Source organism: Strix uralensis, chromosome 8 (genome assembly GCF_047716275.1).
Source record: "Strix uralensis isolate ZFMK-TIS-50842 chromosome 8, bStrUra1, whole genome shotgun sequence".
In the NCBI taxonomy this organism is placed as follows: domain Eukaryota; kingdom Metazoa; phylum Chordata; class Aves; order Strigiformes; family Strigidae; genus Strix; species Strix uralensis.
Genome location: NC_133979.1, coordinates 3,083,874 through 3,226,239, shown reverse-complemented (window position 1 = coordinate 3,226,239; position 142,366 = coordinate 3,083,874). Strand labels below are relative to the sequence as shown.

General features: G+C 42.9%; 5 protein-coding genes across 15 annotated transcripts; 4 read left to right on the top strand and 1 right to left on the bottom strand.

Moving 5' to 3' along the window:
• Positions 1-12,023: 12,023 nt before the first annotated feature.
• Positions 12,024-13,884, top strand: FOXD3 (forkhead box D3). Its single transcript, XM_074875868.1, has one exon. It carries the CDS (start codon positions 12,155-12,157, stop codon positions 13,370-13,372), a length of 1,218 nt encoding a protein of 405 aa, XP_074731969.1. The 5' UTR covers positions 12,024-12,154; the 3' UTR covers positions 13,373-13,884.
• A 7,981-nt stretch (positions 13,885-21,865) lies between these two features.
• ALG6 (ALG6 alpha-1,3-glucosyltransferase) lies at positions 21,866-45,275 on the top strand. Its single transcript, XM_074875852.1, has 15 exons — positions 21,866-22,335; positions 24,848-24,959; positions 28,443-28,527; positions 31,931-32,020; positions 32,974-33,062; positions 35,348-35,430; positions 36,132-36,196; positions 38,494-38,679; positions 39,174-39,309; positions 41,400-41,485; positions 42,130-42,214; positions 43,259-43,329; positions 44,155-44,223; positions 44,317-44,515; positions 44,787-45,275. Exons 1-15 carry the CDS (start codon positions 22,192-22,194, stop codon positions 44,982-44,984), a joined length of 1,698 nt encoding a protein of 565 aa, XP_074731953.1. The 5' UTR covers positions 21,866-22,191; the 3' UTR covers positions 44,985-45,275.
• Positions 45,276-47,692: 2,417 nt separating this feature from the next.
• Positions 47,693-83,203, bottom strand: ITGB3BP (integrin subunit beta 3 binding protein). Of its 7 annotated transcripts, none has more exons than XM_074875851.1 (9): positions 83,049-83,203; positions 78,101-78,143; positions 74,187-74,325; positions 67,235-67,307; positions 63,671-63,749; positions 62,459-62,549; positions 60,444-60,503; positions 51,332-51,407; positions 47,693-48,859 (listed from the first exon to the last, which is right to left on the bottom strand). In XM_074875851.1, exons 1-8 carry the CDS (start codon positions 83,051-83,053, stop codon positions 51,364-51,366), a joined length of 534 nt encoding a protein of 177 aa, XP_074731952.1. In that variant the 5' UTR covers positions 83,054-83,203; the 3' UTR covers positions 47,693-48,859; positions 51,332-51,363. The 7 variants fall into 7 exon arrangements, with proteins under 7 accessions (XP_074731952.1, XP_074731947.1, XP_074731946.1 ...); XM_074875846.1 differs by having other exon boundaries at positions 51,332-51,385; XM_074875850.1 differs by lacking the exon at positions 47,693-48,859 and adding an exon at positions 48,960-49,095.
• EFCAB7 (EF-hand calcium binding domain 7) lies at positions 83,188-112,895 on the top strand. 5 transcript variants are annotated; one of them, XM_074875841.1, is made up of 16 exons: positions 83,188-83,325; positions 83,647-83,767; positions 85,764-85,951; positions 89,613-89,824; positions 92,148-92,234; positions 93,096-93,291; positions 94,375-94,499; positions 100,518-100,659; positions 102,630-102,739; positions 103,747-103,904; positions 104,106-104,239; positions 106,316-106,464; positions 108,329-108,538; positions 111,074-111,181; positions 112,244-112,309; positions 112,739-112,895. In XM_074875841.1, the coding sequence occupies exons 3-16, from the start codon at positions 85,765-85,767 to the stop codon at positions 112,766-112,768; spliced, it is 1,914 nt and encodes a 637-aa protein (XP_074731942.1). In that variant the 5' UTR covers positions 83,188-83,325; positions 83,647-83,767; position 85,764; the 3' UTR covers positions 112,769-112,895. The 5 variants fall into 5 exon arrangements, with proteins under 5 accessions (XP_074731942.1, XP_074731940.1, XP_074731944.1 ...); XM_074875839.1 differs by having other exon boundaries at positions 94,375-94,511; XM_074875840.1 differs by lacking the exon at positions 83,188-83,325 and adding an exon at positions 83,389-83,539 and having other exon boundaries at positions 94,375-94,511.
• A 2,158-nt stretch (positions 112,896-115,053) lies between these two features.
• On the top strand, positions 115,054-142,155 carry PGM1 (phosphoglucomutase 1). The gene is made up of 11 exons (XM_074875844.1): positions 115,054-115,341; positions 129,879-130,041; positions 130,320-130,466; positions 131,619-131,744; positions 132,730-132,920; positions 133,348-133,502; positions 134,100-134,215; positions 137,398-137,533; positions 139,193-139,376; positions 140,402-140,536; positions 141,894-142,155. The coding sequence occupies exons 1-11, from the start codon at positions 115,096-115,098 to the stop codon at positions 141,981-141,983; spliced, it is 1,689 nt and encodes a 562-aa protein (XP_074731945.1). The 5' UTR covers positions 115,054-115,095; the 3' UTR covers positions 141,984-142,155.
• The last annotated feature ends 211 nt before the right edge of the window (positions 142,156-142,366 follow it).

Below are 142,366 nucleotides of genomic sequence, written 5' to 3'. Positions count from 1 at the left end.
CTAAACTGGGAAACTGATTTTGCAGACACCCCGAGAGTGCAGGGCAGGACAGCGCTGTCCCTTCCCCAGCCCCCCAATCTCCCTGCTCACTCTGCCAAGTAGTGAAGGGGCTGGAAGTTTTTGGAGCCCTGCTGTCAGAGTACAATGTTGCTTAAGCAAGCATTAAGAGATTATGGTAATAATAGGTATGCTTACTCCAAATAAAAGGTTTCATTAATCAAGCCGTATTGAGATAAACCTGTCAGTGGACAGAGGAAACTAGAAATCAAATGCTGTGAAAGTTCTGACAGATTGTTAAATAGAAACCCTTTAAAACTGAATTTAATTTACTGTGATATTACAGATATTTATGCATCAATAGGCAAGTGCAGATTGAGTTCGGAGGTCAGCTCTGGTGCTTGAAAAATAAACGCGCAGAATGAAACAAAAGGTGACAGTTACCTTTGTCAGAAATTACGGTTTATTAAACTAAATATGAAGTTCTCATCTGATTTGTGTTAAACAGAAAGGCACAGGGCTGAGGCATAATTTACTGCAGTAGATTGGTTAACAAATAATTACAGAAAATACTCCCCCTTTTTTTAAAGTTGCATCTATAAACTTTACCGGAAGAAACCAAGAACAAATATTGCACCGTAGAAGCACAGTAAGGTACCGAGGGGCAGCGAGCACAGAGACCTTTCAGCAAGATTGTTCACTAATTACGCCATTAAAAGCACTGCTCTGCCGTCGGGCAGTGTGTGTTTGACTTCTACACCTGATATTTATTTATTTAATTTCTCCTCTTGAATTTTTTTAAACCTCTCCATTTTCAGATTTGTAGCTTCTTCAGAATCAGGATGTTCCTCTTCCTGCCTCCTCCTCCTTAGCTTCATTAATTCAGGCAAGTAATGCAGGAGAAGGGTAAATTTAAGGAGAGATTTCTGTCCAGGTAATTCTGCCAGCAAGTTGCACAAAGTTGTTTGCAAAGGGAACTGCCATTCACCTGGGCAAGAGCTGCAGCTCGGCCTGTTTCACATCATTCTTTGAAGGAATAAGACCCCAGAGACCGGTCGCTGAAGTGTCATGGGCAGACAGAAAATAAAACATCATTCCTGTTTCAAGGGATTATCTAGTCTCGTACAGACAGGCATTAATCTTTTTGCCATTGACAGGATGGATCCATATCTAACATGAACATTTGACGTAAACATAATGGCTACGTTGCGTAGCGTGTTTTTCTTTCAAACAGATGGCTGCAATTTGAAGGGAAAATTTGTACCTAATTATGATCCAGCTAAGCCAACAACAAGGCTCCTACTGACTCTACCAAGCGCAGAAGTCCTTGAATATAAGCAGTCCTAAGTGAAAATAAGTATGTCAGTGCTATATGATATGAACATATTTATCTGCCAGACTTATATGAGATCATATCTAAATACATGACTCCAAAACATGTATATTACATTTCACACACATAAGAAACACGTAAAACATGCAGCACATGTTAGCTAAAGCTATGCTAGACGTATGTCCTTCCCAGAACGATAGCCCAAAAAATCCTCACCAATCCTTACCCTCTTACTCATGCAAATAATTACTGTAATGGAAGCAACCACATGTGTAAAGTTGTTCAGGCTCTAGCACAGCTTTCTGAGAAAATGTCCTTTTTTGTCTGCATAAGGGATGCCAGACTGGGCCATTAGTTGGTGGTGAATAGAAGCCAAACCGGCAGGATACTGCGACAAAGTCTCAGCCGTGTGCCTCCTCCGCGCTCTCCGTCAGCAGCCTGTGTTAACACAAACCAGCCCTGCCGCTGAAGTTACTCAGGAGTTGTGTTGGCTGTGGCTTCAGTACAGGAACGACCATTGCTCCAGGCTGAGGTTCGCTAGGAAATGAAAATAAAATGGTAAAATCTATCAGGAGAAAGCAAGGAAGGAAGATATTTCATATATAGGAAGATGAAAATTTACCTTACAAATTTTAACAAGACTTATTTGGAAAATGAAACTCTAGTTCAGCTTTAGAATACAGTTAACTTGAAGCACATATTTAAGTCCCATTAATTTACACGATTTAAATGCTATGCCAGGTAATTCTGGAAACACGGGCTATAGAGTTGGAAGAATATTCAGGAAGCTCATCCCTTTGCTTTGAGAAAGACCTTGACAGATCTAACAAAGCCAGACCTGTAACTGCAGGCTGCAGTAGACAGAAGTCAATTCTACTCCAGAAACAAATCAAAAACATAAGAGAGGAGCCACCCCCTCACCTGTCGAGCCTGTGCAAGCTTTACCCCATCCTGAAACAGCACGAGCATCTGACCTGATGTCCTGTGAGTCTTAACCCCATCCCAAGAAAAGTGCAATTCTTTTAAATCCGCACTTCCAGCCTACAGAGACATGTACACAGAGGCAGGTCCCAATGGGTGTAGGGACCTAATGACTATATTCACCTTTCCTATTTCCTATTTCCGAGCAGTTCAGCGAAAGGCTGGAGAGTGCAGAGCCTGCGCTCAGGCATCAGTCAGTAACCTCCAAACCCACGAAGGACTAAATAAGAGCTTATTGGAAGCGAATCCAAAAGTCCTTTTTCATTGCCGCAGCACGGTTACCTGCGCGCCGGGGGCCCAATGCTCTTAGGGTGAAATGTAGCACGTCCTTGTGCCCCGAGTAATGATCTCTTTTGGATTTTGAGGAGGAAAGCCATCTCCCCACTTCTTTGCAACAGGGCAGAGAGTAAAATCCAGGGATGAGGAGGATTGGCAGAGCCTGCGGAAGGGTGAGGGTGCAATCCCATGAGGACAGACTTGAGTGTTGGGCACTAACTGGCATTGCTCCCTGTGAACCCCAGTATCTCCCCTTGCAGCACTGGGGAACAATAACGCTTTTCCATAGTTAAATGAGTTGCACAAGTTAAATTCATTCATTTCCATTCCGTGTTTTGAGATCACTGGCTTGAAAGCTTTATGTCAGCACAAATGTCTTCTTATTATGAATGAACGTTAACTCTGCATTGGTGCTAAGAGGTGTAACAAGCAGTAATGAGGTAAAATTAATAAATGGCCTATGTAGACCAACTACGAGGAGAAGTGTCTCGTAGGCAGTGGAATATTTTCCCAGGAGAAGTAGGGAAAACCCCCACAAATTGGAAAGCTTTAAATAAACCCAAGGAAACCGAAGGAGCACTGTTACACCTGTGCCATGTGAGCCCTCAAAGTAAATGAACTACAAGTATTGCACAGAGCCATTTTCACCAGTAAAACTTACAGGGAGCAGTAAGAAAATGAGTAAAGAGGAGCCACGACGGCTGTGAGAGTTTCCAGCGGGGCCAAAAGCCACCCAAGGGGCTCCTGTCCATGGCCAAGGGCTGGTGCAAGGGATCGCTCCCCACGTCAGCTGCCCAGCCGGTGGGACGGCAGCCCCTGCACGCCTCCGTGACCCCCTCCAAACCCTGTGAAACCTTCCTACCGGCAGCGGGTGGCCACGGCTGCAATAAACCCCACAGCAGCCCCAAGACAGAAGCGAGCCCAGCCCTGAGCAGGATTAGGTCCTTTATCCCCAAGCACTCCTCCCCGCCGCGCAGACCACGCTCGTCCGTAGCAGAGAGCTGCGACAGCCCTCCACGTTTTATTTATTTAGATGAGTTTACAAAGCAATTAAGACATTTTGGCAAATGCTGAGGTGCAGATTTCCTCCCTTATGATGGATCATTCCTGGGGTTTTTTTCCCCTCTCCTTCTGGACAGATAAATGTTTCATGGTCCCATAGACATATTTTCTCTCTGTCCAGTTGCTTAGAATCCATTTAAGCATGCCTGTTGAACTCCTCCATCATGTAATATTTTAACAAGAGCCCTAAATAAGCTTTATTTACAGACTGTAAATACTGCCTGACGAGCTCAATACAGTGTTTCATCATGTCCTTAGCTGGAATTCCTCTTGGAAACCTTTTTTACCTGGGCAAAAGCAGGAAATCCAACCAAAAAAATGTTGATGTGGTTTAAAGAATAAACACTGATTCTTCACATCCTCCCCTTTCAACCAGAAATACCACCCTTTAATGATTTTTGTCAAAATTAAAACCCTCCCTGGTTTTATCCATCCGGTCCTGTCCCAGGCATGAGCTAAGTCACCAACTTGTGCTCCCATCACACTCGTCTGGCCTGTGATCGCTCAAAGCAGCTTCTGAAATTAGTAAGGTTTTACCACAGGTCTTGGAAGGCACTAAAATACTTTAATAAAATGTTTAATAAAGATTCCTCTAATAAGGTGAAGGGTCTAAATTGAATTCACAAAGTACCCTAATGGTCAGACTGACAAAGAAGCTTTGTGGGGAACAGCAGGAAGCAGCTCTGCTGGAAATGGTCCATGTTGCCCCCCAAAAAATTTTAAAAAAAATATTTTGGCCTAAAAAATGGATTTGGGAAAAATAAAAGCAGACTTTTTTCTTTCTGAATCTTCCGGTTCAGTTTCCAAGAAGTTTGTGGAGGTCACCCATTTTTCATAGAAAAATTGTGATAACTCAATTCTGTATGCAGAAGGTGGAGGAGGAACATGTTGGACGAGCACAGACATGTGACAAGTCAGGACGGCCCTTCGGTGACTCCCCTTGCTCTGCCGCTAAGCCAGGACTTGAAGGGGTTTAGCAATGCACATTTTCTTTACAGAAAAAAAAGCAAAGAGTCCCCTAAAATGCGTTACAGCACTCTCCAGCTACAGAGCTACCTGGTTTAGCAGGTGAAGAGGTGCTTGGGGAGTTTTTGATAGAGAGATTATGGACCTGATTACATTAATACCTAGCATGGGTTTTAACCTGCATTTTGGGTAAAATTCACCGTTCTGCAGAAGGCCCATAAAAGGCCTGTGCACCACTTACGCTCCACCAAGGCACCATTTGGATGGTGTACATGGAGCTGCGGTGATGCATAGGCCCTGTGCCGGCCGCCTGTGCCAGGAGGGGTTTCATCCGTGATGTATCAATAATATTCAATGTGTTGGGGAAAAATATTAGCAGAGTAATTTTATTAACAACAGCGATAATTCACCGCTTGTCTTTCTGTGCTTAATAAAGGGAATCGAAGTTGTTATACACGAGCCAGAGAAATAGCTTACAAAACTATCCTGGAAAAAACAAACAAATGAAGCCCTGGGAAGCATGAGAGCACGTGGAGGGGGAGCTGGCTCCCACCAACGTCCTGGCTGCGCTGATTAATAAAAATAAATCCTGAATCTGCTTGTGGTGTTCCTTGGGCCTCTCCCGATGTGCAAAATCTCACGGGAGTGTCTCTGAGTTAAGTCCACGTGAGCTTCACGCTGGGAAGGGGACTGGGCCAGCCCGTGGAGGGCTCCCAGCGATGCTGCTTTTGGCAAAGGGATTTCCTTGCGTCCCTGGAAATCCTCTTAGCTTCTTCTCAGCCATTTGCCTCTCACGGGCAAGGAGAACAACTGCGAAAAAAACCTGCTGTGCCTTCCTCAGACCTTCTGCCTGCCCACAAAGTTGATATAAAACCACACACGGGTAGCAGTTTGCAATGAGCTTCCATCGCTGCCTCTCCGAGGACCCTCACACTGAGTCGTGTCCCTTCTTTTTGGGTTGCATCCCCTCTTTTTGAGGCACGTCCTCACGTTTGCTACCAAATTGGCACCATTTGCACCCTCCCTCTGGGCCATGCATAGAGGAAGGGAAAAATACTATGTCATGTCAATAGGTATCTTCCTAGAAAATGTATCTTCCTTCCCAAGCCCATCGAGCGTCCCCTCTCCCTCCATGCGTGGAGAAATCCCTGGAATTTGAAGGAGCAGCAATGGTCCCTTCACTGACCAGCCATTCCCTGAGCGTGAGCCGGAGGATGAGGACATCACATCCCGGCGTTGCTGCTGCGTGCGAAGCTGGGCCGGGGGCTGCCACGTGCTTCCCCCCCCCCCCGCACACCCCAGAAGCTGGGCCAGCGTCACCCCTCCCCACCCACCCCCTCTGTCAAATAAAGTGAATTTAAAGGATTTTTGGGAGACTTGCCTCTGCTTTTTGTTCCTGTGTATTTGTTATGCCTCGCAGGACCCTCCTCCAGGGACGGGGATTAGACAGGGTGTTTAGAGGATGAGTTTTAGCCATTTTGTTGGAGATGGATGGGGAGGTGAGCAGGGCCCTTCCAGGAATCCAGGTGCTGGACGCCCCGGGGCTGTGTGGGACCGTGGAGCGGGCACCGGCTGCTTGGAGGCTGCAAACTGCAAAATGGACATCGATCCATTTGTTTAGAACGAGTACTTGCAAAAGGAAAATACAAAGAATAAACAAATTTTGATTGAACAACTGCCAACTGGTTTTGGGGGGTTTTTTAAAATCAGATCTCAGCTAACTTTGCAGCCGTCTTGCACAAAAGGCAGCAAAGTTCCTCTGCTCACGCAGCCCAATTTGCCCAGTAATAATTCTGTATTTTAACTTATTTGATTAATTTTGCTCTTTCCCTGCTTTGTAAAACACCTGAATCTGGACCGGGATCCACTCTTCCAACAATTTTGGGTTTATTTCCCTGAGTCCCAAGAAGCCACGCTACGGGGCCACCCGAGCACCACTGCGAGGTCCCAGGGATGTTCCTACCTGTGTCCCATCCAGGGATGTCCCCTGGGAGCGGTGCAGAGCCAGGACCGCTGGGTGGCCTCCACCAGCACCCACCCACCGCACGGGTCATCTCCCAGGGGACGGGAAGGCAGAGAGGAGGCAAACGGCCAGTGCAAATACACACCTAAAGGAAAATGAAGACTGAATTTAAGGTCATTCGTGGGGTCTGCATTAACGCCGCCGTTGGCTGGGGTTTAGATCCCGCCAGCAGCAGCGAGGAGGGAGCAGAGAGCTCGGTGTGACAGTGACACGCGTGTCACACCGCGGGAGGATGGACACGGTGCGGGGCTGCGCCGCTCCCCCGGCCCCGACGGTTAAGGGGGGGCGGGGGGAGAAGTTGGGGTGTGTCCCCAAGGGGAAAAGGCCTCAAAACGTGGAAAATCTGCGCCTGGGTGAAACGCGACCTGCGCGGCTCAGCGCGGCCGCCGGACTCCCGCAGAGGGCTCAGTGGGAAACGCAGCGCCTAAAGCGCGCAAACAGCGCGGGGTGCCGCGGGCCCGCGCCGCCCCGCCCCGCTCCTGCGCGGTGCCCCGCTGGGGAGGGCGCAGGATCCGCGGGGCGCGGCCGGTCCCTCGCCCCTGCAGCAGCCCCGAAGGAGGGGGTGGGGGTGACCCCCCGACGTTGCCTTCGCTTGCGCGGCCGCGCAGCCCGCCCGGGGGAAAGTCCCGCGGCTGCGGAGCGCCGGCCGCCCCCAGCTTGGGTTTCCCTAGAGGCGAACTGGGGCTAAATAATGGATCGATCTAAAATTAACCGGAGGAATGGAAATGCTCTAAAAATAAGCCAGCAGCTGCCGTGGTCGCAGCCCCCCGCTCCCGCGGGAAAGGGGGAGCGGGGCCGGCCGGAGGAAGGGGCTCGCCACGGTGCAAACAGAGCCGGGCGGGCTCCGCGGGGCTCCGCGGGGCTGCGCGGAGCGGCCGAGCCGCGGGAGACGGCGCAGGCCGGGGTGCAGCGCCGTGAGGGCGGCCGTGATTTACGAGGGCTGCGCGGCGGCCGGCGGGGCGTTTGCCGCGGCTCTCCGCGGGCGCGGTGGCGGAGAGAGGAGCTGCCCGCGGAGCGGGGGGGGGGGGAGGGGAGCCTCTCCGCACCTCGGCGCGGACGGGGACCCCCAAAACTTCACCGCCTGTCCCGCTGCCGGCAGCTCCCAACCCGACAATTAAAAAAAAAAATTATTTTATTTTATTTTATTTTATTTTATTTTTATTTTATTTTATTTTTGCACGGAAGCACCGAAAGCGTTTCGGGAAGCGGTGGGTCGCCTCCCCGGCATCACCGGCCCGGCGGAGGGAGCGGGGGGCGGCCCCGGGGGCTGCGGAGCGGGTGCGGGAGCCACCGCTACGCTCCCGCGGAGCTGCGCTGGGCAGAGAGCCGGCCCCGGCCCGCTGCGGGCCCCCACCGCGCACACCCCCATTCCCCCCCGCTCCCCCCCCCACACACCTCCTCCTCTTTCCTCCTTTTTTGATCCATGCAGCGATCCTATATTCTCCCGGCTTGTCTCTTTTATTCTTTTGTACTCAGGCGTGTTGTCCTGGCCAGCAGTGTGAACGGGGGCTTTGTAAAACGGGACAGATAAAAATGAGCAACATCATATTGTTTGACAGAATGATCCAAAATGATAAAGTGCCTTCTCCGGAGGGGGCGAAAATGGTGAATTCCTAAAAAACAAGAGCGTCGCTTCTCTCCTCTGCCTCCCTGTGCTGCTCGCAGTAGCCTAAAGGGATCTGCCGCCTGCACCAGCCCGGATCACGTCCAGCCACTCTTTTCAATGGGAAGTCCTCTTTTTAAAAGCCTTCATTTATTTATTTTTAAATAAATAAAGAAGGGGGGGGGGGCGAGCGGCTTCAGCTCGGGACCCCCCGTTCTCCTCGCGGCGAATGAAAAGCACAATTTTCGAGAGAAAGGCTCGTTTTGATTAAATCTGACATGCTGCTGATAACTCCATGCTAATGTGAAATAATTAACATAATAGCCATAATTAAAAGCACGCTAACAATGCCATAAATTTATCACACAATTTTACTAGCTTTCTGCCCCTAACTGCTCTCTCATCGTTAATTAAACGTGTTGCCTTTTACAGAATGGATGTTTATACATTTCCAATACAAATAAATCCGAAACCATTTTGGAAACATGACCAATTTCGTTTTACACTGAGGTCTGCCGGTTTTACAGGCGATTTATTATAATTTTTTAAAAAAATAGGAAAAAAAAAAAAAAGAAAAAGAAAAAAGAACCTAAACACGTGCAAATAGAGGCCCTAAAAAAAAAAAAAAAAAAAAAAAAAAAAAGAGAGAGAGAGAAAGAAAAAAAGAAAATAAAAAAGGAGATATATTTGAAAATCTGCATCTGTAGCGCCAAGCCCGGCCGGGGGGGTCCAGGTCCCGGCCGCCCCGCAGCTCCAGCCCCGGCCGGGGGATGTTTGTGCCGTGTCCCCCCCTTGGATGTGTTTATTTTACAGGGATTCCTCACCCACAGCCCCTCTCCTGCGAGCCCCTTTACCCCTGCACGTTTATAACGACCCACGATGCTGGTTTAATCCAGGTCAGGTCAACGATTTATATAACTCATTAGTGAAAGTAATAGGCTTAAGGAGATGAAAGGGGACACCTTTGGTTTCTCCTTCCTTTAAAACGATTACAGAAGCAGAAATTGCCCCAGCCCTGCCTTTCCTCCTCAATCCCCCCCCGCCCCGAGGCTCAGCCTCCGGATTTATTTTTAACTCGCTTCACAGCCAGGATCTAGCTTTGCCATATTAGAATCAGATTGAGTTGTAATTAATTTTTCCTCTCTATCATAACTTATTCCATCCTCCCTTTCCCCGGTGCTTGCCGTGTCTCTATTTGACTCCGTATCGATCCGGACGATACAGTTTGTTTTTCTCCTGTTGCTAAATCTATCTGTCTATATGGGCGCCCACTTTCTATTTCTGGCAGGGTCATTATCGTGGGTTTCCACCTCCGCAGAGGCTGCTTTAATTATTTTATTGTTTTGCAGGGCGCAGCCCCTGCTCACGTTCAGCCCTTGAACTTCGGTGGGGTCGGGGGCTCCCAGCATATTTCGGGGAAAGTTTCTCGATTTTTAGAAAAGCTTTTCTCCTTGTCCCCGCTCCCCCCTTCCCCCGGGTGGGCTCCTAAATACTTGCCTAAACTTCACCACCTGAAGCCCTGGGAGCCGCAGCAGCGCCCCCGGCCCGCGGAGGGGCGCGGAGGGGCGCGGAGCGGGGCCGCCCCGCTCAGCCGGCAGCCGTGATGGAACATGGGATTAGCACAATAGAGCCCTAATCGAGGGGAAACGTTTCTTTTCACGCTAAGCACCGTAATTAATGGTATGAATCAATTAATTTGACTTTTATTGTGTCGAAGAAAAGCGCAACAAATGAAACGGGGGGCTGCGGAGTTGGTCTTTTTTTCCTCCCTTTTCCCCGGGAGAGCAACGCGGGGAGCGGGGGGGGAGGGAGAAATCGCGCGTGGGTACGAGTGTGAGTGTGCCTGTGGGTATGTGAGTGTGTGTCTCCGTGTGAGCGGGCGGGCGGTGCGCGGGTGCGGAGGCCAGGGTCACGGTGCGCGGAGATCCCGGTGCCGGGAAACGCGTAAAACCGGAGTGGGGTGGGTAGGAAACCCCGCGGGGTGTGGGGTGCGTAGGAAGGAAAACCCCGTGGGGTGTTGGGGTCCGCGGCCGCGCAGGGAGGGAGCCGGTCCCGCGCCCCCGCGGGAGGATCCCCCTCCCGCCCCCCCATTCTCTGCGCAGCCCTTTCCGCGGATCCGGGGAAGGCTCCGCGCCTGGAGCGGCCCGTCGGGGCCGGGCAAAGGCTCTCGGGGAGGCCGGGGCACCCCCATTTCCGATGGGGGGGAGGGGGGGGGGCTGTTTGCCTTCCCTAAACCATAACGGTTCGTGGGAAACTGTTCGCTCCCAGGGCATTTCTTTTCCTAATTTAATTGTATTTACCGAAATCCGACAACACGTGCGAGAACTACTACAACAACAAGAGTATCTGCGTTACGAATTACAAAGCAAAGCCCCGTGAGCCACCCGCGGCCGAGGTCCCGGGTGGGGGGTTCTTCTCCTGGGCGCAACGGGGCAGGGGTGGGCGACCGGCCCCCTCCCGCCCCGCCGGGCGCCTCTCCCCGGGCCGGGGCTTACCTGGGGCCGCGTCAATACGGTCCTCACATTCACACACACTCCCTCATTTCCTACTTTTTCATATGCTAACGCCCGCAATGATTAAGTCGTTAACACCTCTGGAAAAAAAAAAAAAAAAAAAAAAAAGAAAAGAAAAAAGAGGGGAAAAAACGGAACTGGCTAAAAGCTTCTTTATTTATAGTTTCCCTTTGTTATTTTACGTCTTTTTTATTTCTCCCTGCAACTAACCTAATAGATTAATCAATAGCCATTCTCTGATCTTCCGTTCCCAGCTGGTGCTGCTGTTGGAGAAAAAAAAAAAAAAAAAAAAGAAAAAAAGAAAACCACGGAGAAGTGATTTCAGAGCCCAAACTTGGTGGTTTTAAGCCCTATTACGGCGACGCATCCGCTGAGCCTGAGCTCGGCCGCTGCCGAGCGCACGGCGGCGGCCTCCGGGCCCGTCGTACCGGGAGCGGCGGCGGCGGGAAGCCCCGGCGCGGTGACTTCCCCGCGGGGGGATGGAAAAGGGGGGTGGGTGGGTAGGGAAGGAGAGGGGGGGGGCGCGGCTACCGGTGCCGGCGGTTGCCGGTGGCCGCGGTGGCCGCGGGTCCCGGCGGGCTGCGGGGGCTCGGCGGGGCGGGCGGCCCGACGGGGCGGGCGGGCCGAGAGGAGCCGCCGCTGGTCTTTGTTGACAGTGCATGAAACAACTCGAGTTTTGCATGACTTCACAGCGGGGCGCCTGACGTCACGCGGTCACGTGGCGCCGCCTCCGAGTATATCTTTAACGGGAAAGTAATCTATCAGGCAGTCCGGACCGCCGCGCTTCCAAAGTGGCGAGCGAGGCCCCGCGACGCCCCGGCCTCCTGCCCCCGCCCCGCCCGACCGCCGGGAGCTCCGTCCCCTCCCTCCGCCAAGGGGGGGGGGCAAAAAAAAAAAAAACAACCAACCAACAAACCCACCGGGAAAGAAAGAGGAGGAAACCAAAAAAAAAAACCAACCCAAAAACCAACCAAAAAACCAAAAAGCCGAGGGCGGCGGAGCGGTGCGCGGCGAGGCCGCGGAGCGAAGCGGTGGAGCGGCGGGCGGCCGCGGAGCCGCGGCGGCCCCATGCCCGGCGCCCGCGGGCGCCCATCCCGGCGGGCGGGAGCCAGCGTCGCCGCCTGAGCCCCGATGCCCGGCGGCGGGAGCGGGGCGCGCAACCGGAGGTGACCGGGCGGCCAGGGCAGCCCCGCGCCGCGGGACGCCGCGGACGGGAGAGCAGCGGGCGCGGCGGCCGCCCCATGCCCCGCGGGGACGGGGCGGCGGGGGGCAGCCGGCGGGCCGCTCGGGTCTAGCCCCAGGTCGGAGGAGCGGCGGGAGGGGGGCGCGGGGGGACGCCCCGCCGCGCCGCCGGGTGCGGGCGGGAGGCCCCGCCGCCGCGCCCCGTCCGCCGAGCGGGGATGACCCTGTCGGGCGGCGGCAGCGCCAGCGACATGTCCGGTCCCGGCGTGCCGGCGGCCGAGGATGTGGATATCGACGTGGTGGGCGAGGGAGACGACGGGCTGGGCAAGGACAGCGACGGCGAGGCCGGTAGCCCCGCCGCCCTGCCGCGCCTGCCGCTGGACGAGGCGGCGGAGCTGGCGCTGCCCGCGGAGGCGGGCGCGGGCGCGGAGAGCGGCGGCAGCGGCAGCGGCAGCCCGGCCGAGGCGGCCCCCGGCGGCGCGGCCGAGGGAGGCAAGGGGGGCGGCGAGGAGGGGGCGAGCGGCGGCGGCGGCGGCGGGGCGACGGCGGGGCAGAGCAAGCCCAAGAGCAGCCTGGTGAAGCCGCCCTACTCCTACATCGCCCTCATCACCATGGCCATCCTGCAGAGCCCGCAGAAGAAGCTGACGCTCAGCGGCATCTGCGAATTCATCAGCAACCGCTTCCCCTACTACCGGGAGAAGTTCCCCGCCTGGCAGAACAGCATCCGCCACAACCTCTCCCTCAACGACTGCTTCGTCAAGATCCCCCGGGAGCCCGGCAACCCGGGCAAGGGCAACTACTGGACGCTGGACCCGCAGTCCGAGGACATGTTCGACAACGGCAGCTTCCTCCGGCGGAGGAAGCGCTTCAAGCGGCACCAGCAGGAGCATCTGCGGGACCAGACGGCGCTGATGATGCAGGGCTTCGGCGCCTACGGCCTCGCCGGCCCCTACGGCCGCCCCTACGGGCTGCACCCCGGCGCCTACACGCACCCCGCGGCCGCCGCCGCCGCGCTGCAGTACCCCTACATCCCCCCGGTGGGCCCGATGCTGCCGCCGGCCGTGCCGCTGCTGCCGTCCAGCGAGCTGAGCCGCAAAGCCTTCAACTCCCAGCTCAGCCCCAGCCTCCAGCTGCAGCTCAACAGCCTGGGAGCCGCCGGCTCCATCGTCAAGTCGGAGCCCAGCAGCCGCCCCTCCTTCAGCATCGAGAACATCATCGGCGTCCCCGCCGCCAGCTCGGCCGGCAGCGCCCAGACTTTCCTGCGGCCGCCCGTCACCGTGCAGTCGGCCCTGATGGCCCACCAGCCGCTGGCGCTGGCCAGGACCACCGCCGCCATCGCCCCCATCCTCAGCGTGCCTACCAACATCATCGCCGGGCAGTTCCTGCAGCCCGCAGCCCCCGCCGCCGCCGTGCAGGCCAAGTGGCCGGCGCAGTAGCCCCCCGGGCGGTAGCCCCGGCTAGTAGCCCCGGGGGAGCCTCCTGCAGCCCCGCCGCCGGCCGCCCCCTCGGGGCTCCGCGGCCGCCCGGGCTCTGCCGCCGCCCCCCCACCCCGCCCCGGCCACCGCCGCTTGTACATATTTGTATCAAAAATCACTGACGTTGCTTTCGGGGTTTTTATTTTTCTAAAGAGGCGAAATGACGGTCGCGATTAGGAGCTGCGAACTTTCACTTTTTTTGAAGGTTCCGGCGCTCCGAGCGGTTTTATCCGAAATAAACGAACAAACGAGGAAAAAAAAAATGTATTGAAAAAAAATAAGCGGGGGAAATTTTAAATATTAAACGAACGAACACACACACGAAAAAATGAATTTTGGAGAAAAAAAAAAGGAGGAAAACGCTGTCATTCTATTATAGAAGTCTGTTTATATATGAATGAATATATGTATTCTAAATGTTATCCCTTCGTGTTGTACACAACTTTGTAAATAAATTTTTAAAATGCTCTGCCCGTCTTTGTGTGAGACGCGTATCTTTGAGCGCCCACCCGAAGCTGCGGGGGCCGCGGAGGCTGGAAAACCGAAGCGGGCGAGCGGAACTCCCGCGGTCGCGGAGCGTCGGCCCTCTCCTTTCCGCGGAGGTTTGGGTTTCGGCGGTGGCGGGGCGGGGCGGGCGGGTTTCCCACGGCTCCGCGGTACCTTCCGCCTCTTCGGGATGCTCCGTCCGCGGCCGCGCAACGACAGCGACCGGTTCCGCTCGTTGTCGGACCGGCCGCCGCGGTGGGACCAGCATCACCCGATTCCTTCCAAATTTAACCTTCCCCGGCAAAGCCGAGACTCCCTCAACCGCGCCGTAATTTTTTTTTTTTCCCCTAAATATATTAATATTTCTCAGCCTGATTTCGGCTCTGCATCCCGGCGCTGCGGGATCCTGCCCCTTCCCGGACGGACTAGGTACGCTTCGGGTTTTCGTGGCTAATTATAAGGGAAATGTTTTTAAATAAAACACGCTGGGGCGATCTGAGCAACGTTTACTATTTATTTTGCAGGGGAGGGGAAAAAGAAAATTCAAGCTGTGCCCGTGCGATGTGAGAGCGCGGCTTTTTCGTTTAGATCGGGAAAAGAATCGGTGTTAAGCGGCTCTGCGTTTCCCCGAAAGGGAACGGCCTTTCCCAGCTAATTCCTAATAATAATAAGTTTTAAGGGCAGCTGGGAAAAAATGTACATTTGTGTGCATTTTCGGGGCGAAAATAGAGGGACCGCCAAGATGCAAAAAGAAAAAAAAAAAAAAGATAAAGCGCGTTACAGGATTTAAAACCTCGCTTTGGGGGTTTAGGCTGGCGAGAGCTCGGGCGCTCGGGCTCTCCTGTGCGCTGGCAGCGTTTGGTACTTTATTCTCTCCCTGCAAAAACGTTGACTTTTCGCCGCCTTTGGAAACCTCCGTGGATTTTGCTTTGCCGCCCAAATAATTCGCTGTCTTTGTTAGGAAAAGCGGCGGCGTAAAATGCAGGCGGGATGCGGCGGGTTTCGCTGCGGGAGGAGCTGGATGAGACGCTTATTTCACCTCTAAACACCCGCGGATTTAAAAAAAAAAAAAAAAAAAAAAAAGAATTAAATAAATAAAAGTGTCCTTGCTTTCCTGGTAAGCAGTAAATATTATTTCTTCCTAAGTAAATATTTATACCTCCGCATACATAGACTAAAATAAAACAAGCGGCTCGGTGATGAGATAGTTTGAACTTTATAAATAAGGACTCGCTAATCATCTGACACGGAAAGGGAGAAGAGGCACCTGAAGCGAGCGGGGGTCGGCGGCGGGCAGGGCCCTACATGGGCACCCGCCGGGCTCCTCTCCCTGGCCAAACCCGACTGGGCTAAATTTGTTTGGTGCGTGGCGGCTATAAAAGTAACAAGTTGTTTCACAGTTGTGTCTGGCTAATCGGTTTTACACAAACAGCAAATGGTAGGTGATTTGTGCAACACGCGCGGGGGTTATTTCTATATTTAGCGGATACCCCTGGGAAAAGGGAAAGGAGCCTCTTCTTGAATTCACTTTTAGGCTCAAGAAGCTGCTGATCCAGGGCTTCCAGCGGACACCGGATAACAGGGGCTCATTCCATTCCCCGGCCTTTGTTACTTATAAAATTACTCGCTCATATTTCCCCACATAGCAGCAATACCTCGGGCTCGGCATCTGCGCGCCGGCGGCGGCGGAACCGGCAACTTTCCTCTCCGCCGCCTCCCTCCGGCGCGGCCCCGGGAACCGCTTCTCCCTCCGTTACCTCCGTCCCCTCTTTCCTCTCCCCCGATTTCCCCCCCCCCCGCCCTCCCCCTTCCCGCGATCGCCGAGGAAGAGCGGCCGGCGGGACCCTGCAGTGCCGGAGCAGCCTTTCCCGGGGAAGGGGCTGCGGCTCCCGGGGCTGGGCAGCACCGGGAGGGCTCGGGGCTCGGGAAGGACCGCGGCGGCGGTGACACACACCCACCCCCACCACCCCCCCAGCCCCCTCCGGGAGCCGTTGCCTCCCCGCAGCCGCGGGGCCGGGCCGGGAGCGGCGGCGGGGGGGGGGGGGTCCCTGCGGGCAGGTGAGGGGCTCCCGGTGGCGGCGGTGGCTGCAGTGGCGCACCGGGGCCTGCAGGGGGCGCGGCGGTTGCCGCCGCACCCGCGGGGAACGAGAGCACCCCCGCAGCCCCCCCCTCCCCCTTCCCGAGCACCCCCCGGGGGGCGCCGGGAGCATCCCCGGTACCCAGAGTCACGGCGGCGGGAGCGGGACGGGCGCGCTCTTGCAGCCGGTGGCACCGGCGGGTCGCGCAAAGCTACCGGGGGTACTAGAAGGGGGGGGGGGGCGAGAAATCGGTCCCCAAACCGCGGCGGGGGGAGGGTTTACAGCCGGGCCGGCGAGCAGCTTTCGGCGGCTGGTGCTGCTCCGCGCAGCGGGGCGCAGCCCTCCGCGGCGGCGAGTGACCACGGGACCGGGCTAGCATCTCCCGGCGAAGTTTCCGCAGCCGCTCGCTTCAGCCAGACAACAGAAAGTCCTTTTTTTTTTTTTTTTTTTTCCTTGTTCTTTCTCTTCTTTTTTCCTTCCACAAACTTGTCGGACGCATATGGCAAAACTTGACACGGTCGGTGACAGATGCTTATTAGTGTAAAACGTGTCATGTCGGTCCCTGGGGGGTATTGAAAGCAACTAGATCCTAAGAGAGTTTACCCAGAGCCACCCCTCCACCCCTCGAACCCCCCCATTATTTATTACAACTGCGGACCCGCCGTTCCCTCCGCCCGGGGAAGGTGCCGGGCGATGTACAATAGGCTGGAGGTAGGATCCGGCCTTAATCCTCTAAACCACCCAGTTGCTTGAAAAAAGGGACGAGATGGGCTCGTCAGGGCCATTTCCTCGGCTGATGCCGGTCTCCCGGGGAAACCTCGCGCTTTCGCAGCCGGCGGGGACGGGCGCTGAGCGGCCGCGGGAGTTACGCACCCCCACTCCCCCCCGCCCCGCCGGCTCCGCGTTAACTGCTCTCAAGGCCGCCTATTTATAGCATAATTGATCGTGTCACCCCCCCCGGGCACCGAGAGGAGCTGAAAGTTACAGGCTAATCGGTGTTGAAAGACTGCGGCGAGCATTTGAAAAGGCAGGAAAAGATCTTTTGCGGTGATTTAAAAATGTATATTTACCGTGCGTGGACGCTTTTTCCCAGGAAGAAGCCCCAACGTTCGGGCTATCCCCCCCCCCGTCTCCCCCAGCCCCCCGGCTAGCAGCACCGAGGGCACAGCCGGGGAGGGGCGGGGGGGCAGCGTGAAGCACCGGGACAACGGGGCGAGCAGCGGGGCCCGGCCGGTCGCCCCCTCCCACCCCGCCCCGAACTCTCGCTCGCAGCTGGGGCCGGGTTTGCCGGTGCCCACGGAAGGGCCACCGCCGGGAGCGCCCCGGGGGGGTCGGGGGAGAAATGCCCGTCAGAGACCTATCTTTCTCGGTCTGTCCCACAGAGAGGTGGCCGGAGGAAAATCATCCCCTGGAGACACCAGAAATCCTTCGGGACACGGGCAAGCTTTTGAGGACAGCTCCCTGATTTTTACCCACCACCTCGCAAATCCCCAGCGCTGCCCCAACCGGGGTCCGGCGCTGGGGGTGCGGGTCTCCCCGGGTCCCCCTACCTCCTCCCAGCCCGGCCTCGGTGTCCTGGACCAGCGACAAAGGAAGGGGGGCGAGTATTTCGGTGTGGGAAACGCCAACAATCACCCTTCGTGGCGCCCTCGGGGGTCTCCCACTCCGGGAAAAATACAACAGAGATTTGCTTTAGAGGAGTGGGGGGGGTTCTTCCCCCACGTCCCCCGCGGGTCGGGGGCAGGGGGACAGTTCCCGGGGCACCGGGGAATTCAGTAGGGTTTTGCCTCCTGGGGGTGCTCGGGCAGTTTTTCAGCAGCTCCGTCGAGCCTGAGGCTGTCCTCGCCGGCTCCTGGGGGGTCAGCCTGGCCCGGGAGGGCGGCAAACCAGCCTCGCCATTTTGGGGGGGGTATTTCCAAGCGATTTTAAAAAGGCAGAGGCCGAGGAAACACAGCGCGGAAGTTACGCCGCCTCACCCCGCGGGTCGGCGGCTGCGGACAAGGCTCGGCTCGGGGCACGGCTCATCCGTCGGGGGGTTGCGTTTGATACGCGCCCGCTTAAACTTCCGCGGAGCTTAAATCTCCGCGGGAGACTCGGTCCGGAGCCGTGAGCATCCGTGTCATCCCTGAGCGTCCTCTCCCTTGGTCTCACCTCTTCACCGAGCCGGGAATTCGTGCAATTGGGCCCAAACACCCGCGACCCGGTTTTCTCGCGAGCCAACACTTCTATTTCAGGGGCTTTTATTGAATTACGTTTTACTAGTCCTAAAACATTAAGCGTTATGTACTTAAAAGATACAGAGCATAGGTATTACATCCACAGAAAGTATTTTAGTCAGTGAATGTTCAATGTAGCAGGTAGAGATGAACTTAGCACGTCTTCCAGACTGAACTGGGAACAGACTCTTCAGCCATAAAATGCACTTAACAGTCTATTTAATAGTGGCGAGGTCCTTGAAAATGCAATATCCATGCTAATCTCGCCTTTTTCTAAATCAGAAATGAAAAATAGGTCAGTAAGGTAGAGCCTTCCCCTTCCATTTAAAATGTGACATTTAATCTATTTAAATAACTAAGTAAACTTTATTAATTCAGGATTTGGTAAGCAAGCTGCGAAAGTAGGCACTTCCCAACTTTATTAAGACGGTGAAGTGTAAGAGGGAGCGTCCTTGGACTCCAGGTTCAATAAAATCCCCGTTTCCTCGAGCTTCATCAAAATGGGAAAAGCCGGGACGGGCGAAATCAGCTGAAGAGTCTCGCCCTGGTTCACGGAGGGCTCGGAGCATCCTCTGGGTGCCGAGGCAGGAGCCTCCCCGGCAGGGCTTCCCCCCCTGCTCCCAGAACCGCAGGAATTTGAGAAAACTAAACCCAAACCCTCTAAGTGCTGGTGTTTCAGGGAAAAAAAAAAAAAAGAAAAAAAAAAGAAATAAAAGAGGGGGCTCAAACTCCCTGCAGGTTGTGGTAGTGGTTTCAAACACGTTTATTTCTCTTGCTAGGGCAATGAAGATGGGGAGAGTGGTGGCTACAAGCAGCTTTGCTTTCGGAGCCCGCTGCCGGTCTGCACTCGCTCCCACCGCCTCCCCCCGCCTGACAAACGCGATTTTCTGGTATCGGGAACCCGGGAAAAGGTCAGATGCTGAATTGAAAACGTCTCCAGAGTTTGTTTCCCCGCTGGCTCCTGCATCACGGCTCAAGCTCGGAAACGAAACCTAAATGAGTTGGAAAGCAACTTTTTATAGGCGTAGGCTCTCCCAGGACTGCCTTGCCCCCGCCCGCCCCAGGAGACGCTCCTCGTTATTCTGACCGCGTCTCACTCCAGATTTCTGGACTACCCGGGGGATATTTGCCTTGCCACGGCTCGGCTTTACGAGCCAGGGTGGAGAGGAAGAGCCAGCGGACCTGCTGAAGCCTCCCGAGAGCGCCAAGGGTTAAGAAAAGCCGTTTATCTGCTCATTATCGGTTTCTCTTTACTACCCAGACCCAAACCCAAGCCCCAGCTTGTCTCCTACCCCGCGGTATCAATGTGTCCTTAATGCCTTTTCCAGTCATTGATCTGGTCAAAGTCACCGCGGAAATACTAGTGACAGAGACTCAATTCCAGGCGACGTGACCGATGCAAGTATTTAGAAAGCATTCAATAAAAAAGCTTTCCCGGGGAGTGAAGGATTTCACCTTGCAACAAAGAGCGCTCGGCTAATTGAAATAATGCACTTGAATGTGCAGCCGGGCACTCCTGCTCGCCCATACCGGCTCCAGCACCAAATTGTCAATAACCCGCAAGGTAAAACCTAAAAAATCTCCTTTTATATATCTAATTATTTTTTTCAGTACGAACCCATAGGCAACGCTCTCAGACTTGGGGGTGGCTTAGCACTACTGTGCTGTGCTCCCCAGCCTCATGGTTCGGGAGCGGACTTTAGGGAATTTCAGGCATGGAAAATCCTGGAGGGAAGAGTAGAAGGAAAGAAAAGAGGGGCTGGGAGTAGAGAAAATAAAACAGGGACCTGCCCTGGTGATTCTCCCCCAGGCTGAGGCTGGGAAGTCACTTTGCATCACGCTTTTTCAGTGTCATACACCAGCCAAAGCCGCGGTGGGTTTCAGGAGGCGTAACTTCCCATCTTCCAATTTACTTTGCAGTGGATGGATTTTTAGGACTCTGTTTATTTTACAGATTTGACATCTCCAGGTATCCCTTAGGATCTTCTTAATACCCTCAAATGGAACCATTTTCCTTAGCAGCAATACGAGTGAGTGAATATAATGGATTTAGGTACAATATGTAAAATTTGATGATCACAATCCTATTTTCAATAGGATTATGGCTCCAAACACCTTGACAGGCCAGCAGACTAGTGTGATTTTTACATTTACCTGTATAATACCACAAATTTCTGGTCTCTTTGTACTGTCCTGCTTGAGGGAACACTCACAAGTGATGGTTACCGAGAATGCTGAAGTTATGGCAGGTGTAAGAGGGACCAGGACATCCAAATAATTAGCACTCAGCTGAAAAATGGTTGGGATAGTGGGAATTAGTATTCTTTATGTCATTGTACTGGAAGAACTTCAGGAAGAAAAGCCATCTCTGGTGGTATGCAATACTGTATGTTGCTCAACGTTTATATATTTAAAAAAACCCCTGCGCATCTAAGAAAAATTTGTTTCCCTATCATCTGTGGTTACTTTAACGTTTCTATTATAAGTGATCAGATACGTCTTGATTGTACTTCCATTTTGTATCACTTGGGTTTAAATCCTTTACAACTTTCAGTCCTGGGATTCCAGTTCGAGAGCACCGCTGGCGGTTCATCTGGAAGGTCTGGCCATGAAAACCTCTGTGTGTGGTGTCAGTTGTAAAAATAATCAGTTTTCTACTAAATTTCATAATCCAACCTCAGTTAGACACACAACCAGAAGAAACACACAGCAATCTAAAGTAAAAGAGACTGTACTTTTAAATATCAGTAAGGGTGGTATAAAGATGATCTAGGATCATTTATGTTATGCTATGTACTTTGTCAAGACCTTAAAGGGAAGCACAGAGGGTAAAAATGAAAGATTCTAAATGGATCCTATGGTGCCCACGATCTTCATGCTGGTTCCTAGATACTGTCTTCCAGACATAAAGGCTGAGGAGCTGCTTCCCAGCTACCTGGTGACGTTAAAGTCTTCCAGCTGCTCCTTTCTTCCTGCAAAAGCAAACACACACACACTTGGGTTCATCGCTTATATAAAAAAACAGTCTTCCCGCGTGTCAAGACCACGCTTTTCACCAGTAATACCCACTATTACGTTTTCCCACGTCCCTTAACTGCCGCAGTAGAGACGCAAGCGCTACCGGCGGCATACAGCGTGTGAGCAGTTAAAAACTGAACGATCGTGCCCATCTGACAGCACCCGCGAGGTAAAACCGCGCCCGGGGCAGGCTGGCCCGCGCGTCTTAGGCCCGTGCGCGGGGCTAGCGCCACTGCCGCGGCTCCTGAGGGAAAGCTGCACGGCGAGTCGTCATTCCCGGACTCCCCGACACCCCCCGAGGTGCCCCAGGGGCCGGCGGCGCGCTCCTACCCCCCGTACCCCGCCCGCCATCTCCCTCCGGAGCATCCCGCCGTGCCGCCAGCCCGCCGCGCGCGGAACTGCGCAAGCGCGGCCACGCCCCCTCAGCCCCGCCGCGGCCCCCTCCCCACGCATGCGCACTGCGCCGCCTGGCGGGCGCGCGCCGGCCGGAAGCTGCTCCGCAGGCGGAAGCGCGTGCGCGGCGGCCGTGTCCAGTGAGGAGGCGCGGGCTCGCGCCGGGGCGGCGGGAAGGGCCGAGGCGGGGCGGGAAGGGAGGGGGCGGCGGCGCTGCCGGTTCCCTCAGGGCTCGGTGGGCTGCCCTGCTCCCGATGGCGCGCTGCGGGGTCGTGGGGGGAGCCTCGCCAGTGTTAGTGCGCGGGACGGGGGGACCGCGTCTCCCCTCCGCCAGTTCCCCGCGGGGCGGGCAGGCGGGTGGCGGGGCCTGAGGGGAAGGGGTCGCCCGGAGCGAGCTGAGGGCAGGCGCGGTGCCCGGGGTGAGGGGAGCTCGGCCGGGGTAGCCGGGAGGCCCCTCAGCATCCTGGTGTCCCTCTCTGAGGAGGCTGGGGCTGGCGGGTGGGTTAACGAGGAAATGAGATAAATAAATGTCTTGTGGCAGAGTAGGGCAGTAGTAGGCTTATAGAGCAGGCATTACTTCACAGATGAAATGCCTAATTTAGTACTTGCATTTTTGAGGAAGGAAAGGACGCTGTTGAGCTGTGTGCTGACGTCTCTTTTAAAACAACGAATTATATTGAGTCGTGCATCAGCGACTGAGTTCTGTACACTTCCCTCTGGCAAGGAGTGGGTGGTTTGTATTGGTGCTATTTATCTGAATCTTCATAGTAGGCAGCATGCAAGGATAGTGGTTTTTCAGAGCTGTGATTTGCACCTTATGTTTATAGGTGGCATCTGGCTTCAGAGACCCTTTAGTGTTGCTCATCCAGAGGTAGAAGGTAAAAAGTTTGAGACTGACCAAATCAGCTTTATTATTTCCTGGAAAGTCTTATTTGTTTAACATTGTTACCCATGGGATAACAAAAATTAGACATCTGTGCTTTAGAATCTAATAAAAGCATGGCTTTTGTTTCAGGAGGTATGGAATAATTATTAAAGATGAAAAAGAACTAGGAAGGAATATTTAAAGAACTGCCTTTGAGAGGAGTGAAAGAAGAAACTTAGTACCCCAGAAAAATGACAGTTACTCCAAACATAGGGAATGGCAGATGTTAATGAGGAACAGATGGAGTCTGTAGGTGTGACTGGCATTATGTAGGAATTAAGAAGGTATAATTAATAATTGTTCTAAATGGAGATAGAAAGGAGGGACGGGTGTGAGTATTTCATAGAAGGGAAAGGCCAGGCTTGTGACGCTTGATTTTGGAAGGCATATAGGATGCTGGCCTTATTGGAGGCGAGCTTAGGAAGCACGGGAGTTCGCTTAGGGTAAGACGATCTACGGAGTTGACCTCAGTGTCTTTTATTTAGCTAAATGTGCCTATCCTGTGATTTAGGCACAGGTGTGGCATTGAAAGCATGCAAATATCAGTGTTCACGTTTCTACCTATAGATGGTGATCTACTGCTGTCATAGATTTATATTGTTAAAGTAACTTTTTCTTTTTCCTTGCTTGTGGTGGTGTTGGGTCATACCTTCCTGTAAATAGTAAATAAATATGGATTTAGTCTGAGCTGAATAACCTAAACGTGTCTTAGATTGTCTGTTACTAAACCAGCAGCTCAGTGCTGCTGCTGTGTGGGATTTTTTGTGTTGCTTTTTTTTGGCAGTGGCAAGTATATTAAACTCACTTAAATTGGTTGGTGCCTCTTCTGCAAGGAAAGTCTTTGGCAGTTGTACCCAGGCTCATCCACTCTTGTGTAATGTATCGGTTGCTGACTGTGGAGGGAATGGTGCTCCTGCTGCTGATTTGGCAGAAGAACAGTCTTTGGATTTACTGCTGTCTCTCACTGTCAAGATTGGAGTAGTTTCTTCTTCAGTTTTTTTCTAACTCAGGCTAAAATATTTTTGATCCTCTGTGTGTGTCAAAGTTGGCATATTCCATAGTGTTTTTTTGCATAGGGCAACATCATTATTTTCCTGCTTCTTGATTTCTGAGTTTGTGGCCTTTAATTTGACAGATCTAGCAATGTTTTTCTTACCGTTACTGGATCCTTAGTGTGGGCAAGCAGGCTTGGTGGGAGATCAGTGCTCCTGCCTTTTTGGGTAGAGGAATGGCGCAGATCTCCTGAGCCTGGCAGGTTTCATTGGGTGTATCCTCTAGGGAGAGGTAGCTGATGGATAACGTGCCTAGGCTTGGGAGGGGAGAGGTAGAATTTCAAGCCCCTTTTTGAATGTTGGGGAGACTGAAGTAAAGTTCAGATCACAGATCAGGGATTTTTCATCATTAATGCCAGATGTTTGCATTCCTAGGTTGGCGGCATGCATTTAATTTTTTTGATTATGTACTGGCTTGTGACTGTATTCCTGTGGAATTAGTTAGAACACATGATAGAGAGTTTATGATGGGCTTTGTGCTTTTATAATGTCTGCAGGAGAACAGACGATACCGAGCCAGCGTAAGACCTGTCAGTACATAGTTAACTTTTAAGTCATTTTTGAGTATGTTTAAATCAACAGAGAAAGCTATACCAGATCCGCATTTTACATAATTTGGCTGTGGTGTTGTTAATTGAGAAAATAAGTGGCATTAACTTAATATTGGGACATTTACTCACTTTTCAAAACCATATGCTTGTTATCTTTTTTTTGCTAGTAAGTGATTAATCTAGGAATTTTTATAGACTTCCTTGAAGAGGTTTTTCTTGTTCAGTGGCAAATATTAGTGTTTGAGCTACTTAACATACATGCTTGGCATGAGTATTTTGACTAGTGCTACAATCTTTACTGGTCTCTTGTAGAATTTTCTCCTGTTGCTTACAGGTAAAACATGCTACATGTTTGCATAACAAATTGTGTGGAGCTTATTAAGGTGATGCTTAAGTATGTATGTGTAGTGTTGATCTGGTGAATCCTCTTAAGTGGTTTGAAACCTTTTACCCTTCCTGCTGTTGTTTTTATCCATTTTGTCAGATGCCTTTTCAGCTCAGAAGGGGGAGAAATGGCTTCTGGGCAGCTTTTGACTTCATGATTAGAAATTCTCCAGTACTGAAACCCAGTCCTGATTGCAGCGTGCTTCCAGATGCAAACTAGTAACAGAATGCTGCTGGGTGGGGGAAAAAACCCGGGACTATTAGTAGTGCCATTAAATGCCTAAGGAACAATACCAGGACAGCGTTTTAGCAATGTTTATGGTGTTTTTTCAGGTACTTTTTGGCTTGTTACAAAGACCAGCTATGGAGAAGTGGAGCTTAATGACAATTACTGTTTTACTGGCACTTACCGTACGCTGGACTGTATCGCTTGGTTCTTACTCAGGTAATGCACGTTCACGGTCTGTAAAACAACCCCATGAAGGTGAATTACGGAGCTTGTGGTAAATTAAAATAAACTTGCATGTAAAATCAGAAATAGGAAACAATGTGTTATTTCAAGTATTGTCGTATTTTAGTGCCTCTCTATTTCCCTAAGGTTTGTATAATATCGTGTTCTTATTGTTCTGGAGTGTGCAGTGATTAATGTCACAGCCGCTTGGAACAAAATGCTGAAAAAAAGCACCACAATTTTTTTTTTTTGGGGGGGTAGGAGGGTGATGGTCAGTAATGTTTTAGGAGGAGCCAAAGAACAGCTGGCTGTTCACCCCATGCCTTTGTTGTTTCAGTAGCTGCAGAATATTATTGCAGTCCAATTGTATATTTGTTTAATCTTGTCCTTTAAGTTCGATAACAGAGGTAGCCCTAATTTATATTTAGGTAAAACTGTACTGGTATAAAGAAGATGGTGTAGAGTGACGTGGAGTGAGAGATTACACTCTGCATTGTAGCTATACTTCCTTAAGATTGTTTACACCATGAACTAGAGCTATATTTTTTTTAATAGGTGAGTTTTCCTTCTCCCCATCTCATAATGCTTGCAAAGAACTATCAAGTTCTTTTCCAAGCCTCTCGGTGCCATTCCTACACTTAGCATAAGCTTGCACAAAGCTGGCGCTCTGCAATTTTTTTTTTTTATAAACTGAGCCATTACTTCCAATCCCCATCAGCTAAAAGAATCACAAGCTCGGTCAGATTCAACTCTGGATTTCTGTTAAGGCAATTGGGAGCCTCATCCCCTGAGTAGCTGAAGCTGTTCAGTAGTATTCTAGTGATGTTAAGTAACTCCTGGGTTTCATTTACTTGAAGGAATTTGCTTGAAGATAAGTTGCATGCACACCTTCTTGCGCAGTTGTTTTATTTTGAGTTTGCTTTCTGAAAATGCCATTATGAGAGATCTGTTCTGTGGGTAACTGAGGCTCTCATTTACCCATCTATAGGCAGAAAAACGCTCTTCTGCCACACAATATTAAATTTCTCTTGCACTGCAAGTATTTACAATTACACCAATAACTAGATTTTTCTAAAGTTGATTTAATTTCAAACCAATCAAGATTCTGCAAGAGAGTCTTAAAGTAATGCCTGAACTAAAATAAGAATTTTAAAATCTTGTTTTCTACACAATGATTGTATAACTCCTTTTGGAGTAGGAAAAGCTGAGTCCAGTCCAATCCAGCAAATTATTAAAGCATGTGCTTAACTTTGAGCATTGGCTGGCTGAAAAAAGGCAAACCTGAATGTTAGAAAGAGCTGTCAAATGCATAAGTACACTGGATTTGTTTTTACTTTTTTACTTCCTTCAGATGTAATAAACCTTTAATGACAGGAGCAAGAAAAAGAGTTGGGCAGTTGTTGTTTTCTTTCACTGCTGTTCAGTGCAATGAAGTTGAGCAAAAAATAAGTAGGTGTCTTTCTCTGAAGCAGACTCTGGTAGACATGCTGATTCGGCATACTTTGAAGCCACGCGGGGCGTGGATGGGGGTTAATTCTGGCCTCATTTACTGTATAGTCTGGGATGCTGTATCATTTCCATCCTGTTGTTGCTTGCCATCTAGCATGCTTTTGGATCTGCCTCTGGAATTAGGGCCATGATGGTAAGAAAGCAGATAATAGCTAGTTACCATTTACCAGGACTTTAGATTAGTTGGTCTTGGAGAATTATTGAGGAAGAATTTGGCTTCATAGATGAATGCATAATTTTTTGTTAATGCATTGCCAAACTCCTGCTAAATGAGTAGAAGCTAACTACCCGTGTTGAAAGGCAGCTTCAGTCCCTTAAAAATGTCTGTTTCGATGTAACAATAAAACTGAATAAGACCACGCTAAATTTAAAGTATTTGTGACCCTTTAAAGTAATTTTTATTAATTCTGAATTCTGTTTGGCTGTATACTTGATACATGCTGTAGATGGAAGCTAAATATGCATTCTCAAACTGATGTGTGATCAGACTGTATTTGGCTTTTAGTAATTGAACCTTTGGATTAAGATCTTGATCATTCTGAAGCCAATTATTTTCTTTTTTGAGAGGGGGAGAAGCTGAAATATATGTGTGTGTATATACACACAAATACACACACTCTAAAATTTGGATAACACCTATTTTTGTTTTTTGGTACTCCTATGACAGGTTCTTTCTTCCACTACATTTATAGCTACAGAGTGGACACTGATAAGACTCCTGTTCTCCAGTGACCTCACTTATTTGGGAAACTTTTAGTTGAATGTGTCATATAGTGGAGATAATCTACTCTCTTTACTACCCAGGAATAAATTAGTGGAGATAATCTGTTCTCTCCACTACCCAGGAATAAATAGTATATATCTGAGCTTGTGTGATTCCCACAAACATAGATCGTGTGAAAAAATATAGATGGCTTTCCTATATTTTAAAGAAACTCTTAAATCTCTGTCTGGCTAGTGTCAATATTTTACTGGAAGTACTATCAGTCCAGTTTCTGTTCTCAATAAGCACAGGCTAATAGAAGTAAATAAACTCTGTGATAAAGGTGCTTAATATACTGCCATTACCAGAGTTAGGCTTACGTTGGGGGAATTGTTTATGAGTAGACATCTGAAGCATTTGCATTGATAAAGCCTTTTTCCATGGAAAAAAAAAAATCTTAAGTTTCCTGAGAGACTTATGCATGTGTGAAAAGTGTCCTTTACCATAATTCACTTAGCAGAACTGCTACATAACAATCACTCCGTTGAAAATGTGTGAGAGAGAATTCCTGTTAACCAAAACGGAGCAGGTATTATTTAGAAAACTTTGTAGATAGTAAGAAAAATGTCTTCTAAACCTATTCTGTGTACTGAATGACCTGATCCTGCCTCTGAAGAATCATGGGGAAAGAGACAGATGCAGTATTCCTACTAGTGTTGCAACACAGGCAGCAGAGGAAAGGGAGAGGAACTGGGGGACTTGCAGCAGGTCTTAGTTCTAAGTAAATTTAAAAATAAGGCTGGTTGTAACTTCTAATAGCAAAGTACCATGACATGGCTGAAAGACATGTAAAAACATTGTCAATTATTATATACTAAGGAAGCTATACTATATACTAATACCGTACTAGTACTTCACACAAAATCGGTACAAGATGTTCATTATGTACATTTTCTTATTTCAAAGGAGGTGCCACATTTTTCATCTACACTTGGAAGTGATTTTTTTTTGTCAGATGAGGAAGCAGTTCTTCAGTGGAATATCTTGATAAATGCTTATCACAGAAATACCCAGAAAGCCAAAAGAACGTAACTTTTCTTTTCCCCCCTCCCTGTTAGACTGCATAGCAGATGAGGTCTCTATCTTGTTCTCAAATATCATAGAGGAGTAGAGAATAAAATTAGTAACATAATAATACATATATGGAGGAAAAGCAATCTGCATAAACCGAATAAATTCCTAAATACTCTGTCATCTCTTTTTAGGTGCAGGAAAACCACCTATGTATGGAGACTATGAAGCTCAGAGACACTGGCAAGAAGTTACTTACAATTTGCCCATCAGGCAGTGGTACGTAGTGCTATTGTAGTTCAGGTTACAAAGGGGTAAATGTAACAAAACTTTGGTTCGTATCTTACTTTAATATACCTTTAAGTTTGAGATCTCTGCAACATCTTCTACTGTTCTCTGAACTACTCTAAAAACCCTTTTGTAGTAATATAACGTCATCCTGTTCTTAGACTGAGGTACCACTTTCTTCACAAGAAAGCAAGCTAAATTTGACTTGCTAGCTATGAGCTTGTATAACAAAATACTCTGACTGTAGGTCTCTCTGTTGTGGAGCTCCAGCTTTGTTTTGAATTGACTGGAAAGATCAAGAAGCAATTTTTTAGCAGACTTATATAAGAGATCAGAGAAGCTTGTTTAGAAGAAAATCTGTTCAGCTTCCTGAGTTGCAGTTCTCTAATGCACAAAAACTTTCATGATTATCAGCACTGAAAAACCCAAATAAACTCTGCTTGTTTCCCCTAAGCTAAAAGGCAGGACATGCCAGTAAATGCAGAGACTCGAGTTCTTGTGCTGGAGGCACTGGTTGTTTTTTATACCTGCAAGTTCATTGTTCACACTGTGTTCTTAATACAGATTTTAAAATGTGGGTGCCTGCAATCTAGATGTAAGCATAGTGAACTTTATTTGTACAGACCACTTAAAACAGCAGGAAAATTATCCCAAAGATTTTATTTATTTTTACATTATTCCTCGTGTTCCTTAGAGCTTGCATGGAACGATAAAAATTATTCAGTCCACGTATATGCTACAACACAAATTGGAAAACATTGGAACTCCAGGTCATTTTTCTAGCAGGGGTGTGGCATTCTGTTTGGTATAATTTTTTCCTCAGCTATCTGTTGGGGAACAGACCGATATGACAGAATAGAATATTAATTCAGTTGTATTTTTGTAAATATGTGTGGGGCCAGTTCTCAAAGTATGGCACTCTGCGGAACTCTGCAGATTATATTGTGACTTCAGATCATCATGTTGTATCTAAATTATCATTTCTACGTTTTTCTGGGATATCCAAACCCCTCGATGTGCCAGAGTTGGGATAATGGAGAGCTGACTTCATAACAGAGTTGGCAGCTTTGATCCACTCTGCTATGCGGAACTATATGTACTTAAAATTAAGAGTTATAGCAGTCATTATTTCTAGGCATTCCCAGGGGCCAGATGAAACTGTATTGCAGGCTGGGTTTAGCTTATGGGCTGCCAGTTGGGCATCTCGTCTTGTTGTATTTGCTCTTCATTTTATTTATAACAGAAGTTTTTTGGATTGGGTCTGCTTTGGGAATTGAATCACTAATACAGCAAAGTCATATTCAGTCTTGGGCATTCGGAAAAGAACATTTCGGCTGACGTGTAAAGGATTGCACTCTAGAATACTAAGCTGTTTTCCCCTCCTGTATGATAGAAATACGCAGTGTGAAAAGACATTATGCTCCGGTATGTAAAAATAGTCTTCAAATTTGAACTTGAGATTCCAATCCCTTCTAGTACTGTTATTTGTTTAGTACTTAGAAAAGCTGTCTATGCAGCGAGCACGTGTTCTTCTCTGAATTTGTCTAGGTAAATATAGAGAGCAGCTCTCTCATGAGGACATAGTCCTATAAGGCCTCTTGATCTTTTCACGGACTTAATTGTCACGTTTACTGTTAAACAGGCATGTATAGGCAATATAGCTGTATGTTCCATGCTTGTTTTCTTTGATCCAAAACAAAGATGTATTTAAAAAAAAATGCTGTGCTAAATCACAGTATGGTTTGTACTTAGTTTCCTTGTGTGAGTTTTCTCTGAGCCAGAGGCCAGAATTTAAGTATTTATTTTTTTATATTATTCTTTAGAGTCTTGACATTATTTATTAAAGGCTACTTTAAGAACATTCTTATTATACTGCTAATTAAAACCGTGAAGGGTTTTTTTTCCTAAATATTGCTGGGTATAGGGGTTGGGTTTTGTGTTGAAACGATGCGTTTATGAAAGGTAAAATTAAAAAAAAAACAAAACACCAAAACCGGAAAGTTTACTACTGAGTTGTGGACTGTTACAGCCTGCGTGAAGAATCTGAACTGCCTTGGCATGAGCAATCTTGAGTCGTAGCATAAGAAGAAGAGATGCAGCTCAAAGAAATGTGATTTATTATCAGTTCGTAAGATACTTCAGGCAGCTCATAAAGAATTCAGGAAATATCATTTACTATAATAAATGTCAAAAATTGGCTGCATTTGAAGGGAGAAACTGGAAAAGCCAAGAGCTTGCCCCTTGGCAGTTAGGGTAGACTAGTCAGTCTATTTCACTGAGAGATATGAAAGGTCTGATGCCTTATTTTTCTAACTTCTGTTTTCCTTGGTTCAAACCTTCTGTTTCTCATTTGGAAGAGGTCACTTAATTAGCCTTCCATAGAAGTACCGACACAGCGCAATTACAAATGGGAAAAGCCTTTTCCTTTCTCTCATGTGGTCCACTTGAGTTCTGAGGTAGAACCTGATTGAGGTTCATGACCTTGTGTTGGTTATTCAGGATGTGTTACTCTGATAACTCAGTGTTGCCTTCGAAGGAACTTTTTAGCCCCCGGACTCCTACATTCGTGCTGACAGAATGGCCTAGGTGGACCTGTGGTGACATAGTTTTTTTCCAGACCTATGCTGCTTTTTGCTTGTCTGTGTAATATCTTTATGCCACCCTCCTTCTGTTCAGTTGCTTTTCAGCAGTATAACTCCAACAGATGGTTGTTCAGAATTTTCACATTAAGGTCTGTTGAGCAGAAGCTGTTCACAACTTGCTACATTACAGGCTAAAAGAGTAGCAGATAAAGTTTAACTATTCAGAAGTCACTGTCACATACTAAATGTGCTGTCCGAGTCCAGAAAAAAAGGAATCTAGGATTAATATAAGGAAAAATCACTAGTGAATTCCATTTCTTTTGAAATTTCCTTTTACCTGCATTGGGTTTATTTCCTTTTTGGGAAATTGCTTGCTGTCTTCTGGAATAATTGACATGCATGGAAAGTGGAGGTTTGGTTTGTAGATGGAGGTGAGGACCTGCAAAGCCTACCACCTAAACAAATCTAGAGCTCCAGTACGTGTGTACAACTGGTTTTGTGCAGGCTTTGTCTTAGTCTCTGCATTTTTGTCAAACTCTGTTCACATCCTGCTCCAGGTAAGTAAGCTTTAGCAGCTTTTTTTAATCGGTTTTGCAAACACAAGTGACTGTACTCTGAATCACTTTTGCCTTTGTTTTGTTGCCTGAGATTTTGGTGTGAAGTAAAATAAAGCAGATATAGAAGCTGCTAACTTCTATATTGGATTTTGAATGCTTTGATAAAAATATTCAGTTTAATATTCAGCCTTTTCCTTGGGCTGAAACAAAGCTGGAAATGTAGACCCTTCTTTAAATTTTAATTTTTTTTTTTAGGTACTTCAATACAAGTGATAACAACCTACTGTACTGGGGCCTTGATTATCCACCTCTTACTGCCTATCACAGTTTTGTGTGTGCTTACATGTAAGTTCATTATTTCAAGTACTTCTGTGGTTCTGTGGAGAATACAAAACACCCGATTCACCTCTCTACCTCTTTCTTTTTTTCTTTTTTTTTTTTTTTTAAATTTCTCTCCTGAGGAGAAAAACTAGTAGTTAAAAACTGCCCATCTGGGCAGCTGATGAAATGGAAAATTTTGTTTGTTACTTTAGAGCTAGGGAAGTAGATTTTACGTGTATCCCTATTGCTTAAAATTAATACTGTCTTTCTTATGTCTTTTAATTATTGGAAGGGGGACTGAAGGATTACATTCTTCTTTTTACCATGTCCGTAAATTTTAGCAGATTTAGGTGTGACTTAGGTATTTAGCTTTCCATGGAAGCCACTGGTGGATCAGTGATGCACGGAGAAGAGGGCTGTAGGAATTGGGTGCATTGCATGGGAAAGCTCTCATGTAGTGAGAGCCCAAGTGACATTTGATGACTGGATATCATGTAAATAGAATTCTGTTATTGGAATACTTTTTCCACAAGGCCTTTACTGCTGTTGGAATGAGACTTATGGAATAAGAATGTAGGTTAAAGTGCACAGGCACAGTTATGTGGGGCATCTATGTGAACTGTAAATGGTTTATATTTAATACTTAAGTATGAAAGGTATTTACAATTGTTTTTTTAAAAGTCAGTGGAACTAGACTGAAGGTGGTTATCTTGTCCTAGTAAATACTGTATTCCATTTGTACTGTTTTCAAAGTTTTGTTTTTTTAAATTGTGAAACAGGAGCTAAAGCCTGTGGTGTAAACTGATCTAGTGGTGAGGAAAATCTTTCATTGATCACTATTTCTCTTTGAAATATTTCTTCTCATTCATCTTAATTCTTGGAATATGCTCCTGTGCATGTCATCTTTATTGCTGAAAGGAGTGTAAAGGGAAATGAGAACTGTCTACATTTTGATGTGTCTGTACTTTGTTTTACAGTGCAAAGTTAATAAATCCTGATTGGATTGCTCTGCACACATCTCGGGGGTATGAGAGTCAGCCACATAAGTTATTTATGCGTACAACAGGTAGGAAAATTATATTTCCTTAGGATGATCATACAGATTTGTCTCGCTTACTAATTTAGCATGTTTAATAATATCATGCAGCTTCTCTGTCTTCACCGGTTTATCCTCAGTTCTTTGACTTGGGTGACTTTGCAGGTCCGTTTATGAACCAAACTCCTGTGTTTTTTTCTCTTTTGCTGTCATTTGTGAAGCTGATAAATATAAAATATACAAACAAGTTTTCAACCCAAGTGATTCTATAAAAACTCTAAACCAAAGCTATTTTTTTTTTGTAACAGAGACCCATTTTTTAATTTTGAAAATAATATTGTTGTTTTCCCTTCCATTCTGATAAGTACGCTTTTCATTTTCAGCTTAGCTTGGTTTTTATTGCAAAATAATTTTACATGTAGTCTGGCATTCACTGACTTAACAGCCTCGTGAGGTCTTGGAGATCTGTATTATGAACCATATACCTTATCTGAAAGGGAGAAATATTTGATATTTTCAAAGGTGTCACTTTTCTTTCAAATGCTCACCACTTTCTAGGGATAAACTTCTGTTAACAAAAAAGTAGAAATGTATTTTACCACTTTTATCCTAAATTTCCCTTTCCTGCAGTCATTTTTCTGTCCATTTGATTATTTTGAACTGCTTCTACAAAGAAAAGATAAAACAAGTGCAGAAAGATTTTTCTAGATAACTTAATTCAGTAGCTGTATCAGTAGGACAGCAAACAACGTGGCCAGTGAGCTCTCGTTCTCTAAGCAATGGCAGATGCTATATTATCCTGTTGTTGTTTTCATTTTAAATCTGTTTTTTGCTTTGCGTAATGCTAGAGTTCCACAGAATGCTTTCTGATTGCAACAGCAGAATTTGTTGCTCATCAATAGCTTTTCTGTACTTCACAAACCTCTTAGTCTGGTGTCTAGTAATTGATTGAATTGGAAAAAAATAAAAATCACTAGAACTTAATTACCCTTGAAATGGTCTTTATTAATTTTGAAATCAACTCACTTGACAAACCACTGATGGATCTAGGAGAACTGATAAACCCTTTTTAACAATAGCCCTTAGAAGAATGCATTAAAATAATTCAGAGTGGTCAATGTAAGCTGTTGGTATTACACCCTTATTTTAAGTGTCTGTGTATTTGTTTTGCTAACGACTTGGGTATATTTGTTTAATTGTGGCTTAAGCCTGCAAAACAATTCATCACTGAATAACTGGTATCTTTAAACATTTTCTTCCAAAGAAGTATAAGCAAAGAATACTTTCCCTCTTGGAATAATTGCACTTTTTCTGAAACCGATTTATAGAAATAAGCTGAGATTTTTCTCAGACTCTCAAAAAAAACACTACAGAAGAATTCACCTGGTGGTTTAAGCATAGCAGGAGTTGACATAATTCTAGGCAGGTGAACCTGCTGGTTCTGTTTTCTTGTCGACCCTCTTACATATGTTTGCTGTAGGCAGATGATCAAAGCCAAAAACCTACTTTTAGTCTATTTATCCACATCACTAGTAATTCACACAGATACATTGGAGATTGTTATAATCCAGAGCTTCTTAATTATTTGTGTCTCCAGACTATCTGTTCCATCAAACAACTTGACTGGATCTAGTTGTAGTTGATTTCTTTTGAGAATTAAGAATGCCTTCTCTCATTCCGGCATGTGAGGAACTAGAGTGTGCTCCCTTATTGACTGAGGCTGTGCCAGAAGCCAAAACAGCTGAACACATGGAAGCAGCAGCTTTTGGGCATCAGAAATGATAGCGTTGGAAACATTAACAAGATCAAATTCTGTAGACCTATTTCTTTTTGTCCTTTGAAGTACAACTACCCAGTTTATTCTAATGAAGAACTTTCTGGCATTTTAATGTTTATTTGCCTATATTTTTCCCTTGTCTTTCCCAAAACGACTGGAAAAAAAGTAGCTTTGGTGTAACTGCCAAACCTGAGCTATCTTTAAAACAATGAAACATACTGTAACGCCATGTGAGACAGTAGAAAAGCATATTCAGCTGAAACTATAGGCACCTGACTTTTGAACTTCAGTTGATCAAATGACTAAAGTGAAGTTTTCAGGGAGGGCATGAAAGGTAGGCAGCTAGTCTCACTCCAGCATGGTGTAGTTATCATCTGAGGTTTTTTACACCAAATACAACCAAGATGTGGAGCATTAAGAAGTTAAAACTGTAAGCAGAGTCAAAGATTCACAATCCAGATGAAAATACACAACTTGAATAGCGTTAAGGTGAGGTATGTGGGAGGATTCTAATGTAAAATTAATTTTTATTTTTCAGTGTTTGTTGCTGATTTGCTGGTTTATATTCCTGCAGTTATTGTATATTGTTTTTCCTTGAAAGAAACATCTACTAAAAAAAAGGCAAGTATCTGGTGTGTGTGTAAATTAAAAAAAAAAGAAAACGTACTGTTAAAACAGGGTAGAAATGTAACAGTATGAGAGTTAATTAACGTATAGAACACTGTGATGGCTTCAGTTGATGTAAAACTGATGACAATCAGTATATCTCATATTAAAGGCTTTTCAGTGAAAAACATAAAAGCCATTAATTTATCTTACAGCAATTATTTTAATGCTTTCAATAACAATAACAGGATGCTCTGAAGTTTAGTAGCCATGAACTCCTGAATTACATTCTTTCTGAATTTATTACTTGGGTAGTAAAAACAAGATTTATGCTGTGCCATGGAGGAATCTAGGAACTGCTTTGTCTTGCACAATCCTTGTGGTAGAACCAATACATTTTGGAATAGTAAGTCTTCAGATTTTTGGGGTGGTTCCAAGGTTTAGGATGGGTGTGGGTGATCTTTGAGTGAGCGGATTGGCAAAGGGCAGGCAGGTCTCCATTCAATATTTTCTTATTTATGGAAAATCTTTATCCTTTTTTATTGTTCAAAATATAACTGATAGAAGATTACTTGAGGAGAGTAAGATTCCTACATATAGGATGCACCATGGAGGGGCAAATTTTTGTACTGGAGAAGTAGTTTAAATTCCTCTGTCTAATGTCTGACTTAGAAATAATTATTTTCCCCTCTCTTTTTTTTGATCCTTCTTTCCAGGTTTCCAGTGCTCTTTGCATACTGCTTTATCCAGGCCTCATTCTTATTGACCACGGACACTTCCAGTATCCTTGTTCTGCAGTGAAATGAGTTTCCATTTGTGAAGTAACACTGTTCTTTAGTACTTGTCTTTAGCTGGGCAGGAGATTGCTTTTGTATACAAGGTCATCTGAGGGGCTTCTGCCTCCCCCAAAGCAGAGAGATTAAAGAAAACTGCAAGTCTGAAATATATTGGAGATAAATAGTTGATATTGGGACAAATCAATCCAAATGTGAATAGCATTCTTTCTGTGCCTTAAGCTCATATTTCTGTCAGTTACTTTATTGCAGAGAACATCAGTGGTACAATGACAGTGAAAAAAAGATGGCTTGTGCTTCTGTGACTTGTGTTTGAAGAGAGAGTCACCTTAAATCTTCTTGAGATAGCAGAGGAGTGTGTCAGGTGTGGTTGTGTAAAATGTTCAGTTCTATAAAATGTGCCATTTTGTCTTGCCTTCACAATTACTCGAGACTGGATTCACTCAATGCCCACCCACTGAAAAACTACGCAGCTAATATGAGTTAGGCCCTCAGAGCTAGCTAGTCAATATTGGTGGCAGATGCCTTCACAGGCGGGTCTTTTTAAATAAGATTTCTGGCTTTATATTTGTTTTGCACATCAACAAACAAATGCTGTTAGTTGACTGTGCTGCTCAGTGCTGTTGAGCCAGAGGGACACAATCCTGGAGTTGTGATGAATGTAGATATTTAAATATTCTAAGGAGATGTTGAATCTTGGCATCTACTACTAAATCAAGTTTTGACAATCGAATAGTTTACTAATTTGTGGTTTTCTTCCAAGAGAGTGCATGGTGAACTTGGAAGATAATATATCTTAGAAAGCAGATATTGAAGGAAAAAAAATCATAATGCTGTTGAATATTTGAGTTGTTATGGTTCAGGAATTCTGAAATTCGATTTTTGGCCTGACTCTTTAAAGATGTAGATCATCTGGAGACGTCACTTACAAGAATGGGGATGGGAATGAACACAGTACATCTTAGGTGAGAGAAGCTGGTGGTCAGGAGGAGGGGCAGGGTTACAATTGTCTAATATGTAAAAGGTGTACAAAGAGAAAGGCAAGAATGTGTGTCTGGTGTTGGATAGTGCAAAAAGTAACGACCCTAAGTTACCATAGGGAATATTTGGGTTTTTTTTAAAATACATGGAAAGAAATCTTTTGAACCTTACAGTGAAATGCTGAAATAGATTGTCTATGGATGTTGTGGAATCTGCAGCATCGAGATCTTTAAGAAAAGGTTCAGCAGACCTCACATCAGGGGTGAGGTACGTGTAGCAGATGCTGTGTCCAAGCAGGCAGATGTGCTGCATGGCCTCCGGGGTCTGTTCCAGCCCTGGGACTCTGGCATGAATAACTTTGCTGCCTGCGACCAGCTTCCGGGATGTCAGTAGATTTACTTAACCTTAACAGTTGCTACACGTCTCTGCAAGATCAGAGCTTTTTGGTATAACAGTTTGTTGATGTGCAGTTGATGAGATCTCAAGTGTACCTGGGGATTTTGAGTGGGAAATTTGGGCTGAAAATAAGGTAGACAATCTGAATGTGTTGTCACAGCTATTTATAATGACAAAGAGAAAACAAAATACTGTGAAAGTATAAGTATGTCTTACTGGTTTCTCTCATTGTAAAAGACAAAGGTAATATTTTGTTGCGATTTAATAGTAAGTGTAGTTATTCTCTTCAAACTCTACTGAGCTTGGGAACCTATTCTCAAAGTCATAAGGAAGTAACGTTGCTTTTAGTAACTATTATTCATTGTTTGTACAGTATTAGCAGCTAAGGGAGCTGGTCATGGATGAGTGTGCGTTGTGAGTATAATAGAATCACAAAAACCTCAGGAGTCCTTGAACTAAATAATAAATAATTTAAATAGCAACGTATTTGAGTATTCTGCACATATCTTTTGGGAGCTGTGAGGGGAGACTCTTGAAAGTTTTATCCTTAATCATGTAAATAACAAGAAAAAAATGTTTACCCTGATGTATCTTAGAGTACTGTCACCGTCACTGAAAGCTTGGTTGACTGAATATACATTATGTATATAATTAACACGCACACACTATTTGTCCTCATATTTGCCTGTGCAAGCTTTGAATCAAGCCTTGGAAATAGAAAAATTACACTTTAAATAGAAGTAAAATGATTTCTGTCTGTGAACAACATAGTCACAACTGGCAGTGTGTTTCTAAAATGAAATTGGAAAAACTTATTTTGCACGCTGTTTTATGCTTGTCCCTTGGGGCATTCATGACTGACTTCCAGCACTAAGATGTGGACCTTGTCCTTGACATAAAAAACCATATACAACTCAGTGAGCCTTGGCTTGGCCTTGTGGGGCGTGCTTTATTTGTCTTATGACTGGGACCTTTTGGGGTCAGCGGCGTTCTGCTTGGCCTTAAATTATAAGCAAATGGAACTCTACCATTCTCTGCCCTTTTTTTGCTATTTACTTGGGAAGTGCTTCAAGAAGGGACTGAAAGGAAAGGGGTAAGTGACTCTAAACCATTTTATCTTCCTCAGACATACACCCAGGCAGCCTGGCACTGAGAATGTGGTTCTCCTTATTTGCACATGGGCATTTATGAATTAATTTCTAGCAGAAGATACTTACCTTGCTGTAATGTGTTCCTCTCCTGCCCAATGAACACTTCTGGTTGAGATCTACATTACGTATTTCCACGGAGCGGATAGCAGAATCTGTTAAGATGTCCTTTCTTAGCACTCTTCTCCATAAGCTAAATTAAATATGGGCTGCGGTGGGCAACCAGGTTAGGTTGACAGCAGTGGCTCTGTGGTTCTCATGGAGTTGTTCTCACTAATCTGGGGATGATTTCAATAGTACTGGTCGCTCTTTTTGTTTAGATTTGTTAACTTCACTTCTGTATCTTTTTTAAAAGAATGTTTATGCTATAAACGAATAACTTTTTGTTACCAGTAGCTGGATTTCTCTTTTCTGATGTAGGCTTTTCTCTTGATTGCAGATTAGTATTGTTAACTAAAATAGCCGGGACAGTGGTGGTTTCCTTTGCTGTCTGCTGGCTCCCGTTCTGTACCGACATGGAACAAATCATGCAAGTACTCAGAAGACTCTTTCCCATTGACCGAGGCTTGTTTGAGGCATGCATGTTTTCTTCTCCCCCACCCCGCTGTAAATGTTCTGTATTCTTAGATCCCTTGAGAAACCTTCATCGTGACCTTTAGGGATTTCATGTGGGAGACACACCACAGAACTAGTAATTTGAGATGGCTTCTTCAGCACTCGTTTCTTGCCAGTTATTTAATCCAGTATTTAACCCCAGCTCAGCTGGCATCTTCCAGGATATTATACGAGTAGACAACACTTATCCCATCATCAAACCCATACTTCAATCCATACATTTTTCCATTGAAATAGATTCCATCGTAATTGACAGTGTCAGAAGATGTAACCTTAAAAGTTAACAGCTTCAGTCTCTGTCTTTGGTTCTGCTCAGCTTTTTTTTTCAACGGGATTCATTATTTAAAAAAAAAAAAAAATGAAAATAGTGTTTTGGGTGCAGCCTAGAACTTCTTTTTTAACCCACCTTGTATTTTCAGTGCAAGTTTCCACAATATTTTCTAAAAGTTTTAGGCTGGTTCTGCTTTTATTTTCCTCAGGCTATCGACATTTGCATGCTACAAGGTGCTGAATACGCAGCCTTAATCCAGTAGAGCAATTACTCATTTATCTAACGCTAACGCCACAGGAGTCTTGCTGATAAAAGAAAGGGTACTCATTTCCCAAGTAACAGTGAGTTATTGCTGTTTTGCTTAGTTAGGGCAGGAGTCTAATATTACACTTCTAAAAGCAGATTCCCCACTTCAAGTTTAACCAATAAAATGAAGCTTTGAATTTCCAGGTTTTGATGTCAAATGGATTTAAGCAAATGCTTACATAGTTTAATTCATCTTAAATTTTCTTTTAATCTTCTCTAGATGTAGATAATACCACAATTGGCATTTTTTTCTTCAAAAGTTAATGCTGATGTACCGAAGGTAGCATTTTATTTAGGGAGTGGTACAGAAGTGTTCTCTGTGTATTCTCTGCTAGTTTATTTAAAAAAACCACAAACAATCCCTCCAGAAAAGACACACCACCCCCCTACACTCCCCCAAAAATCCCCCACAATGACCTATTCCTTAAGAATTATCTGGAATTTATAAATAAATAGTTTTGGTTACCACACCTTTTATTCAGTACCAAGTGTAAAAATAAAATCTGTAAATAACAATAACTAGTGAGTCCGAAAGAGCTTAAGGATGTTAGTCTAATATTAGCCCAAATATTTTCTGAGTCGATCAGGGGAGTGACTTGCTGGATGCTAATCTAGATAAAATGAGAAATTGTCCACGTAAGCAATGCGCAGTAAATTTATACTGGGGAGCGTGTAACAGGTTCTTTGACTTGATTCCCATTTACAGCAGCAGTAACAAATGCTGATGGTTGTAAAATCGTATTGGCTATTAAGTAGGTGTCCCGTGTGTTGGCTGGTGCTGCCAAGCCCTCTGTTCGCTTGGAATCCCCAGCAGATTTGAAGTGCATATTCCATCTTGCTGGTGAGCATATGAGGAAGATGGCTCAGTTGTTGGTGCTAGTAGCTTTCTTGCTGTTATGTCTACACAGCTGTGATTCAAGCAGCTGTTTAGGGATGAGTTTCATGAGCATGATAGCTGTAGTTACAAATTTAATTTTGAAAGTGATCCTAGCACAACTGCTAATGTCTTTAGACTCCTTGATTTATTAGAGGTTAACTCTGTCATTGCTAGCAAGCAGTAGGCACAGCTAAATACATTCAGGTATGTAATGAAATGTGACAGTACACACAGTATCTTCACATTTGGAAAAAAAGATTCATATATGCCAGCGTTTAGTCAGGGACGGGTAGTTTCCAAGCCTTATTCTCACAAAATGTGTGATCTCATGAGTTAAGGAGTTGTCTCTTGTGCTGATGAACTAGTTCTCAGTTATTTTAGAACATGTTTTAATTGAGTCTCTTGAAACTTGTCGTCTTTGAAGATCAGAATACCTTAAAGTACATCTAAGAATATGATGGATATCTACAAGTGTCTTTTTGCAGTATCATGGTAAAAACCCAACTATCCCCCCACCTCCCAAGCCCCATTCTTGTCACAAACATAAGTTTAAATGAGTGTCATTATCACTAATTACCCTTTTTTTTCCCTTCCAGGATAAAGTGGCCAATATTTGGTGCAGTCTAAGTGTCCTTATAAAGATAAAGAATATCATATCACCTCAAACTCAACTAAAACTCAGGTAAGACATAACTGAAGTGCTTTAGGTAGTTCTTTTATCTGCATTATTTTTTGCAAAATGCATATTTTTTGTCAAAGAATTACAAGAATTGGTGTTTAAAATCTTGAAAAAATGTTTTCTTCCCTATACTGTACTTTTCTCCCAAGTGATGAGGGTTTCTCTGAGTCCTGTTAGGAATAGTTGAAGATGTCCCTGCTTATTGCAGGGGATTTGGACTAGATGACCTAGTTCCAACCCAAATCATTCTGTGATTCTAATATTTACGACTGGAAAACTTCCTGCTTGTTTGTATAGCGATTTGGACTACTCTGTTGGTTAAAACTCAGTTAAAATTTGCACGCTTTCCTCTTCAGAGAATTACCTCTTAAGTCTGAGTTCACAGTTCTGTTTTTTGACTAAGTGAAGAATTCTAGTCTAGGTCTACAGAGTCTGAAAAATTAATGGAAATGGTTCATTCCTTTTTCAAAAGCATTTACGCCAGTGAAGACCATTCAGTGCTCTTCTCTTGTGATTGAGTCTTGAATGATTTCTGTACTTCTGAAAATTACACTTGAATTCCTAACTTATATAATCACTTTTGAAAACTGTGATATCATGGATGTAGTTACTCATGCATTAAAACTTTTTCTTATAAAATTCTTTAGTTTTGCTGTAACGTTCCTGAGCCTGCTTCCTACTTGTATAAAACTAACTGTCCAGCCTTCTCTCCGAGGATTTAAATTTGCTTTGGTAAGTGTGTGTCTTCAACTGCTCCCACCACTGAGCACTGATTCTACTTACAGTGGCTGCCACGCGCAGCACCGCATGGTCTGTTAAATGCTGCTGAAGAGGCTGGCTAAAACTCATGTCTGGCGGGCTCTGACCTGTCTTTTAAATCCAGACTTTTTTTCTTAGCCTCAATCCTTTTTATTTAATGCTGTATTTTTCTTATCCCCCTCTGAAGAGTCTTAAGAAGATTCTGTACACATTAAAGCCTCATATAGAGTTGGAGCTTCTCCTCTTTTTGTTTAGCTTGTGAAGTGCTAGTTTTTCTTACTGCATTGGCTGCAAAATTCAATAAAAAAGTCCCAAGACTGACATTGTAAGCTTGTTAGCAGTTTGAAAAGAAAATGATACAATTTTTCCAAATGTTTGCCTTTTCTTAGTCATATCGTATCATTGAATTCAAGCACATTAACATGACTTATATGCAAAAATCAGTTTTCCTTGAAATCAAAATTAGATGGAGCTGGTCCTAAGGTGTCAGGAGTTACAAGATAAAATTAAAAATAGAAATTATGTGAGTACTGTTTGAGAGTTTATCGCAACATTGCCTAAAGCTAACATTTATCCTTTCTAAGAATTAGTTTATGTTTTACAGTGTGGGTTTTTGTTTGGTGGGGAAAAAAAATTTGTTTACTTTTGGAGTATTGGCTGTTCATGATGATGAGCAAAATCTTATGACAGAAAGGTGGGTAGTTCTCACCATGACTGAGCTTTGCCGGTGGGGATGCTCTTGTCAATAATTAACCAAGAGCGAGGGCTCTTTACATGAAGTGTTTTCTGAATAATTTGGGGTAAACTCTCAAAGAATGTATGTGTTAGTGTGTGTAGGTGGTCACAGAAGGAGCTGTGTGTGCTTGTAAATGGCACTGGAGTAAATTAGCAGTTAATCAGAAAAATCAGACCATTTAGCTCATACATTCCTGTAAAGCCTGTGCCAGCAGAGAAAATCAAACAGCGCTTTGCATTGCGGTCACACAGACTAATGCACCTCTGATTTCCTTTCCTAAGGTTAGCTGTGCATTGTCATTTTTCCTGTTCTCCTTTCAAGTACATGAAAAATCTATTCTTCTAGTGTCAATGTAAGTACATTATTTTTCTGCGGATATATTTTGACCTTTTCCTCATCTCGTTATTGCATGCTGCTTTCTCTCACATATATCTGATTTCAAAAACTACGCATTTGCTTTTCTAACGAACTGGTAAATGAAAGCACATGCATACAGTGGGCTGGTCTTTCCCTTCACTCCTCTCTCTGGGCCGGTGTTCTGACTGCGTTTCCTGCTGCGCAGGGCATAGCTGTTTGCTCGGGCTGGTTAAGGTGATGCTGCCATAGACAGCAGAGACACTGGTTGAACTGGCTGAACTGGGCAGTTGATACCTTGCTAACGGCGACGGTCAAGGGGCCCCTTCTCCCTTTGTCATTGTTCCTCTCTGCCCCAAAGGAGGTGGGGGTAGCAGCTTTGCTCTTCTACTTTGATATCCTCATGTACCTGAGAGTAATGTTTGACAAAGGAAGATTTGGAGAGGTTAATACTTAACAATTATTAAGCTTAACCTCTTAAGAGGCCTGGTGGGGAGGCCAGGGTGGTGGTTGGAGTCTCCGGTTCGCTCTGCAGATTGCCATACAGGTGCTCCTTGGAGCCACCACGGAGCCTGGCACAGCATGGGCATGAACCTGCCCGCTGGTGTGTGCCTGTGTTCGGGTTCTGGCTGCAGCCCCTGCCGCGGGGCAGAGTGTTTGGGCAGCACGTTGGGGTTCGGTGGGGCGCAGCGGGGGGCTGGGCTTGGGCGCTGCCTCTTCTGGGTTTTCTGGAGAGCTCTGCCCTGTGTCCACATCAAAGGCTGAGGACGACGTGCTCTCCCTTCGGTGCTTCCATAGCTGGTTTTCCTCTTTTTCATTCTAGACCGGTCTGCTTAATCATAAATGAAATCCCTTTTATGGCTACGTGGTTTTTACTTGTATCAACCTTCAGGTGAGTTGGACACCATTAACGTTATTTAAAACCCGTGTTCTTCCCCAATTCTAGTAAATACATTCTTTTTCCTCTTCAATTCTGTTTGAACAGCATGTTGCCCCTTCTGCTGAAGGACGGCCTGCTGCTGGCCTACGCCGTGACCACGCTGGCGTTCCTCTCGGTCTGTGCCACTTCCTTTTCCATCTTTGAGAAGACCTCAGCGGAGGACCTGCAGCTGAAACCATTCTCTCTTTCCCTGAAGGGATATGTTTCTTGGTTTAAGTCATTTCCAAAGATTGTCAGGTGTCTGGTAAGCACTTTTAATTCCTTTAACTCTTAGTTGCAGCTCTTCATGGTACTGAAGCACTCGTGTAAACCAGTTTTGTGTCCATAACTGCGCGTAAAGCCCTGAACAGGGAAAGCCGCGCTGTCTCAGTGTGGAGGTGTGCTAGGATTTTTCTTCTGCGATGTCATCTATGTGTAGATTGAAGAATACAGAGCACCCAAGAAATGAAAGGAACAGCTTACTCGTTTGAGCTGTTAAACCCCCATCAGCTAATACATCGTTCCTTCCCTTACAGTTTCTTCTTTCCGTAACCCTGATGGGCGTCCTCTCTCTGATGAGTGCTGCCGTGCATCCTCCGCAGCGGTTACCGGATTTATTGCCTCTATCCGTGTCTGTTATTTCTTGCTTGCACTTTTTATTATTTTTGGTGTATTTTAATGTTGTTATACTCTGGGACTCAAAGAATAGTAGAAGTCAGAGGAAAATCAGTTAATCAACCGGTGAAGCTCAAGGACTAAACTGTGGAAGGACAAGAGTATTTCAGTGAGCAGTGTCTGGCATTGCAGGTAAAGCTGTTTGTGATGTAACACAATTCCTGTAACCTAATGAAAATCAGGAAACACGTTACGGATATTTCAACATAAAATAATCACAAACTTTTAAAGGGGAAGTATGTTGAAGAGCACTTGGAAATGTGATTTGGTGTGTTTTCTTCAGAAGTGTAATACTTTTGTTACCATTTGTAAACTTAAAATACCTAATAAAGGACCAAATTTTGAATTAATGCTAAACTACCCCAGCTGTATTAGCCAAACAGCAAACTTTTGTTAGCATTAAGTGTGCCTTTTTCCCAGCAGAAAAAGCCTAAGTGAGGTCGTGCGGGTTCAGTAGAAACTCTGGACTGGGAGCTGGTAAGTCGTCGTGCTGAATTGTTTTAGGACGCAAAGTGTCTCGTGCGCTCAGTGTGTCCCTCCAGGCCCTCTCCGGCTGCCATCCCTGAGGCAGAGCACGTGGTTCTATGGCTGATGTAGGGGAGAAAACTCAGCATTCCAGCAGCCAGGAGCTCCACACACTCAGCCCCGGCACTGACCTGGGCTCTGTGCCTCCTTCAGCTCACCCACGGGCTTTCGGTTTTCCTGTACTCCGTGTTATTTTCCACAGCAGCGCTGCTTTCAGCTGGCTGAAGAACAGCATCAGCCTAGCACCGGGCGCAGGAGGAGTGGCTGTGACGTTGGGAAAGGGGAAGGTCCTTGCAGAGCAGCGGGCTGGAGGACCGGAGGATGTTCCTTCCCTCAGTGCAGGTCAGCATTACGCTTTGGTTTTAACGCTGCCCGTAGTCTGATGACTTGCAGCAACTGTTTTGAACAGGACTGAAAAACCAAAAGATCTTGGTTCTACTGAAATAAAAGCTGAGGTACTGCGGTGCAGTTTGAAAGCAGGTATTAGGCTCTTTGGGGACACACACACACACACACCACACCAACAAAAAACCCAAACAAACACCCCCCCCCCCCCCCGATAAAACCCACCCATTGCATAGTGGTTTGCAGATGTCAACTGAACTAAACCCTGCAGCTCCTCCCTCTGCACAGCCCAGCCTCCAGTACCAAGAGTGCAGAGAATACAAATTGATCAAATAATTACATACATAACAAAGCACGTAGTAAGAAAATAAATCATAAAGCATTTCATGATAGTATAATTAGGAGTGAGTCTATCCTTTTCCTTCATTCTGCTCTGACACTATATATGTGTGTGTGTGTATATATATATATATATAAAAAAAAAAAAGGCAGTCAACCCCCCTTGTTTAAAGGCTTCTCGCTGACCTGACTGCTCTCTGTCACATTCCAGGCTGTCACTGACATTAGCGTGCTCCAGGGCTGGCCCTGCAGCGTCGGCTGGGAGTGTGTGAATCAGCTGTTCTGGGAACTCCCAACTGTGGCAGGAATACTGTACGTGAAGGGTCTACACGCTTGCTGTATTTATTCTGTTTTTTTCCAGCTTTATTTGTTGTGGAAAAAGTAACCACAGCCAACATTCTACCCCTGGCAGCTAAGACAAAATAAAAAAGATGCTCTTGAGTAGTAACTGTCAGGTTAGCAGGGGGTGTGTACAGTTCAGCAATTGACCTACACTGTAACAGTTCATTATAAAGCAACAAAACTGAGATATTTTCACAAGTATTTAGAATTTTTCTGAGGGGGTGAGTCTCATCTGGCGAGCAGGAGCTCTGCCCACAGCGTGGCCTTTCTCCGCAGAAGCGTAGGCCCGGGGGTGCCGATGTCTATCGGGACCCGTAAATAGGGATCTCTTGTCTCCAGAGGCTGCCACAGCTCAAAGCCCCAATGTTCCCTCCAAGCAGGGCTGGGCCAAGGGCTGCCCCACCTTCAGGCAGCGCCAAGAATGTTGACTTCCACTGAAATAACGTGCAAAATGGTAAATTAAGATGGAAGGAAGCAGAAGGGCTTCAGGTTCTGATTAGTCGGGTCTCTTGTGTTCATCACAAGATGAGGGTGTGATCCTTCCCCCCCGTAGAAAAACATTAGTTTTGAGTGTATCTCTTTTCTTTGTCCTTGAGATGGCCTCCAGGGGTGATAAAGTGAGAGTCATACGATCCACCTTGGGTGGAACTGGAAATGGTTCTTAACAGACCCAGCTGTTTCTGAAAGGCAAACGCCTGGTACAGCGAGAGGTCAAAGAAACAGTAACTGCCGAAATAGCCAAGGCATGGAGGAGGAGTATTTCCAGCAGAATCTTGGTATATAACTTTGCATTTCCCCCCCAAATGATTAAATACCAGATGTTGTGATATTTAGTGAGTACTGTGGTGTCAGTTACTGCTGTAACTCGGTGTTGTCTACCACCTTTACTGTTATTTTTCTGTAAAAGTTTTTTTTATTTTGTTCTCAGACTACAGAGAACAGCTTGGTTGAGACTGGCACGCAGTTCCTTTACAGCCTCTTTCCAGATCAATAATTATTTCATTTCCAGCTCCAGGGGTTATGATCAGGTTATATAAACTCTTGCTGGTTCAGGCTCACTGTCCGTTACCCTCCCAAGCAGGCAGCTGGGGAATCCTACGTGTCCCATGAAAACCCCACAGCATGGAAAGCCTAAATGCGAATGGTGTACAAGGTGAACACAGTAACTGCCCCACTTCCCCTCAAACAAATTACCAACATCTTTTTCCAGTCAGACTGCACAGTACAAAACCATTTTTATTAATTAAAAGCTCCCAAAGCTTGAATGTGTACATGTTGAACCACAAACTGGAGCACATTTATCATTTTGGTTCTTAGAATTTTAGTTGTAAAAATCAGTTTAGCTGTTTGAGTAACAGTCCTTTGCTGTGGTAGAAAGGACAGTCAATTGGGTCACTTTGCTGGGGAAAAAAATAATCATTCAGCTGTACTCTTTCAACCTGAGAGAGGCTGCACCTCACTCAAGGATTTGAGATGTGGAGTATTGATGAGGTGAAGTTGAGGATAATGAAAAAGAGAAGAAACTGATTTCTAACAACTCTCCCCACACATCATTCAATACCAAAACTAAACTGTTGACCTAAAAAGCAAATGTCACTAGAGCCAGGTGGTTTAGCAGTGTGGGCTTGGAGCTGATGCCTTTATGCTGCGTGTCTTGGGTTGACTTTAGAGGAAACATCATTGTAGGTGACAAACATGTCCCTCAGCCACAGCCAGGGAAAGTGTTTGTGACCAACTGAAACATGTTCAGTGAGTGCTCAGAATAACTCCTTGTGCCATAGAGCTTCCTCCAGCTTTGGGCCCAGTCACCCATAGAAATAAGTTGTGAATTTTTAGGCAGGCTGGTGCAAAACTAGATGCCTTCATTTAAATCAGACTGGGGGGTGGGGGGTGATAAATTGATTGAACAAGCGTGTGCATGCACACCCACCCTGGCAGGAAGCAACCGTTTCCCCCTGGGCTCCAAAGTTCACCTCAACACTGTTTCTTCTCACCTAGTTCTTGGAGGGAGGGTTAGAGTGGGGTTTTTTTTTGGTTTTAACAAAAAACAAGGCAGCATTAATTATCTATTTGCAGTAAGAACATACAGAAAATACAGTTCTTCTCCCTGCAGCAGCAACCCTAAATCAGCATTTTGTACACACGCTTGCATAAACCCAGCACGATGTATTATTTACATTGAGATTATCTGGTTGTGCACATTGTTAAGTTTAAATAGATGCCAGAAATTTTATCTAGACGTGCACCTGCCTAGCGCAACGAGCAATCCCAAAGTGGTATTTGCTGGGGAGATAGGTTTACACTCATTTCTTCTCTCCTTTTAAGTACAGTCAAGCAGATGTAGAACTTGGGGTTGATGTGGAATGCATTTTTCACATAATGCCTGTGTGGAGAGAAGGAATGACTAAAATAAATAGCAATTAGACAACAGCATCATCATTCATGTGATCTGGTCAGAATGAGATGTCTGTCCTCGGCCAGTACAAGCCTCACTGCATGAAAAAATACACTGACACACACACGTACATCCTAAGGCAACGCAGAGCAGCAGACGGTCTCCCCTGAACTGCAGTAATGTTGGAAGATGTTTTAAGGAAATGTCGAATAAAATGCTTTTATCTGTAAAAAAAATTTGAGAAATAATTGCTAAAAGATCATTTAGTGATCACAACTATATTTTTTTTTAAACAATAAGAAAGCTTTAAACAGTAAGAAAGCTTTAGAGTGTTGTTATTAAACAGTAAGAAAGGCTTTACAGTGTTGGTCGCACTTGGGAAGGGATAGAGAGAACCAGACAAAGCAAATGTAGCTTTTTTTTTTTTGGACATAAGGTGCAGAACCAATGATTGCTGACCAGATGATACTGTCCATGGACAGAGACTAACAATGAGTTAGATGTGAGCGCTCGCTGAGCTGATGTCAAACCGAAGGCCTGTAGTTGGCAGCATGAGTTTACTTCAAGCTAATAAGCCAGTGTAAGACTTAAACTGGTTATTGACCCGTAGAAAGGTTGCTCTCTGCGTTCTGTAGCACTCGGAAATGATGCTGAGGGGAGAAAATGGAGGAAATGGAGCTAGTTCTGCTCTCCTGCACTGGTTCCCATCCCTCGATCACGCTGCCTTTGGTGTAGTAGCTGGTTTGGAAGCAGTGAGCAGTGGAAGAGGCTCTGGCAGAAGCAGCTAATAAATATTAGGGCAACAACAGCTTGTGGACAAGCAGGGGTTTAAAGGGTTTTTTTTTTTTTGCTACTAGGTTACTTGTGGTTACAAAATAAAGTTTAACCCTCATTGAGAAGCAAAATGCACATGGCTGAGCTCACCCCAACTCGTTACACACCTTCTAACACCTGTACATCTACCTTGCCATACTCCTCAAGTACAAGAAACAGAATACTTTAACTTTGCAAGGAGAGATGTTCTCCCTCGCTGCAGGGAACTGATACAATCTGCAGATATTCACATCTTTAGAGACTTCTTTGTCTCAAGAGACTTTTTGAAACAGATGAGCCATCAGTTTTCTCATGCACAGGTAATATCTGATAGACAAGGTCCATCACTAACTGGGCTTTTCCTTACCACACTGGAACAAAGAGGAGTAGCTAGAGGAGGAAGCATTAACCCCTACAACACGTCTCAAGGTGTCTGTTACTACATTGTCTCCTGGTTTCTGCTCCGGGAACGCTCCGGGGGCCGATGTGGTGGCAGCGAGTCGGGGGTGCATGTGCAGAGGTGGCAGGGGAGTGGGTGGTGGGGAGCGGGCGCCCTGTCCTCTCTCGGCAGGGAGCAGGGCCTGCAGGGCCCTGCCTGGCCGCGCCATTCCAGCTGCCAGGAGCAAGGTGGCGGAGCGGGGGGCGCATGCAGCAGCTCTGCAGGACAGCAAAGCTGGAGCCCGGGCAGGGACACGCTCCTCCCCAGCCCCCAGCAGCAGCAGCACAGCAGGGCTGCGGTACGCGGCCTCCATGGGGGGATCCCAGGGCACCAGTCGTCGCGTCGGCATGATCCGAAGCAGATAGGTTTCTTTGCTTGCCTTATGTGGGTTCTTGAAAAAACATAAAGTTGGAAGGCAACAGCGTTGATGAGGAGAAACGCTATCGGATGTTTTAGAGTGGGATGGAGTTTTTGCAGATTCAATGTCCTTTTGCTTAACAAACCAGTAACAAATACCCCAGAGTAACAACTGCAGAGTAACAACTGTTTTCCCATCAAGCTATTACAGGCTCGACTGCAGGCTCACATGCTAGATCACTCTGCAAACAGAATCATCACAGAATCATTCAGGTTGGAAAAGGCCCTTGGGATCATCGAGTCCAACCATCAGCCCTACTCTACAAAGTTCTCCCCTACACCTCATCCCCCAACATCTCATCTAAACGACCCTTAAACACACCCAGGGATGGTGACTCCACCCCCTCCCTGGGCAGCCTATTCCACTGTCTGACCACTCTTTCTGTGAAAAATTTTTTCCTAATGTCCAGTCTGAAGCTCCCCTGTTGCAGTTTAAAGCCGTTCCCTCTTGTTCTATCACTAATGACCTGTGAGAAGAGACCAGCACCAACCTCTCTACAATGTCCCTTCAGGTAGTTGTCGAGAGTGATGACGTCTCTCTTCTCTTCCTCAAACTGAACAGTCCCAGCTCCCTCAATCTCTCCTCATAGGCCCTTCACCAGCTTCGTTGCCCTCCTCTGCACTCACTCCAGCACCTCGATATCTCTCTTGTATTGAGGTGCCCAAAACTGGACACAATACTCCAGGTGTGGCCTCACCAGTGCAGAGTATTAAGTGCCTCCGTCTTTACGGTGATCCTACCTGCACGTGGAGGTGTGGAGAAGGCACAGGGCAGATGAGGGGCTACTCACCTCAGTCAAGGAGCAACGCCAGGAATGCAGAGCTACTGGTAGTCTGAACGTACTCTGTGTAGGAGGAAAATCAGTTCTGATCAACAGAATAATGGTGTTATTGCAGAATTTGTGAAAATCCCTGCACAAATATGAGTTAAGGAAGACACTGCAGTGGTTAACAAAACCCCTTCTACTACATGCAGTTCCTGCATCTGTCTCAGCAGTCGTTTAGGAGATTGTCTTAATTACTTGTGAGTGTATGTGCATATGCTACATCATTACCAATGATGACAAAGCAAAACAGAATGTGTTACGAGTATTAGAAGCTGGTCCTTCTTTTTAGTAATAAAAGAAGAAATAAAAATCCAAAGGGATCATATCAGCAGATTCAGCAGGATCCAGGACTGTGTGAGAGGAACAACCGTCCCCTGAGTTCCCCGAAGGGATGGCAAAAGGAGAGGCACCCCCACCTGAGCTGGGGAGAAGGGCTGGGCATGTACTGGAACAGGTAGAGGAGAAGTGTGGAGGAGCAGAAAGGCACTCGGGGAGCAAGAACGTACGGGGAAAGGGTCTGGAAGCAGACACAGCTGAGCACCGAGACTGCCCAACAGCTTTCTGCAGCCAATGAGCAGCTCTGGTTGTAGAATCCCAGAACCATCTCGGTTGGAAAAGCCCTTGAAGATCCTCCAGTCCAACCATGAACCTCACCCTGACCGTTCCCAACTCCACCAGATCCCTCAGCGCTGGGTCAACCCGACTCTTCAACCCCTCCAGGGATGGGGACTCCCCCCCTGCCCTGGGCAGCCCATTCCAACGCCCAACAACCCCTTCTGCAAAGAAATACTTCCTAAGAGCCAGTCTGACCCTGCCCTGGCGCAGCTTGAGGCCATTCCCTCTTGTCCTGGCGCTGGTTCCTTGGCTCAAGAGACTCATCCCCCCTCTCTGCACCCTCCTTTCAGGGAGTTGTAGAGGGTGATGAGGTCTCCCCTCAGCCTCCTCTTCTCCAGACTAAACCCCCCCAGTTCCCTCAGCCGCTCCCCATCAGACCTGTGCTCCAGACCCTGCACCAGCTCCGTTGCCCTTCTCTGGACACGCTCGAGTCATTCAATGTCCTTTTTGTAGTGAGGGGCCCAAAACTGAACCCAGTCATCGAGGTGCGGCCTCACCAGTGCCAAGCACAGGGGTGAGATCCCTTCCCTGTCCCTGCTGGCCACGCTATTTCTGATACAAGCCAGGATGCCATTGACCTTCTTGGCCACCTGGGCACACTGCTGGCTCATGTTCAGCCAGCTGTCAATCAACACCCCCAGGTCCCTCTCTGACTGGCAGCTCTCTAGCCACTCCTCCCCAGGCCTGTAGTGCTGCTGGGGGTTGTTGTGGCCCAAGTGCAGAAGTCGCAGTACTCTTAGCATCTGCTGCTCATACTGCCTTTTGCTTCCACCACCACCAAAGGGTGAAGAGAACTCAGAATTATTTGCTTTATGTTAAACAACACACAGATTGAGAACAACACACAGATATTTACAGCGGCTTAGAGCTAAAAAGCCTCCTACTGTGCGGAGAGGGGCTGGGTACCAACCTAGACGGAGTGAGGCCCCAGAGCCACGGTGGCGGTGGAAGGACTCTCTGCTGCTGCAATTCCCTGGGTGTCACACGCTTCCCGTATCTGGCAGGAGGCAGAGGACCTGCCTGGGGGCCTGACAGGAGGTGCCAGTGACGTTACCCGGATCTCACCCAGACCAAGCTGGTGATTCTGTCCTAAGCTAAGTCTCATAAGCTTACTCCATAAAAAAAGGCATCCAATTCAACTTTGCCTCAGGTACCACTTTTCAGCCTTATACCCAGTAAACACTTTGTTTACACAAATTATCATCAAAAAATACCACTAACTACTGCTTAAAATAGCAAACTGTTCAATCTTGTGTGACAAGTAACAGAAAAAGACTGAGATTTAATTACCAGTTGGTTTCTTTGTAGTAAGTGCAACTTTCCAATTCAGTCTTTATGAAGCCTTTAATCCCCGATTGTGGCATTCTGATGATGCAGTACTTAAAGAACCCAGACATACCAAAGCAACCATGCCAAGAGCTGCGTTTCACTCTGAGAAGCTGTCTTAAAAAATGTAAGCTGCCCAGATTCATATAAAACATCACTAACTCGACTTTCTTTCCAAATATATACCATGACAGCACATTTTGACAAAACAGGCCTATTTATAGCAATATTTATCCAGATGGCATTAAGATTTAGATATTGAAATAGTATGATTTAGTACTCATACACGCCAAAAACTTACGATGCTCGTTTATAGCAATTTAAGATTTTTTGGTTTGTTTTCTTAGTTTTTTGTGGGGTTTTTTGGTGTGTGAGCTAATGAAGATCATGAGTTGCTCTTAAAAAAAAAAACCCCAACAAAGCCCTAACAACCCCTCTCACTCTTGATATTTTTATATGCAGAACTTCTAAGGAAGTTAAACTACATTAAAGCAAAGAGAACATTAGCAAAACTTCCGGATGAAAATCCGTTGTGACTGGAGCAGCCTCGCTGCCCTTTGCCACAGTGTCTCCTGTCCCCAGCCCGCAAAAAGCATTAAAAGGGCAGAATCTTCCCAAGTTTCTTTTCCCCTCCTACTTCCACCGCCATTCTTTCCCAAGTTTGACTGCTCTAAAACATTTACAGATCTAAAAAGCAGGGAGAAAAAAAATGTTCACCTGTCAGGTGATATAAAACCAATCTTCTACTAAATGTGCCAGAATAATTTTTCTCCACCTCAACCACAGTTAAAACCTTCAGTCTATTCATTACTGTCTTTTTATAGTATTTTTATTTAATAAAACCTATTAAGACTACCATACAAATCTCTTTACTTATGCTTTTATCTTTTAACTGATCAATTTTTATATTGCTGACATCCCTTCTTCACCATTTGCTCATTTAAAAATTCATAGTATATGAGCTATGTCTCTGGAGAAAACGTCTATAAAATTTGTTACAGCTGGCAAATGTGTATGAGTCAGTGATAGCACATGACTAAATGCTTCACAGAAAATAAAATTTGTTTCTGTAGTAAGCAGAACTGTTTAAATGTTATTTATTTTTATGTTTCAAAGAAAATATATTGTGAAGTGCTGCATTGATTTAATACGCAACAATGTCTGTGTACACGCTGTACAAGGAAAATTTATGAAACCTTTGCACAACTCCTTTAATTGAATTTTCCAAATCTCTCACCACACACAAATAATCAATATCTTCTGCAGAGAAAACCAGTCAGAATTATTACAGTCTTTCTTTTCAATTTTGTTGTCATCAGCACATACAGAGCACCTGGATATTTGTAATGTCTGGATAGCAAGTTATTTACACCTCTTAAACATATAATTGCTACTAAGTGAGTCCAAACTAATGTTTCTTTTCTTTTTTATTTAAAATAATTATATTCATGGGAGAAAGCAGTATTTATTCTCATGTAGGAGTTGCTACATGTAGCTGTTAAAAGAACTACAATTCTTTTTAATTTTTCATTAAGCTTAATACTCCAAAGCCTAGATCCACTAGAATTAAAAATTAATAGCTATTGCGTCTGTAAAAAGGTACGTGGGAAAATAGAGTATAAACACAAGTGTGAAATTCATGAACAAATGTGGCTGACACCTAAATATAAAATGCAGGTTGACAGTTCTATATGTATATGCGTCTGAGGTCTATAGTCATACGTCTCATGTGCATTTCTGTATCTGCCACAAAAGTTAATAGCTTAATATTTCATCTACATAGCAGAGGATGTTAAATCATTGGAGAGGTTTGTAATTTGCCCCCTTCCTTCCATCCAAAAAGCTTATCATGCCTGTGACCTCAGACCCAGATACTTCTCAAATCTCAGGCTGTATTTTAAAATACGCACTCTGAAGGTGCGGGTACAATCCGACAGACCCATAACCTGCTGGGAAAGAGAGTGGCATCGGGGGGTCAAACAGAAACCTGCCCGCCGGCTCCTTTCCCCTGCAGTAGACAAGATTACTCACTCGTCCTAGGAAAATCGAAAGCATTGCAGACTTTGGGTACAAGGCAAAGAGGGCTTTGATACCTCTTCTAGACTATAAAGGACTTTGCATGGTTACAAACTAAAAAAAGACCCACTTGCACAGGATGAGAGAAGAGGTACAGTCAGATTTAGCCAGCTTTTAATCCACACAATACAAATTAGAACACAACACACTCCTCTAGATGCACTTTGGGGCAGCCTCACAATGAGTTTTGACTGTAAATGCAGGAGGGCAGAGCCATTTCTCTGGGTGTCTGCATGGGGACATTCGAAATAACAGGAGTAAACAAAATGGGTGAGTGTGCATGTGAACACATGGACTTAGTGCAACTCACATGCTCAGCGCTGAACTAGTCTTAATTCAGTTTGCTTAATGCAGTTCCATCGCAAGTGTTCACACTGAGGTGGAACTTCAAAACATAACTGAGATTAACTCTTCCACATGTCTAAGGGGAAGAAAAAGACTTCTGAGCAGAAATACAGACAGATCAGCTCTGGGGGCACCAACATCAGGACACGGACCTGCTCGAGCGGGGCCAGAGGAGGCCACGAAGATGCTTGGGGGGCTGGAGCACCCCCCTGTGAGGACAGGCTGAGAGAGTTGGGGGGTTCAGCTGGAGAAGAGAAGGCTCCGGGGAGACCTTAGAGCGGCCTCCCAGGACTTAAAGAGGCTACAGGAAAGGTGGGAGGGACTCTTGATCAGGGGGGTAGGGATAGGATGAGGGGTAACATTTTAAACTGACAGAGGGGAGATTTAGGTTAGAACTAAGGAAGAAATTGTTCCCTGTGAGGGTGGTGGGGCCCTGGCACAGGTTGCCCAGAGAAGCTGTGGCTGCCCCCTCCCTGAAAGGGTTCAAGGTCAGGTTGGACGGGGCTTTGGGCAACCTGGGCTAGTGGAAGGTGTCCCTGCCCAGGGCAGGGGGGTGGGAACTAGATGATTTTTAAGGTCCCTTCCAACCAGTCTGTGATTCTATGACTCTCTGATCTTCCGCACCGAAGAGCAGATGAACAAGGCCAGATTCCCTCCAGCATCACATAAACAAAGTTACGATTCCTTGAAGTCGTCTCACCAACGACCTAGAACATAACACTCCCAGGGCACACTCATTTCCATCGGCTGGTTTCAGCTCCAAGGAATCATCTACTAGCTGGGCATGTGTGCACAATCTCCCTCTTCAACCTCTGCCCCTTCACCGGGCACCTTCAGGGCCAAAGTTGTGCCAGTCACAGCAACTGCTCTCGAGGAAATCCTGCAAAGTGCTGCCAGACTGCAGTCCCTCCGGGCCACCTCTGGCCACGAGAAGTCTTGGCCCAAGGGTTCTCTGTCCTGGGGTAAAGGCAGGTACGCACTCCACGCTGCAGCTGCGTTACAGATCTGGGCTGTGTAAGCGCCAGCTCTGGCCCACGCAGCCTTGGGCACACAGGCTTTCTGGTATGAGGCTGACTGAACCTGAATGCAGTTGATTAGCAGGCTTTAGAATGTATTTTCAGACCTTCAGAAAATATTAATTCTTAATTCAATTTCTCTTAGTTTCGCAGCCTGTCTGCTAGGCCAAGACAGTACTGATGACCATCAACTCTCTTCCAAACACTGTGCAGGGGCATTAACTTAGAGCAGACATTTCTGATGTGTGGCAAAACACCAAACCTGGCCTTTAGTGTTAAGAATTGAAGTAAGCATATCGCTTGCAAACACAAGCTCTAAATCTCCATCTAATAATAATCTATTTGAAAAAAAGTCCTTCAGCATCATCTTTTTTTTTTTTGCTTTTACAGATGATGTACAACACAAAAAGGCTGCTGGAGAGATCTTGTCAAACTTTTGCTGGAAAGAAGCCTAGGATTTAACTGCAAGGACCTTGGTAGAACTAAGGAACTGCTGTTTGTGTCAGCATTAGCAGCTTTTCCCAAACAGATTGAAAACATAGAAGAACTGAACCTCAGAAAAACCTCTAACACAAATGCCTAGAAATGGGGCTTGCACAGACAAGAGCATATGGTTCATCCTTACAGTCAGCTCTTACGAAAGAGCCCTACAGATCTGTTACATAAAAAGGCCTTTCCCAGTACCGAGGTTCAACCCCTCTATCCATCGCATCATTCCCCTGAAAAATGAGTACTTGCTGACAATTTGCTCTCAAGGAATGGAAACTCTGGAAAGAAACACAGTTTCTAAATAAATTTGCTTATGAATTCATTCAGTTCACTTAATAAACATCTGCTTAGCCAGTTCAAGAGACTGAACTTTTCCCAGAAAAGGCTTAATGACATTTCTTCCCTACAAGTGAATAGAAAGTTGGGCTGAGAAAAAAACCCAAATGTTTTTTAGGTTAAGGTTTTTACAGTCAGAAAAATCCACAGATATGTTCCTGAAAATATACATCTGAAGTCTGATGTATTCCCCTTTTCCCCAGAAGATCCCAAAGCAGAAGGAAGGATATAGGTGGGAGACAGACACCCAAGTATGTCCAAAGGGCAACAAATTTATTCTACTTCATTTGAGAATGATGTAGAAATAGATTGTAAACTGGAATTACCCTCACTCACAGCAACCCACCAGCAGTCCAGACCCAAGCTATTCAGTTGTGTGTACACAAACACCAATACAAAGTCCAAACTCAAACTGACATGAATTGGGATAAATGGTGAAATATTGTATTCTTACCATTTTATCTGTTTTGAGAAGGAACTCTGCTTATCAAGGAGGCATCTATATTTTGCAGTGTTTCTGAAATGGGATTTTATGTTTCACTATATATACACAGCCTTCAAAAAATTGGATTGGCAAGTGGGAACTCAGTATTACTTGGTCCCTAATCTCTCCAGCTTTGCTGTCATTAGTAATTTCAAGTGAAAGAAATCCATCTAGCTAACCCTGATCTAGTCTCTTAGAAAGCCACCACTACTGTTGCAAAGAGTGTAAACTTCAGTCACTTGTATTAAAAACAATCTGAAAGTTGGGAATCTTTAGAACTGAACTTAATAGGGGTGATCATATTTGCCCATGGGCTTGGCAGGATGAACAGCAACACAGAAAAGAAAGTATTTTTTTATTTCATTACAAAATACAGTCTGAAAATAGTTTTCCTTATCACTGCAAGTATTTGATCTTCTGTAACACTCTCTTTTTGTTTCTTACTTGGACAGCAGACGGAGTCAAGGACATGATTTATGTCAGTGTTTTTCTTTTGGGGAAGCAAAGTATTAGTATAATTTGTAACAACCAGCTTAAGTAGCTTTCCTGTTTAGAATATTATCTTCACTCCTTGAAACGCTCAACCTATTAAATTTTCCTTTAAAATATACATGTTGCAACCTACACATTTATTCTCAACACACTTAAAGGATGTTTTGGACTGCAACATACTGACTAGACTTAATCTCTTGGCAGTTGCTTTACAGTTTGCTTACATTCTATTCAAAAACATTTTGTTTACTGTAAATGCTAGTCATGGACAAACAATGATGCCATTTTTTATGCTGGTCACACAAAATGATATACTGAGTTCTACATAATGCTGCCCATTGAGCAGGGAATGTTTTGTATTAAGTTGTTTTAAGTAGAGGTTGTTTATGTAAAGTAAATAAATTTCATGCCTCACCATGTGATGATAATGTGACATTCTGTTTGTATCAAGCCACAGAACAGTCATAAGTTTTAAGTCGTGAGCATAATTAATTAAAAATAATTATGAAAAAACCACATCCAAAACTAAAAGGCAAAGTAAAACATCTCCAAATGCTTTTCTTCTATCACATACTTCTCTTCTCCTACTACTGTACTTCCAGGACTGCAAAACTGAATTTATCCTTTATTAAAGCAAAACTGACATTGAAACTTCATCAAAATTGGTCAACTTAAACTCACAATTCTATTTTCTATCCTGCTTTCACAAAATATCTCATTTTTCATCTAACAAGACTGGATATACGTTCAGCGTTAGGAGCTAGTTTCCAGAGCAAAGATGGAACTATAAATGTATATCCTGGTGACCATTAAAAAGCAGTGCACAAAGGAAGCAATGACTGTTTAAATCTGCAATGGCCCATGGCACTCACCATTATCAGTGCCAGAGAGGGGCTCTGATCATCGGAACAGAAGGACATAGGGAGCTGTAAATCAGAAACAGCAGATTGCACAAATGAGCCAAATTCCTTAAGAAGTGATGTCACTCCTTTTCATTTTGTGGTAATCTGCTGGAGCTGAGCAAACTTAAGTTTGATCAATTTTCTTTCCTTTAAGAGAATTCCCCACAGCAAAAAGAATTTAAGCCTGTGGAAGAGCGGATACAACCAAAATCAGAGAGGCTGCTTGTGATAGGAAGCAGTCCTGCTGGCTGGGAGAGCTGGCAGACAGAGCAGTAGAGGTGCCACCACCGATTTTGATTCTGGTTTTGCTCTATTTTAAGATAGAATGCATGAAGATAACAGAAATATCACCATATCAGTGGTGAATGTTTGTTGATTTTACCGGGTGTGAGAGAACAAAATAAATCTTGCGTGTATCCCCCCCCGACCTTCCCAGCTAGACAAGGCACTAAAGTGGCTATGTGGGCCACACTATGTTAAATGCCACCAACTTCAAATATTTTCACAGCACTAGTTATGAAGAAACCTAATAGTTAGGATTTCACAGTCCCCTGGAGTGTGCTAAATACCTCACAATACATAGAAGGTGAAAAAGGGTTTGCTGCAAGGACTGTATGCTGCTTGGCTTATACACTGAAAATGCAGGGGAAGGAGGAGAGCGAGGAAGAACAAGGATAACAGGTATCCATAAAGGAATGTAAACTCTCTAGGTCCTGACTGCACTTATTTCTAGACCATACCTCAAGCACAAGACCATTAATGATTTCTTCTCCTTGCACAGTTTCATGGAGAAATACCCAATACAATGAAAACAGCAGAAAAGATGAAAATTACATTTGAGTAGTGCAGAAGTTTTCAGAAGAAACATTTGATTATCATCCTTTTCACATATTAAAAGTTACCCAACTTATTTCAAGTGGAAAGAACTAAGGAGGAATCAACTAAAAGGAATCATCAAAACATCTGTTACACAGGAGTTATAAAAAGTTTCTTACCTCGGGCAGGAAGTTTTCCAGGGTTTCTTTTCAACAGCTGCAGTTCTTCTGCTTGACTCACTAGTGAAGAAATAAATCTGAAATCAGTAAACGTTGCCCCAGAGACTTCAAAGAAAATAATACCTGAGCTGCCTTTTTCACTTTCAAAGCATTTGGATTTTTCTTCAAGTGATGACAACAAACCACTTACAATGTAATTGTGCTCCAAAAAATTAACAAAAAATTTTCAAAATTAACATAATTTTGAGAAGTTGTGCTTACAAGCCTTATACCGCATTTTGTTCCCATTTTTGTCTTCTAGTGCTGACGTGGTGCTTTGTTCCTAATTCAGAGATGGGGGAAAAGATGATTCTTCCCCATTCTGAAAGCAACAAAAAGCTAACAGAAAGAGTGGACTAACAGAAAATGTCAACAACAGGTCTGACATCTCATTTGGGCAGTGTTACTGCCCTATCCACTGTGTAGGGTAGTAATGTAAACACAGACTATTGTTACAAAACTTCATTTTGTATAAGAAAGCAACTGAATATATGCATTATAGTGGGAACTAGTACAGTGTATACACATGCAAAATGAAAACCGAATGAGCACTGGAATAGAGTCAGGAGCAATGTTAATTTAATCAACAGTCGCTGCTGGAATTGTGTGGTGCATAAATTCCACTGCTGAGGCACATGCACCTAATGCATGAGAAGAGTCACAGTGCTCCTTGGTAAGAAAAATTCTTGAGCACCTGTGGCTTTACTGTCCACCTGTTTCCAATGGCAAACAAAGTAGCAGTCCCAGCCACCCTAGGCTTTGCTCTCCTATAGCTAGTTCCAGTGTTTTTACACTCTGCAGAAAGCAGAGCAACCAGACAGGTTGTAGAATAACGCGTATGGGCAAAATATCACATTTGCTGCAGCTTAAGAAACTTGTTTTATCATCTTTGCATGCTTGTCCAGAGACTGGACACAGGGACTACGTATACATTCATATTCCTTGGTCAGAGGTTGGGATGAAAAGTCTACAAGAACAATGTTATATATGCAAAAGAAGAAGTAGTGGTAGGTAAGGGCAGTCTTAGCCACACACCTGTACCACAAACATGTCAACGTGGGTACAGATAAAAGGTGTTGCTATTGTGAAAACAAATTAACAAACTGTTCTGAGGCATAAAGATTGGGGCCTCTTGGTGCCTACGGCTACCTTTCATCACTTTTAAAGGAATGACCTGGTAAGGCAGATCTTTATTTCTCCTCTCTGAAAGTCAATAGCTTTTTTGTTTTTTTTCTTCTGCAATTATCCATAATGCAAGTTTTTTGCATTAGAATATTTCCCCATCACATAGTGCCCTTCTAGTTGCAGAGGCAGTTGGGAAGAGAAGTGTGAATGCACTTTTTGCTGCTGAGGATTCACACATCCCAAGAACCTCTGGCTTGGAGTAAGGATAAAGTTTATTAAAAATTGGACACATATAAGTGAAAAGCTTTGGCCTTCTGGGTTCCCTTGGAAAAGTATTACAGATGTGCCATCTGTAAAGTGCCCTTATCCCAACACAACAAGCATCTGGTATGTCCATCATTTAAAGACACATGAATAGCAATTTTTAAAGCCTGGAAACCTATATTCAGCCTAATCCTCCTAAGAGGCAAACAAACAAAACAACTTCCTTGCAAAAAGAGAAGAAAGGCAATGCAATCAAAGTGCAAACGTTTAGCCTAATCACTAGCTAAGTACCCACTAAGTATCTAACTATTTACACAAGAAAAGGTGTTGCTCTTGCAAGTTTTTCCTCCCCATCTGTGAGTGCGAGTTAGAAGAGTGGGCCGTTGGGGTTGCCTCTCTTTTATGTCCCTGCTTGGGCGCACAGGGACGTTTAAGGTGCACTTGCCCTTACCGAGAGAACTCACATGTCCGAGTCCTGGGGTATAACACTCCATTTTAACATAGAGCGGGGCAGGACTCGAGGAAACGTTTGGAGTGATCATTGTTAAATTGTTATAAAGAGGATAAATATTGAAAATCCTCCTTACTTAGCACTTGGGTTCTCTGCACTTCAGCACTCAAGACGCAAGGCAAGTCGGAGACACCAATATTTTCAAGCTCTCTACTGCCCTCTAAAGCCTGGAAAAAAAACCCATGATTAAAGACATTGTTAAATCTCATTCCCAAACTACCTACTTAGATGTCTACAACTTATTAAAAACCTCTCAGAGAAAGAACTTCTGGAATTTTTTCATAAGCTTTAAACGATGCGTGAGGCTCCACCTCAGAGAAAGTCAATGGGAGTAAAAAGTTTAAGGGTGTAAGAATATACGTTAATTTTGAAAATGGCATTCAGGTGCCTTTGGAAGTGTTACTTAAAAATCTCCTGTTATTTACGCTTCACTCGTAAGTCTTCAGCTGTTTAAACAGATTAACACTTGATCCCCAGAAAAGCAATCTTGGCACATGTACAAGCTTGCTCTAATATGTTAGTAAAATGGAAATCTACGTGCAGCTCAGATTGTATTGAACACACTCCTCAGCATTTCATGGGAGACCTAAAACCATACACTATCAATCTCTGGAGAAATAGAAAGGATTTTTCAATAGGGTTTTCTAAATAAACATTTGAATTAAAATATTATAAATTAGTCTTTTTTTGTAAATAAAACCTTGTCAGATCATACGCAAGTAAAATAAATCAATACAATACTTTGAGTACACTGAATTATTTCTCAGATATTGATACACAGCAATGAGCCTTGTGCTAAATTTATTCAGGAAACAAAATGTGAATAAAACAGAAGAGCAATTTGCATTTTAGCACGTATTAAACAGACTATTAAATGATGATACATTAGTGGTAAATTAAATAGTACAATCACTTCAACACAAAGGGATATTTAATCTTCAAGGACAGAAAAATATGCAGTAATAATTCATACTTCAAGATATAAATAATAGTTGATAACTACTTCATATGTTTTTAATCGTGTACAAAATGAGGAGTGATAAAAATTAAAAATGGTGTCCTTGGAAAAGCAACTCTTCTAGTTTAAAAAAAAAATCTACTAAGTTCTGTGTTTTGTTTTTTTTTTTTTTCATTTTTGTGATTTCCAGGTCAAACCTGCCTGGTTTCAAGTATTTTATTTGCTTCCCTATTCCTTAAAACTCAGACACTGCATATACAATTTTCTTTTCTTTTTTTCAAATCCTATATTAAAAGTAGATTTAAAAAAATAAATCAGCGTAAACCAGACCTGTAGGCTTGTCAGTTTTGCTCTTATATTCAGAATTCTAGCCAATGAACTTTTCACTTTGGACTGCAATTCCAGGAACCTGCATGAAAAATTAAAATAAAACAATTTCAATTAGCTGCATCACCACTTGCTGAAAATCAGTGTTTACAATGTTTCCCAGAGTTTCTTCACATTGTAATCAGGATAGATCTAGATAAGCTGTGAACAGATGGGCTGTACAACCTGATTGTGTCATACAACACCAAATACAATTTGCTTTTGGTTAGGATTTATAAGCAAACTGCCAAAAATACATATATCCTAATTTTAAGGCTAGGAACTCAGGTTCAGCAATATTAGAGGATCTTCTTATGATTGTGGAGGAAGACAATGGAAAAAACAGGATTTTAACTCATTTGTTCCTAAGAACAGGAATTTAATCAAGAGGATGAGCTCCCCAAACCCACAGACTGTTAAGATGGTATGACACTGCTTGTAGCTGTAGGAAACATGAGAAATTAAAGCTGAGCCCAACAGGGACAACATCGCGTGATGGTAGCTGTTCAGCTTTGTTGTACTAGCTCCCCTTTTAAGCCACAAATATGTTTTACTAACAGTGTAAAGATGGTCAGCTTTCAGAGTTTAATGGATATTGCAATAAAAATTAAAATAATATACAATCAAATTAGATCTAAAGGGCAGATTTTAATGCATGACTAAGGATTTTCCCTGAATATCTATTGAAAAAAAATTCCTGCAATGACTGTTTAGACTATTTTCTCTTTGAACCATTTAAACATGCAAATCAGATCGAGACAACAGAAAAAGAATCTATTCACTGTTTCCTTCCACAAAGGGAGAATCACCCTTATAAGAAACCTCAAATTTAGAAACAGAACTACAGTATGAGAAAAACTTATCACTGTTGTATTTCAACATGGGAACAGAAGGCTATGCAGAAAAGAAAATGCTAAGGTCAGTGTATTGTACAACATATTTTCCACCTGTAAAAGTAAAGTGTATGGAAGTTCACCTCAATACTACTATGTAGGTGTTAGTTTACAAATGTGTTTTACTGGCATGTCACTAACTGCTAGTCTTCTGCAAATCTTGCATTTTTTTTAAAAAAGATACTGAATTATTGAAAGCAAACATTTACATGTCAATGAAGACTACAGATTACTCAAATTGTTCTGCAAATCAAGGTTACTATCACTAAGAAGCAACCAAGGGATTTACTGAACCACAAAAAAACCCTCCAATTGATCAGTTTACAGCTCTTCACTGGTATAACTGTAAGATTTTATTTTTTTACTATCTAACTTGCCATCCAAACAATTCTACTATCTGTCAAGCTCCATCACTTAGAAGATACTTACTGTCCTACAACGAGGAAATTTCAAGCTAATGGTGGTGGAAAGCATCCATTACAAGAAAAAAACCCAACAGACACATTGAGAGTTCAAGTGCAGTAATGAAAAGGAAGAGTTACATCTTTAAGCATAAGAAACATAATATTTAGTTGAATAAATGTCACAAATATTACTTGTTAGTAAAAAAGAATTGCATGTGTAAAATATCTAGCCCCAAGGGAATTTTCCTCTGGACACCAGATACAACTGTGACACAAATATTAAAGACATACGACACAATACAGAAGTAGAATAACAGAATCAATGTATACATAAGCATATGAGGAAAGAAACCCACTCACGTACAAAACTCCAACTCTTTAATGTCGGTTAACTAGCCTGCATGAATACTGCACCAGCATGGTGATACTTCTTCCAGTAACACAAGCTGCAGCACAGCAGCTGTGCTCTGCCTTCAGTATCAGGAGGACTTGCAGTGTGACCTGTTGTCAGAAGCAAGGAACACAAGGAAAGTACAAAGAAACTGGCCAACAAAGGAATATGTGGGCAACGGAGGTTTGCATTACACTGAGAGGTAAGCTCTTAGTGACAAACCGGGGTGATAGGAAATGCACCTCAGATTTTGGAGAGAAAATGTGCTGGGTCTACAGTCAGGAGAATTTAGGTAACAATTTGAATTGGATGCACAAGCACCCAGCCTGAATGAAATACAGGACAGTCACATTACACAGAACAATAAAAAAATATATAATGTTGTAGAGAAGAGATGTGGTATAGCCAGGCTGGTGCTGGGCTGTGAATTAGACTTTCTTGGACAGAGAAAGATATATATATACACATATCTTTCACTTACATATATATTTGGTGTATATATATATATATATATATCAAAGACATATGTAAAGATTCCACTGAAGGACAAGCTGAAGCATCAAATAAAAAGGCAGGACAACACAACGGGATAAAAAGATTTCAAGAACAAAAATGTAGACAGTGTTGAAAAAGAATGAGAATAAAGAATTTTTTTTAAAATTTTGCTATTAAGAGATCACAAGAGTCTCTGGTGAATGCAATTTCAGTTGAGTAAAAAGGACGGAAATGGATGGGGGACTATCTAGGATAATACTGTATTAGCAGCATGAAGTATGAACATGCTCACTGAGGAAAGAAACTTTAGCTGGACTTAAGCTTTGAGTTAAAGTAGTTTTACTGAGCATATACAACTTCCATATTAAAAAACCTTGTAACTTCCAGGATTTCCGAATTCGGTAGCTTCCCATAAAGATGAAAGGCATCCCCGATACAATCCAACTTACAGAGATTCACAGCTTTCTACTTTTTCACCTAGTTCTATCATAGATGAAACTAGTATTTCCTTTGTCTAACTCTTAGGGATGGATGTGTTTGTTTTGGCTGAAATACGTAACACATTTAGCCTGAGTGCACTGTTGGCACAGAAAGTTTCAGTTCACTTTTCAGCTGAGATTTGGCAATGTTATGAACAATTAAATGTTTTTCATAACAGAAAAGATCAAGCCATAGTAACAACATGAGACACTTCTAACACATTTTATCTCTTCTCCTTCCTCACATATATCAAGTTTAGGAAAGCAGTTTATCAGACACCTCACCTGAAACATTTAAGGGTTTTACTAACTGTGGACTGCTCGAAGTTCATTAGTGTCAGGAAGCTTATAGCTTAAAATAAGATTGTGGCAGAAAAGACAAGAATTTTAAAAGAATTTAGAAAGCAAACACAATGTTTCACCATGACCATCTGTGGCTAGTTTTTAATCAAAAAGTGTCCTGCATTACTGGCCCTGTATCTTTGGCAGTTAATGTTTCCAAAAATAAGGTAAAGAATGTACACTTTCAGAAGAGTCTGGAAAGCCAAAACAGATCTTCCGTTCAGCAGTTTAATTACGATACCTCATTGTGTAGTACCATGAGTGTGACTCCTGTAATTAATTGGCAGTGTTAGACGCCCCACACTACCAGTGAGACAGACCTGCCTGGGCAGTTGTATTGCAAACCCTGCATTAATCTGTACCTATAACTGTAAGTCTGCCATTCACTGCCTTTGAATATCCAATCCTGTGGAATTATAAGTATTACAAAAATAATCGCTATTAATTTAATTCTGCATGAAACACTAATCTTTCCTAAGTGAAAAATCACAGCGCTGCACCCACCGCGCACTTCATACACTTACGCATCCTCCTCTGTTTGAGGCTGCCCTCTTCTGGATAATCTGCTTTCTGAATCACTCTCCTCAATTTCGTCTCCTAGGGGGTTTGCAAGAAAAGAAAGAATAAAGATGAAAATAAGATATTGAGCATTTGAAGCACACGAAAAAGGTGTTGGTATGAACCTTGACTGTTGAATCATCTTTTAGGAAGACAAAAAACCCCAACAAACCTCACTTACAAAGCAGGAGAGATTCCCTCATAATGAAACACACTAAATTCACTCTTTTGTAATTTGACCTCTCATCAATTCACGTTACATTTATGTTTGTGGAAACCTTGGGATTATAGTATTAATAACTGAAAGTTAGTATAATTCTGACACATAGTTACAGTGCTCTACTCAGCAGCTTTTTATCCTATTAACTGCCTAAAGACAGCATATTAGCACAGGGCCTTATCGCAAAAATATTGTAACCACTGAGCAATGAAATCTCTATTTTCTTCAATAAAAAGTGCCCGGCCCCCAACTCCATCTTGTAAACAACTACAAAGAGATACTGCAAATTACTTTCAAAGGCTCTGACATGCTATATTGACAATATAATATTCTAGCTTGTCATATGATGGGGCATGCTAAATCATATGCCAGTTGCCATTATTCTGCATGGTGAGTCATATTTCTACATTTCAGAGCACTGATATTTTGAGCAGTTGCATGTTTCTGTGAGGAAACAGCAATAGGATATTACCACAAAAGTCCATTCCCATGGATTTGTTAATAAAACCTAGGCTCACATGTGTTGGTGAACTGCCTTTCTGTCACTGTAGGCTGGGCATTCTTAAATGACCAGATTCCAAGATAAACGCCTAACACAGACTGCTCCCAAACCAGGTGGGCAGGGGGATGTTTTCAGTGATGCTGATTAGATTAAGTTAGTGCTGCCCTAAAATACCATCTTTGGCTCACTGGCTGCTATCTACTTGAGACTGTTCAACAGCCACTTAAAGGCCTCCTTACGTATATTATTATGTAGAACAAAACACCTCTGACCACAAAAGACTTTCTGAATTTACATCTACATAACTTACCACAACCTATACAATTCAGACAGAACTCATGTTAGAACAAAAACAGATCAAAATTTTATCTTGTGTATCAATTACTATTGTTTTTAAAGTCAGTACACTTACTTTCTTGATTCTGCTTGCCCTCCAATTAGCGTATCAGGAGAGTGATGTACTAGCAGAAAAAAAGTACTGCATCCCTCCTAACTAATACTTAAAAAATAGTATATACTGTCACACTTGATAGGATCCCACAGTACAATAGTCTTTGGTGAATCTACTGAAACTAGGGAAGCCATAACTATCCATGGCATTGTGCTCCACACAATCTACATGGTTACCTTTCAATACTTTCAAGTGCTATATCTGTCAAGGTTCCAGCAATAAAGAGGTTACATCTGAACAGCAAAAAAGATTTCTGTTTAATTGTGGCTGACACTGAAGACGTCATATAATATGGAGTTTTTGTAACTTCCATCTTAAGCATTTCCTCCCTCAACAGTGTCAGTCACATACTCAGTCTCTCATTTCCTACTGCGATGTCAAAGCTCCCTTTTTTGGTCACGGTTCTATTCTCCTGTGCAATGGATCTCTTGGATCTGATACTCGTTAAAGACAAAATGGTGGAGGTGTATGCATACATATGAAGGGGGAGAGGCATCATGCATTCATTCTTTTTTTCTGAGAAGTTTTCTCCTTAAATAATGAGATCCTTAATGTATTTGACAGTTAGTGACTTAGAATTGCACACCAGTAACTCAGCTTTAGAGTTCACTGAATTTGTAGCCATTCAGACTATACTCATCTATCCAATACCCAAGAAAGATCTTTTTTTCTGGTGTCAAAAAATTTCACAAGGTGTTCTAAATTAGTTCTTATCTATTGTCCCTCTTAACAGATACATGTGCATTCTTACAAATGCTTTGTATTGAACAGCTGTTATTGTAAGGTGAAATTCACCTTTAAGTGAAAGATCTGGTGGAAACTACAACAGGTCTTTGCCATGATCTTAACAAATGCATTGATCCTAGAACAGACCCTCTGGAATGAGGTGCTTTCCACGTTTCACTGTAATACATCTCCCTTCTGACATCAGACTAAAAAAGAGAGGCCACAGTAAGCATTAAACACTTTGATTTCTTCTTGCTAGATCTAAATTATTACACACAAGTATCAGCGCTCAAGGATAAGTTAACTTTTAATTTTAATATTTTGTAAAACATTTAGAAATACCTCAGAATGACAAGGTGCTATAAAAGTTTAAGCTGTTCCACTACAGTAGCTAAAGGTTAAGACCCCAAAAGATTTCACTTTAAATCTAAGTAGTTGTAGAACTTGCACTTAAATCAGTCACCAGCTATCAAACAGATACTACTTTTAGACCAGTACTATAGAATGGCAGAACCCTGGATTGATTTGAATAAAAATTATTTAAAATAAATCTTAAAAATATGTTCGCCAACAATGATGAGAAACCAGTGAAGATTTAGTATTCTGTTATTTTAGAAATTTATGTCATAAATGAGTTGTGAGATTTTTGGGTAGTTAGGCAATATATGAATTATCAGGCAGCCCAACAGTACATACATAGGACAACATCATAAAGACACACTACCTTATAATTGGGTCAGTTCGTGTCTTTTCCTAAAATAAATGTTACTTTTGAACAATCTTAGCATTCTGTAGGTATTTAAGTCTTTTTTGAGGCACTCCTCCACACTGTTATTCAAAAGAAAGTCATGTTCATCTACAACACTTAAAATAAAAGTGTCTTTTCAGAAGGAGAAAAATTGTGGGTCTAAAAGGACAAGCTGAAACCTGTGATATAAGAGGAAGTCTTATATACCACCATCTTGTAGCTATATGAACACAGGAAAAAAAAGAAGATGACTAGTACTACATTACTGAGTAATTATCCATCTAAATGTCAGCTATGATCATGTGATCAGTCTTTTTATTGGCAAAAAGAACGTTCCCCTATATCCATACTTAATATCAGTATGAAAATACAGTACATGTTCACCTTTCCCACTGACATCCTAATATACAGGCATTTTAATTCAAGACATTTTGCCCCCTTTTTTTCTTTCACCTAAGAGATAAGGCATGTAATGCAAATGCAGAGATGCTGAAAAAGTTTTAAAACTTGTAGTAGATCTAAACATTTGTGTAGTATCACATGTTGTGTCACCAAAAAGGCTTTGACTAAAACTAAAGGAAAGAGGTCTTAAAGCAAGTAATTACAAACATGTAAGGATATTCAAGAGAACACATCTAAAGAGCTATAGGATTTTTTGACTGATATAATTATATACAATTTTAAGAGCTTTTTGCACAGGTAAGTGTTAAAGTGCAGGTGGATATCCTGCCAGGCTGAGGTATAGTTTCATATTCTGCAGACAGCCACAAAATTAAAATCTGCATTTATACATAATAGTTGGGTTTTTTTCAGAACTGCTTTTGTGATGCAGTGACACTAACAGAAAGCTTACTGCTCCCAGTGCCTCCGATTGTAGTCAGTATGGACATATGTTGTTCTAATCTGATTCTTCCTTCAGGATACAGGCAATCTTAATTCAGCGATCGTCAGCGCCTCGGTATAACATGCAGTCACTTTGCTTGAATCTGAATAGCTACTGCTCCATTCTGGATGAGAATGTAGGATGTCACATCATGACAAAACAACTAATTGAGGTATGGTATGAGCTGACCTTTCCATGACATGACAGATGCCAGTAGAGGCATACCAACTGATTGCACGAACAACAGCCATATCTCTGATCTGGCAGAGAACACCTATTGGCACCTCTTCTCATTGAAAAGTTTCTTTGTATAGGATGAAGAGCTTCATATTTACCAGGAGGGAAAAAAAACCCCAGACATAGGCTCTTCATTTAATCCAGAAAGTACCATCAAATCCTGAGACTGGTATAGGAGTTAATACATGCAAACAAAATTTCTTTCTTACTGATGAAAGCAGAGACTGCCATAGAAATCTGACCTGGGAATACTTTGAAAATACTTTTCTCTCTGTAGAAAAATAGAGTAGATAAATTTACATGTCAAAGACTTCAAGTTCCCTAACAAACTAAGTCAGAATGCTGCTCACTGGAAGAGTTACTTTTCACAGTAAGAAAGAAGTTGGAAAACAGTGGGGTTAGATTTCTATCTAACTTGGTTTAAACTCCAAGGAGAAAATTCAACACGTAACCATGGACATCTGTGGGAATACGTAAGACAATGCTTTAAGCAACTTTGCTGAAGAGGAAAATAATCCCAAAGGGGAACTGTTTATAGTCTTTCAAGAATGCAGGGGTCTATACTTTAAAGGGCTGATTAAATGTCAGTAAAGATTTCTGGATGTGAAGTAACCAGGAGTGTGGAGATACCCACCGTGCCAAATAATTATCTTTTTAGGAATCAAGAAGCAGGCATTAATTTTGAGAGGAGGAATTGTTCACAAAACAGGGCAGGCACTGTGGCAAAGGTCCTTACTTTCTGGTAGACAGAGACTTGCTCCCTCCATCCCAAACCAGGCCCTTCATTGCAAATCTCAATACAGTTCTCAAAAGGCCACAAAATTAAACACACATCAACTGCATATATCTTCAATTTTGTGAAGGCAACGGTGTTCTAAAATACAGGATCTTTCAATATAGCAGATTTGCACAACTAGTTGAGACATGCCATCACTCACTGAAAGAATGAGGAGAAATTAGTATAATTCTTCCTCCAAAGGCTTCTTGGAATGTCAATGGTTGAAACAGTTGGTTTTGTACTAGTTCCAGGGGCAAATGCCCAATTCAGAAGCATAGCACAGGTGGAGAACAGCTATTCTGGGGAGAACTGGCATCAGCAGAGAACTTGGTAGAAAAGTTGTGAATATTCTGACTGGCAGTGAGTGCTGATGAAAAACTCAACTGTGTTAAAACTGTTTGACAAACAGGTAGCAAGGACACAAAGCCAGGTCATAATGAAGACTGGCAGCATGATAAAGAATTAGGATATTGCTGCTTCTGTTTAGTTTCCTAGCATGACTACTAATTAGGAAAAAACCCCAAACCTCTGCACACAGGTCTGTAACTACGCATAGCTATAGTGCTACCAGAACACCTGGTACTTCCATGCTTCCTCAAGTACTCTGCTATTTCTAATAAGGAAAAGGGATGTAATGCTCACAGATTGTAGTATTTTCAGCTTGAAGGCTTCCAGTAATTTTAATTTTTTGGTCAGCCAGCTTTGACAGAATCCCAAAATTTCTTAATCACATTCCTTTAAAAAAGATAAAATCCCTTTTTTCCTGGAGGAAAAATCCACTTTTGCAGATCCATCATGAGAGCATATGGTGCAATAACTAGTGCAAAAATCTGCAGACATCTAGATAAATTTCAAACAGTGGTTATTCTATCCTGCTCAGAATATTTCTACTCATCATAATTCATGAATGTTAGTGAGGCCTCAATTACTGCATATAAATTCCAAAATATATGGGGCATAAAAAGCTCTTTAACCCAACAAAAAGGCATAACAAGAACTGATGGCTGAAAATTAAAGCCAGACAAATTCAAAATCAGACGGGAGAATTTTTTTTTTTAATAGTGAAGGTAATTGAACAAGAAACTTGCTAACAAGGAAAGCGATGGATTATTATTATTATTTAAATAATTTGAAGTTTTCAAATCAAGACTTAACCATCTTTCTAGAACTTGTACTGTGAGGAAATGAAAGCTCTTGGGCTCTATATAGGAAAAGTAACAAGAAAGTCTCTCTGTATTTTTTTTTTTTAAATATAAAAAAGTCACACCAGGTGACCTAATGGCTCCTTAACACTTAAGATGACCACAACCTATATAGCCATAAAAGCAGGTTAGTCTACTGAAAATATACTTCTTGAACAGTCATAGTTTGCATTAAAATTGTGACTGTGTAACTAAGCGGGCATATATCCTAAAGGGAACTGGAAATAATATAATTATAAAAAGGCATAGGCGTATTTTCTGAGAGCTAATGACATTCAGTGTTAGGTTAGATTAATTAAAAATTGCCTTGAAGTGCCTTACTACAAAAAACAATAGTAAAAAATTACATAAAAGAATGCAAAGCAGAAGAGTTAAACTAACTGAACCTCCCTTTTAGCTTTGATTTGATAAAATCTACATAACTTTCAATATTCATAGAGAAAGACTCAGAGCTGAGAAGTGCTGTATGTATGGAGGTATGCATGCGTACATGCAAGCATTTACCACCAGAAACCTGGAAGTACATAAACCAGGGCTTACATTGCAAATCTCGACATAGTTCTCAAAAGGCCACAAAATTAAACATGCATCAACTGCACACATCTTTTTTTTCCAGCTCTCCTGACCATGAGGGAGTCCAGAGCTCAGCTGTGTATTATAAACAATGGATTGCACTGCCTTGCAGGAGTAAACCAGGACCTCACTGGAACAATCTGAAGTAGCACACAGCAACCTCAGAACATCTCCACATATAGTCTGACAAAGAACAAAGTCACCGTCAGTAGCACGTACCAGTTCTGCCACTGAAAGCTGGGACTTAGAAAGAAAGCAAATGAAGGACATTGGTAGCGTTACATGCCTAACCAGTGGAATTAATGGAATTATTGACAAAAATGCCAGTGCAGGGTTTTTTGCTAAGCCAAAGTCAAACTTTTAAAACACTCATCAACAGAAAGCAAAACTTGTTTTATAAACAAGTTGTTTCATAAACACCCCCAAGTTTTATACTGAAAAGATTCGAGCTTTAAAAAGCAACATCAGCTTTTCCAAAAGAGATTAAAATTCTTTAAGAGGGAAAAGAAATCAGACATACCACATGAGACATAAGTTACTAAATCAAGCCCATAATCAGAAAAATGTTGCAGTAAGAAAGACAGAATGTTCAACTAACCATTTGACGGGTGATTTCTGAGATTTTGTGCATTATGAGTCGTGGGAGATGAAAACGGACTCATTTGGCGTGTTCCTGTTGTCGGCGAGTAAGAGTTTAGATTCTTCTGTTTGGTCTTCAAGTGCATTTCATCAGGCGGCTAAAATGTAGCAAGAGACAAAGAATCTAGATGAATATTGGCTAAAGATAAAGAAGTACCTATGTCCCTCTAAACCTACAACAGCTGTAAACCTCCCTTCTGCAAACTAAATATATTCTGGCCTCAACCTTTCTAATCAGTAGAGTTACATATTGCACCCAAAAGCAGACAAAGCCCTCTGAACATTTACTATATGGCAATAGATTTTTCTAAGTAATTCCTAACTTTATGTACTCCCATTTATGGAAAGCCCATGTTGTGGTGGATTGACCTTCGCTTAGCTGCCAGGTGCCTACCAAGCTGCTCTATTACTCCCTCTTCTCATTAACATTAGTTTTAGTCAAACAAACCTGCAAATAAACCGGCCCTTCAAACACTAGCCTCCCCGCTTGCATAAAGAAAAAGTATGTGGTTTCCAGAGAGGTATTCCAGCATGAACACCTGGGTTTTTTTTGTTTGTTTTCAAAGCAGTCAAAACCTGGTATTATTTTTCCTACAGTATTAAGAATTTAAGACACATGAACTATAAGCAACTATTTTCAGATTTTAATTCTAGTAAAAGAGTTATTTCTAATGATTTTCTAAACATAATAAAAAAACAAAACAAGTGAGTCCCTTAAATCCAAAATTTTGTCTCTGGTTTATGATTTCGGTATGTCTAATGATATAAACAGAGTTATTTAATAATGTAAAAGAAATTGGACCGAGAAGTTTTCAGAAGAACTAGCCTGCAAATCTGAAATATTAACTGGGATTATCTGGGACAGAGTTCACTCTCTAGATTGGATTCTGAATTGCAACTCCGAGCCACTGGGATTTCACTGCACTACTAATATACAAAAGAAAAAACCAAACCCAAACCACACTGTTTGCACAGAAAGGGCTTCAGCTCTAGTAACAACTTGATTCCAAGTAAGAAGTCCAGCAGCTTTGAATAACACCATCAATGACTGTCAAAAGGAGACACATGCAGAAACAGAACACATAGAGCACTTAAAGGAGACTCTATTGGCATCAGCAGCATCTTCATGTCATCTTACACTCTTAGAAACCACTGATCAAGTGGCTACAGGATTTTCTCTTGGAAACATTATATCATCAAAGCAAATCTCACAGAAAAACAGAGTAAGAGATTTCTTCATTTTTTCGTTGTTACAATCCTGGGGCTTTGAGTTTGAGAAGCAAATTCATTTATGTCTAGTTTTGGAACTCTAACAAGCAAAGGAATGACTCATCCACTTGACAAACCTTTTCCACCAACTTGAGCCTCATTCCATCTGTAAAACTGAATATCTATCATTTGTCTTCATGTCACTCATAACAGTCACTCAATTTCATACAGTATTTCTTCATTGGAAACTTTATTGTACATGATTATCCTGTAATCTCTTTAAGTTCCATTTATTATTCCATTTATTAATGTTAGAAAAAGTATAATACGTAAGCTTATTACACTGTTTCAGTACCATGAATGAAATACAAGGTGAGGATCTGGAGTTTATACTCATTAAAGAACACACACCAAATTGGGGAAAAAAAGTTTTTAAAATAATTAATCTGTCAAGCTGGTATTTGCACTTTGGTAACTGGCATTTCCACTGCAATTTCAAATTAATAACTCATTTATTCCCTTTCCATCCCTAATCGTATGTTATCCTGTTTTTCTGGAATGAGACCCTCATGCCACTCCTTTTTAAACCAGATCAAACAAAGGGCATACAAATGTTGAGGTCCAGTAAGGGTTCCTCAGCACCGGAATCTCTTGCATGCTCTGGGAAAAGGTCTGCTCTGGGGAGCTGGTTGAGAGCAAAGGCAGTCTTAAATTGTTGAGGTGTTATAAGGAAACTGCTTCTAAAAAGTATACATTTACAGAGGCAATAAATATAAAACTAGGAATAAAAGTTGCACCTATAAGTATAATGGACAATTATGTAATCCTTGGAAGTTTTCTTCTCAATTCCAGTTAACAGTTGATTTAAATGTCCTGAAGCACAATACTCCTGTTTTTCATGCTTACATGGATATGCATACTCTTGTTAAGTCTATGAATGTTTTTATTACAGCTTCTACTGCGTTCTTGACTTCACCAAATGAGTTCTAGAAGCTAACGTGTCATACAAATGCTAAGTCTCTGTTATAATATTATTAAATTCCTCTTGATGAAATAAAATTCCTCTTGATTATACAAAAGTATAAAGAACGTTCAATAACTCCTCTAAAGAGAATACAGCATATTTTTGTACCCTTTTGCTGCTCTTCACTACTAAACTCTTATTAAAATATCCTGATTTTAATCTCCTTCATTTGAAGGCATTTCTTGTGCCACTTGTACCACAGCCTATGTTCACACTCAGATACTTCACACAAACCATGTGTGTTTATTAACTTACATTCCTTCCTAGCATCTATAGCGTTATTTAATTATGGTACACTTTAAATCTTTGACATGTATCTGTCAGAGGCATCGTATGAACTAAAAAATCATAGTGTAAACCTACATTACTGAGATTCCAGTAGAAGTTTTTATCATTCAGATGGGCTTTTGTTAAGTTTTTTGCTGCACAAGAATCTGAATGCAGGTAACCACCAAGTAACTCTTTCTTTTTATCTTATGGGGAGGGGGCAGGGAAAGAATAGCTTTAAGGCACAAAAAGAACTGTGTGTAATTTCAGCTGGACCACTCATCTACAAAAACGTTACTACAGCCCAAGAAACAGATGCAAAATTACAGTCACAGCTGCATTCTGAGCAGAACAAGTTGGGTAATGGTACACTAAGCTGCTAATTAAATTGCTAATGATTTTTTTTAGTGCCACTGCGGTATTTTGCCACCTTTGTTTAAATTTAAAAAGAAAAAAAAAAGTATCGAGAAAATTTTTTAAATCGCAAACTTCTATTTTGCTAAATGCCAGGGAGACCTCCAAATACGTGCTGCATAGAAACAAATCTCTTCAAAATGACACAGACGTGGAGATTTATTGGGAGTTCATTTGCTGACCAGCTATTTCTGTCTAAATACTTTCCCAAAATTTTCCTTTCTTTAAACACTGCCATCCTCACAAGCTCTGCTGTATTGATGTCTGCAGCAACACCCACTGTTGGTAGGAGCAGATAATAAACTGACATATGTCATGACATGCTGGCACTGGGAGTATACTATAGCTGCATTTACAAAAAATAATAGCAACAGTACAATTTTATTTTTATTGTGATAACTGTGGTGAAATTTATTGCAGTGTTAGTACTTTATTGTTTCATTATGCCAGATTAGCTGAGGGAGGTAATTATATCCTTGACATGAAAATGCCTTTAATGTTTTCATTTCAATTTTGCAGTTTATAATATGCAGATTACAGCATTATCATAATTCCATATTGTTACATGTACAATTACATGGCAGAACATTTGCTTGCAGGATAATGGAGCTAATTTCTAATAAATGATTTCACTAAGGATCTTAACTCATTCAGCTCTTGGGTAAATAGTGATGGCAATAAAAATATGCATATTTCTTCATTATTTTCAAGTGATTCATGCAGGTGTACATTACTTAAAGCCAGGCAGTTCTACAACAAATGGAATACAATAAATTTTATACTAATATTTTCAGCAGTAATTTTCTGCCTTGTAAGGTTTTTCTAGACAACATCCAATCTGTAACAATATAAATGCAACTCTAATGAAGTATAATGTTTATATATGCAAATATGTGTGCATATAGATATATATACATATATATATAGCCCGATGATTTCATACACCAAAAAATACTTACATTATCTTTTTTAACAGTGTCCAACTTTAATGATCTTTTAACTCTGCAAGAGAAAAATATGGACAAGTTTTATGGTCATCTAGACACAAAGATTTCTGGTAGTAATGTCTATAATCTGTAATTTTAAAGACATTTTCCTTTCTTGTGTTTCACATTTTGTTATACTACACAAGAAAACTAATCTCATCCAAAGCAAATACATTAACTGATTAAAATACTGTGTAACAAAAACGTTGCTTGTTTAAAAGGATAAAGTGTTTGCATAAGAAAATCCAATTCTCCATTTTATACTAGAGATAAAAATCAAGACACTGAAGTGAAATCGCACTGTATATTTGTCTCTTTCTCAAAAACTGTAAACAATGAAAAAAATGCAAAAGCATTATCATTTACATACCTTCCGAGCAAGGGTTGAAATTATTTTGCCATTAGTAGAAATAATGTATTAGGCATTTAAAACACAGGTACAGCCAAGGTGAAAAAAGTAGTTCTTCCCATCATTTTAGCTCTTAACATGATTCAGTGCTACCAGACTATGACTTAACTGGGGAACAGATGCTCTATGTCTTTACAGGTCCCCAAACCATAAGAAACTATTTGCTAGTCTTCTTCACTATACTGATTCAGGAACATGCCAAGCTCTCTCTGCAAAATCTGCTCTGCTGAACTGGATGCCCAGCTGTTAATGGCAACGCTAGAAGAGGAAAGCTGAATATTTATAATACTTTATATCGTACAGCTGTCTTCTAAAGAGCAGTCATCAAAATTTTATTGAATGCAGACTAAATGCTCAAAGGAAAGAAAGGTCAACATAAATTAAGACTATTTTTCCCAGAGACAACTGAAACTTTTTAAGCACATTCCTAAATCTTAACAATAGTTTAAAGCATTATATAAAACAACGAGGAAAAAAATTTAAAATCTTTGTAAGAACAGTCCCCAAGAAACATTATATCAAATTAAACAAGATTTGGAAAATACATCATATTTCAAGAACTTATTTCACAGTTTTCATCTTGGAAAATAATGTTTTGACTTGTGGGGAATTAAGATGACCTCATTCCAAACATATCCTTTTAAAATTTATGTTTCTATTCCAAAACTATAAATTAAAATATTGGAAAAAATAGAATGAAAACACATCTTTGAAATATAACTCAGGTAACAGTCTTATATGAATACTGTTTTACAACTATCTCTATTACAAAAAGGGGACGAGAAGTATTCTGTCTTAAAAAAGCCAAGTAAACAGGTAACATTTAAATTAAAAAAGCGTGTGAACTTCTTGCCAATGGGCAGTCCAAGCTGTAACAGTTTGATGGAAATCTTTACAATGTATTCCTTTTTTAAATAGAAACCCATATTGCTTAAGGAATACAGACTCCATTACATCTTCCACCCCAGTGGCAGCAGAGAAACATTCTATTTATTAATACATCTACTCTGAAAGGATGCTCTAGGGGCCGATGCATTTGCATGTTATACTAAGGCATGTTTTGATGGAAGTTTTTATGATGGACTTCAAAAGAAGCTGGAAGCCAAACTATAGCAGAATCTGGACTCAGCATAGCTGTAGGATGAAGATAAATGAGAAACTACATGAAAATCCCACTAAATTATAAACATTTAGAAAACTCCTTAAGAGAGAAAGTTGTGGACTGGTCAAGACTATGTTCTTTAAAGTCTGTCGAGTCTGTGTACAGCAATAGAGGTGCAGACAGCCCAAATTTTTCTCTGCTGGCCTGCAAAACCCCTGCAAACACCCTGAGCTTTGGCAGCGAAGAGGCAGCCTCATTCCAGGCAAGCACTTCAATGTTGGAAGGAGCTGCATGGATACAATTTTGGCTTCGGGAGGTCAACTTTGCCTCGCTTTTCCCAATCCACCCTACCCAGCAGCCTGGTTTGCTTGTGGGCTTGTTTTCAATGCTTGTCTTTTTGATGCCATAATGTGAGAAGGTAAATCTCAAAATAAGTTAAAATTTGTGCTCTTAGCCTACACACAGTCCCTGTCTAGGACCACTGAAACAAAATTCATCCAGACATCTAACAAAATGGCCAAAGTGTCTTCTCTCAGATCTTTCAAAAGATGAACATGGAGAAAAAACGATATGTGTGCCTGGGTGTAAACAAAATTCCTAAAGTATTGTAGGAAACACCACGGCGGAAGAGCATCAGTTTTAGTTTGGTTTATCTTTTCTATATGGCTGGAAAATCCTTGCTTTGGCTATGGTGTAGAATCAAATGTCAGAGCATGAACAAGAAAAGGAGAAAGACAAGGCATATGTGGTGACAGTACACAACAACTTATTCACCTGAGTTTCCTACCCTTGAATTGGTAGCCTGATGAGGCTTAATTTATTTTCTTAACTATGCAGAGTATGAGGGCACGTTTATAGCTGGCTGTACAACCTGCAGTGATCATTTTGCCCATAATATGTATCCGGTTAAAGAACTACATATTACTTCTATAGCATATTGTTCATCCATCATTCCAGGTCATAGTGTCAGTTCCTTGCTAATACTGGGAGACCTTTACTCACTTGAAAAGTGCTTTGATGAAACCACTTATATGAGGAACTGCTTAACCATGAGAGTCTAGGCATGCAATTTAATTTTCTATAAAGAAACGTGGGTTTTTATATTGTTTTTAATTCCACATACACTTAACCTTCTCTTCTTCACAATTCATTTATGAATGAATGCAATGGTAACAGCCACACAGAGATTTAATGCACAAAAACCATAGAGAATCAGGGACTTGATTATATTATTTCATTAAAAATACCCTGGAGAGCATTGTAGTGCATTTTGAGGCCATTTCAGTTAGCTTCCTCTTAAGTTTCTGCTTTCTCTGGGGAAAAAAGAAAACACCTCTATGCTATTTACCTATTGCTTCATCTTCAAAACCTGCCAGCAAAAATACCTTATTAATTGAAAAAGCAGACAAAATACATGATCATTTTCCATGTTCAGCTTAAATGGCAGTTAAACTCAGTGTGCAGCCAGTGAGAAACAGACTTCATCACCAACAAATCAAAGCTTGTGTATTGGTAAGTGTCCTTTGTATTACTACTGTCTGGCATGATTACTTCAACTTATCATAGACTCACAGTAAGGTTTGGGTTGGAAGTGACCTTAAAGCCCATCTAGTTCAACCCCCTGGCCCGGGCAGGGACACCTTCCACTAGCCCAGGTTGTCCAAGGCCCTGCCAACCTGGCCTTGAACCCTTCCAGGGAGGGGGCAGCCACAGCTTCTCTGGGCAACCTCTGCCAGGGCCTCACCACCCTCACAGGGAACAATTTCTTCCTTCGATCTAATCTAAATCTGCCCTCTTGCAGTGTAAAACCGTTACCCCTCATTCTATCCCTACCCCTCTGATCAAGAGTCCCTCCCCACCTTTCCTGTAGCTCCCTTCAAGTACTGGGAGGCCGCTCTAAGGTCTCCCTGGAGCCTTCTCTTCTCCAGCTGAACCCCCCAACTCTCTCAGCCTCTCAGGGGAGGTGCTCCAGCCCCCCGAGCATCTTCATGGCCCTGCTCGAGCAGGTCCGTGTCCTTCTGATGTTGGTGCCCCCAGAGCTGGACCCAGCACTGCAGGGGGGTCTCACGAGAGCAGAGCAGAGGGGGAGAATCCCCCCCCTCGCCCTGCTGCCCACTCTGCTCTGGGTACAGCCCAGCACACAGGTGGCTTTCTGGGCTGCCAGCGCACATTGCTGGGTCATATTCAGTTTTCTACCCACTAACACCCCTAAGTCCTTCTCCTCGGGGCTGCTCTCCATCCCCTCCTCGCCCAGCCTTGTATTTGTGCTTGGGATTGCCCCGACCCATGGCAGGACCTTGCCCTTGGCCCTGTTGAACTCCATGAGGTTTGCCCGTCCCACCTCTCCAGCCCACCCCAGTCCCTCTGGATGGATCCTTCCCTCCCTCCCCTCCATCACACCACACAGCTTGGTATTGGCAGCAAACTCACCGCTGTCTGTGACGCTAACAAAGGTGTTAAACTTCCACTGGTCAAGAGAAAGACTGGCAGAAGTTGGAATCTATGTTAGCTCTAACACAAGTTATCTTTGAAATTGCATAAAGAGCTGTAAACTTGGACAATGTCCCAAGACTATATATCGGCAGCGTAAGTCTTACAGCCTCACCTTACTGGTGTTGAAATTAGCAACATCCTACACATTTTCTGTATTGTTCCCCAGAAGCTCACAGTTAGCAAAGATACACAAGAATCGCATCAGATTTACATGACTATCGCTTGATAAATTGCAAAGAATAGGAGAAATATGAACAGGATTTATTCCCACTGGAGACAATATGTTGAGATACAGCCTGACAGAAAAAGGAGATGGAACATGTCATGTCCTTACCACTGCAGGCCTGCAATACCTCCCCACAGCAGCCTTCGGCACAAAACCCAGGTGTCAAACTCTGCCCAACCAATCCGTAAGGTGGCTCCTGTCCCTCTTCCACCCCCTACCGCAGGCTTTATCCATAAGGTGTGCAGAGATAAACAAACTCCCCCTCGCCTGGGGAAGCCGGGAACAGCCATGTAACAGAAAGTATTACCCATGCCAACGGGCATCGCCCACCCAAACTCCGTCCGGATAATGGCTCTGCCCCAAGAAGCCACCATCTTAAATGTTTCCCGGTCCCATCCAACTACTGTAAGACAGAGCTAGAAACAAACCCCGTCCTTCCCCAGGCAGCAGCGTGCTCCTTCCCTCTCTGGGATAACCCGAGGGGCACATTTCTCCTCAGGGAACAAGCTCGCCGCCGCCCAGGGAGCCCGCAGGCCGCGGGGAGAAGCGCTCCCCCTCCCAGCCTCCCACACGGGCCCTGGCTCCATCGCCCGCCCGCCCCGCTCCAACGGCTGCCGGCCGCCCCTCAGCGGCCGCCCCGCGGGGAAGAGGAGCTTATCCGCTCCGCTGCCACCCCCCGCCCGATACCTACGACATTGCGGCGCCAGGAGCTGCTCCCGCCGCCTTTGCGGATCTCCCGCCGCCGTGCACCGGCCAAACGCCGCCGGCTGGAAACGGCGCTGAGAGGGCGGGACGCGGCCCCGGCAGGGCGGGCGGAGGCGCCGGGCCGGGCCGGGCTGGGCCAGGGGAGCCCGGCGCCCGTCAGGCCTGAGGGGCGGGAACCGACTCGCCGGGTCCCGCTACCCCCACGGTCGGTGCTGGGCAACGGGGGGAGCCGGGCCGGTGGCGGCCTCCCCGCCCCGGGGAAGGTTTGTGCGAGGCCAGCTGGGGCGGGAGGGGAGGTGTGGCCATCCCGGCCCCTCAGGGCTGCGGGGACCCCGGGCAGGGCGGAGGGTCCCCGACGGGCGGGCGGGAGAGTTGATTCCCATCTGGCGGGCTGGGGGAAGGGACTCTCATGTCTTTTGCGTGAGGTTGGATGGTAAATTTTGCCCAAGAAGACCCCTACGCCCACCGGAGAGGGAGGTAATGAGATTCATGTGGTAAAAGTTTCCTCATTTCAGTTTACAGTTGGACTCGATGATCTTAAAGGCCTTTTCCGACCTAAATAATTCCGTGATTCTGTGATTCAGGTGAGCGAGGCCTGAGCGCTTGGGCTCGGCAGTGTAAGAAGCAACGGCACGAAGCTTCCCTGCCGGTGTGTGTTTGCTGTGGGCGGAGGTGAACCTCGGCCACGGACCCGCAGCGGGAAAGGTCGGTATTGCCAAGAAGGGTATGACTTAATTCCTGGTTGGAAGAGGGTTTTTATTTGTTAGAATCATAGCAACTAAAATTCAATGTAATAGTTAGGCTGTGTCGTCCTCCTACTTCAGCTGAGGCCGGATTGCTCCCCTCTGTCTATTTTGTCTAAAGTGTCATTTGTCCAGTAAAAATTTAACAACCTAAGCCATGGGGCTGCTGGCAGTGCTGTCACTAAGCTATTGCTCACTGGATTTCTGAGCAATGTATTGGCAGCACTTCTTGGCAGAACTGTGGCCCACGTAAGAAATATCTCGGTAATGGGAAGTCTAAGGAGTATAAACAGAGTTCACATTTTATAAACTAGTTACTGGAAAATTAACATTTATTCTTCTTTTCCTCCTTGACTTTAACCCACTTCCATTTTGTGTGTGTAACACTGGTGCTTAATTATAGTGACACCCGTTTGCAGTAACCAGACTGTATCACAGTGTCCCTATGGGGTCCTTCTAATGCCAGTGTAATATTAAAGTGTCAGGCAGGCGGTCTGTGTATTATAAATAGGGTACTTCATCCATGATAAGCGATTATTATCTTTCTTTCCCAAGTGTAAAAGACCTATATAACTCAACAAGGTGCGAGTGATTTAGGCCTCCAGAGTAAAAATCCAATGAGTCCTGAAGGGGACCCTATGATGTCGTTGTCTTGTTGCTGAACTTGAGATATTCAATTTATTATACTGGAATATATTTTCTGAAGTCAACATTGGGTAAAATAATATGAGAGGCTGTTAGACCAACAGTACAACACGATTTAGTGTCCCTCTGTGATGGCCTTCTAAAAACCTTAATCACCCTTGGTAAAAGCAGGAGGCTGCTGTTAAAGTTTACTGGCCATTGGTGAGCAAACAGTATTAGCTACTGCTTTGAATTGTTTTAATAATTTAGAAAAAATGCATTTCATATTTTTTCCATTCATTTACAGTTACATGGGTAGTGTTCTTGTACTTAAAAGGCCTCAGTTGTGCAAAGTTTTATGCACGTTCTTAGCTTCAGACTTACTTATTTCTATTAGTTATATTTAGATAACCCATAAAAGTAGAATTGTGTGTTTAACTTCACATACTTGAAGGATTAACAGTTAAAATATTGACTGATTTTACTATTAGCTATATGTTTTATTGAGTTACAACTGTAAAAACAGAAAACAAAAGCCTGTTCTGGTATGGGTTGGCACCAGAAAAAAAACATGTAATCAATTCAATAATGATATCACTTTTTTAACACTGAATGTTATATGGTGTTTATGCCATTACGCAGTGTCTCTGCTGAAGCTGTGTAAAGCTACCCAGTTTTCCAGTGAAATCAGAATTGGCATTTTTTTTTCCACCTTTGCTATTGCTGGTGAACTGTAGCAAGAATGAGAGTGGCACTGGGAGCAAACCAGTGGTAGGTGTGACATGTTCATTAATTTATCATTGTGACAAATTATACTAAGCATAGAAATAAAGTCATGAGAGGCAACAAGTGAGCTTCTTCACAAATTCTCCCATTGTTTCTGTCACTTTAGCTAACGTGGCAAGAGTAGAGATTCTAGTGAAAATGTGTGGTAAGGACAAGTCCTAGCGGTTTATTTCTAAACAGGGATAGCAATGGCTTGTGTGACACTTACCTTGAAAATTTGTTTTTATGCTTTCAAATAACGTGACTATATAATCATTGTGACATCAAATATCTGAAATTAAAATAAAATACAATAAAATGAAACTTTTTGCTGCCAGTAAAGAATAAATTGTGAATAATAAATAGAGCTCAAGCTATTTTTGTCTGTGGATCTTATGGTGCTTACCTGTAAGTGTAGATAAGTATTCCCATCCCAGATTTAGAGAATGGAAAATATATGATCTAGATGTTAGGATAATTTGTGCTGGTCTGTGTTTCAGAGGACAAAGCACAGGCATTATTAAACAGGCAAGACTAACAAATTCTAACTGTAATTGTATTCTTCACAGAATGGCCAGCAGTCCTGACAATAATGCATCCCTCTCCGTTCAGAAAGTCACACGCTCAGAAAGTTCCCAAGCAAGGAAGTCCCAGCATGCTGAAGAAGCAATCTTTTACATGAACTGCCGAGCAGCTTACCTAACTGTTTTAAAAAGCAGTTTAGAAAATATTAAATCCAAAGAACAACTCAGTTTAGGTAATGACTAGATATTTTTTTCCCCGTGACTATTGTGTGTGATGATTACAGTGGGTAGTTTACAGTCAGCAGTTCAGTGGTGAGAGTATCCCAATGCATAAACTCAGTAACTGCTTTAAGGAATTTACAGTAGTTTTAGATAGGGTTCAGATTTCAGGTGTTGGTGGCTGTGTATTTGAAGACATTTTCATCATTTACCTGTTATAAAATATGTTGCACAGTGTTTTTATCAAAGTTTATAGAAGTTACCATTCCTCAAAGTTTTTAATTTTACTCAGATCCTTAATTTTTGATGCTAGGTGTTGGATGACTTATGGAAGTGGGAATAGTATACAGCGCTTTTCATCTGTAAATCCTTAAACTTGTACTGAATTACAGTGTTCATGTAGATGAAAATTAAAAGTTTTCGTTTTGTCATCCATTATATGTTTGTGTATAAGTGGTATTGCCATCTGCAGTACAACAGGAAAAAATATCTTTGAATGCTTCAGAAGGTGTTAGTAGATACTGAAAGCTGTGGAGCTTAACAACATTTGTTTTGAAAACCTATGGAATTTCAAAGTTCCTTGCATGAAATTATTAGGAAAGTTACAAAAGTTTGTCTGAAAAATGGTAGATAGGGCTGTGTATTGGAAGTTAATTTCTTTATGATATATCTTAGTGACCAAGTAAGATAAGGAAGGAGTAAGATAAGACTGAGTAATAACCTGTTCCAGTTGTGAAATAGGTTTCACTATCCCAGGTAAAATTTCTCAAGCAAATACAATACCAACTTTGCTATCTCTTGGAGCTGTAGGATTGTGTACTATGTCTTACCATGCTTGGGATTTGGGGTTTTTTTATTTTTTCTTTCTTACAGCATTTTTGTCCTTTCATGAAAAAGTTTACTCATGGTTGTATGTAATAGCATGGGATAGTATTAGGAAACTCATGAAAGTGTCTTTCAGTCCTATCTTCTACCTGGAGTTTTGTGATGTGAACATCTTAGCTTGCTTTATTAGAAAAAATGTTTCCAGCTCACATGGTTGATAGAGAAAGCATGAGAACATAAACCTTCAGTTAGATAAAGAGAACCAAAACATATCATTAAAAAAAATAATGATTTTTATTTTGTGGGTTTTGGGGTAGAGCTCAAAATGCATTTGGGATTGGTGGTAGTACACGTTGCTTTCTCAAGTCCTCCTCATAGATTATGATGCTGATAAAGGGTATGTGTGTTACAGCACTGCAGTCGTTTGTAATAAAAACCCCAAGCAATGGGTTAAAGGCAAAAACATGCTAAGCTATCAAATAATTTAATTATATCATAATTCTAGTGACTGTAATTTTTTTTTTTTTTGCTTATGTGAGGAAATATTTCTCACTAATGTCTGCATTGCCAGTGCCATTGGAAACCCCCACTATAAAAGCTGAGGGTACTTCTCTGCTGCACTTGATTGAGCTTCTTTCCCTACACCAGTACGTGAAATTCTACCCATTAGCACGCATGTTCTTTCAGCATGTGACTTAGTGTTATCCAGGCTTTCAGCTGTAACAAAAGTGCCTTTATAACATCCTAATGATAGTTTTGGATAATCTGGATTTTAAGATGGGAGTGGTGTGAACAAATGTTATCTCTTTTATATATGCTTTGGCTTTCATCTCTATCCATATGCCACTTCACTACATAGCAAGTGTTTGAGCATTTTGGTTTCAAGGTCAACTCAGAAAGGAGAATTAGTTGCTCAGGCTCCCAGTCTTTTCAGAGATATTTAAGAACTTCTTTCAAAATTTGTAAGCATTGAGAGTTATTATAGACTTATATTGCATCTTAAGTAAATTCTGGCATTTATCAAATGAGTGGTGCCAGTGTTTAAGCATTTCTTGTTACGTGATGTTTGGGTAATATTCTAAACTGTAAAATATTAGAGATGGAAATTTTATTTGTAGGAGCTTTACTTATACACAAATAGTAGCTTCATTTCCTGTGTTGTAGTATTCCTTGAGGTATTTAGCAGAATCAGTTTGTAAAGACATATAAAAGCTGCAATCTGATTGAACTTTCAGAAATACAAGCTTGGGAGGCATGTAGGGTATGGCAAGTGCTGATCTCCCTGGATGTATAAAAATACAGAATTGTCATCTATTCAAAGGATACTCTGTTAAATGTAAGTGAATACTGTGCTATACTGACATTTCTGGGAACTCGGCTATCCATGTAAACAAACACACAGAGTAACTGCCCTTCCTTGGCTGACCTTGACATTGAAATCCTTAAACAATTGCTATGTGCCCAAGTGTTGCGTGGATAAAGCTCTAAGATTTGGTGTGTTCTCCTGACTCCGCTTGTAGAGGTGACAGAGCAGAAATCTTTATTTAGTCCTTGGCATTCAATCGGAGATTAGCAACAAAGGTGTCTGGTTTTGTTTGTTTGTTTTTATGGTGACACAGTTGCCTATGGAGAATTGTAAGGATGGCACCACCTCATTTCACAGATGCTACTGAACTGACTTGGTCACTGGTCAGCTGGCTAAAAATCAAGCTGCCAGCCTAGGCAGAGATGAAGATCTCTTGTGTTTCCTTAAAAAACTTGATTATATGGGAAGATGTAAAAGCATCCCTCCATTTTCAGATAGACTGTGCATTTGGATTTAATTTCAATTTAACATAATACCTTCTTCACACTGAAAACTGATAAAAGGCTGTTTTCACTATAGACTTTTAACTAGATCCAGCAAATTAATTTTGAAGAATGCCAGGTGTAGGAGCAATGTGACTCATTGCATGTGTGGTATTGGCTGTTGGTCTTAACAGTGTATGTCTGTTGGTATCATTTTTCCTTTACATTTGAAATTCATGTCATGTAATTTGAATTGGTCAGTTCAAATGTATAGTTGTGACATAAAATATTGTTTAAGATAGATTCTACACTAGATCTCAGGTCTTGGCAGAGTAAGTGGAAAGACTTATGTGGATCTCAGTAGAAATGGGATCTAATAATGTGCAAGCTTACAAATAATAGGTTCTTGATATTAAGGCAGGGGATATAGACAATGGGCTGAATTTTACACTTGTCACTTGAGGAGACTGTCTTTGAGTTAATGGATATTTTGCTTAAATAATAGTTTGAACCCATTAACTTTCTTTAAGGGAGACATCCCTTGAGTTTAGTAGAACAGTGCACACTAGTAAGTGGAAGCTGCAGATCCAGAGCCTTTAAGCAAAATAATTCATGTGGTATTGTGTTATAAAAAGTCACAGACTGCTCTCTGGCTTCTTCCTTTTTCTGTAGAAGAAAATGGGTGTGATTCTCAGCAGTGAGGCATACATCATCTCGGTGCTGGATCATAGTTTGCGAGGGATGATCTAGGATGCCCGGCACTGCCTGTTTGATGACTCCTTTCAAAAGAATATGTGAGTGAGCTCATCTGCCCCTCAGGCTGCTTGAACCTCTCTGGTACAAACTGCAGAATTCAAGGCCAGGGAAGGTCACAGTCAGTCTGTATCAGTAGAGTACAAGATTAAGACTATAAGCAAAATTATCCTTCAGACCCGCTCTTCCCTTGGATGGATTGGGTTTAAAAAAAAAAGTCTGAACATAGAAAGTGATTAAAGGATGTTTTGAGAAAACTTCTTTACTGACAGCTGGTATATATAGTTAATACTGTGTTTTATTGTTCAGTACTTCAACAGGCTGGAAGAAATCCATCTCAGAAGACAGTTAATAAATACTGGACTTCACAAACGACCACACTGAATTTTGATGATTTTTGTACTATTTTAAAAAAAGAAAAACCGGCTACAAAAACTGAATTGCTTGAAGCATTTGGAAAAATAGACACAGATAACACTGGATATATTTTACATGATGAACTTTATAAAATTCTTACAACGGTAAGTATCAGCAGAAATTAATTATCCATCTTTAACCATTAGTAAAGAGTTTGGAAATTAGATGGTAAAACTATTCTGAATGTGTAAACACACATTCCTGATCAAAAGAATCAGTAAGTAATTCATGGTTTTTTTGATTCTTCTGCAATTTGATGTCTAATTTTCTGTGGTTATCTGATGTTTTCTCCATTTTTCCCCTTAGAGTCTTGCAGTTGATAACCTGTCTCTCCCTTTCAGCAATTGTGCCTTGAAGGTGGAAGCTGGCAGAAAATTTTTTTTTCATATTTTCACAGATGCTTTGTTGAAACTCTATCTATACTGCAGTGGAGCCACAGAAAGGGAAGCACGTGTCTCTCCCTTGGTTCAGTTCATGCAAATTCCTCTATTCTCTACAGAGCCCCTCGGCAGCCCATTGGGGTTATGAACTTTAACTGAGAGAATTAATGACATACCTTTGCTCCACTCATAAGTTGTTGTCTTTTAAAAAATAGTATTTTTATGTTATACATAAAATATTAAGGCAGTGCTTTAGTTTTATCACAGCTGTGATGTTCTGTCATGCCAGTGACCTCCCTGGATCTTATAGTTAGTTCATTGGGGTCTTAAAGTAAACTGTGCAAGGGTAAGTCAATACTTTGGTTAGAGATTATGCATTATCAACCCAAATAATGGCTTAAAATAATGACATTAAAAGATATCTGGAACTTCTTACTTAGCTGCTGAATAGCCACTGTATTTTTAGGTTTCATTGTATAATCTGAAAGGATAGAAAAGATTTTTATTTTTTTTTTAAATAGCAGCTGAGATTTTTATGATGATAGGAGATTGTAGGAGATGGAACTTTAAAGAAAACACTAGTGAGAGTATGTTAGAATGATGAGTGTTGGCATGATTAAAATCCAGGTCCTCTGAGGATCTGCAAAGCAAGGAAACCAAATCCCTGAAATGGAACAGTCTTCCAAGTTGGTCTAGGGCTGATGCTCTGACTTTAAACTACATAGATGGACGTCATAGATGATTACAATGATTTTCTTTCTCTGTTCTGTCAGGTTTTTTGCTCTGTATAGCCGAAAAACCCACTCCTTCATTGTACAAGCTGATCATCTTGCACAGCACAAACACTAGAGAGCAGTAACAATTAAAAATGGACCAGTAGCGGAATTCTAGTAGAGTGCTCAAAAGTGAGAAAACAAATGTAAGGAAATGTGGAGGAGAGCAAACTGGGACAGAAGGAACAAACAATTTACATACTATATTTGTTTTGGTTGACCCAGTAAAACAAAATTACTTATTTACTTCAAACATGTGGCAGAACTTTCAATCCTTGTTCTGCATGAACAAAAAGATATAGTTGCAATGGTAAGGAAGTATTTTTTGTATAACGAAAGATGATAGTAACAGATGTTTAGTGCTACTGTAGTTATGCCATGAAGAGCTATAAACTGTATTGTTAGATAAAGTCAGGGTAGGGCTTTATATAGACCCAGGCTGAAGAACTTGCTAGATGTGCCTGCAGTAGCAACTGGTGCTGTTCAAAGGGGGAAGGATCAGGACTGGATTTGTTGCAATCCACTATGGCTCTGGGACCATAATGTCCACATCACCTGTTTACCAACAGTAAAGTTTGCATTAGTTTTCATCCCAATTTTATATATATTCTTTATATATTGCTGTGTCATTGCTAACAGCCCTGTGCATCTGTGTAGAGGAAATTGCTGGAGGACCTTGTGGAAGACATGCTTTCTTCCTGAGAGAGGTACCTGGTGTCCACCTGGCAAGTGGGGCTCTCAGATTGGTGTTCTGACGTGCAATTCAGACTTGGTTCCAAAAGGCATGAAATTGTTTTAGCTTCAGACTAATAATTCCAAGTAGAGATAGGTGTAAGGCAAATCCATGCCTGGAATAACCTTTCTAGTGAACTAAACTGCAGTTGGAGACAGGTATAATGGGGTAGCTCAAGTAAATAAGTGAAACTAACCATTATGAAGTTAGCTCTTGGTTGCTAGCATGCTACAATGTAAGTAAGAATGACTGAGCACTGGGATTCCTCAGTTTATGGAAGATTTTCTGAAATTCATGTAAGTCATTCATGGTAGGTTTCCAGAAGACACCGCAAAATTGCATAAGCTGGTGCAATTCATCTGTTCAGTATTTAGTAGCGTTGTAGGGACATGATTCAAATAAAAATCCATTTAAATCTAATCCAAGGTAAGATTCCCTGAAAGGATATTAAAAGAATCTTTCTTTGTGTTTTTATTAACGTGTGCTGTAGGTGAACAGCATTCTTGATTAGGAACCCAAACTGAGGGTTTTTTTATTTCAGAGAGGTGAAAAAATGACTCTGGATGAAGTGAGTACCATTACTAAACAAGCTGATTTTAACTGTCGTGGCAAACTTGACTACAACAAGGTACGTTAAACAGAGTGATATTATTTGTTCTTGTGTTATTGATTTCATGTTATTGGCAGTATTAGCATTATCAAATACAATACAGACCACCTCCATGTGTTGGTCTACTCATGACCTGACCTCAGGCCCCCGTCCAGCTGCCCACGTACTGGAGCGTGGGCTGGTATATATTTCTGCTTCCCACACTTTATCTCACAACATACAGCTCTAGCTATTATCCTTGAAAAGGTTATTTGCTGCAAGTGAACTTAATGTGTTAGGCAGAGCCTAACAGTAAGCATGAAGCCTAACAGCATGTGTGAAGGTAAGAGTTAAAGGAATAGCAGGGTAAAGATGATAGTTGGCAGCAAACATAGCTAATCAGTGCGAGTTGCTATGTCTCTGACATTTCATGATTTTTTGTGTGTGGGACATTATCATGTATGCTGAACATCTGATTTTCAGGATGTAACACCTTATCAGTTTTTCTGACATAATTTCTTAAGTTTTGAACTGAATAAACAGTCCAAAAGATTTGTACATCCATATAGTTTCATAGGAGAAAAAGAACCCCCTATTAAAAATCATATGTTAAAAAAAAAATATCAGTCTTCAGATATCTAGAAATAAATATAAATCACCTCTTGGGTTGAAAGTCACGCTTAATTTTCATTCAATATTGGACCTTCTCGTTGAATCGTGGCTCCATTTTACTGTGTCACTTGAGTGGTTGCTCCGATTAACGAAAATGAAAATTAATATTGTGCTTTAGGAGAAAATGCATTACATCTATTGATATGTCCTTTCCTTACTAATGTTACATTTTAATCCTTAAAACTGTGAGAAAGAATGTTCCACTTAACAGATTAGTTTTCTTTAAAGTTTTGTGACTTATACATGACAACCAGTGAGCAGTGCTGCAAGACTGCACGAGAGAAACTGGAAGTTGATAATCGATTGAAGCAACAGCAGTTTGGAAGTCAAGCTGAAACTTCCTCTGAAGGGATCACAGTGCCAGTATCAAAACCATCACCAAGAATCTCGAGGAAAACTGATCACAAACTAGCACCAACAAAAGGTATTTATAGTTCATATTGGGAGTTTGCATTCTGTTGGAGTTCATGCTCTGGGTCAGTGAAAAGCTGAGTCTTTAATTTTTTTCTCAGATTAGTGAGGATGTTATTGACTAATATAAATTTATACTGTGACGATTGCATAATTGTCTCAGTAGAATATCTGACCTCTGTGTTCAAACAGACTTTGGCTGCGTCTGTGATAGGAAGCTCTCAGATTCTTAAGAGTGGGTGTTGTTGACTCTCACGTGACAGTCCAGAGGGAAGAGAGAAAATAAATGCTCAGATGTTGCAACACAGCAAGTTATTTCCTTCCCAGATCAGAGATGAAACCTTAAACATTTATCAATAAGCAGTCTGTTTGTTTCAATTATCGAGGCTACTTTTCAAGTACAATCAATATGAGAGTTTAATTTTCTTCCTGAAGTTACAAAGATACTTAAAAACCTTCCCAAACTGGGAAAAGACCACAGGCTAACAGACTGCCAAGGTACCATGTGTAAAATACTCACATGTAGTGTGTTCTGTTTAAGTTGCTTCAATTCTAGGCAATACTGAAGAGGTGCAGAGATGACAAAACAGTGATGAAGACTGAGTTTGTGTAGCTAAATCAACAATTGTACTGGCAGAGTTGCCCCAACATAAGGAACCAGAAAGTAAAGGCTTGGAAGTAATTGTATTGGGCAGCTGTGCGTAAGTGATGTGCTATCTGGCAGGGAAACTACATTGTCCTGAAAAGAAATAACTTTAAATTAGAAGCAGGTTAAACGTATCCACTCAGGACAGATTTACCTTGATTCCAAGGTAAATGGAATCATGTGGTCACAATTTCTTGCCCTTCAGGCAGATTTGATGCCAGGGTTCTCCCATCATATGCCCATTCACCTGGGATGTACAGTCGGGGAAGTAAAGATGTTTTGCTAATGAATTATGAAATGTTACATAATTATAAGGGAAGTCAGCTCATCTGATTGAAGTTCTTGTCATCCAGTTTTCCTCTGTGTGCCTATAAATGTAAGGCTTTATGATAAATTGCACTAGGGGTGGGTTGAAATAATGTCACTGTAACTAAATATCTGTGTTTATAGGAGACAGCAGAACTCCTTCAAGACCCTCATCAGCTCAGAGTTGCAAGGCATCCATTTCTACCACTCTCAGCCTGGGCGCCAGTAGCAACAGAAGCACAAAGCTAATTGAGCCAGACACGATGAAGGTAGCGTGTAAGGTAGTCCTACTGAAATTATGCTGTTTTCCTCTAGGCACATATGTTATTGCATTTTAAATAAGAAACCGTTTTTCTCTGATTTTTCGCTTATGTTTTATTAATAGTTTGTCAAGGGCAGCTATAAACTACCAAGAGGTTTCTTGCTACGTATTATTATTAACATTTTTATATACTGTTGGTTTTGCTGACATCTAGTTATTGAAAATAATTTTTCAGGTGTGAAGGTTTAATAGAACAAAGTGTGTTTTTTTTTTTTTATAAATGAAACCACTGTTGGATAAAACGTTTAATGACTTTTTGAGAAATTTAGAATTTAATAATTTATTAGGTTGGTGAGAACTTTAAATGTGTAAGTAGTCTGAAAGATTGTGTATCATAAACCTTTATATGAAAGGTAATTGGAAATAAATAACAGATCTGTGAGCATATTCAGTTTGTTGGGCATTACTTTGTAAATATATGCTGTAGCCTGAAAATATTGATTTTTAGTTAGACTAATATGTTCTATCAGTATTTTCTTTTAAATAAATCACTCATTCAATATAAATTCCTGTGGGAGAAAGACAACAAAGTCACTTTGCTAAGTCAATATTTGTAGAGTGTTAATATTGATCTTCTTCCTTTGTTTTCCCTTTCTTGACTGAACCTTTACTAGTTTTCTTTCAACAGAAAATAATAGCTGTAGAAATATAAAACATTAACTGGAAACTGCTAGGATACATTAAAAATGTGCACCTTGAGACTCCTGTATAAAAGGGAAAAAATGGTTATGACCACATAGTATAACTGCTGCTAGAAAACGGAACTGATTGTTCTCATGAGTTACATTTTTGTTTCAAATAACAACTCTGTATTTGTTATTGAACTCCAAAGTCCTTTATATCTTGGACATTGCTATACAGTGACATTTGTTCTATATTAAAATTTAAAAACATAATCTCGAAGGAATTTTTTGCAGTCTGTTTAGGTATCTGGACCTCCATGCAATTTAACCTGCAATTTCACCTTGTTCAAACATGATATGTAGTATATAAAAACCATCGCACAGTTTCCCAATATTGGATTCCTCTTTCTTTGTACAAGCTAGTAAGAACTGACTGAAAAAAAAAAAAAGCAGCTGCAGATATTGATTCCTATTGATTAACATCATACAAAAACTGAAATCAATCAATAAATGTGAAAAGGTGTAAGTAGAACTACTAATTTTTTTTAACCCTAACTATTAAGGGCACAATGTCAAAATCAATGAATAAATACACAGTGATTGATTTGTGGTGTGGCTCAGAATCCAGCACTCAAAAATTCTTGTTTATCTTATATTCAGAAATATTTTTTTTTCTGCAGTTCACCTGTCTTTTTGGGACAGTAAGAAAATATGGCCATCATGAAGTTCGACCAATGCCAACTTTTCATTTCTGATAGAACAAAACAGTGAAAGTCAAAACATGGTGAAGGTCTAAATATAAAATCGTATAGAAAACATGGAATGTATTCATAGGACATTCTTCCATGTGTTTTCTTTTTGCCAGTGGAGTTTTGTGACATGTTCAGAGCCATATAAATAAATTTGGGGACAAAAATAGAGAAGTGCGACAGATGTGCATAAACAACATGCTGACCTGTTGGGCTTCAACTGTAGCTGAATCACAATTCATTAAAAGATGGCTAATGGAGATCTTAAATTTCTGAAAGTATTCTTTGTGTTGGTTTTAGTCAAGACTGGAAGACATTAACAAAAAAAAGCAGTGTATCATGTTCTAAAACCTTTCTGCATTGGGCAGCTAAATTATCCGTGCTAAAGAGTCTTACATTTGTATTCTGCTCTACTGAAGTCAGCGAAAGACCTGTACACACAGTGGGTAACAAAAGAAATATCTGAGAAAAGTCTTTTTGCCAAAAGAAACAGTTGTAGGCTCTCACTCATGTCTGTGAAGTAGCCTCATGCAACTGAACTAGTGAGACTTTTTCTGTCCGTAGTAGGGAACGGCTTTGTACAAGACAGAGTGTTGAACTGAAGTTGTCTGCTTAATCGTAGGAACAATTCCTCTCGCAAACATTCCTTTTTATTTGGAATTATGCGTGATTGTGTGGACAATTTCAGTAATAACTTAACTTGTAATAGCAGTGGAATGCATTATTTGGGCAGGGACAGCACTGGCAGCAGCAGGTAGTATCTAACATTTCTTTATGATTATCATTTTTAATACAAACATTTCCCACTGTGTTAGCTACTATTTGGCAACTTTTGTTATGCTTTGAAGTGACATACTAAAATCGAACCAGAAAATTGCCTTTTAGCTTCCCAAATTTACATACCTGTTTGTAATTTGACATAGGTAATTTAGAGAGTATAGCACCACCTTACGCTCTCTGCAAGCATAACAGTTTAGTATTTGATTCCTAAAGCAGTCAGACTTTTTGCTTGCTGTTGCTCACATCTTAACCTGCATATTGTTCCTTGAGGTATTTTCCCTGCTTACTTGCATCGTTTGATGTATCTGTTGTAACAATGCCCATCTGAATGCAAAACTGCAAAAATGTAGTCTTTCATCTGAAGTAACAGCTAGAAAATAGAAGGTAAACAGGACAAAGCACCATGGACTATCTGTGAGATGATGGTTTGAAGACCACTGCCATCGTGAGAAAGGGGGAGTTGAATGTGGCTGTTGGAGTAAGTTTTGCACGTGAAAATTGTCACGGTATCTTTTTGAATAGTTATAGCACATTTGGACTGCTGTTTAAACTTACATTATGCATTCTTCTTTCTCAGAGAACAGCCATATTGCTTCATTAGCAGACCTTTTGACTTTGATCTTTGTGAAATGTCGTTAATTTTTCAAACAGTTTGTAAGGTCTTAAGCTTAGAGACTAAATGAGCTAACCAGTTATGTCAGCTGTGTCAAGTTTTAAGGAAAAAAACTCGATTTACTGCACATGGACTTTAGAAGACGTTAGGAGTCATGCAAGTATTGGAATTAACAGTTTACTGAGAATGGAGTAGTACTAGAAGTGATTTAACAGACTAAACTACATATTCGAATTCTAGCACTGATTTACGTTGACTCTAATGTTAATATCAACTCCCATTATCCACTTGTTTGTCTGAGAGAACCCCATCTGTTGCTCGACGTTTAACCCTCACTGTTTAGTCCCAGTAATGTTTTGTCTCTGTTCACTTCTTTCATAATTATTTTTTGTGATTTGACCCTTTTTGCTTATCCTGTCACTAGAAATCTAGTTTCATGGATAAAGATCAGTATAAAATTTTTAGGTGGCCTTGTTAATTAGGTCCATACCACTGCATAAAAGGTGGCCAGGGACTGATTTCTGACTCGGTGGACCAAGTAGCTTAGGTAGCTCTGCTTCCCCAAGGCTTAGGCCTAGCACCCTCTCAAGCAGATTGTGTCCACTTTAAATGGCACTTGGCTTGCTTTTTTTTGCTAGAACCCACGTGGTAGTGTTGTGGGTTTACGAAATTCTGTTTTCCAGTGGTGTTTACAATCTTACGTCTCTGCATCCCAACCAAGAATACGTGTTACAAGCTGTAGGGTGGGTCATGGCATGGAGTGTGCAAGGCTATAAAACCTGATGGATTGTAGGTCACAGGAAAACACATCCAGTGCAGTTATATGCATATTTCTTTTTGAAAGCAGTGCCTGAAGTGAAAAACCCTTTGAAGTGTGTACACATTTTTAAAGAGTGCTAGTTGTAGTCATCTGAAACTGCGCCATGGAGCGAGCTAACAGCTAAACAGCATGGGGGACAGGTAGGGGGTTGAACGCTTCGCCGTGCTTCTCGCTGGCTTTTATTTCACAGCGTAGATGTAGCTGGTGAGATGAGATCGTTGCTCCTCTAAGAGCACACTGTTCCCTCTGCATCTCTGATGGCAGAGAAGATAGATTTCCACAAAGGTCCCAGATCCAACATGTTATCTTAACTGGGAAAGATTATGGGAGATTAGGGGAGGAGGGGGACTTGGATATTAGTTTCCATCAGGGATTGGATGTCCCACTTTCTTTTAGATAGCTTAGTTGATCTTTGCCTTTTTGATAGCCTGTGCTCTGAGGAAGTGTGTTTAAAGTCTTTTAGTCTTTTAAAGTCTCTTAGGAGTTCGTTAGCAAAGTCTTAATTTTCTCTAAAAATCCCAAACCTCTGACGAACAGCGCAAAGTTGCAAAGTATATAGTATTTGTACTAAAAGTATTCCATATTGTATATGCCGGTATGCAAATATAACTAGCAGAATTTGACATCTCAAATTGGTATGATGCATAATGCTACTGAAATTATTGGGGTACTGAGGCTGAAATAAATGTTGCTTTTAGATCAACATCTTTGCTAGGACAGGGTAGTTTTACCATAATAATAAGTAATTTGAGATTAAGATAGTTTCCAGGTATGCAAAATTTGGACGTCTCAGTATTTATCCACATTCATGTTTTCAGAGGGATATATTTTTATTCCTTTACTGTGAAGATTCTCTTCATAGCTGAGTTTGTGCTGTTTGGGTGAAACTTATAAGAGTAATTCTGAGGCAGAAAATGGAGTGAAAGATAGTATTAGATTCTGCAGTCTTTCTATGCCACACAGGTGGTGAGTTTTCTCAAAGTACATCTCTCTCTTCACTTTGATTAATTTATAAAAAGTTCTTAAAGCAGAAAGGAGTATAATGAAGATTAATTTGGTAATGTTTGAATGAGAAATGTTTAGTATGGAGGAGTCGATCCTGTTCTCACAGAAATCAGTGGCAAAGCAGTGGCACAGGACTGAAGGCTCTTTAAATCTAACTCCCTGAGAAATTTATATTCTTAAGAAATGTAAAATTCTCAATGGGAAGATCTAAACTCAGGATCCGAGCTGCATGTAATACCAAGTGTACGTACAGTAGCAAAGTCCAGTTCTTGCCTGACACCTTTAGGTCATTGACTGTAAAGTACCATCAACTGAGAGTGAATGTGTTGTAATGAGAACTGGCTCTTAAGAGGAGAAATGAAATGTAGCACTGGTGTCAAGACTGGCCTTAGACCGAGTTAGCAGTCAGCCTCCTCCTCACTGGGAGTTGCATGCAGACCTGCTCCATTTTTTACAAGTTCTCTTCTCAAATCTGTGTTAGGTTACCGGTGACTCTGAACACCAAGCATAGGTACAGCCACCTGGGCAGAGCTCTCTGCTAAGATTACACTGAAAGATTCCTTCTGCTAGGCTCTGCTCCGAAACATCTTCCATTGCTAGGAAAGTAACTAGAAATCATGGACTTAATCCAGACCAGGGAAGGCAAATCAAGAATGTCTTCCGTTCCTCAAGACATACAATATGTCTGTAAGGACTTTATTTTTATTTTGCTAAAGAAATATCATTCAAATGATATTTGAAAATGAAAATTGGGACTTGCTGTTTTTAAAAAATAAAACATTTGAAGCATGTAGCTGTTTTAGCATCTCGGCGAAATCATGGCTTCTCTAGGAACCATATTATTCACAAATACGGTGGTTTTCAGTTTATATCTTTCCAATAGCTCTGAGAAAAGTCAAGAACAACCACTTAATTTGACCAGTACTTGTGTTTGTGATTTGTCTGAGTAAATAACTCCTCATTGTTCAGCTAATCAGTTATGTTCTTTGCTTGATTGGCTTAATGGAACTAATCTAGCAAAATTTCAGCCTTTCAGTGGTAAATCACACAGTTCAGAGAATTTCATGAGTTCAGTTTGCTTCTTTATGGCAATTCAAATTTCATTTCAGCTATTTGAGCACTGGGGTATTCTGTATGTTTTTCAAGCATTTTTCACAAGTGAAACAGTGTTACTAACTGCTCCACAAAAAATGACTACAAAAAGGACTATTGGAGAAAATTAATTTATAAAAAAAAAAAGAGTAGATGATCAGTGCTGTATCTTGTAGTGTATTTTATGCAGGATTTATTACATCATCAAATTAATATATTTCAGAGAAGGCACTTTTATCTTCATCAAAGATCAAGGCAACATCTAATAGTTGCTTGGTTTCAGGAATGGCACTGTGCACAGTCCAAAGGATGCTTCTACTTAGAAGAAGATGGCGAAATCGTTAGTCACAAGTACAAGCTGAACTTACCTCAAAGGTCTACAGTATGTATTACCATCAAGCCTTTAAACATTCGTCAGGTAGAAGGTAAATGTACTTGTATTTCTTTGGAGAATTTTCCTCTATAAAAAATATTTTCTCTTCTGTTGATACATCTCTCCCTTTCTCACTTGCAATATTTCGCAAATGCGATATAGCAATACTTTTCTCTGTTGACAGAGTCCTATTAAAAATATAACTTAACTTGTCACACCATATTTTCTGCTGTGTCATTTTGTGCTCACTGCCTGGGCAGTCCATTCTCTTTCTCCCTTTAGTCAGCCAACTCCTTAGGTTATTTTTGGCCATAGATTTGTGAAGTTTCTTATGACAAAATTCAAGTATTAGCACTGTTATCAGTGTCTTTAAGGTGTTAATGTACTTTGTGGAAAACAACAATACAAAACTTAGTGAATATTCTCCACCTCAGATACTTTTGTAAATACTTAAAATAGGTTATGGCCTTTTGTGGCAGTATGGTATCTTGATGTTTTGATTGTGAATCTTGTCTGAGGGATTTATTGCTTAGTTTGCTTATTTTTTCATCTTAAAAGAGTGAAGCCCAGCATTAGAGCCACCTGAAATTAGACAGCATTTGTGCTCCTTTTTTCCAAATGCTATTGGCTTTATTCTCTCCAGTGATTTACCAAGGAGCTCTGTCTAGTTGCTATGTTGGAATTATTTTTTCCCCAAGTAGATTATTTCCTCTCTAATCCTGTGAAACGGAAGCCATTAGATCCCAGAGATGTTTTAGAGTGGACTGGCTGTTGTGCTACAGGCTGGTAATTGACTCTGGTTGAGGTTGGTAATAAAATCTTCACTGCAAATAATTGACAGACAGTAGTAATTTTCCACTTACTACCTGGCTGAAATGGGAAGCTGATAAACAGACTTCTAATGATGAGGAAACATGGTCCAATACAAATAGATTTGAGTAACAGAATGTCTTAGTGTTCAGCTCATAACTTCTTTTTTCATGTGGCACCCTCTTAAGCTGTGCCTAGAATAGTTCTGCTGCAGGATTGTCCAGACACTCTGTGTAACCAAAAGAGTACTTGTCTTTTGTAAAAAAAATTCTACTTTTGCATGTTACTGTCCTGTATATAGAAATATCTTTGCGGGGTTTTTTGTGACGAGGAAGGCATAATATCGGTATGTAAGGATTCATGTTAGCAGAGGAATTACTTTTTTATGAGAAATGAAAAATATTCTCAAATTTTTAAAAAAGTTGTGTGGTACGTAGCCACTCTTTAGTATTCTTGACTCCTAACTGTAGAAGAACTAAGCCCCTGCATTCATTTTGCTGTGTTCTGATTAACTTGAAGGCTACTTAATAGCTCATTGATTAATTGCCCTCAGGAACTGAGCAGCTACATGAAACCAAAGGGATTCAAATGGCATCTAGTCAACATACCTAAGACCAGGCCTCCATTCCAATCCAACCCTAGAGAGATAAATCATACATGATCAGACAAACAAATCCTATGTGATGCCATGTAGGGGGATCTTGCTATTTAGATCTTAAAAATGATTGAAACTTATACTTCTGAGATTTACATCTTCTGGTATCCCTAGCTTTTGCACATAGTCTGGATTTTCAGTCAAGATGTGTTTAACAATATTTTACAGAACATCAGAAGAGAATATGATATAGTTTTGTTAACATCCTTAACTACAAATATCTAGTAGCCTTAGTATAAAGAAAAGTAGTAAATGATAAAGTGGTACTAATGGTAGGAACAGTGAAATAGCTTCCTTAAGTACCAAAGGTTTTTGTATTAGAACTGTTAATAGTAATCATTATCTGTGAGACAGTCACAAGACTTGGAACAATTTCTCTGATTGGCCTAAATAGGAAGGAAATCCCGATAGCATAGAATGATTTTTTTTTTTTTTCCATCTTACATTAACAGGGATCAATATTATAAATACCATGGAAATATCTACTTTGGGGTTCAAGGAAAAACAATTTTGTGCCATTTATTAAGCATTTATGTTGGGAATGTTTTTCTTTTTAGGCAAATCTTGTCATTGGTTGTCAGTGGATACAGCTTTGTATATTCTGAAGGAAAACGAAACCCAAGAAAATCTACAGCTTGTAAGCTTTACTGAACAACAAAACAAAGAGGTTAAATATTTTTGTTGTTTTCCTATCTTAATTGTTACATCTTTAATGTATGTGTTAATGCCACATGGGTGAGTTCCCATGTGTTTGGAAGGAATTAAAACTATACCTAATCAGACTAGAAGAGAGAAGAAACACTTGTTCTGTGCATGTTCCCTTTCAAAATTAGCAGAACTTATGTAAGGTAAGATGCAGTACTGTCTTAGTTGGGCCCTTTGGATGGGCTGAATTGCAATTCAGCCACATGGATGGAAGTTTAATGAAATTCTTGTGAGGACCATATTACCATGTGGTGTGTTGGCAAGTCTTGCTGAGTTGTTGGTTATCTGTATAGATACTTTGTGGAAACTCACTTGTATTCCTGCACCTACAAAAACAAAATTTCAAAGGTAAAATTTGTCAAAATTTCCTTCAATTTTCTTTCTCCTTGCCATATATATGATTTTGAACTTCATAGTGCACAGAATAGTTTTATCCTAAGGCAGAAATAAGTGAGGAGAAATGGCAGCATGAACTCACGTCTCCCTTCTAAGCCACAGGGAATTCAGCTTGCTTCTTAAACCCTAAGTCACTTGTAACTTTTTACATAGGAAATTTTTGTTGCTAGTTTGAACAAAGCTGATAAATCAGGGAGGAAATTAAAAAGTTGGTGGGTTCTGTCAGCCTTCTTCTGGCTGCTTTTGTTTTAAAGTTTAACAATTAAAGAGTGTTACAAATCTGAAAAGTGATAGGACTGTTATTAGACATTTCTAGTAATGACTGTTCTCCCCTCATCTCTGGTCCTGTATGTTTTTCTAACTTTTATTATAACCAAGAGATTCACTAGTTTTTGTGTCTTTAAAATGGCATCACACAGCATCTCACTGTAGACATGTTTTCATTAAGAAAAGAACCTAGCATTACCAGTGTTTTCAAGTAATTAATCACTTTTGTTTGAATATTGCTAATAATAGAGAAAGGTATCATTTGAGAAGTAACTTACAAACTTGTCTCTCTTCCTTTAAGAGTAGATGTTTGGATGGAAAGGGGAGCTTGGATCAGGAATTTACTGGCTGCTCCCATTCACAACAGGCTGTAGGTTGAAGAAGGTAAAAGCACAAATGACTGGAGAAGCAAAACTAGTGTATAGGGGTGAAGATGGAGAACTGGCCCTGACCAAAGAGTTCCGGTGAGTCATATTCCCAAATAGGCATGGTAACTATTGTAACAGTGTGTGCTTCAAATAACATCTAGCTTCTAAAAAGCTGTATGTTACTAAAGTGCTGTTTGTACAGAATGTTCTCAAATAGACTGAATGGTTATTGACAGTATTATGAGACAGCAAAGGAAACAGAAGTATTTGGAAATGGTTCTGCCTTTTTCATCTTAGAGCTGCTTTGTCGGATATATTTGAAACAATTGATTTGGATGGAAATGGCCTTCTGAGTTTGGAGGAATACAATTTCTTCGAACTGAGAACTAGCGGTGAGAAATGTGATGAGGAAGCATGGGCTGTGTGTAAGGGTAAGTTCACTGCTGTGCTTGATACAACTAATTAGGGCTATCAATCTCTTTGCAAGCTGTTTATAGCATCCTACTATCTATATAGTATAGAAGAACTGAGTATTTTGTAGCCTGTATGAAGAACACATATAGATATTGTTCTCTTCTCCTCTGTTTCTCTTTTTTTCCTTTTCCAGTCTCCTCTCCTTTGTTTTGCTTCACTCTGGTTTGTGTGCCACTCACCTGCTGAGAAAATTCTTCCCATTGCTAATTGCAAAGTTTTGTAGGTGAAAGATTTTGTAGCTGCCAAAAACTACAGGTTTTCGAATCATGGATCGTATGGTGAATTAAACTGTAACAGGTATTCATTTAATCAATCTCTTTTCTGCAGATCAAGCTGATAATTCTTATCACAAAGTGTTGAGAGGGACATTTAATTAATGTGTATATGATGCTTTAAAAATGGCATCTAGAACTTACGATGATTGTTCAGAAAACTAGACATTAGAAAATACCTATTGCAACTATATATCTTCTTCAGATATAAGCAGTTTTTCATTAAAAATCTGTCTTTTGAAGGTTCATATATGGTGTGTCAGTTTGTCCATATTGTGCTATATGACAGCCGTGAGATTCTGACACTTCCGTGAGTGAGATAAGGAAGCTGGCAGAAGTTAAGACTCTTGCAGCTGTGCTTTTGTTTTCTGCCTGCTGATACATCTCATCGGTGTTACTGGACATCTTGCCAGCTTGTAGGTGCAGTGTTGGGCCATAAATGTCAATTTTGAAGAAAAAAGGAATTCTGTGGCATTGCTTTAAGCTTGTATGCACATATTTACCTCATAACAGGGCTAGGAGAATTCAACCACCAGTGTCTGTAGGCTGCTTTAATAATACAGTGCATGAAAGCAGTGGTTTCAAAGCATGGGCAATTTAGCTGCAGTGACAAACTGGAAATTCAGAAGCCATTGTATGAAAATTAGAAGTTTCTATAAGAAATACAGTTTTTCTGTAATTCATGTCTGACGTGCCAGTATGGCGTATCATTGTATATAGGCCCATATCATGTTTGATATCATTCCTGTGTAGGCTGTGACACCTTGCTTAATTTGGGCCAAAATACTTTAGAGCTGACAAATCCTGCTAATTATTTCTCCCCAAAACACTCTAAGATACTGGACTTTTTCCTAAATGATGAGAAGATCATGCAAAAATACTTTTTTATATATGAGTTTCTTGTCCCTTTCACGCCTGCACAGGCTATTCCCCACTTTATGACTTTGTCAGTGTTACACCTCTGTGCACTGGTCTCAACATGAGTAGGAGGGGTGTATGTGTGTGTGAAGTGTGTAAGAGAGGAGAGAAGAGAATATGGTGAATGTTTTACCAGGTCATTAATCAGTTGAAGAGTTCAGACGAATATCATAAATCTTGACACCAAAGTTCAAGCCATTTATTATAGCATCTGTACCCTTAGATAGATTTATTAAATTGGTAATCCCTTTTTAATAATATATAGTAAAGATTTAGCATTGTTATGAAGATGAGAAAACCATTTTTAAAAATCTCTGACACAAAGACATTTCAATTATGTGTTTGCTGACATTAGAGGGGTCGATCTATGATATTCTATCTAGAGAGGGGTGTTAGGATTAGTGGCATTTTATTGCTTTTTAGGAACTAAGTAAATCATTTCTGTAACAAGGACCTCAAGCACTAAGGGTGCTGGCTCCAGTAGACTTTTCATTTCCCATTCCTAAAATACCCCATTCTGTAAATCTCAACCACAACAAATACTGCTAGCAAAAAGAAAAAAAAAAATCAATCGAACTCTTTCTGTTTTGAAATCTCGCCCTCTTTGGGGTTATATAAGGGGCCAGCTGTTTCTAGTCACATCTAAAATCCACAGGGAAGCTCTGCAAAGAGCATGTGTCTGATCAAGGACATTCCCAAATAATATTGGAGAGCCTGAGGCTGCAAGGTGGCTCCATCTTTGAAACCTCGTTAATGTAAGTGGGAGTTTGGCTTTGGAAGGATATAGGGTGTTTGCAGAGAGAACAGATGTTGAAGTACTACCTTATATTTCTTTTTAAACAGAGAATTTTGATATGAAGAAGAATGAACTAACAAGACAAGGATTTATGGATTTGAATCTCATGGAAGCCAATGACCGTGAAGGGGATCCTAGTGACCTTTGGGTCACTTTATTGTCTCTGGGCTACAATAAAGCGTTAGAAATGACAGAGGTATGATAGCCATATAGCAAAAATAACTGCTTCACATACAGCTTGCCTCACGTGTTTAACTGCAGTACTGTTCTGTCTGTCATAAATGGATTTCAGTAGGTCAGTGATCCAGTCCAAACACTGTTAATACAGGGTTTACACTATGACTTTCAGTCATTATGGTATCCTGTTTCTTAGGATAACACTGACATTGTTGAAGGAGGAAATCTGCCTTTTGCTTTAGAGAAAGCCAGTGTTCTGTGGGGTTGTGGAGGAAGGAATCTTGGGTTATACCCATTGAAATAATTCACACACCTTGCTGGTGGGAAGCGGTAAGAAGACAGTGATGGTAAACTGTGGCCTGTCAGCAAACCTACAAAATGCAGGACTTGCTCTGCTTAAAAAAGTCACTTTCCTGACCCAAGCCACAACAGAAGTGGATAAGGGTAACTTTTTTTCCCCAGATTCAGAATTCATAATTTTCAGACATGGCTATTTTTGCTACTCTTGCCTTTCACAACAGTGTCTGAAGGTATTCAACATAAAATTTTAATGCAGGGGCTTTGGGTGGCACACTTTACATGACCAGGGATTATTTCTCTGATGTTTCTGTGTGCTTATAGATTTTTAAAATTGATTTTATTTTTACAGAAAGAATATCAGTATTGCTGTTAATAGTTCTCACTAAAGAAAGAGGATTTCTTTAATGAAGAGAAAAAAATTATAAAAAATTAAAGAAAACATTAAATGTGCAGATAATTTAATCATTTAAGTTTCATTCACAAGAAAATCAGATTTTTTAAAAATCATAGTCTGATTATATTATTTCTTTAACTTTTGTTAAACTAAATCAGGTCAGGGTAGTCACCATATAAAAATACACGTGTGTGAAACAAATATATACAGAACCAAAAATACTGAATATGGTTGAGAAACATCAGTTGTCTCTCAGTGAAACTCTTGAGATCATGGTGAATGATTTCTTAAGGATGAGCACTTTCTCCTTTTCCTGCGAATATGGTTAGGAGAGCAACCACGAAACTGTCTTTCTGCATTTCAGACGGAAGAGGGAGCTCTTCTCTAACAAAGAAGATTTTTGGGGCGGTTTTTATCAAGTTAGAAATTTCAGAAAGGTATTTTGTGCCTTATACTAGCTGTGGTTCGTGGCTATAGTCTTTGCTTTCCAAAGGACAACATATCTCTCCGAATGCTTTAGTCATTCATCTACAAATGTACATCTGCTTAACTTGTGTCTATAATTTAACCCTTTAATTCTTCAATTCTAGATGATTTAAGAGATTGATATTTCAGGAACATTGAGCCTCTAACAAATTAAAGACAGAGCTTGAGAAATCCTAGTGGTTTCCAATAGCCATTTGAAAGAAACTGAGGTGCTATTCCTGAGTCTAAGAAAATGCAAACTCCTGGTTGTTGCACATATTAATCTTAACCAAGATACTGTAAGAGCAGAGTGCTTAATGCAACATTGCAGATATTTTGAATCTGTATGAAGTGGCACAGATAGCAAGAGTGTGATAGGTAAAGAAGACAGGTTTATTTCAGACCCTGAAATACATTCATACTTCATCTTAATTCCTGTACATTTTGCTATCTGAGGAAGTGTTTGCTATGTTGGAGCTGAATGCACCAACGTGCATATCGAGTGTACTGTGATTGGCATGAAAAACGTTCATTTGTCCTGAGCTTTCATTTGGTTTAAGAGATTGTCGCAGGTCTCAGGTTTTGAATATTTAACATTCAGTGACATACTTGTATTTGGGTAATTCTACTTCAGAACATATATGAAAATACTTAGGAGCTGTGGATTAAAATCTGAGGGGAAAAATCTACAGATAAAGTGATGATAAAACTTTCTACATTGCAGGCATGCCCCTTTGTCATTGACATCTACGCAGAAAAATGCAAACCCAGAATTAAAGCCATATATCTAGAGGCAGGGAGCTCACAACTCAACAGGGCTGTTTGCAAGTCTGTTGTTAATAAAGGAGAGGCCAAAGTAATGGATGGCTGTGAAAACGTAATCATCTATACCTACAAAATGGGCAGGAGAATCACTTCTGTCATTGAAAACAAGGTATGGCATGAGACTTCTGTAAGGTACTTTATGGTAACGTCTGTTATTATTCTTCCCTCCTTGCATCATTTTTGAGAATTACATTTTCTGCTATTTCTGATATTGAGTTTCTGTATCTAGTTAATTTAAAAAAAAAAAGTGCCTGATGCAAAGCTCTTTTTGACAAATGACAGTCTTCAAAACAGTCTGGAGCAGTGCTCTTGGAAGGGACAGCTTCTTATAACGAGGCAAGCAGTTTTAAGAATCATATAGAATCTGAATATTTGTTTGTGTTCACATTCCAATCTTTCAAAATTTTGATAATTATTGGAGACATAATATGTTCATAGTACCAGGAAAAAAAAAACCTAAGAACAGGAAATACAATTACAGGAAGAGCAAAGACTACAGGATTTACAGTATTTAATGTTTTCAGTGTGTACATGAAAGTAAAAGAGCAGTGATTTGCATTGATTGTGTTTTAGAAGCATATTATGGATGAATTGTAAACTGACTGGCAGGGCTGCTTTATTACTAATTCAAGTTAACAACTGTAAATCCAAGCAAAAGTGGTTGGTGAGAAGCAGAGGTTTTAAACCTTCTTGCATAGATCCTAATGAATGTGCTGTTCATCCTCCGTTTCATTTATATCAGGAGCTGTGTGTAAGTAAATACAGTGCAGTAAGATGCTAAACTTAATATGTTTTAAATCTTGAAAGATCACAGCAAGAAGTATATTTTTAAACGGACAAGCATGCAAAAGGGTGTGGGTTGGTGGACTAATATTAGGACTGAATGACGAGGCTCCTTGGAACTACGGGTTTAGATCTGCACTTCGCCCTTTAGGGTAGATACACTGGAGTTATTTATATGTTTGGGGTATGTCAGAGAAGAAGATGAGGTCTGTACTGAGGCAACTGAATGCTGTCTGATTAAAATCACTGACCACTGCCATTTATACCATTTAGGTTTCATAAATACCTCTGTTCTGCATTGAAGCAAATAGTTGCACTTCCCTGAAAATCTCATTAGACTGGAGCCTTTTTTGGATTCTAAATGTGTAGAAAGAAATAATAAAAAGGCAGTTTTATGCATCCGTCATCTTCTAAGCTTCCCACAGTGCAGGCAGTCTGATTTTTATCTTCAGTTATTGTACTGATGATTTCAATGGAAATAATTGTTTCTTTGTTATTTCTGTAATTAAATTAAGGAAATATGCTAGTTCCTGAGGGATTCCATTTTAGCCTTGCATATGCATTTAATCAGTGGGTTAGAAGAAGGTGTCTGTCTTCTAACCCTCCCTACTCAGGGTGTGAGCTGGGGAGACTGAAAGACCTTGCATTCGGAGCCTCAAATTTCTCAGGGACTGAGCAGTATCAAGTCTGTTGTCTGCCTGTTTATATACCAAAATAAATAGTTAATGAGGCATTTCCTATCATCCAAAGTACAAACTTACTATTATATACCCTCTGTGCTAGGTGAATGTTTGTGATGACCTTATTCCCCTTACCATAAGTATCTTCCTGTACTGATTAATTCTTTTGTTTGCCTTTATCTCACTGCCATGTAGAAACGAGAACTTCACTGAAGTGATGCCAGAGCATCTAGACAAAGTAATAAGCAGCTTAACACTAGATTGTGTTTACATTTCTGCAACATTACCGTATTTCAAGAATTACCATATCTGCACCCTGCTGTTCACAAACCCTTTGTACTGTAAGCACCAGAGATAGATCTTTTTTTCCCTTCAGGTCAGTCCTTACCAGTCTTAATAGTAGCTTCTCTGCTGCGTAAGGCTGATTGTGTAAAGTAACTGTGTTTCTACTCCATTTATCAATACAGAGAGATTGCTGGATAGCATTGTCCAAGAATCAAACATCTCCCAACATCTCTCTCTAATTGAGATTTATCTAGAGACAGCTGAATAGTGGGGTATAGTAGCATGTCCCTAGGTCTTGTGTCTGAGTATTGCTGGGATAAACTGGTGGTTAAAGAGTTTTCTGCTACCCAAGCTTTCAGTTTTATATATTGGATCCTTCTTACATAGTTTAAGCAAGAGCATCTGTTCTTTAAGTGATTATACTTATATTAACTTGTCAAATGTTTTTTAAAAAATCTCTATTAATGAAGTCTTCAGAAATGGCCTGCAGGGGATGTTGCAAACAAAAATTTGGCAAGCACCCAGTGACACTTCTCCAGATTGCTGTCCTAGCCTCTAGTGATTTGCAGCTGAAGGACTACTTGAGACAGAAATACTTTATTTGCACTTAAAATCTAGTATGGCTTTGTCCAGTCACCTTTTGAAACTCTGCAAGTGCTTTAGGTATATTTAACGAGCCTTAAATGACTTTTGGCAATGGATCAGGGCTCTGATGATGCTAAGGTACATTTGAAACTGTTACTCTTCAAGGAGAGTAGACATCAGCATCCTTAAAGCATTTCGATCCTATAAAATAGCAAAGTCAGAGGAAGTAAGAGCAACATGGAGTTGTTGCATAAAGAGCAGCCACTTAACCATTAAGGCTAATGGGTGCCTTCGTGTTTTTTCACTTGCAGTCTGAAAACAAAGTGATTATTCATGTCAACAATGAGCAGAGTAAGAACTGCCTAAGTAATAGGGGACTTACTGTTTTTGCTGTGGAAGTGGCACCGAAATCCACAATGGTAAGATTTTCATTGTTTAGCCAACTTAAAATCTAAGCAAAAAGAAAAAATCACGTGATATCTTTACAGTTTCCTTTTGCAGGTGTTTTATCATGGAAATGAGCTGGTGGATAGTGGTGCCTTCATCACCAGTACAGATCAGATACAGTTCTGGATATTTCAAAGCTGAACATGTACTTGATGTATCCATGTTTCCCTGTGCAGATAAAAGTCCATAGTTGTTCCGTTTTTCATGGGAGTGCCTGTTTCAGTTGTCCATTCAATATATGTACCATTTACTAATACTTTTTAAGGTTGTATTTTCTTTTGTTTTTTTACTTTGCAAATTTTCATCAGATGTATTGATGTCTGTGAGAAACAGACCAAGCATGTGCTAGTCAGAAACAAAAATATATGTACTGCATTCCTTATGCACAGTGTGATTTGCAGATGGCTATTTTTTGTTAAACTTGGCTTATGGATCACATTTAGCCACAAGGCAATTTGATCTGCAGATCCCTATTCCAGAGCTGGGCAGGCTTTAGTGAAAATTCTAAATGAAGGTTCTAAGGGATAGAATGAGATTGAAAATACATTACAAATGCTATTTTTCTTCATTCATTTCTGAAGAAAATCCAGTTTATATTAGTCTAAAAGTATGGTCTCTTTCTTTAAAATAAGAGGCATGTGAACTATTTTGTATTTCACAGCTTTCCACTGTATATGCATTCAAACCCGTTGTAAACAGGTACAGTCCCATGACACAGGCAGGGTTGGGGCCTATTCTAATATTGCTGCTGACACTTTAAATATCTATAGCTGATCCTGTAAAGGGTTTTACTAATTTTAATTTCGGCTTCGTTCAGTAAAAACTGTAGGCTCAGTGCCCCTTATGGATATTTTGCTGTCATGCAATTAAATTATTGAATACCAACTGTCATTATAGATGATGAATGTTCAGCATTTAACGTTAGCGATATAAGTACTGAAACAGTTCATTCTGCTTACCTAGCACTTTAGGTAACATACGTGCAGTTCTCCAATAAACAACTATTTCACCTCTGTTTTCTCTCTTGTATACAGGTTTCTCAGCATGTGATGCCGCTGAACGAGCAGGAAGAATGGTTTTATAATTGTGTGCATTCCCTCGTACGTTAAACTAGTTAGAGAGATGTTTCTTGGTAGCATTCAGACCAGGAAATTTTTTTGGCAGCTTCTAGACAATTTGTAGTCTTGTCCTTCTCAAAAAGCTGGCATACACTTACACTTTGCAGAGTTTGATTTGTTAAAGCCAATGAATCGCATAAGTACTTACTTATTTCTGGTGTCACACTTCTGCTAATGGCTTTTAAGAAACGTATACTGATAGCTTAGGGATGGAATAACTGTACGTATGTAAAATCCTTTGAGAGTAGAGTATTCATCACATACAGTCTAACAAAATACATTAGCATGAAAATATTGAGACAGTAAAAATTAGTGCTGTTCAGTAATATGGCTGACAGTTGTAATATAATTGTGTTTTATAAAGGCTAGTTTCCCTAAATATGCTCTTGTTTTCTATAACATGTAATGTAGGTCCATCACATGCTGGAACTGCTTCGCTGAGGAAAAACTTTGTTGAATGGGTCTGATGGATTCCCAATTAAACATTCTTGTGGTTTTGACATGAGAAGTATGAAGGAGTAGGGTTCATGATTTAATTTTGCCACCTGGTAAAGGATTTGGTTCTTTCCTTTTAATTTTTTTTTTTTTTTTTGTCATTTGAAGATAATACTCATCTTACACTTGTTCTGAGTAATTACTGCCTGGTTTTTTATACTCTTTTATATAAAATAAAGTCTGTCTTTTCATATACAATAAGGAAATAACATTATTTGAGGAAAATGAAGGTTTGTCTTGGGCTTGTGTCTGTTAACAGGAATTACTTATTTTCAGGTTAATAATTATAGTAATTATTATTAAATAATGATAGTAATTATTATTAAAATAGTCTCCTATTATTATAATAATAGGAGGCTAAAGTCCACCAAGTTTAAGCTGCAATAGCAATGAAAAACAGCTTTGAGGTACTAAAAATATTCAGCCTGTTATGTTTTTTCTGGTTCCTCTAAATGTCTGTTAATGTGGAAAAAAACGGTGACCCTGGCCACTGGATACTTAAAAAAGTGTCTGAGTTTAAAATAGACATTAAATGTATGTGACCTCATCTGCAAGGGCAGCAAGTAGTCTTGAAAAGCTATATTTATCTGCCAACAACTCCTGCACTCTGCTGTTGCTCTGCTGTAATCGTACCCTGGGCAAGTAAATGTCAGGTACAAAATGAGAGCCCTGCTAGAGGCCAGCAGTGATTTACACACTTCAATTGGTGCTCGGACAGGTTTATTGGTGATCTTCTAGTTTTTCATTTTTTTTTAATTCAAAAGTACAGCAGATACTGTTTTAATTTTCAGATTTTCTAAAAGCAGTAGAAGTCTTATTAAGAGACCTCACAAATACTTGGTAATTTCTAGCAGATAGTTCTGTAAACGCTGCCTCAGGCAAGGTGTGGATACATCAGAAGATCCTAGTTCCCTCTCTAAGAAGGAGCTGGGAAATAATGAGACACTCTCAGTACAATGCAAGCACTCCATTATTTGCATTTCTTTTGTTTATAAAATCAGCCTTGTTAGATGTGGCAGGAATTCATATGCTACTCTATGCATTTTAGGAAAGGAATGGTTAAAACTGAAGTACTTAGCTGAGAAATCATTGCATGTGAAAAGACTTGGTTTTGCTGCAGGTAGGGTCTAGTTAAACATGACAGAGCAATTCACAATGGAATCTTCTTTTCTAATCCTCTTGCTGCTAGGAAGAGTTTCATTATCTAACTTTTTAAGTGGAGACACAGGCTAACTCTCCGTGGTAGGTTCTACCTTTCCTGCCCTGGAGGAGATGAGAATGGAGATCTGTTGTATCTGCAGAATCTTCTCTGGTTTGCTCCAAGATGAGGTAACACCAAGGCAGTAAGACATTCTAGTGTTTCTTTTTAAGGCTGAACACAGGTACCAGCCTATTTTCTCTGGGAGAAAAAGCATCTCCTAACACTGTAATCTGAATTTCTGGAATGTTACCTTTCTTCTGAGAACTAGACCTAGAATAACAAAATGCACCTTCTTTCTGACTTTTCTAACACTGGCTTTTCCTGACCACCTTGTGGGGGGGCATTGGGTGGGTCTCCTGCTTGTGTTGGGGGGTCAGTGGAGGCCCCAGGGTGACATTTTGTAAGGGCCTATGGTTGACATCCCATTGGGGTCTGTGGTGACATTTTGTAGGGGCCTGGGTTGATGTCCCGTTGGGGCCTGTGGTGACATTTTGTCAGGGTCTATATAGACATTTTGTCAGGGCCTGGGGTGATGTCCCGTTGGGGCCTGTGGTGACATTTTGTCAGGGCCTGTGGTGATGTCCCGTTGGGGCCTGGAGTGACATTTTGTCAGGGCCTGTGGTGATGTCCCATTGGGGCCTGGGGTGACATTTTGTCAGGGTCTATGGAGACATTTTGTTAGGGCCTGTGGTGACATCCTGCTTGGTGGCCGTAGGGACCTGGCCCCGGCCGATGCAAGGTGCCAGGCCAGCGAGGTGCTGGGCGCTGCGCAGGCCGGGCCGGAGCCCCTCACTCTCCCTCTCCCCACACAGAGCTTGGCAGCGCAGCCTCCGCACCCCCGAGGACTGCCGGCGCGGGGCCCGCGGCTCGGCGGGCAGGCTCCCGTCGTCTCGCCTCCACCTCACCGCCGGTACGAGACTGGGAGCGGGAGGGAGCGGGAGGGATCCCCCCCGGTCTCCCGGCGCCTTTAAGGGGCGGGCGGCGGGGCGGGAGCGGCGGCGGGGCCGGCTGTGGCTGCGGCTCCCCCCGCCCCGGTGCCGCGGCCGGCCGGAACTCGGTGCGGCGGCCGGCCATGGTGCGGATCGTGACGGTGAAGACCAAGCCGTACGGCGACCAAAAACCCGGCACCAGCGGGCTCCGCAAACGGGTGACGGTCTTCCAGAGCAATGCTCACTACACCGAGAACTTCATCCAGAGCATCCTGGCCACCGTGCCGCCGGGCGAGCGGCAGGAGGCCGCGCTGGTGGTGGGGGGGGACGGCCGCTTCTACATGAGGGACGCCATCCACCTCATCGTCCGCATCGCCGCCGCCAACGGGGTAGGGCTCCAGCGCCGCGCTCCCCGACATTCGCCTTGGCCTCTCGGCGGGGAAGCGGTACCGGCCCGGGCCGGAGGCTGGTCCCGCTCCGCGGGGCTCCGCGGGCAGCGCAGGCCTGCGCGAGGGGAGCGGGGCGGGGTGCGAGCTGCCAGCGGGAAATCGCGGGCGCTTTGCGTGTGTCCGCGGAGTGGAAGTAAATCGGTGAACGACACGTCAGCGCGGGAACTACATTTCACACAGGAAAAGTCACTTGGTAGACTTAGAATCATAGAACAGTTCGGGTTGGAAGGGACCTTAAAGCCCATCTCGTCCTAACCCCCCTGCCAGGGACCTTCCACTAGCCCAGGTTGCTCAAAGCCCCGTCCAAGCTGGCCCAATACATCCAGGAGCAATCGGACATCTGCAGGTGCAGAGGTGGGGATTTAAGTGCAGCTTTCCTGTTACTGCTTTTTCTCTCTTTGGGTCATAGTTGTTTTTTTGCAGCTAACAGCACAAATCAGTGGCACGTCGTGCAGGGGGTGAGGTGCATTGGGTGGGGAGCAACATTCCATTCCGTGACGCTGGACTGCGTCTCGCTGCTGGAGGCTTCATCCCTGTTGATTCGTCCTGGCCCTGTCACTTGGTCAGCCCAAGAGGAGCCCAGCAGGGAATGTGATGGTGGTAGGGACAGCTGCACTGAAGCTGAATTTGGAAGGGGAGACTTTTCCCTACATTTGGTCTTTTCCAAAAGAAAATCATCCCCTTCTCCTGGGACACCTGACTCCACCTTGTCAGCAGCAAGCTTTCTTCCTCATAGACCCAACAAGGAGGGTGGCCTGAGGATGCTTGGTGGTTAGGGTTGGACATTAGGGTAAAACCTTTGAGTTACCTATTTCAGCTTCCCAGTGGCAATCAGATGCCTCAAGGCCTTTAAATGTCTGGCTTCTTTAGAAAAAATCAATTAGAGACTGCTGCTACCTTATAGCATAAAGAAGCAAATAACGGTCTAAGCCATATAGAAATTTGTCTTTCGTGGGGTTTTTTTTGAGATGGGTGTTCCAACTTTCAGTCCATGTCCCAGCATCCCTTAGCAGCAGCCGCTTTGCTGTGTGCACCTGTGGAAGGAAGGGATAGTGCAGCCTTCACTGACAAGAAAAGCAGCAGACACTGGTTTATTTATTTGTTCTAAGAAGGGGTTGGAGTTGAAATGTACAGTGTTCGTGCCTGACTGCGTGCACAGACAGCACCTTGGATCCCTATGAATAAGCATGCTAGGAGATTTGTTCCCTGGGATAAAGCCTGGGTTTGTGCAGGTTTTGGATGTGCACCCAGGGCCTGGTGGGATGTGGCAGCCTTCCAGGCACCGAGGAATTCGCCGTCATCTGCACCTCAGCTTGATTCCAGAAGTAAGCAAGGGCCTGGAGGTAGAACCATGCTGGAATTTGATTAGGTGTTTCCTTGGGAGAGGGTTGAGGGCCAGTCGCTGCTCGAATCCTCCTCCTAATCGTGCAGACACTCATGTATGGCAGCATTACAGTGCTGAGCTTTCTGCCAGAGTTGCAGAAGCAGGTCCCAAGGGGTGCACTTGCTAATGGCCATTTGCCTTGTAGTATTTTGTCCGCATGAATTCAAAGTGCTAGGACAGAATTGGCTCTAAAGTCGGAAAAATGTTCTGGAAAGGCAAGAAAGAAAATGGGAGGTAGGGGAAGAAAACAGGTGAAAAAGTATGTGGGATAGGAGCCAAGACACTTATATGAAGTGAGACGTTTTACTTTTAAAAGCTTTTCATTCTGAATTGTTAATTTATAGAACAAGATACTGGCCATGGCCTGAGACAAAATGCTAGACTGTTTCAAGCAAAAATTTGGCAATATTGCAGCATTACCAGCCATCTACTGATGCAGGTTTTCTATACCTTTGTTGTAGCAGAACAGAGGTAGTGGTATAGGCTTGCCAGAGTGCTGTAATGCCATGAAATTACCCCATTTTTTCCCTGCAGAGATTCAAAGAGGACTGGCAGGTCAAAAGCACCGCAAAATCATAGATCTAAGTATCCCATTTAAAAAAAAAGAGGAGGAAAAAGACCGCCTAAAGGAGCATTGAAGAGAAGAGCAAAATATCCCCCAAATTCTTTAATAAATGAACAGCAGGTAAAGCCTGGGTAAGTAACCAGAAGGAGGTACAGTGAAGTGATCTACAGAATACAGAGCCATTGAAAACTTGATACACAACTGCTGGCTAAGTTTGAGGGGCACTGGCCTGGATAAGGCAGTGCAAGTATTGCATTGCCAAACTCAAGAATGGCAAAACCGTCAGGTCCCAAGAAATGGGGTGACTAAAAATAGAAAGTTTCTTTAGCAAATGCAAAATGCGGGTTTTTAATAAATTTCTGTGTACTTCCTCTCCTATTTTGGAATGGTTAGGGGATGCTTGCTCTCTGTAATTACAAGTTCCCTGATAGCTACCACAGTGTAGTTGAGTAAGAGCCCATGAAAATCCTGTTTCTTCACAATAAATGTGAAGTGACTGGAAGTTGCCTACCCTTCAACCCTTCTGTTGACCGGTAAGCATGTGTACTGCAGAACAGGGAACACATGGTAAGTTGTTCTGGAGACTGTGTTTTTTTTCTGAGTGCTGGGGCTCTCAGAGGGTCTCCTGATTCCAGCAGCCAATTCTCAGAGAATGACTGTAATTTCATGCTGAGAAATCCTGAGTAATACAGAGAAAACTCCAGAGGTGGCTGCACTGCCCCATCCGGACACTTGAACTGACTGCTGTTTTGTCTGTAGAGAAGTGATTATTACAGTGCATGTGAGGGAGTGGTATATAGTTACAGCATGAATGTGATAAACTGAAAACAAGAAGTAAGAGTAAAGATATAATGAAGATAAGTTTGGGCTACAGCCTTTTCTGACATAACTCTCCCGATTGCCTGACTGACAAGGTATGTTACACCAGGCTGTATTCACTCATCTGAAGTCAGCCAGCCAGCCACCTGCGCCAAAGCAGGCGCTGAAAAACTGTATTTATGGCCCTAGGGATTAAGAGGTGATTGGATTAATACTTTAAAATCATGTGGTTTTAAGATCTGGTTGAATGGTCCTCTTGATCCCCAGGAGAAACCTGAGGTCCACAGTTTATGATTGTTAGTTTTACAACGTAAAAAGAAAGGATGCTAAAGTGAGTTTTAGTGCTGTCTCCATCTGGAATGGTTAATATATAACTAAGTACTTATATTTGACTAGCAACAACTTAATTTGTTGTTGTGCGATTAAGGAATGTTTATCCTGTTTATGAGTTTGCATATATATGTCAACTAAAATAGAGGTGGTTGTTTTTGCCCTTCTCAGTTGGCATTCAGTGTAGCCTGCCTGCTTTGTTTTGGTCTGTTGTGCCAGGTTTCCTTCGTGTTTTTCCCACATAGTTAGCGAGTCTGACTCTTTAATTACGTGAACAAAAGCTTAAAAGCTCCTTGTTGGAGCATCACCTGTCAGTGTAGAACTGTGGCTGTACAATAGCTTTGTGTCAAAAGCATGCAAAAATTACAGATTTGAAGGGATAAATCTAGATGTGATTGTATAGCTAGCACCAGATTGATTTTCTAAGTTGTCACCTGCTATTCAACAAATCTACTGTGCCCCTGGTTCCTTCTTAAAGAAACAGATTTCAAAGTACTGCAAAGTAGCTGCGTTAAAGCAAATTGCTTGAAGGCGTTTTGAATGCCAGGCAGTGCTTTGCATGTTAAATACTAGCCCGGTTTTGTTTTACTGCTGCAGGACAAACGGTGCTTTTATTAGAAATACTGCTCTCTACCCTAGAATGTTTGGTTTCCTGGCTTGGCTGCTATTAACCTGTTTTTCCTACTCAATTATCCCAGGGAAACCAAGTGTTTAAACTCTGTTGCATTGCTCAGCAGCTCTTTATTTGCCACTGCTCTACTTTCGTAGCTCTGCTCCCTTTTTGTGTGCTGTTCTGCCATCCAGACCAGTTCCCTTTCAGACGGTGCTGAGCCTGTAACAAGCAGTACGGTGCGGTGCAGACTTGGGGAGCCATGTTCTGGTCCTGGCTAGAGTGTGCCCACGTTCCCAGCCACAGCATCCCAACTGTGGAAGGGGCATTGTGGGACCAGCACATCTGTGATCTGCTTTGGGCTTACTGATGGGAGGTGTTCGTTAACTGCTCACCCCTGTTTCAGCCTCACTTGTTTTTCTTACCTAGTTTTTAAGAAACCTGTCACTAGCGTCTCTTCTTGTTCGTGTTTCTGCACAATGATGTGCAGTCAGCCTTAGCCTTGTTGGTTTGCAGACCTTCATCCATTCAGCAATCAGCATCCTTATCCTGAAGAATAGAATCCCTCAGTCCTCAGGGTCAGATCTTCTCTTAAAGTAAAAAAGCTCCTGGTGTTAAAAACATCAAACTAAGGTGATGATAAAGTTCTTCCAAAAAGCAATGCCCACATACCAGAATTAGACGCAGCGATGCTAGATCCTACAGCCCATTAAGAAAAACCTCAAGTTCTAGTCCTTCTGTTTTTCTCAGAAGCAGAAGGGCAAATTGAGATGCGGTGTCTGAAGTAAGGAAATAAATACAAACTATGCCATCAGCATCCCCATCCCTGGCTTCAGATTGTGATGGGTTTTAGAAGATAACCATGCATGCAGCAGCTCTTACAGCTCGGAGACTGCTTTTACACTAGCTTAGCCTCCTTTTGCCTGTAAAGTTAATTGGCTTATATTGGTTTATAATTGAAGGTTATTAAGGCAGTCGTCAGGTTGTCCAGTTTCAGTGCCTCTTTGGAATTTTAAACTCGGCAACAATGAAACTCCAGTTCAAAGGAAGACCTAAGGTGCTTTGCAGTTAATCTCTGCAAATCCAGCAGACAGAGTTGAAATTCATACTAACAAATGTTTAACTGCAATCTCCTGGAGCAATGACTCCCTATAACCAGAAACCTCAGCTCTGGCTGTGCTGGTAGGGCAGCAGGATGGAGTGTAATGCCTTCTTGTTGTCAAGGCAAAGTTTGGGATAGGTGAGCTGGACTGAATAGGTGCTGCTTTTATGTTTTATGCCATGTCTGAGCTGCACCAGGATCAAGAAACGCACTGTGGTGGGTCCTTGCCACCCCATTGTGTTTCTCTCTGACCTAGCCAATGTTTTGGTTAATGTTACAGCTGCTGAACTGGAACATACCTTAGAAATAAACAGAAATAACATAGAATATCAGTAAGAAGTGCAAAAACAGATGCATAGGCAGAAGTAATAAAATATGAATGTGATATGTACATTTATAATCACAATACAAGTTGTATTAAGCAGCAGATTTGATGAGTAGACCACAAAGGCTGTTGGCTTATCATCCAGTTATCCAGAAAAACAAATGTTATTCCTAGATTTGTAAATAAAGTGGTTGTAAGTGAAACCCAGGAAATAAAGTCTCTGATCTGGGGTACCACCCCTCAGAGGGGTGCAGTCTGCTTGGGGGGGGACTCCAGCAGGAATGACCTGAGGTTGGGCAAATGGGGCCAGTGAGGAAGAAATGAACGTAGCCTAGAGGTGGGGAGGATGCTGGCAGTCTGCAAATGTCTGCAATGATGCTGCAGGCAGAGAGGTAACAAATTGTTCTCTGGCCTGCTGGGGAGAGGGAAAATGCAACAGAGGAGGTTTAAGTTAGACATTAGAAAGCGTTTTGGAAGCTTAAGGCTAATGAAAGGAGTGTGTTGCCTGGGGAGGTCACTAAATCTCTGCCTGGGAAAGCCTGTAATGAGAATGGTTTGGGTAGGATTGACTACAGCCCTTCCAGCCCTCTTTCCTGCTGCTGTACTTCAGCTGCTTTTTACCCCTGGGCCCACAGACGAAGCTTCTCTAGCACATCCTAGTAAGTCTGTGAGAAAACATTCGTGTATGTCTCCCCCTCTCCCCTTCTATCCACACTGTCCCCTGCTGCGTATAGACACCTCACTGTCATGTGTACGTACTGTGGGTTACCGGCTTGCTACCAGAAAGCAGCTTGGCTCTGTACACCTCAAACCAGAGCTTCTGTCCCTGACCCTGCAAGATTTAACCAGGTATGTCTCTGCTCCTCACACCAGCATCTGGCCGAGCCAGCCAGTACCCTCCCTCCGCTCCACAGCATTGTCTGCATTTTGTAATTCTGGATTTTTTGGGTTCAGGTGCTGGTTTCTAACATGATCCAGGGACAGGGGCTATCTCTCAGCAGACTGGGGCCAAAAATCCCAGAGCATTCCTGGGTCTGCTTGAGGTAAACCAGCTGGAATACCTCTCCTGTTCCCCAGTGCAGAGGCAGGACAGCAAACGCCAGGGCAGGCCGAGGTAATGTGCAGATTTGGGTGTGCTTTGAAAAGCCGACCTTTGAACAGAAAGTTTCTCAATCTTGGTTGCTGTTGTGTACTTCTCTCCAGGCAAAGAGAGGATCAACCCTGCAGGTGGTGGTTTCATCCCTAACCCTGCCTCTGCCACCCATCTTGCTTGTCTCTTAATTTTAACCAGGGTGCAGTGTAGGTACAGAACAGTGTCTCTTAATTCTGGAGTGACTCGTATATCCATGGTTGCATGTAAGGGTGCTCGTGCTGTCAAGATGGTCCCAGATATTTTGCCTTTCTGGAATTTCTACTTCAAAACCTGGATTTTTAATTAATTCTTATGGACACAAAGAGTTTTGCAGTTGGAACAGCACTCCTTGTATGACTAATAGGCTTGCAGTTGGTCTATTTATTTTACTTTGGCTCCATTTGTCTTGGCATTGCCGAATGTCACACACACAGCAGTGGCTGCCTGGACCGGAGTTGTACTCGGGCAGAAAGTGCGTGGTTTTGGCAGCTGATCAGCAGGGTTGTTCAGGGCTCCTGGCACCCTCTTACGGTGAGTGTGCAGGCAGCAGTGCAGGGACTAGAACTTTTCTGTGGGCAGGAGTTAGGGAAATGTGATTTCTGTCTTATGGGAAAGCCACAAAATAAGTGTGAAATACCTGATTTGACTCTGTTCCCTGGGATTTCATGCTGTGTACCTTTTTTTCTGTGTACCACAGAAAAAGAGCATAAGGACATAACACCCATCACCCTACGGTTGCTGTCAGAAAAATTCCTGAGAAGCAGGAAAAAGTTTGCATCTAAACACAACTCCACAGTAGGGTACGTTGACTTTATCCGCCCGCTGAATGGGGAGAGAGAAGAGTGAGAGAGAAGAATGGGAAGAAGCTGAAAGGAGAGGAGAAGGGCTGCTCACGGAGGAGGGGGCATCCTGCAGTTTGGAGAAGCCTGACCCAAGGGTGTTTGCAGGGGATGAAGAGTGAGAATTACTTTTCAGTCTGGCTTTTGCACAGTGGGTTCCCCACCTCCCAGCTATTTTGCTTGCCTGGATGTCAAAATACAAGAGTGTAGCTTGGAGGAAGGTTGTGCTGCAGGTGGGTTAGTGTCGGCGTGGGAGGTTGGGAGAGCCCAGCTGCCTGCTCCCAGGCTTGGGGAAGGCTCCAGACAGCCATGGCCCCAAGCAGGTGGGATGAAGGAAGATGGCAGAGCTCACATAGCAGGAGAGGGGAAGGGGCAGGGAGCGACAGTATTGAGCTCTGCAATGTTTTGGTGAAGTTTAAGTCCTCTGAAAATGTCTTGTCTTTTTACCGTTAACCAAATTCAACAATTCATAGTTTTAACTCTGTTCTGGTATGTCTGAAGTGCAAGACAGTAAAAGGGGACCTTTTACTGAGGTACTGCCTACAGCAGACTGGTTGTTTGGAGGGGGAAATACTCTCACCAGCCTCTGACTGCCATGAGGAATAACAAATATGACCACAAGGAAAAGTTAAGGAGATTGGGGTTGTTTACTGTAGCAAAGAGAGAGCAGTCAGAGTCTATATGCTAAAGGATTTTTTTAATGTGTGAGAAGTTGTCAGGAGGAGGATTATGATCAATTTGTTTTCTGTGTGTCAGCTCAGGACTTAAACCACAGCAAGGAAGATGTACAGCAGATTGTAGGAAAATGCTTTTAACTGCCAGGGCTAATTATGCATTGGCATGGCTTACCTGGAGAAAAAGATTTCAAGAACAAGTTATAGCAGCTTTCTGGAGGATGCCCTAGGTGTATTTGATCCTGCACCAGTGCTGGGGAGGGAGCAAGATGACCTGCTGTATTCCTTTCCAGCCTGTAAGTGATCTGTAATGATCACAGGCATCCAAGCAAAGCCTCCCAAATCACAGATCAAATGATCTTTCCCCAGTCTCTGCTCCAGACCTTAAGGTGGAAAGGATCCACCTTCGGCGAGCTTCTTTTCACCTCTGAATCTCTGGCCAACCGCGTGATCACCAACCCCTGTACCAGTCCTGGCTGGCCTATTACTGGTGATTTAGTTTATCCCAAATAGTGATGCCCATGTTGCAGGCAAGCCCTGGGACCAGGTGAGTGCCTCAAAGCTGGCATTGATGGATTGTTCTTGTCCCTATGCTTTACATGCACTAGCTCATCGCTGAATTTTGTATTTCCTTTGATAGAGTGTGTTTCATATTATGTATGTAAGCATGGCACTAATGACCAGCACCTTCCTCCCCAGCTTAATTTAGTTTGATTCCTCTGTCCAGTACACGTGCACTTAATTACACGCACAAATTCCTAACCCTGCATAGGCCTTTTCCCTGCCAGAAAGTCCACGTGCATCTCCTCCGTGCAGCCTCCAGAGCTGGTAGGTGGCCCGTGCCCTCCTCCTGTTACTTCACGCTGTGGCATTTCGCAGGGCAGTAAGTTTATCTCACTGGGAATAAGAAAGGAAAGAGCTTGCTTAGGCCTTTTCCTGCCAGGGGACTGGCTGGTGTGAGGCTCCTTATGGCTCGTTTTGGGAGCTGGGTTTTGTTTTCTGTGCCACTAGAGGGAAGCCTGTGCCTTTGCATGAAATTAAAGGGCGTCTCAGCTGCGGGATGCTGAAATAGCATGGGTGTATAAAATACAAACCAATTGTTTCTAGCTGCGTATCCCAGGCAGTCTCAGTGTTTGTGTGAAATATGTGTTGTCCTAGTTCTGCAGTACATGTGCCTCTGTGTGGTTTGGTGGGGAAAAGAGAGGAATTAAGGAATCAAATTCTGAGCCTGTGCAAAATAAATTGCTTCTGGGGCTCTGGATGGATCAGGCAGCTTGGTTCACGTGCGCTGTGTTCAGGCCAGTGCCCTGCAACGGCCTGGCTTTTGTCTAAGCCAGCGCTTGCCCCTTCGGCAGGCTTGGGTAGGTGGCTGTGTGGGGCAGCAGCCTTCGGGGTTCCCACAGATGGCTCGGAGAGCTTTGCTTTCTGAGAGCAAACCTGAATTAAATTCCCCTTCCTTGGGAATTAAATTCCCTCCCTAGGGAAGCTCACCTGGCTCCTTGGCTCCCTTGGGGGGGACCTGGTTGACGCATTCACAGAAGGTCAGGAGGAGCCTTTCTCTCCAGAGGTGTTTTTCTGCCTTCAGCCATGAGGTTTCCCCTCAGTCTTATACAAATTATCCAGCCCGATTTTAACCTACTGATGCATATAACAGGATCTCTTTACCCCTTGGAAGAAATTCTGTCAATTATTGGAGCAATGACAGAATCGGCACCTCAGGAAACAGTCCCCTGAGTGTCTTCATAAATTGTCACAATTCAGCTGTGTACACATCTCCTTTTCCCACCTGCTTTTTAATAATGGGACAAACTGAGTCATTACAAAGTGTATGTTCTTTAATTGCTCCAGTAATACCTATAAAGTGTTTCCAGCAGCTCGGCAGAGGACTCTGAGTGTTATTGAAGAGGTTTGGAGGAAACTGATGTCAGTCTAGCAAAGTTACCTTCCCCATGTTTAGGAAGATGATGCTTCATAAAAGTTTCTTGGTATCTGAGTCTCTTCTGTATGTGTTCAAGCTGCTGCAAAATTAATAGCTTTTTCAGATGCAGTTTTCCAAAACATTTTAATAACTCTGGGTGCATATACTGCCTTTGGTGAGGCTTGTGTGGGCATTCAGTTGAAACTGTTTCTCTTGTGGCTTTTTAGCTACTCTGGGTTTTTCTTAATGAAACAAAGTTTGACCCACTGTTCATCATGGATAATGTCCCCGTGCTTGAGAGGGAGCCCATGGAGAAGTCAGGTTGTCAGAGCAGGAGTCGTGTGAGCAAACTGTAGGTAACAGATCTGTTGCCTTCCATTTTAAGAGTGACCTTTAACTTGCCAGACTTTGCAAAATAACTCTAGCAGAGTGCTGCCATGCCCGCTGGAGGCTTTACCTCCCGGGGACCCACCGCCGCGGGGAGCGACGTGACGGCCGGCCCCAGCCAGCGGCCTGGCTCTGCCGTGCAGATCTGCTTGGCTGGCGAAAACGCCGGGCTCTGCACCGGGGCAGCACATCAGGGCATCCGAGCAGAGGGCCGAGCTGCTCCCCCCGTCACTCCGGGGAATCGGATCCACTGACGGTGCTGGGCTGCGGTGGGTGATAGCACAGAATGGCAAGGAGCTCTGCCAGTGGAAAACAGAAGATGATGAAGAAGACAAAAATCCCCTTTTCCCAGCCGTTTCAGTGAGGGACGGCAGTGTGGAATTGTGTATTCTCCGTGACATTGATCCTCCACAACAAGTGCAAGAAAACGTCTTCAGTTACAGAAACCACATTCAGCTCAAGGTTCAAGGAGCTATTTTTGGGTGCTCAGCAGCTTCACTGAACTTCTGTCTAATAGGTGGGCCATTCCTGGTGTCAAGATTGATTTTTGTATTTTGGCATAGTTTACTTTTTAAATGCATTTGTATGGAAAAAGAACATGGAAGACGCTCCTCTGCCTGTGTTGACCATGGCAACAGCTCCTTACAACGATCAGAAACCAGGAACCAGTGGATTACGGAAGAAGACCTTTTATTTTGAATCCAAGATGAACTATTTGCAGAATTTTATCCAGAGTATATTTTTTTCCATAGATTTAAGAGATCGACAAGGATCTTCTATGGTAGTTGGAGGCGATGGGAGATACCTTAATAAGTCTGCAGTGGAACTGATAGTCCAAATGGCTGCTGCCAATGGGGTTGGTAAATGTTAAATGACTACATTCCTATAGTTGTGTAGCTGATAAATGCAGAAAACATAATAAATTAGTCACTACGAGATTTAATTTCCCCAAAGACTATACTCAACTGCTAATAGTTAACTTTTTAATGGAAAATCATTTTGGTAGTACAAAAATTACTCTTTTTTCATTTTTAAGTGATGCAGTTGAAGTATGTGGGAATACACGTGCAGCAAAGAAAATAAATACTGCTGGGTTTTTGTGTGTTCTCATTTTGTGTTTTGGCATGCTGCAAGCTCTTGGCACCTGTGGATTTCATAGTCTCTCCATCAGATCATAAAACCCTGATATTGTTACGAAGTGAAGAATTGGTGGAGCCATGGCTCGCTGTTCAGTGGCAGCTCGGCAGAAGCTCCTTCAGCACTGGTCTGAGCTGCTCAGCAAATGAAAAGGCAAAACACAGGGTTGTTTTGTTTTGTTTTGTTTTTTTCTCAACAGGTGTAAGTTGTGGCTGTTTGATAAATACTCTGGGAGCCTTTGAAAACTGAAAAAAGATGAGAGTTAGCAAGTGAGTGGCAACCTTTACAGTGGTCTCTGATAGTGCTGGAAGTCTGTGTTTCAGAAGCAGAACAGAACACTTGTCTGTTTGCGGTAGAGCACGGTTCATGCACTGCAAGACTCTTGGGCACTGAAGTTTTCCGTTTGCTTTTTAAGAAAAAATGACTCTGCTATCTGTCCTGAGTCTCTTAGTGCAGAGCAAAACTTTATGCTGAGAGACCTGGCTCTTAGGAATTTGTTTGACGGAAAAACTTAGCTGATCACAGCAGGGTAGTTTGTAATGAATGGATGACTAGGAGGAGAGATTTTTTTAATTATTTTTTTAAAATCTACATATTTTCCGTTTTGGAGAAAAAAAAATCCTTTGGCATTGCAATTTAATGTGTTCCTCTTAAGCCAGTGTATGGAATGAGCAGAAGAGCTGGAAAATGTGCACAATTTTCCTGCTGCTTGGACTGCTTGACACTAGGACAGATTTTCTGCTGGTAGAGGCTGATCTTCACCAGCTGAGACTTTTCTCATGCATTTCTTTCCAGTGGTGTGACCCATGTCTGGCTAAAATCTAGTTTCACTGCTGGTTTTGATATTTTTCATTGATTGTTTTTATACAGTCAGGCTAGTACCTGCGACTATCTGCGTTGTGCTCATCTTGCTCTATAGAATAGAAGGGATGAGTCCAAGGATGTTTTCAAATACAAATAACCACAAGAAGGGGATGTATATTGTGTTTTGTGTATGCAAAAAATCTCTTTGTTGGTGTGTGGCAGAGACAGGTACTGTTACCTCTACAAATGTGGGATCAGCAGGATTTCCAAATTGTGCCAAGCACACTTGCTACATTGGTGGCATCACATTGCATGTTTTAATGATGATTATTTAGGTTAAAGGAAATGACCAAGGTGGTTTGTCCACTTAACCTGACTTCTGAAAATACAAGTGGCTGTATTCAGAGACTGTAACTGTGGCACAGTGTATAGCATTGGTACATCTTGTGGTGCATCTCTTTTACAGAAAGGGGACTGGAGGGGTGTGCTGATGACATGATGGAGCTGTAGACACCAGCTTCCTTGGCCTGGAAAACATGTTTTTGGTGTGAAAGCAGCAGCCTACATCACTGGGGGGCAGGGGGGGGGCTTCAGGAGGTCTCTTTCATTGACTGTGTGCATCTTAATGGTGCTTTCAGTAAAACCAGGGTTTGCTTGGATTGTTTCAAAGTGCTGCAACCCAAAATCACTGCACAAAGTGGGTCTGTTTGTGAACAGGTCTGTTTTGAGCATTCTGTGAAAGGTATTTCTGCATCGTTACATCCTTTGATTTTTCTCATAAGAAATTCCAGGGAATTAAAAAATGATTAAGTGTAAATTGCTCCACACGCTGCTACACTGAGCGACTTTTTCCAGTGGTTACCACAAAGGATTTAGCATTGGATGGGAGGGGAATGACAGCTGAAAACCTCTGAAAGCCAAGGAGGACCCCCAAATCAGAGGGAAGTTTGTGTGGAGACAAGTTTTTCTTCTTTGCCTTCCTTGCTGCAGGAGCAGTGATGCACATGCAAAAGCCACAGTTCAGATGTGCAGGGAGGATGGTTTGGGTAAGGACAATGGATTTGATGTGTTCACCCAGCTCTCCTGCAGCTGCTCTGTGGTTTGGGAGGGAAACTGGCTTGTCTTGCCAGTCCATCACAGCATCCCTTGAGCTGCACACGAGGTCTGGCAGAGCACTTCCCCCCCCCTCGAAGGGAAGCTGAGAAACAAAAGATGACGTTTTAGAGAGGATTTTCCTGGAGACTGCATTAATTCTCGGTGAAACTAAAGGAGTGAGACTTGGAGGCTGGAATAAAACATGAGACAAGGTGTGCTGGCTTGGACTGAGAATGGGGGAAAAAGCAAAACCCGTGTAGGTTGGGCTACTTCAGATGAAATGTATGGTGTAATAAACTAGTGCAATCAGCCTGGCAGATGGGCACTGTGAGGGCTGGAATACTACCTACTATGGCCAGCTGAAAAGAAAGTAATTCACTTTGGGTTTGTAAACTGCTGTTTCACATTTATGCTTGTTGTTTGCTAGAGGTGCAGTTCTTTCAGTGGCGCCTCGCTTGCCCAGCTGGTCTCTGACAGCTGTAACGTGTGATAACTGATCGGCAGCAAAGCTGGGGCTTAGCACCAGGCAGTGCCGCGGGAGAGGAATCGCAGTCATCCAGTGCCCTTGGCTTAGCACCGAACGCGGACCTTCAGTCTGGGAGCGCTGCCTTTTGTTTCCTGGTTTATCTTGTGTTTGAATGAAGTTATTCCTCTTTTCTCCGCCGTATACAGGGTCTAATCTCCTCGGCTGATGGAGAGTAGTCTGGTATTTTTTAAAATCTCTGTCACCTCATTTGGGGGCTGTGGTAAGGAGCGTGTTCTTCCAGAAAAATATTCATCTTCCATTTTATTACATGAACTCCAGCAACTGGATCCTGATTACTTTGTATTGCTTAGCACATTGCTCTGGATTTAATCTTGGTGATATTACTAAATTTATGGGAAGGAGGTGTGTTACCTGCTGCGAGTAAGAGAATCTGCAGCTGGTCCCATGGGAGTAGTGACAATGACCGATTTTTGTTTTGTTTTGGCTTCTCAGTCCCATTGTGTCTTTTGAAAGCAAAGTTCAAGACCATAACCAAAGGGGTTTGGGTTTTTTTGTTGCTTAGATGCCTCTGGAAAGCTCAGCTCTTCAGTGCAAGCTGCCATTCCCAGTTGAGCTGCAGCATTCATAAAGAAAAATGCTAAAAAGGCACAACAGAGCAGGGTCAGATGCTGACCTTCACTGTATGCAGTGGAGAGCTTCGGCAGCCTCCCAGGAACAGGCTGTTTGCTTGCAGAGAAGCAGCACCTCTGCCATCAGCACAGCTCCAGGGGGCTCTGGTTTACCTGTCGCCAGCATTTGGGGTTTTTGGGAGTTTTGCTGGTTTTCGGATTTGGGACTCACAATAGTTTGTTTTGCTCTTTAATTTTCAGATTGGCCGCTTGGTCATCGGGCAGAACGGCATTCTCTCCACCCCAGCAGTGTCCTGCATCATCAGGAAAATCAAAGCCATCGGTGGCATCATTCTGACGGCCAGCCACAACCCCGGTGGGCCCAATGGGGATTTTGGCATCAAATTCAATATTGCCAATGGAGGTAAGGTCGCTTGGTTCGGGTTGATTTGCTTTGTTTGGCCATTTCTTGTGTTGACCCCAAGGAACCTAATTTAACTGTCTTAATATCACAGAAATCCAGTGCCCTGAACAGTGGGTTTCCCTAAACAGAACAAGTGATTGATCTGCTCCCCTCATACCCTGATATTTCTCTCCAAGGGAGGTATTTCCAGCCCCGGGTCTTTTGCTGTACTTCTGAAGTGCACCTCTCTTGCAGTCTGATTCTTTAATGTCTTCCCCCTTGACCATTTTGTCTTGCAGGTCCTGCTCCTGAAGGTATCACGGACAAAATTTTCCAAATCAGCAAGAAAATTGAAGAGTATGCAATCTGCCCAGATCTCCAGGTGGACCTGAGCACCATTGGGAAACAGCAGTTTGACTTGGAGAACAAATTCAAGCCATTTACAGGTAAATGACTGTTCTTTCTCTTGGAAAGTTTCCTTTCAGGTGGGGTTGGTGTGGACCTGCTGTGAATGGGCAAGGACATTTGGTGTTTCTGAAGGACGGACAGAGCCATTCTGACCTCTCCTTCTCATCTCTTGGATAAGCCAAGCAAGGACATTGGTTCTGATCACCCCCCTGGCATCCTGTTTTGCTTTTTTTTTTTTTTTGCCTGCATCTTACTTTGTGTAGATACTTTAATTATATCATTGTTTCTGTCCTATAAAAAGTTGTACTAGTTAGGTAAATCTGATCCATCAGACTTCACTAAAATCAGAAACTGTTTTGTCTGTAAGGTTACCATTGACGTGTACTTGTGAAACAGACAGCTCTGCAGTTAAAGTGCATTTTTCTGGTTAAAAATTACAGTGTTTAATCTTTGTAACTGATTTTTTTTTTTCCATGGTTTCACATATAAAAGCTCTCTCTGTGAGTGGGAAAGCCATTACATTTCACACATGACTTCTGTCAATTAGCAGTGAAATATGAAAATACATTAAAAAAAGACTTTTGAAAAACACTTACTGCAGGTATTTTTTACCATCTCCTGGTGACCTGTGCTTGTAATTAAAAAACCCCACAATTAAATCAAAAGATTATAAAAGTTGGTATTTCTCTCAGTCCCCACTTCTATATAGTGTGATTTTTATGTTAATGGTGTTTTCATGGCTCTGTGTTTATATGGCCTGTTAGTTGCAAAGGTGCAACTCTTTCAAACTATTAGGTGCACAGTTCTCTTTGACTTTGGAAATTGGAGATCTGATTTTTTTTTTTTTTTTTCCCTTTTAATGCCACTCTGCAGGTAAGTGGAGTGGGACTGAGCCCTCTCAAAAGAAGTCCAGGGAGCTGTAGCTGGGAACAGTGTTTGTCTTAAGGATTTTGTTGGTCCATTTGGTCTGTAACCCAATTAGCAGTGACAGCCTGTAATTAAATTCTTAATATAGGACCATTATTATTGTCTTTATGAAATGATTCTGTGGGATGTTTAAAGGCTTTGTGCTGAGCCCTGGCCCTTTGCACTGAGGACTGTCAGCACCCTGCCACATGTAGCAAAATTGTTTTTCTGCAAAGATTTCAGACTCTTGAGAATTGGTCTCTTATTTACTTTTTTTTTTCTAGTGGAAATTGTGGATTCAGTAGAAGCTTACGCGAATATGCTGAGGAACATCTTTGACTTCAGTGCGTTAAAGGAACTGCTTTCCGGGAAGAACCACCTCAAGATTCGCATAGATGCTATGCACGGAGGTACGGGTGGGCTTGGGTGTGTCCGGCGCTGGGTGTCCCCGGGGCTTTGTCATCTGCTTCAGAGAGAAAACTTTCTTCTGGTGTCTACATCCATCATTTGTAAATTTGTTTCTTGAGTTCTGCAACATGCGTTTTTCTTTCAGCAGGCAAACTTTTTACGGCTTTACGTTGTTTTCTTTTGTCAAATGTTTGGACTTGGGAAATGTTGGGGGTTCGGGGGGGGGGTTGATGTATGGCTCACCCATGTCAATCCACACCTGAGAGGCAGAGGATGATGCTGTGATCCGAGCTGCCCTGGCAGACTCGGCATCAGTTGATGTCCCACGGAGGTCACAGCGGTTAGCCAGAGGTCTGCCCATGGGTATTTTGAGTACAAAAATGGGACTATTGGAGTGTTCTATATCATTTAATCTACATGCCAAGCTTGTGAGTCTCCGTAGACATTTTCAAGAGTTCCTTAGCTTTCTTAGCATCTTGTTTCCCTTGTCTCCAGGCCATTCCCATTCTTACGCTCACTTATTTTTTATTGTCTACATTACTAGCTTTTGAGAGCAGTAAATCCTTTTGTACTGCGGGGTGCCTGTGAATCCCACATGTGTTTTGTTCTGTTATATGGGGCTGTTGTACTAATGCCTCGGTGAACTCGGGGCATAAGCCCTTCACAGGGGGGTCCTGGCTCGCGCGCTGAGCCCTGGCATAGGCTCATCCTCACTTCTAAACCCATGAGTGGTCTCTTTATTTATCAGGACAGCCCCTCAGCTGAAAAGCTTACTTTGACAAGAGCTTGTGTGCCTGGATGGGTCAGGCTTAAGCACACCTATGTGCTACTTGGGGCTTTTGATGTGAGCATTTCTGTTTTAGTACCTTAAACCATATAAACTGACCCAAAGTGAGCAGACTGGACGCCTGGGTGGTTATGTGGCTGGTGCAGAGCTGCCTGAGGGCAGAAGCTGACTCCTTTCCTCTTCCTGTTTTGCTGTGATAGTTGTGGGCCCTTACGTAAAAAAGATCCTGTGTGAGGAGCTCGGAGCCCCGGCAAATTCAGCTGTGAACTGCACCCCGCTAGAAGACTTTGGTGGCCACCATCCCGACCCCAACTTAACCTACGCTGCTGACCTGGTCCAGACCATGAAGACAGGAGAGTACGACTTCGGAGCTGCCTTTGATGGAGACGGGGTAAAGGGGCTGTTCTATATTCACCTTTTTGCCCTTTAGTCAGCTGTGGGGGACTGACTGCTCAGCTGCTTTTAGGCAGAGGAGGACAAAGGCAAAGACCTTTTTTCTCCTTCTCTCCCTTCTGTAATTGCAAATAGAAGTGAACCACTTGCTGGAGTTTGCCACCATGGCAATAGTTGGCTACTGTGTGAATAATGAAGTCCAAACTGTATTTAAATAGCTTTAAAGGCTGTGAAAAATCAGCAGGAAGGTGAAATACTATACAGGTGCTGCTGTTTAACTTCTTCAAAACTCTGTATTTATTTCAGTGCAGTCAGAAATCTCTCCGAGTTGTTGGGTTTATAGGCTGCGCCTGCCAAGTAGAACAACTTTGTAGCCTTTTTGTGCTAAGCAGGGATGAGAGCTGTTTCTCTCTTGTCTTCACCAGGATCGCAACATGATTCTTGGGAAACATGGCTTCTTTGTGAACCCCTCTGACTCCGTCGCCGTCATCGCTGCCAATATTTTCAGTATCCCTTATTTCCAGCAGACTGGAGTGCGTGGCTTTGCACGGAGCATGCCCACCAGCGGGGCTCTTGATAGGTACTGTCTACCTCTGTGCATGGTGGGAGAGGGGAGGGGAGCCCTGCCGAGGAGAGGGACTGTCCCTTTTTTGTGGTTTACCACACGTCTGTAGTGGGGAACGAGCGCGTGGTCTGCCTGAAGGGTGAAGCAGTGCCAGGGCTGTCTGCCAGGGGAGCCAGTGAAGTTTAATGAATTAAATCCTGGTCGGGGACATGGCAGAGCTGGGCTGCGCTCTTGGCTCTTTCTCTTCTCTGCAGATAAGCCCAACCAATGGTCCTCCCCATCTTTTTTTTTAATTTTAAAGTTGATAGTGATACTTTCTTCGTTAAATGCTTTGAGATCTACAACTTAAAATTGCTTTAGAAGAGCTACGTGTTCGTATTTATTCTTTGGTTGCGCATCCCACCCATTTCCCAAATGTTATACGGGGATAAAATAGAGAATTGCTGTACAAAGAATTGTTTATTGTAAAAAAACCAAAGCAGTGGCATGACCTGCCTTCAGTGTTACCCCAAAAGAGATGCTTGGTAGCAACTGAAGCTCCTGCTGCAGTTATTTCACATGGGAGCGCTAAGAGTCCAGCTGTGATGTGACTTAGCCTTCTTACCTTTGAAGGGTGGCCCACGCTACAAAGATTGCTTTGTATGAAACTCCAACTGGCTGGAAGTTCTTTGGAAACTTGATGGATGCAAACAAACTGTCTCTGTGTGGAGAGGAAAGCTTTGGTACTGGTAAGTCAGCATTACTGATTTCACCAACGATGGTATTATTCCTCCTCTTCGTTCTTTATTGCGCTGGGTCGCTTGGGATTTGTCTTTTATGTGTAGTTGTTAATGCTTCTTAAATAATAAAATAAAAAGCTTGCAAGAATCACTGGTGGAAACGAACACAATGCTAAAAGTTTTGTGAGGCAAGAGCTAGTTCTTTCAGTTATTTAGGAAGGCATATGTAGATACGCAGGAAGTTTAAGGGCCTCTTTACTAGCCCGGTCATTGAGTCTATGGGGATTAAGTGCAGTGTTAAATGTATTTTTCAACTCTTGGTGGCCAGGAAAACCTTCTAAATGTTTTCATTTCTGGAAAGAAATATGGTTTGGAGCATGCAGTTTTATTAGGGAAGGTTTCAGGTCACTATTAAATCTCTGAGCTTAATAGGGCCCTCATTTTCCTCTTCTAAAAACAAGGTATGATTTATAAAGTTTAAATTAACACTTGCCTTTGAACAGTCTAAGCAAGTTATTAGGTTACTGAGAAACAAAGTGAACATCTTAAGGAATTTACTAGGGGTGTGCACGTGACACAGAACTATTATTTGTGGAGGGAAGTTAAAGTGAGCAGATTTCGCTCCGCGTCGGAGTGGTGTGCTCCAAACACGCAGAGTTCCCGGGAGGCCTCGACAGTTTCTGACTTCTCCCGTGGCATCTGCTGCGTGGTTTTAACGTCCTGACTGTGGAAATGGGACCTTCCCTAATTCATGCACAAAGGCTGAGTTTTATCTGGTCTGAATTCTCCCCGAGATCTCGTTTTTCCTATTTTCTAAAGACCTCTGAAGACAGGGGCAGCTGATAGGATATGCAAGGCAGAGGGTCTGGAGGGAATTTCGGTTGGATGATTTCAGGCTCAAACCTTGTGTGTTTTCATCCCACCATCCCATATTTCAGAAAAACATTTTAGCCTGTGCGTGGGTGTCTCGGGGCAGGGATGGCCTTAAATCCCCAAATGCCTGAACTCAAGTGCTTTGTGGAACTGGGGTGCACAACTTGACATGAAAGGATTACCCCAGCTTTGCTGTGGGTGAGGAAATGGCATCATGGACTCTGTTTGAAAGCAGTTTGCTCTGGGGCTGAAGCAATCTTCAGTGACAATATTTTTGCAACCAGATGCTGTTCTGATACATGGGATTTGGCCTCAGGTTGGAAGGAAAGGGGAATTTCAGAAAATGTGGTATATCTGTAAAGAAATCTTGAAGTAAATCATGATTAAAGAAAGATTTTGGAGTTCTTCCCTGAATGATTTCAGCATGCGTTAAGTTTATGTTCTGGACTTTGGCTAATGAGAAGGTAGTGGCATTTTGGTAAATAAATAAAAAACAAAACGCAGCAAATGATTCATGGAGCTGCTGATAGGAGATGGTCTCTAATGAGCAGCTTTCTAAAATTGTTTCCATCTTTTATTGTATGAGCAATGAGCTCATAGTTTCTCTCCATCCCCCAGTAGGTAAGTGACTCTACATTACAAATAAAAGTTTCTGATTCCATTTGCAGTGGGGGCTGAGACACAGGTTTGGGATTTTGGCCACGCAGCATCACATCTGAGTGGCCAGGGACTGAGGCAGTTGGGGGGGGGACGACACACGACACGCAGATTAAGAAAAGGCTCAGGAGTGTTGGACACCCCCCACCATGCAAAGGGGGTTTGTCCATCTGGCAAATAGGCTTTAAGGAATGAAAAGGGGTGAGGAAGGTTGTTTGATGGCAAGTTAATGAGGAGTTGTTTGGAGCTGAACAGAATGTGAGTGCTGAAGGGGAGCGAGGTGAGGGAGCAGCCAAATAGACCCAGTAAAAATTGAAACAAACTGTGACCCAGTGGGACTGGAGTCCAGGAGCAATTAGAGTAATGCGACATGACAGAATTCCTGCTTGCTTTCCTGGGTATTTTATTCCAGCAATAAGTTGATACATCACATGGGACTTCTGTTTATTTAGCATTCCTCTCCATCACCTCTGTACAGCTCTCTCCGCTGTAAAGGACCGTGAGGATAATTTATCGCTGCGTCCACAATAGTGGGATTTGTGCAAAGCACCCCGTAACCCAAGCCCCAGCCCCCAGCCTCTTTCCCCAGATGATTGCCCACTCTGGCAATTCTTGGGAGGGTAGAACGGCAGCTCAGGAGTGCTCTTTGCGTTAGCAGCTGTACCCTGGCTCCTTGGGATTTCATTAATACCTGGTTGGAGGTTTTCCAGAGCTCAGAGGATAGAACTCAGAAGCTGTGCGTCTGTGGGGCACAGCAAGACACAAGCCTAGAGCCTGGCTTGGATGTATTCTGGGCTGCCATTTGATCCCTCATTTAATTTAGGTGCTCAGGGTGCTGTCTAAGTTGCAGCACCCTCTCGGGTTTCCCCAGGGCCTGGGTGCTGTGCAGTGCCTGCCCCGCCGCTGGCAGCCCCGGTCCAGCTCGCCTCCAGGGCAAGGCTGGGCTCGTCTCTGACGACCACCTCCTCTCCGTTCGTTCAACTCTTGCTTTGGAGGGGTCCTCTTTTAGACAAAACAGGGTCTTTTACAGCCTTTCAGTGCCTGGCGTGTGGGAGCGAGAGCAGGCACGAGCCGCTCTCGGGGTTTCCACACGTGAACGAAGTCTCTCCTTGCACTGCTCGTTGCCGTCCAATGAGCTGCTCTTCTCTCCGTTGCGGCGTAATTGCAGAGTCGTTAGGGTTTGGCATCCTCAGCGAGGGCTGACATTTTTCTTGGTGCTCAGCCAGAATATGTGCTGATCAGAGCATGCTGATTTGGCAGACGGTACGTGACAGCTGCTTGAAGAGGTTGATGTTAGTCCTTCCTGAGCTGTTCCTTTGCATTTGCCTTTTTTTTTTTTTTTTTTTTGACGACCTTTTTACTGTGCATTCCCCATTACTTCCTTGGGAACAGAATTAAGGATCTGTGAACAATGAGAGTGTGTGTGTGTGTGTGTGTGTGTGTTAAAAGGGGCCAAATGTTTTATTTGGGCTATAGCTAAAAGCAGATGATATCTTGAACCGTTTTAGCAATACAGCAGGGTTCGAACTCATGAAATGCCTTCCATTTGTGAGCTTGCACGGCTGCCAGTTGGCTGGAGGAGAGGAGACAAGGTAGGGCTGTAGCATGGACTCTGGCGTGAAAGGAGGTGGGAAATGTGTTTGTGCTGTGGCTCTCTGCAGGCTCCGACCACATCCGGGAGAAGGACGGGCTGTGGGCTGTCCTGGCTTGGCTGTCCATCCTAGCCACTCGCAAGCAGAGTGTGGAGGACATCATGAAGGATCACTGGCAGAAATACGGCAGGAACTTCTTCACCAGGTGGGGAAGGTGCTCCTGACGCCTCATGCTCGCCTCTGTGTTCATCCCTCCAAGCTCAGAGCCCCAAGCACTGATGGCACCAGCCTGTGCTACCGCAGCACTGCTTGGTCCTGCTGCGGGAACTTAAACCTCCCCCAGCAGTTTGCTGCTGCAGGCAACATCTCTGGGTTAAACTAAACAGTAGGTATTCACCTTGACCTTTCACAATGTCCAGTTTAGGATTTGTTACTCTAAACATAAATCTAGTAAGTACCAGAGTCTGCAAAAGCTGTACATTTTATATATGCAAGGTGTCTTTTTTTCTTTTAAGAGTCTTTTTTTGCCATTGGAACAGTATGTTTCTTGAGACCACAAATCACAAGTTAATTTGTAGTATCTTCAGTGATGGCAATGTCTTACTGAACGGATGCCCAGCTCCTAGGCCATTATTTACGTGGCTGAGTTTCTGACCAGTCCCAAATACTCCAAATTAAACTGCAGTAGGTGTGAAAGATGAAAAGGGAAGGAGTGAGAACAAACCTGCCTGTAAGCAGGGGTGGGAACACCGGCTGGAGTGAAAGCATCAGGCAGAAATCTTTAAGCTTGGAAGACCTACATGAAAATTCCATCTCGAATTGCCAAATGAAAGAACGTGCCGTTTCCTTTTTTCTTCTTCTTCTTTTTTTTTTTTTTTTTTTTACCCCCCACCCCACAAAGCCAGCATACATCTGAGGCATTTAAACCTGTGGAAAAAATGCCAAAGTCTAGAATAAAAAGGCAGTCTTGTAGCACCAGACGTATGTCTGCATAGCAAGCGAAGTGCAGCGGAGGCAGGGTAGCAAGCCTGTGCGTGCTTCACCCAGCCAGCCGGGCAAAGCTCAGCGGCGCAGATCACACCGGCAACGGGAGTACAAAGTCTGGGATCCCGACGTGCGCCTCAGCCGCTCGCTGCTGCCTCTCTCACCTGGGTTCATGAGATCAAAGCTGGCGCTGGTATGTTATCGTGTGCTGCCATCACACCTGCATTTTGCTGTGGGACACGCACAAGGATGTTCAGGCAAAATTGTTATCGTGAGGAACCTGCTGAGATCCTATCGGCAGGATTTAGAATAAATTCTTTGCAGTCAGCATTGTTGGAGCCTAGCCCTCTGTCTTCGATATGCCTGGCACAAGGCAGCACCATTTGTGTTTTCAGCTCTCCCAAATCCAAATGCCTGTGATACACTGCAGTGTATCCCACGGATTTGTGTTGGGTTGTAGCTATATTGCTGCACAGATCCTCCTCTCTCCTCTTCCTGTCCTCTCCTCCAGCAAGGGCCTAGAGAACAGCTTTAAACTCCAACAGGGGAGGTTTAGACTGGACATTAGGAAAAAATTTTTCACAGAAAGAGTGGTCAGGCAGTGGAATAGGCTGCCCAGGGAGGGGGTGGAGTCACCATCCCTGGGTGTGTTTAAGGGTCGTTTGGATGAGATGTTGGGGGATGTGGTGTAGGGGAGAACTTTGTAGAGTAGGGCTGATGGTTGGACTTGATGATCCCAAGGGTCTTTTCCAACCTGAATGATTCTGTGATTCTGAGATCTACAGGGAAGACCGCAGTGTTTAAGCAAGGGTGTTACAAAACGTCGCTGCTCATTACAGCCTCCCCTTCCTAATCTTTGTGGTGTGGTGACTGGTTGCAGATATGACTATGAAGAGGTGGATGCAGATGCAGCTAACAAAATGATGAAGGATTTGGAGACTGTGATGTTTGACCGCTCCTTTGTGGGGAAGCAGTTATCGTGTGGTGACAAAGTCTACACGGTTGAGAAAGCTGATAATTTTGAGTACAACGATCCCGTGGATGGAAGCGTCTCCCGAAACCAGGTGGGCACCCCCCAGAGGGGTGTTGCGCTGTGTATTTTGGGCTTAATCTTTGTCTGTTGCATTTGCACCTCCTGTAAAGTCAAATGTTGCATTTGTCCCTTGGAAAAATCTTTTCTGCCCTGTGTTTGCTGGTGGGATCCTGCCCTGCGGGAGGGAAATTGCTGCCTTGGAGAGAGGGAAGGGCCTGGAGGGAGCAGAGCTTCCCTACAGCTGCCCCAGGAGGGGAAGGAGTGACGGCGCTGAGCTGAGGGGGATCCTTCGGGCGATGGGTCAGCAGCTGGGAAACGGGTTGTGCTGAATGAAGTGTTGAAGAACCCCACTGAAGCACGAGGCGCAAACCCTCCCGTTCAGGTTTTGTCTTGTCTCCAGCGCTAGAGCCCCAGGTTGCTGCAAGCAAATCCTCCCTAGATATGTTTGTCCTTGAGCTGGTAACACTCCTCATGTGCTTGTCCCCGAGAGGGCAGGCAGCAGGGCAGAGCGGCTATGACGGGGGATGAGGTTCCAGGCTCCAGAATTCACAGGGGTATTAAATACATGTGAGATGAGTAACCTGTCACCAGAGATCATTGGAATAAAAATGTCCTGTAGATCGATTGGTTTGAGAGCATCATGTGGAATCGGAGTGGGAAGGAAGAACGGGGAAATCCTGCCTTGCCTGTGGGGTGATAGGAGCGTTTTCCTTACGTCCTGCCTTCATGGAAGAGCAGTGGGTTGGTAGTGCTGTGTCTGACACAGAGTCGGGCCCTGGCTCTTGTTTCCAAGCAAGCGCTGGGGCCGGGGAGCTTACAGCAGCAACGCTTTGGGGTTCAGGAGCTTTAGCAAATTCTCCAGAGTGGGTTAGGAGGGACACTACCTCCTCTGGGATTCAGAGGGGGATAACAGAGGGGCCTTCTGTGGCTCCCTAAAGAGGACGAGCTCAGGGATCGCACAGGTCAGGCATCGCCACGCTGGATCTCGTGGCAAGTACCACAGGTGCCCAAGAGACGCGTAGCTGAGGCTCTTCTTCTCCCCTTCTGTCGTACCAGGGCTTGCGGCTCATCTTCTCCGATGGCTCCCGCATCATCTTCAGACTAAGCGGTACCGGCAGTGCTGGAGCAACCGTGCGGCTCTACATCGACAGCTATGAGAAGGATACTCAGAAGATACACGAAGACCCACAGGCAAGTGCTGCATCTCAGTTGGGGCACCGCTGGCACCCAGCCTTCCCAAAAAGCTTAAATCTTTGCTTAGCACTGCTTTGCTTAGGGCTACGTGGAGGTGCTAGGAATTTTGGAAGCAAGGGCTTTGGTATCTTTAATCCCAATATAAATAGATTTATTAAAAAAAACCCCTCTGTGTGAAACTTAATTACTCAAGCATGTCCAGAGAAGGGCAATGAAGCTGGTGCAGGGTCTGGAGCACAGGTCTGATGGGGAGCGGCTGAGGGAACTGGGGGGGTTTAGTCTGGAGAAGAGGAGGCTGAGGGGAGACCTCATCACCCTCTACAACTCCCTGAAAGGAGGTTGCAGAGAGGGGGGATGAGTCTCTTGAGCCAAGGAACCAGCGCCAGGACAAGAGGGAATGGCCTCAAGCTGCGCCAGGGCAGGGTCAGACTGGCTCTTAGGAAGTATTTCTTTGCAGAAGGGGTTGTTGGGCGTTGGAATGGGCTGCCCAGGGCAGGGGGGGAGTCCCCATCCCTGGAGGGGTTGAAGAGTCGGGTTGACCCAGCGCTGAGGGATCTGGTGGAGTTGGGAACGGTCAGGGTGAGGTTCATGGTTGGACTGGAGGAGCTTCAAGGGCTTTTCCAACTGAGATAATTCTGTGAACAAGTGTTATTTACTCAGAATCCCTCCCAGCTGCTCCTGCAGTTGCACCTTAATTTTCCTGTGTGTTGATGTGACATCTGTGGCTGGGTGCAGGTGTGGGGGGACACTGTTTCAGTCCCAATCTGACCACCTAATTGAAATGTTGCATCATTAGGGATAAAATGAGCTCATTCCTGTATCCAGTTTGGGAAATACTGGTTTAAAACAAATAAATGGGGGTAAAAGGATGCAGTTGTATATAAGATGACACTGATGTATTAAACTTAGTGCAGAACACAAGTTCTTTACAGCATCATTTAAAAATGCCGTTGACTTCTCTTGTAGGCACGGGAGGAAAAGAATCCTCGTTTTATATTCCCCAGCAAACCAGTCTTTGAGCTCTTTTTGTCTAATTTACTGTGCCTCTATTGACAAAAATACTAAAAAACCCCCCACATTCTGCGAGGCACGAACTAAACGATTTAACGTCCTGTGCTGATGACGCAGTGAGTTTGGAGCGCGGCACAACAAGGGTGGCAGCAGCAACCCCGGAGTTTCCTCTCGGAGTTTCCCTCACGGCACCGTTCCTCTCGCTGGGAACCTGAAATGGTCCCTCCCTCAGCAGCGCCGAGCTTCAGGTGTCCCGGGCTGACCCCCGCCGCCCGCGAGGGAAGGGTGGACGCGCCGGGTGGAGGCTGCTCGGGGTTCTGAGCCATCTCTTTCCTTCCTGCAGGTCATGTTGGCACCTCTCATCTCCATTGCGCTGAAACTTTCACAGCTGCACGAAAGAACCGGCCGCACCGGTCCGACCGTCATCACGTAAAGGCTTGGTCAGACACCGTGCCGGAGCGCACACCGAGTGAAGGAAGTCAGCCTGTCTCCCCTTTTATTGTCAAATCTGTCACTAACAAAAAGAATATTAATTTTATCTCTGTATTTAAGAACACTATTGAACTGCGAAGGATAGACAATAAAACCAGCCCCTGTCAACACTTTGTGTGCGCGTTGCTGTGCTGCTTTTCTGCGTCACACAGCGCTGCTGGCGATTTGTGTATGGTGCTCATTAGCACTGCCTTTTGCTTTAGCATATGTACTTTTTTTTTTTTGGCTTAAACAAAAGGCTCTAGAAATAACAAAGAGACAGAATTCTTCAGTAACACAGAGGGGTTTTTTCTATCTTGGAAACTTTCCTGGAAAAGAAGCACA

What these genes read in the sequence shown, in the direction of transcription:
- ALG6 (XM_074875852.1), top strand. Translation starts at nt 22,192, where the DNA reads ATGCCTAATTTAGTACTTGCATTTTTGAGGAAGGAAAGGACGCTGTTG. An exon ending in GTTATTTATGCGTACAACAG is followed by an intron (nt 33,063 to 35,347) that starts GTAGGAAAATTA and finishes TTTATTTTTCAG; the next exon opens with TGTTTGTTGCTGATTTGCTG. An exon ending in TTACTTGTATCAACCTTCAG is followed by an intron (nt 44,224 to 44,316) that starts GTGAGTTGGACA and finishes CTGTTTGAACAG; the next exon opens with CATGTTGCCCCTTCTGCTGA.
- EFCAB7 (XM_074875839.1), top strand. Translation starts at nt 85,765, where the DNA reads ATGGCCAGCAGTCCTGACAATAATGCATCCCTCTCCGTTCAGAAAGTC. An exon ending in CAAACTAGCACCAACAAAAG is followed by an intron (nt 93,292 to 94,374) that starts GTATTTATAGTT and finishes CTGTGTTTATAG; the next exon opens with GAGACAGCAGAACTCCTTCA. An exon ending in AGCATGGGCTGTGTGTAAGG is followed by an intron (nt 104,240 to 106,315) that starts GTAAGTTCACTG and finishes CTTTTTAAACAG; the next exon opens with AGAATTTTGATATGAAGAAG.
- ITGB3BP (XM_074875845.1), bottom strand. An exon ending in ACACTGTTAAAAAAGATAAT is followed by an intron (nt 74,326 to 78,100) that starts GTAAGTATTTTT and finishes GCTACATTTTAG; the next exon opens with CCGCCTGATGAAATGCACTT. An exon ending in TGGAAAACTTCCTGCCCGAG is followed by an intron (nt 49,096 to 60,443) that starts GTAAGAAACTTT and finishes TTTTTTTTACAG; the next exon opens with ATAAAAGCATTTTATTCGAC.
- PGM1 (XM_074875844.1), top strand. Translation starts at nt 115,096, where the DNA reads ATGGTGCGGATCGTGACGGTGAAGACCAAGCCGTACGGCGACCAAAAA. An exon ending in CTGCCTTTGATGGAGACGGG is followed by an intron (nt 132,921 to 133,347) that starts GTAAAGGGGCTG and finishes TGTCTTCACCAG; the next exon opens with GATCGCAACATGATTCTTGG. An exon ending in ACCAGCGGGGCTCTTGATAG is followed by an intron (nt 133,503 to 134,099) that starts GTACTGTCTACC and finishes TTACCTTTGAAG; the next exon opens with GGTGGCCCACGCTACAAAGA.
- FOXD3 (XM_074875868.1), top strand. Translation starts at nt 12,155, where the DNA reads ATGACCCTGTCGGGCGGCGGCAGCGCCAGCGACATGTCCGGTCCCGGC.